The 102,537-nt window shown below is 48.7% G+C and overlaps 1 protein-coding gene across 1 annotated transcript; it reads left to right on the top strand.

Annotated features, from left to right (window-relative positions):
- Positions 1-8,518: 8,518 nt before the first annotated feature.
- Positions 8,519-79,500, top strand: LOC144126015 (aquaporin-9-like). The gene is made up of 7 exons (XM_077659886.1): positions 8,519-8,899; positions 49,918-50,038; positions 66,433-66,570; positions 68,247-68,365; positions 72,344-72,561; positions 73,185-73,342; positions 77,921-79,500. The coding sequence occupies exons 1-7, from the start codon at positions 8,792-8,794 to the stop codon at positions 77,935-77,937; spliced, it is 879 nt and encodes a 292-aa protein (XP_077516012.1). The 5' UTR covers positions 8,519-8,791; the 3' UTR covers positions 77,938-79,500.
- The last annotated feature ends 23,037 nt before the right edge of the window (positions 79,501-102,537 follow it).

Below are 102,537 nucleotides of genomic sequence, written 5' to 3'. Positions count from 1 at the left end.
TAAATTCAGATCATCGTACGGGCTTAATTTGTGCAGAAGCAGATGATTTAACAGCATGAAAATTTTGGACACCTGGCTGTCTTAGTATGTTGATATCTCAATGTCTAGTGGTGAATTCCAATCGCAGGCCCGGAGCGGTCTGCACGCTCTGTGACAGAGCACCTGAATCCGGTGCAGAGCGCGCGACCTGAAATTGCGATTGGAGTACACTTGCTCTGGCCAGAGCATGCAGGCCAGAGCATGTAGGGCGCCACTATCGCCGCTGAATAAGAAAGTCACGCAAACTTCCGGTCGGATCCGCCGATTTCGGCGGAGCAATCTCGGCTCGGCAACCGCTCCCTGTCTACGATTGGAAGACTCGATCCGTGCCTCAGATCTGCGTTTGGAATACAGTTGCTCCGAAAAGAGCAGGAAACGTTGCTCCAGAAGTGCTCCAACTCTGCGATTGGAAGTCGCCATAGGACAGACAGGCATGTCATATTGTTTGCAAAGGGAAGCTTAAGGCACTGTGTGTGCAATAATTAAAGCAAAATTGTTTAACCACGCTTCAAAGCTTTATAATTTTGCAAATTTTATCAATGCATGATATTTACACTTTGAATACTGCTATTCCAAGTACTGTAAAATTACTAATGAGGGTAAAATGAAAAAACTGCTTTGATTATTGCACTCTTTACTCACTGTAATATGTAGCCATGGGTTAAAATTTTTTTTATTGAGCGATTTTTTTTTTGCACTGAGGTACTAAAGAATGACAATTAAAATTATCTTAGGAGCTGTAATTTATAGAAAAGGTAATTTAGATTTGAAATCAGTATAAAAAACTGAGCAAAATGGTAGTTTCATCAGGACTGGACGCCGTTAAGCATTTCAGGTGTACACATTAGATGTGACACTTCAACTGTCTTCAACTCTTGAAGCACATTCTGCAAACTAGTTCCTTCCTCCATAATATGATTGTTGAAGTGTTGCGTCTAGGAAATATTGATGTTTAGGTCCACAAGCACTGAGCTATATCACTCTCTATGTTGTAACTGACATGGCCAGCCTTGTGTGACCATGCCATTGTGCTGTCCAACAGTATGGATGGGCCAGCAAACATTTTGCATGTTTCAGCAGCAGTTCAATTGACAAGGACAACAAAACTTTATTTGAGGCCAGAACTAGAGCCTCATGAAAAGGTGTGCTGACCCTGTAGTACCTACTGGAGGTCTGCCGAGCTCAAATGAAGCCAAATCCTCCAGAAGAAAAGGGAAGGCATGGGATAAGGGGAAAGTTTATGGCAGCGTTACATATGTATATAAAATCTGTTGTGTCTGCTCTGTCTGCTTGAATCTCTTAGAAGTTGGGACAGTGAGCTGGTTCATACCATCTGAAATCGCTGTCATCAGTGAGTTGGGGAGGCTGTTGGTCTGTACTCTAATTGTTACCTTATATATATTGTCACAGGCCAGACGGAGAACAGTCGTAGACGTAGAGGGGGACCGCAGACCGGCCGAGGTTTTTAATCGCCCAGAACAGAGCCAGCTCGAGCGCGCCTCACGCGAACGCGACCACTTCGTCCTTGTCACGGCTTAGCGCGCAGGTAGCTCGAGCCAGGTCCGTGGCATTAGTCCCCCGAAAAAGAAGAGCATCGTCCCGATGCGAGGGTATGTACAAAGCAGAAAACGAACAAAAAGAAACAAATTAAAACGCAGAACCCGAACACAGTTTAAAGTGGAGCGTCATCGCTCTCACGCGAGAAGTATGGCTTAAGTCGCATTACATGCACAATGTCAGTCCGTGGTTGCCGACGACCGGTAGCCACAGTTCCACGTGGAACAACCTCATAATCCACGTTTCCAGCACGACGGAGCACCTCATAAGGTCCGAAATATCGGTGCAGCAGTGTTTCGGACAATCCCTTTTGGCGGACAGGGGTCCACACCCACACACGGTCACCGATGTGGTAGGTAACCTCCCTGTGGCGCCGGTTGTAACGTCTGGAGTCCGTGTCTTGTTGAGCTGTGATGTGCAAACGAGCAAGCTGGCGAGCTTGCTCGGCTTGTTCGACAAAGGAGCCCGCATCTGGTGTCAAGTCATCATCCACGCACGGGAGCATGGCGTCCAGCATCATCCGCACTTCTCTGCCGTAGACTAGACGGAATGGTGTAAAGCGGGTTGTTTCTTGAGTCGCAGTGTTTTACGCGAATGTGATGTAGGGGAGTATTTGGTCCCAGGTTCTGTGCTCCACATCCACGTACATGGAAATCATGTCGGCCAGTGTTTTATTCAGGCGTTCTGTGAGCCCATTTGTTTCGGGATGGTATGCTGTCGTTGTTCGATGGCTGGTGTGACTCAGCTCAAAGATGTCGTGGACAAGCTGAGCTGTAAATGCCTTCCCTCGGTCTGTGATGACGACGGACGGAGCGCCGTGTCGAAGCACTATTGCACGCATAAAGAAGTGCGCAACTTCGAACGCTGTGCCTTGAGGGAGAGCCTGCGTTTCGGCGTAACGCGTCAGGTAATCGGTTGCAACAGCTATCCATCTGTTTCCTCCCGACGACAAGGGAAATGGTCCGAGGAGGTCCATGCCGACTTGTTCAAAGGGTATGTTAGGAGGCATGATAGGTTGCAACATGCCAGGCGGTTTCAGAGGCGGCGTCTTCCTACGCTGGCACTCACGGCAGGTCCGAATATATCGCTTCACACATGAGGCAAGGTTGGGCCAATAGTAGTTCTGCCACACTCTGGCAAGTGTGCGCGTGAGTCCAAGGTGCCCAGAGGTCGGCTCGTCGTGGCAGGCGAGGAGGATCTCGTGGCGGAGGGCGGCTGGTATAACCAGAAGGTAACTCTTACCACTGGAGGCGGAGTTTTTCTTATACAACACTCCGCCTCGAAGACATAGGGATGGCAGCCTACGAGCCAGGTGGCAGGGTATCGAGGGATGGTGACCTTCTAGATGCTCCATGAGCAGCTTCAACTCGTCGTCCGCACGTTGTTGTGCGATGATGTCGGACGACGTGACTGCACCAAGGAATGCTTCGTCTTCTGCGTTACCTTCGTAAGGTTGCACGGGTGAACGCGACAAGCTGTCAGCGTCGGTGTGCTTGCGACCAGACTTGTAGATGATCGTGAAGTCAAATTCCTGTAAGCGTAAGGCCCAACGTGCTAGGCGGCCACATGGGTCCTTCAAGATTGTCAACCAGCACAATGAGTGGTGGTCAGTAATAACCTTGAACTGCCTGCCATACAGATAGGGGCGGAACTTTGTGATGGCCCATACTACGGCCAAACATTCCTTCTCAGTTGTAGAGTAGTTGCACTCTGCACGGGAAAGTGCACGGCTAGCATAAGCGATTACTTTTTCGACACCGTTCGGACGCTGGACGAGAACCGCTCCAAGACCGACGTTGCTGGCGTCCGTGTGAATTTCAGTGGCGGCATCATCGTCAAAATGGGCTAGCACTGGTGGTGATTGTAGCCGACGTCGTAGATCGTCAAAAGCAGTTTGCTGCTCGGCACCCCACAAAAATGGCTCCTCATCTCGTGTCAAGCGCGTCAGAGGACTGGCCAGCTTAGCAAAGTTTTTTATGAAACGTCGGTAGTACGAACAAAGGCCCAGAAATCGTCGGACGGCTTTTTTATCAGTGGGAACCGGGAAGTCCGCGACGGCAGAAATTTTGTCAGGGTCTGGCCGGATGCCCTCGGAGCTGACGACATGCCCGAGAAACTTCAATTCAGTAAATCCAAAATGGCATTTTTGCGGCTTTAGAGTAAGATGAGCTGATCGGACGGCTTCTAACACCACTCTGAGCCGCTGCAAATGTTCCGAAAACGATGAAAAAATGATTACATCATCCAGGTATACTAGACATGTTTGCCATTTAAGGCCGGTGAGCACGGTATCCATCATTCGCTGGAACGTTGCTGGAGCACAGCAGAGTCCGAGGGGGGGGCACACGAAATTCATAGAGGCCGTCCGGGGTGACAAAGGCGGTTTTCTCCCGGTCCCTCTTATCAACTTCTATTTGCCAATATCCGCTGCGCAGATCTACCGAAGAAAAGTATTTTGCTTGGCGCAGTCTGTCGAGGGAATCATCTATACGAGGTAGCGGATAGACATCTTTTTTTGTTACGCTGTTAAGTTTTCTGTAATCCACACAGAAGCGCAGCGTGCCATCCTTCTTTTTTACGAGAACGACAGGAGACGACCAGGGACTATTCGATGGCTGGATTATGCCGTCATTGAGCATCTCCTTCACTTGCGTTTGGATGGCCTCCCGCTCTCGGGGAGATACGCGATAAGGCTGTTGATGGATTGGGCGCGCGCCATCGTGCGTGACTATCCGATGCTTAGTGATGGGCGTCTGACGTACCTTAGACGACGAGGTAAAGCAGTCCTTAAACTGCAGCAACAATTCTTGCAATTGCTGCCTTTCTGCGGGCGGGAGGCCCTCGTTTATGTGAACGGCGCGTACTGCCTCTTCGTCAACTTCACCAGGCGTGTCTTCTAGGCATGCGAAACACTCAGCCACCTCTTGGACGGGGTCGACGTGGGCGATGGCTGTGCCACCAAATAAATGGCGGTGTTCATTACTGAAATTGGTCACGAGGACTTCAGTGCGACCGTCAGATAGAAAGGCGAGCCCTCTTGCTACGCAAACACCCATGGTGAGCAAAAGAGAGACATTTGGCTCAACAACACGTTGTCCGCAATGTGGCGCGTCGCAAGTGACCCTAGCCAGAATACTCGCCCGTGGAGGCACCGTTACGGCATCGTCGGATATACGCAGTGCGGCTCTGCAATTCTCGGGGGCGGGTTTGGTGGCAGCGAGTTCAGTTGAAAATGTAACCAATCGATTTCGAAGGTCTATAGTCGCACCATTTTCTCGAAGAAAGTCGAGACCGAGAATGACGTCTCGTGAGCATTCAGGCAAAATGAGGAACGTTGCCACGAACGTGCATCCGCGCACCGTAATTCTTGCCGTACACATTCCGGGCGGCGTAACCACGTGGCCACCAGCCGTACGTATCTGTGACCCTGCCCACGGCATCATAACTTTCTTCAGCACCTTAGCCATCCTACCGCTCATTATCGAGTAGTCCGCACCCGTATCCACTAGTGCGCTAACCTCCTTAGAGTCAATCAGCACGGGTATGTCAAGGGAGACCTTGGTCTTACCAGACCCAGTCGTCGGCGCCGTTTTCGTCGTCGTCGTCGTCGTCATCGGTATCGTGGTCGTCGATTCGGGAAGGGTCAGTCGGCGCGTCGGTGGAAGCTTTTCGGCAATACGGCGTTCGGCGGCCTCGCTTCCAAAGGTCGCCTGTTCTAGTTTTCCCGGTGCGGGCTCGAGGACCCACGCTGTGCACCAGGTCCATAACCGGACTGATGAGGCGACGGATGGCGAGGTGAGGGCGATCGGGACGTTCGGCGCGGAGGAGGTGGTGAACCACGCCGGCGGGTGACGTATTCGTCAAACTCCTGAGGCTGTTCGGCATGCCGCGGACGAGGACTACCTGCAGACAAGCCTCGCAATCCCAGAGGCCGATATGGACACCGCCGGAAGATGTGACCGGCCTCGCCACATTGGTAACACAGGGGACGTCGGTCTGGCGCACGCCAAATATCGGTCTTCCTCGGCGCCTGTCCTCGAGCTTGCCAGTAGGGAACCGGCTGCTCGGCGTGTACTGCGACTACCGAAGGGGCATACGGTGGCGCGCAGGGAACCGGCGCAGGACGGCGCAGCACGTCCGCATACGTCGCTGGCGGCCAAGCAGCTGGCTGTGGTGGCGGCTCTACTGGAGCGACGGGCGATCTGAGCGCCTGCTGAACTTTCTCCCGAATGGCGCTAGTCAGAGAGTCCACAGGAAAAATCCACTGAAGTTTCTGCAGCTCCTCACGGACCACAGAACGCACGATGTCCCGAAGGGAGCTTGTATTGGCCCCCGAAGCAGCATCCAGGGGGTGTAGAGCCGAGATAAGGTTTAGCTGCCGGTCGTAGAAATTGTACCGTTGCTGGAGCGCCCTCTCCATGAGCACAGCCTCGGAGAGGAACTCGGCGACTGTTCTGGGCGGGCTTCGCACAAGACCGCAGAACAATTGCTCTTTCACGCCTCTCATCAGGTGTCTGAGCTTTTTCTCTTCCGTCATGGTCGGGTCCGCTCGGTTGCAGAGGCGCGTCACTTCCTCCACGTACATCGCTACGTTCTCGTTTGGTAGCTGAATGCGAGCGGTCAATTCACGCTCGGCCTGTTCACGGCGATCGCTGCTGGTGTAAGTCTCCAACAGCTGGCGACGAAAGTCCTGCCACGTCGTTAGACTCGTCTCGCGGTTTTCGTACCAGATCCGAGCGGCGTCTTCTAGGCTGAAGTAAAGGTTCCGGATCTTAGCACTGTCGTCCCAGCCGTTGAAACGCGCAACGCGCTCGAACTGATCAAGCCAGTCTTGGGCGTCCTCCGAGTATCCGCCGTGAAAGGGCTTCGGGATCCGGGGATTTTGCAGGCTCACAAAAGAAGCAGGTATGAACGGGGCGCTGTCTGACCTTGCTGCCGTGGTCGTAGCCATGGGTGCGCTCTCTTGAGGCTGGAGTCCGAATTCTGGAGACAAGCCGCGGAGCCTGCGGCTGACACGATGGACGGGGGTTCGCACAAGAGGCACCGGGCTTGTGCTTCGGCTCTCCGAGGAAGGATGGAGCATCAGCCGAGAATACCCAAGCGACCTCCACCAGATGTCACAGGCCAGACGGAGAACAGTCGTAGGCGCGCAGAGGGGGACCGCAGAACGGCCGAGGTTTTTAATCGCCCAGAACAGAGCCAGCTCGAGCGCGCCTCACGCGAACGCGACCACTTCGTCCTCGTCACGGCTTAGAGCGCAGGTAGCTCGAGCCAGGTCCGTGGCAATATGTCTGGACAGACAGTTTAAAAGCATGTGTCCTGGCAACTACAGATTTTCTCTTGGTATGTATTGTTTAGCCCTTATTTTATAAATGGAGGAGCTGCGATTTTGAATATCGCGGAAAATAATGTACCCGCCGCGGTGGCTCAGTGGTTAGGGCGCTCTGATACTGTGCCAGAGCACCCGGGTTCGATCCCGACCGTAGCGGCCATGGTGTTCGAACCATGGCAGCTGCCGCGTTTCGATGGAGGCGAAACGCAAAGGCGCCCGTGTGCTGTGCGATGTCAGTGCACGTTAAACATCACCATGTGGTCGATATTATTCCGGAGCCCTAGCTCCACTATGGCACCTCTTCTTTCACTCCTACCTTCCTTCCTTCCCTTACGGCGCGATTCGGGTGTCCACCGAGATACGTGATACAACTGCTGCGCCATTACCTTTCCTCAAAAACCAATTTACCCGCCGCGGGGGCCCAGTGGTTTGGGCGCTCGGCTAATGATCCGGAGTTCCCGGGTTCGAACCCGACCGCGGCGGCTGTGTTTCGATGAAGGCGAAATGCTAAGGCGCGCCCGTGTGCGACGTCAGTGCACGTTAAAGATAATAATAATAATAATAATAATAATTGGTTTTTTGGGTAATGGAAATGGCGCAGTATCTGTCTCATATATCGTTGGACACTTGAACCATGCCGTAAGGGAAGGGCTAAAGGAGGGAGTGAAAGAAAAAGGAAGAAGAGGTCCTCCATAAAAACGCAGCCGCCGCGGTCGGGTTCGAACCCGGGAACTCCGGATCAGTAGTCGAGCGCCCTAACCACTGAGCCACCGCGGCGGGTGCACGTTAAAGATCCCCAAGTGGTCGAAATTATTCCCGAGCCCTCCACTACCGCACCTCTTTCTTCTTTCACTCTCTCCTCTATCCCTTCCCTCACGGCCTTACGGCGTGTTTCGGATATCCGCCGATATGCGAGACATACTGCGTCATTTCCTTTCCATAAAAAACAATTCTCAAAATTAATGTGCAGCTGGCGGTTATATACGTAGCACCACACGTAAGGGTATTTTGAGTGAGCTCTTGTGAACAACCTTTTTTTTTTTGCAGACGCAGAAGAATGTGGATTAGCTGCTACTTTAGATCAGCCGGTTAGTTCGTGGTCTTCACAAAGCGGCAATAATAATAATAATAATAATTGGTTTTTTGGGGAAAGGAAATGGCGCAGTATCTGTCTCATATATCTTTGGACACCTGAACCGCGCCGTAAGGGAAGGGATAAAGGAGGGAGTGAAAGAAGAGAGGAAGAATAGGTGCCGTAGTGGAGGGCTCCGGAATAATTTCAACCACCTGGGGATCTTTAACGTGCACTGACATCGCACAGCACACGGGCGCCTTAGCGTTTTTCCTCCATAGAAGCGCAGCCGCCGCGGTCGGGTTCGAACCCGGGAACTCCGGATCAGTAGTCGAGCGCCCTAACCACTGAGCCACCGCGGCGGGGCAAAGCCGGCAAAGCGGCAACCGCAGCGCGAGCGTTGCAGTGAAGACTCCTATCGCCGCCGACAGGCGCCGCCACACGCGGCAAAACGAAACTCGAACCTCGCGGCGCCGTGCGCGGCGGGAGGCATGCGCCCAATGGAGGCGCTCGCATGCAGACGACAGCGGCCTTCTTTCCTATCGTAGAACGCATCGGCCGCTGCAGGCGATCGCGAAGAAAACACTTCTCAGTTACGCGGCTGGCGGCACGGAGTCAGTGCACCTCGCCTTTGGGGACCGCGTGTCACGTGCTTGCGGTGCGTCGTCTACTTGCGTGTCGACGAACGTGCTGCATATCGCTGCTTCGTCGCTGCTCGTCTGCTGTGCTGTTCTAGTCGCTTCGTAGTTTAGATATTTAAAGAGTAAGGTTGCAAAACGGGAAGAGGAACCATGGCAAGTGCGGGGAACCCTCCTTTTCCTTTCCTGAGGCGCTTTGTGACCAAGAATGAGGCCGTTAAGGAGTTTCTCGCCGAGTTCCTGGGAACGTTCATCCTCTACGTAAGTGTGCACATTGTTTTCTCTTCTTTATTTGCAGCTTTCGGTCTCCTAAAGTGGTTTATTTTTATCATTCCGTTCCTCGCCGGTTATTGAACAAAACATAATCCCACAGTGACAATTTGGGGCTGCGGTTCTTATCGTTTTCATTTTACTATAATTATTTTAATGTTTTAATTTCCATAACTGGTGCTCAAAAAGTTAATATGATACATTCAATTATAAAAGCTATATTCACTGCGTGATATAAGAGCTTTACTTGCGATTAGAAATTTAAAAATAAGGCTAATGATATTACTCGTTCTGGAGACGGGTTCGTGAAACGCAAATGTCACCGCGGTAAAAAAAAAAAAAAAAGCATCGTTTGACATTTAGTTCGCATTTTCTCCCTCAATAAAAAAAAAGTAGTGCCGAGCGTGTCAGGTGCCAGTTACGGGTCTCATCTGAATGATTATCAACGCCTGTGGTTGACGTTATTTACTTGAAGAAAACATTTTAAGCAGTACTAGAGCGAGTAACTTCACAAATAAGGGAGCAGTAGTTCAGTTGCTGCACTGCACTGCAGTTGCTCAGATTTATGATACTGTATTACTTGGTTCGAATGTATAATTATAGATATATTACAGTGTAATTATTCTAATTTGATTTGTTGGCACAACGAAATTTGTTTATTTCTGCAGCCCTTTATAAATATGCCTGGTGACCGGGATCTGCCTAAGAAGCGCAGGGACTTGTAGCCATTTCTTTTTCTTTTTTGTTGCCGTATTACTCGCCCCTTCTGTAGCCCATTACCGCCCCCCCCCCCCCTACCTGTGACAGACTATAGGGAAGGTCATGGCCCCGCGCTCTTCACCATACTCCGCTTTTGCGCGTGGTTATGGTAGCAAAAAGGGAAGTGAGGCTATAGGAGTGTTGTATCTGTGTTTCTAGATGCTGATCGCGTAACGTTACACTGCTAATACTTGAAATGGTCTAAAGAACGCAAGTTGAGCTGTGAATAAGGTTCAATCCTCTGAAAGACAAACACGGGAAGCAAATATTGCAAAGACAGAAAACGCTATGATTGTTGAGAGACGAGTGCTCTTGCAGATGAGGGCTGTACGTACGGATGATTCTCCCGTTTTTTACCGGTCTGCATTGCTCTCTGGCGGTATGCAGGAGAAGCCGAACGCTAATGTCGCATATTTACACTTATTAATAATTCTTATTTACTATTGACGACTTCTCGATTTCATGTTCATTTTCTTATTGTTTACGTATTGGAAGTTTCTCGCAAAGTAAGTAGAGCGACAATTAAGCGTTAGGTTCATGAGCTCAATTTGGTGAATACCTGAAAGTGACGCGGATAGTTTAGGCTGACCAGAGTCCATCAGTACTGACTCTGACCTGACGATTCCTCTATTTTCGGTTTTTGAGCACAGTAAACTAAAGTTGTGTAACTCAACTACACAACTTAAGTTAAGGACAACGCAGTGAGCCATGGAAAGACAAATGATTACTGTAACGTTAAGAGACAAAAGAAGGCACAGTGGGTAAGAGATCAAACATGGGTTAATGACATCTTAGTCGAAATCAAGAGGAATAAACGGGCTTGGGCTAGGTACGTGATGCAAAAGCAAAATAACCGCTGGTCCTTAAGGGTAACTGAGTGGATTCCAAGAGAAGGCAAGCGTAGCAGGGGGCTGCAGAGGGTTAGGTGGGCGGATGGGATTAAGAGGTTCGCAGGCATATGGTGGGCGCAGCTGGTAAAGAGCAGGGTTAATTGGAGAGATGTGGGAGCTAGAGGCCTTTGCCTTGCAGTGGCGATAGTCAGTGTGATGATGATGATAAACTCAACCAGGCTTTGAAAATAGCTTCAAATGAGCTCTTTAATGTGGTCGTGCGTATCAATAGTCGCTTTGCCTTTCGCGCATACGGAGTAGCGAGCTGGGCCTACGGCTAGGTACGAGCATCTCCAGTAGAGACCAAGGTCAGCGCTTCTATCTGACTTCTCCTTAGCGGCTGCTGACAGCACAGGTGTGGTCATGATAAAAACTACTGCTATTTTTTTTATTTATTGCCTTCAGCCCGCACTGTGTCGCGAACATGCAAAAAACTCGTACCGATTTTATTTTCTTTAGTGCAAGTAGTAACCCAGCGAAACGAAGAGAAACAAGGTACGGAAACATAATTGCGCCCGTTGCGGCCTCATTTGCCGCCGACGTCACTTGTCTTTTGCAGGACGAGGAGGGGAACAATAAAGAAAGCTAACCTTACGAAACACGGAAAGCCCAATGAGGAACACGCAATCACTAACGGTCGCTCCTAAGGCGGCGAGTGGCGCCACGCCAAATGGGATTTTTCACTCCGTACAACAAGCTGAACGCTCCCCGTTTTCTCTCCCTTTCTCTTCCGTTGGGGCAGCCGTGGTTCTTAAAAGCGAAGGAGGAGATAACGAACTGAGTTAATTGATGCAACAAGAGAGGGGGGAACTGTACGTGTGATGCAATGTATATATATATGTTCACAGAAATGGTCGGCAAAGGTGCGCTCTTAAACGCTAGTCTGCAGCATTCCGGTTTTGTTTCCTTATTTTTAATTTTCTTTTGTACTTTGGACGGCCATGCTTTTCCCACAGCTGTAGAAAAATCCTTGGGCGATGACGTGCAGAGCATGCTTGGGGCATGCCAACACCTGCGGCCGGTTGCTTCTGCTTATGTCTTTATATCTATGGTGCGATGGGGAAAATAAATGCGGCCGGCTAAGCTATGGCTTGACGCGGTTAACTCAGCGAGAAACTGCCGTAGGGAAACTCGGTATCTGCTTTGAATATGGGTGGATTTTTTTGTTTGTTAGATGAGCAGATAGCAAATGCAAGTGGCCTCTCGCCTTCTTATTCCTTTTCCTTCTCCCCACGAAGCGACTGATTACTCTCACGGTTATCTCGTGGGATGTCCCATAAACAGCTTCTCAATGTAAAAACGGGGACTTTTACGCAGAGTTGTGACGGCTGACGGCCGTTTCTCTTAAGGCCGCTGGCTCCCTCAAATCTCACCGCTGTTACAGTGGCCGGTCAGCAAGTTCTCAGGAAAAGGGGATGGCCAGGGAATGGAAAGGAGTCCGACGTGTGTGTTTCAGCCGTAAAGCTTGGCAATTGTGACCTTCATAAAAAAAAACGCAGTCTAGAAAGTATTGCTGGAAATGTTTGGAAAGATGTGCCAATAAATCTTGCTTTCGGAAAAAAAGAGTATAAGATCGACCCACAGGCATCCTGCAATACCCATTCAGTGATGCACCGTACACTTACTTAAACCGCAGAGAGCATTTACTCTGTGTCAGTACCCGACATAATTGTGTCATATTGCTTGCGCAAGGGTGCGCGTGAACTTGAAAAATCTAACACCGCGGGAGAATATATATAGTTGAGCACCTCCGGGAAGTCCCTCATAGCCTGAGTCGCTTTGGGACGTTGAACCCCACAAAACCAAACCTCCGGAAAGGGACGGCGTCTTCAGTGCTGTAAAAGATTCTTTTTTTCTTATTATTACATCATCATCACTGCTTCATCATCATCATCGCCACCACCAATATCGTTTTCTGCATAAGATTAGGCCAGTGAGCAAGGTACTATTACAAGAAATAAAAACGTAAGTGAGGCGATAAAGGAAAGTTAACTACCTGTCTTGTGTTAAACAAGAGAATGGCAACACACCGCCAAAGTTCACGGAGCCGTCTGCAAGGGTGCCCTTGAGTCTGCAGTGATGTACGCGCAGTTAAAGCGTGCGTCCTCACAAGCCTGCCAAATATGCGGCATGCACGCATAAAATACGCAGACAGTTTCCACGCACGCTGCATCTTCTCTGCGGAAAGATATCGCGAAGACACGTGAACGCGGTTCTGCAATGCGACAGCATTTTTCGCGACGCATGCTCGTATGTGCCTTCACAATCCGCGAGGCATTGCGTGCCAGCACTCTGTCACGCGCATAATACAACGCTTCTGACACCGGTACTTACACGAGTGCTCACAGTGGGTGCCGTGTGCGTTTTGCTGACCGACTTATATAAATGTGATGTACTCTTTAGAACTAAACAGCTGTAACGCAATAATGTTAATTCGCCAACCTTTGCGCGTGGTTGAAACTAAACGAATAATAAATTGCACATACACGCGCTGAATACTGCGTAATGCTGCTGCATGCAGCCCCAAACGATTGCCCATAAAAGCCCAAGCATATTATCGAAACTACTTCGTGATATCAGACTCTCAAACCGCATGTAGAAGCTACATCAAGGGCTGAGTCGGTTCCTCACAGTGCTACAAACATTGGTTTGGTTTTGTTTGGTTTATAGGGGTTTAACGTACCAAAGTGACTCCGGCTATGAGGGACGCCGTTGTGAAGGAGTGCTACAAGCTTTGATACAGCACTCGTAATGTGGTCTCCTGGACACCAAGCGGTATGGGGCAACGAACTTGCCCACAGCCTTGCCCGTGGATTACTACCGTGGGTGCCGTTGCATAGTGATCATAACTATGATGTGTAACTCTACACCTTTGCTCAAATACCTCAGAACTACAGGCTAGAACGATCAGGATTTCCCAAACACTCAGAAGAGTTAAGCAGAGACGAAGAAATAACATTAAGAAGGATACAAACCAACACCCACATCACTACACATGTAGTACCCGGAACTTTACAAGATATATAATGTTGGCACTATGGAGAAAGTGCGCATTTCTAGCAGATGCTATGGGCCTGCCAGGAAGACGAGGCCGTATCCCGCGTTCTTTTACCATCCCCTAACCGTTGGGAGGCCGCCCTGCTCAACGCAGGCCCTGGGGCTCATAATTGGCTCGTAAGCAGTGGCGCCGTAGCGGCTTCGCCCAATGGAGTCTTTGAATAGCGACTCCAACCACGTGGTTCATACTCAATTTAATCAATAAACATTTTCGACAACAGCAGCAACCTTATTCTTCCTGTTGTTCATCTTCCTCTTCTTCCAGGCTCAGCCTATCCTCCTACCTCGAAAGTCTGGCGTGCATGCAGTAGAATTTATTCCTGCATTGGGACAGAAAAGCAAATGCGGAAACAGTGGGCGGAAGGTTTTCCTTTTGCCCTCAACAACACCAGTGCGCATAGACAAATGCATGCTTCTCTCGAGGCTACAGCTCGTTTTTCCCGATAGAATAATCGAAACGGAGGCACTGCACACTTTCTGCGAAGAGAATCGCATTGCCTTCCGTGCATGCTGCAGGTTTGTTCGACTCTGGTTTATCAGCTGAATTTTAGAGCAGCCGCTTTCGGACAATGGTACCAGATAAAGACAGCGCGTTTTATAATTAAGGGAAGGAGCAGCGGACGGAGTGCAGAGGGAAAGAAGACTAGTCCGCACTTCTTCCTGGCCGCTCTCTGAGGGAGGAAAGCCAAAGTGTTTTGTGAGTGAACGAATTGGTGAGCAGGTGACTTAGTGAGTGAACGAAGAAGTGAGCGAGGAAGTCGGGGGCTAATAAGTGACTCAGTCAATGGACGAGGGAGTTGCACGAGTGATTTAGTGAGCTAGGGACTGGAGTGAGAGGGAGTGATTGTGCGAGTGAGCTCTGATTTGGCAGATCACCAAAAAGTTTCCGAGGAAGCAAGCGAGCAGTTTTGACTGGGATCTCCCTCCTGTTTTCCTCGCTGCAGGTTTTCCCGCTAGTTTAAATCCCAGCTCTCGTGAGCTTGAGGAGAGTGCCACCAGTCCGCTTATCTCATTCGTCATCGGAATGGTTGCCTGAAACCACGGCTCTGTAGCTGTGGGCAGACAGCAGAGACGTAGCACAGTCTCTCTGCGCTGTCCGCCTCCGGGCGAAAATTCAAGGAAGGCGGATGGGAGGGCGAGGATTTTCCTTGACATTCACCACCAAACTTTGGCAAGTACCCCCGCGTGGGTGTGTGCTATGTCTACTGGGGTCAACAAAAACAACGACGGAAAAGTTTGAGAAATTCAGTGTACTAATAGGACCGCCCCCTCCAATAGTTACCTCTCTCTCTCTCTCTCTCTCTCTCTCTCTCTCTCTCTATATATATATATATATATATATATATATATATATATATATATATATATATATATATATATATATATATATTAGCAGACAAGGTAAAGGAAATGAGGGGCTCGTTTGACAAACATATTAAGGAAGCCAACAGTCACGGAAACCAAGGGGCATAGGGGAATGTTTTTAATCTTTTTTTTATTTGTAGTGCCAATCAAGAGCACCGGACGCGATATTCGGAGGTCGTGGGTTCGGATCCCACCGGCGGCATGGTTTTTTCTGCTGCTTTATGAGTAATTTTCTTTAAACCGATTGATTGGCACTACAAATAAAAAAAAAATAAAAACATTCCCCTATGTCCCTTGGTTTCCGTGACTGTTGGCTTCCTTAATATGTTTGTCAAACGAGCCCCTCATTTCCTTTACCTTGTCTGCTAATATATATATATATATATATATATATATATATATATATATATATATATATATATATATATATATATATATATATATATATATATATATATATATATATATATATATATATATATATATATATATATATATATATATATATATATATATATATATATATATATATATATATATATATATATATATATATATATATATATATATATATATATATATATATATATATATATGCTATGATTGCTATGATTCCAGATTTCTCTTTTTAAATGTTCACTGATTTGGGAAAGGAAAAAAGAAAACGTATGTCGTACAGTATAGCGGCTTTTATCACACTTTGTCTCTTTTATCCCTACGTAACGCAATGTCTAAATGCAGCGTCGATGACGGATTGAAATCTTTACGTCTTTCGAGCACTCGAATGCAGCTCCAGTTCGTCGCTCCAAAACGCCTTGAATGCGACTGCTCCGAACGCTCGTTCCCCGAACCACAGCTGTGACTCGACCAGCGAACGCCCGGTCGCTACCTCTTTTCGCGCGCTGTTCCTTCGGTGCGAAGATAACGGACATAGGAAGTGTGAGGAAATTCCGCGTGACGCCCGAGGCCGTTCGCCACTTGTCGAAGATGGACGAGCGCGCGGTTTCCCGCTGGCGGTTTTCGCTTCGGGTGATCGATTAGGACACTGGCAGCTGGCTTCCAAAGTGCAGGGTGATCACTTGTGCGGGCGTATCCATGCGCTTAGCTGGCGTTGTTCTGCAGTCGTGAAACAGAGCGACAAATTCCACCTTATTGCCTGTGCTGCGAAACTGGTCGGCCTGTGTACTGCGCGACCAAAATAAGTTCGTTTTGAAGAAAGCGCAAGAAAAAGAAAGGCGGAAACGAGCAGTCAGTGCTAGCCTGTTCAACAGAAGTGGGGCCCAAAGTAGGCAGAAATTAACAAAATTGAGCACCCGAAAAAGTCGTCTAAAACGCGGACTCGGAAGTTAGGAGAACTTGGAACATCCCCACATCTGCTTTTCGTTACGCACGCGAACGTAATGCTTCAAAAGCGATGCCCGCAGAGCATTCGTGCATCACTCCTGCCTATAGCGATTCTCTAACGCTTTCAGAGCGGTCGTCGTACTGCAAACGCTTTTCGTGTATTCACTGCTACGAAGCCGTCTTGTCCGCATCCAGCGTAAGCGTGCTTAGCATGGCTCGTAGCTCGAAGTTGCAGAACCTCCGTTTCGGTGAAATACAGTCGCGGTCACTGTAACCTGCAACGCAGTGCCTCCGGTTATGACGAAGAGCTTTGCTCTTCGCAGCAGTACAGTGCGCCATGGCTCACAGCAGTAAACACGTGAGTGCGTAGTGCAATGAACCGTTCAGTCTGTGGCCGTAGCTCAATGCATCGCTTTCAAGCACCGCGTCGACTACGCGCTGCATACTTATTGAAGACAGTGCTAAGGGAGGCGAAATACAGAAATGCCCTTGAACTGAGCACGTCAGACATATGTTGCACGTCATGTCTAGAGAGTTGAGAAAATGTAAGAATGAAAAAATAAAGGATACCATAAAGTGGCCGCTTATCTTTATCTTCCTTTTTACGATCGTAGCAATTCCCCGTGTCTCACTTCCCGGTGTTGCACAGAGGCAAATTTCAAAAGACTCTCATCGCATTTATGATGGCTCAGTGCCCAGCGTCGTCGTTCAGGTTGGAGGAACCACGCCAATTTTGGGCGAAGACTCGGTCTTCATTCAGTTCTAGCCCCCTAACCTGATACACCGACGTCAGAGCCCTTCACTGCGCTGTCCCGTAAATCGCTCATCGCAATCTTCTCTATCTGTATACTGTGGGAAATATGCGGGATTCACCATCATGGCGCCCATGACGTCACGTAGAAGCCGTTACCGCTCTTCCGCTACGATAGACTTTGCGGGTACAACATTGCAAAAGTCCGGAGTCTCAGCGGACGGAGGATATCGGTCTGTGTAGTCGCCAAAAAGTGTTTGTGCTGCGCATGGTTTACCACATGTACTGTCAGCAAGAAATGAAACGCGAACAAGACAACTAAGCCACGAACTGCAAAATAAAAAGCTCTTAGGCAAGGGAAGCTCTGTAGTAGCGGAGGTTAATGTAACATAGAAAGTGCGAAGGCTCTTCTACAGAAGTGTTTATCAACCTCGCCCGTATTTGCTCGGTAGTAGCTAATATGTTGGTGCTTTTGTGTTGCTACTTTCAGTCGTTGCTTATAGTACACATGGGCGAAACGTAAAACGTGTGTAGTCACAGTTCAGAAACGGCGCCGGTAATGTGGAAGCTGTGTGCTGAATGGTTATATTTTCACTGCATATCTGCGCGCATGAAATATGTGCATCGCACTGTACACCGGGACAACGTGTTTACAAGGGCCCAGCTGCGCGGGGCTGCTGTTGGCGCTGCGTGCTCCTTGGGCGCCGAGTGAGTCTGCTTCTTTCTGTCCGCCGGAGAGGCCGAGGCGTTACGTGATACCGCTGCCCGATTACGAGCCGGGCCCTGAGAAGAGCAACCTTGAACAATGACCACTCGACGGCGAGATGGGCGCGCCGGCAGCTTCTGCTGCATCGCACGCCGTTCACGCAGCGATTACGCGCCCAAGCGACGCCCGAGCCGAGACAAGAATGCTGCCGCGGTCGGCGTTGTGATACCGCCCCATTTGGAAACCGCGCAGCATTTCGCTTGGATAATACGAACGTATATGGCATGCCGGGGGCGCCCCGGAACATCACCAGTCGTTGCTCAATACGCGGAATGCGCATACATGGTTGCACTCGGTGTATAGCTAGCTGGTTTTGCAACCGAGGCGTGCGACGCTTCGTCCCCGGTTTCTTTCGGAGCACTCGCCCTTTAAGCCTCGCATCTTCCGTTACTGGCTCCAGCGGCTCCAACTGCTCTGCGAATTAATCGCCGCCTTGACGCGCTGGTAGCAGACTCACTGTGAATGTTGCATGCCGAGCTTGTTAGGAATTTTATGAGGCTGTCGTTGACGTCATCCGCATCGACTGATGATCCCGTTAGAGGCTGCAGGTCTCACTGGCTCCAGTGCGAAATAACTGGCTTTCCTTCTTCACTCATTCATATTTAGATTGACCTGCGTGTGTGCATCAGTTAGCAACTTATTAAAACGAATGGAGGAGCAAATGGGTGAACATGCCGTAACGGGGGAAACCTTTGTACTGGTATTTCCACACACGCACACGTACGCACGCGCCAACCCGCCGCGGTGGATTAGTTGCTGTAGCGTTTTCTGCTGATCTCGAGGACGCGGGTTCGAATCCCGGTTGCGGTGGCCGCATTTCGATGGAGGCGAAATGAAAAGGCAAGAACACCCCTGTGCTGTGCGATGGCAGTGCACGTTAAAGAACTCCCGGTGGTAGATATTAATCCCGAGCCCTCCATTGCGGGGTATTCCCTTGCTCATTATATGTAGTGCGCCATGCCATGCGCCATCCGTCACCTATTACGATCCACCGCAGTTAATCAAAGATGATTACTAAAGCAGCGCGGTCTGCAGTGACAGAACGCTTCTGATGCTTGTACATTTTGCATCTTTTGTTTTTTTTTTTACTTAGTTTGCAGAGGTATACATCAATTCAACAGCTACTACGCATGCGTGTATTTGCGTGACGTCTAAGCTGCAGTACAAAAATATTTGAAGGCATGGAAAGAAAAGAAAAACGAACCACAGAAAAAAAAGCAAAAAGCAAAATGCAAATGAAGGGGGAGGGAGACGGGAAAAAAATAAAGGGAAGAGAAGGGTGGGAGTTCCCTTGATTGTCCTGGCTATTCTGGAGCGAAAAAAATGATATCAGGAACAATATCACTAGCTGTATCACCTGCTCCACCCCCCCTTCCCGGCCCCCTTTTCCTTATCTCCGCTAAGGCTTCCATCCCCAGACCCGGACCACATGCATGCATCACATGACCCCACATGGCAGCACCTTGCGAGCCTGCAGGTATACTTCGCGTCGCTTCCGTTAACTATTAAGCATACTAGTGAAGGGAAAAGAGGTGTTCGTTATGGCACACATGATGGAAGCCAAGAGCCACCGAAACCAAGGAGCATAGGGAATGTTTTTTTAATTAGTAGTTTTCATCAATGGGAGGTTAATAAAAGCAGAAAGAAACGACACATGCCGCCGGTGGGATGCGAGCCCACGATCTGCGAATTCCGCGTCCGGTGCTCTACCAACTGAGCTGCGGCGACGGTTGCTCAATGTGTTGCTTTCGGGGGTATTTATGTGCATTGTAAGCTAGCCTTCTTTCTTCTGCTTTTGTTAATCTCCCATTGATGAAAAACTAACAATTAGAAAAAAAAGACAATCTCCTATGCTCCTTGGTTTCGGTGTCTGTTGGCCATTCTTTCCTCGTCGCCCCGTTCTCTTTGGCCAGTGGGCGATAACGTGTAGTCCAGGAAAGGCGCCGTCACTCGGTCTTCTGTTAGACACGCGTAGTACACTACGACGAAGGAAACCACGGAGAGTTTCCCCGATGCAGTTCTATTTTTATTTCCTCAAAGACCTCTGGCATGAGTGGAGAGCGCGACAGCCACAGAATGATGGCCTCGACGGCGTTCTTGAAATGGGTAAGATTGTTACGGTACACGGTGTCCAGTGGTAGGTCATTCCTGTCCCGAGATGACCTGACGAAGAATGTGTGGTGGTTCTTGCTTTCGTAAGTGTTGGGCGCCACAGGATGAACTCCAAGGCGTCCGTCTCTATAGGTGGGTCGGCGTGCATGCGCCAGGCGCGAAGCATGACTGCTCAGTGAACCTTCGCGCTGCGGGGGGGTCTCAGAAGCGACGACGGAGCGACGAGTGCACACGTGCGCACGGGGACTTTGCCCAGAGGGTGTCACAGACTCGTTAAAGATCGATAGACGCAGCTGTAGCTCGCTGGCGCTGGCTGCGTTGAATCTGAGTCTTTTCTCTGCCGGGCGCGAGAGGGTGAAGGCAGTGCTCATGATCACTATAAACAGTTGAACACCTCATACTCGAATGTGATGGTATCTATCCGTATGTCGATGAAGGCACAGTCACTCTCCCTGAGGTGCTAAGGTTTACAGGTAACAGTGGTCATGTAAATAAATATGCACGGAAAGTCAGCAAAAAGCGATTGGAAGATTGGCGGCTGAAAAGCAGAGAGATGATATAAGCTTAGAAGTGACGGGACTAAAAACGTATCTAAAGGAAATGGCGAATTTCGGGACCAAATTGTGAAATAGTTAAATAAAGATAAAGAAAATGAGCCGAGCATGGTGTTAACTGTCAACGCCCCGTTTCAAAGGGGACGCTCCTATCTTCCATCCAACCATCTTCATCACTCCCGAAATGTAGAACACCACACTGTAAGGCACTGAACAGCGTCTTAAACCCGATCTGGCTGTTTAGAAAAATTAAGTTGACATTTACACTCGTGGACGTGAGTGCCGCGAGGAACTTGGATGTGTACGCCCAAGGAAAACAAAATCAACGTGAAAGGAAGAGACAGTGATGACGGCCTTCATGACCTTGACGTTCGCCAGGACGGGAGGCGGCCCGCAACTCGGGGAAAAAAAAAAAAAAAAGTCTGTCGCGTGCGGAAAAGCTTTCGAACGGAGTGCGTCGCGCCCCTCGCTATCCGCAGAGGTTTTGCTATTCTTTTAATCGCTGCTGCCGCCGCCGCGTTTTCCGCTTGCCGATCTTGTCGCCCGTCCTTGTAGGCCGCGCGCGTTAATTGTCCGCTCGGGCCGCGCATGGGCGCTGTTGTCGCCAGCCTCCTCTTTGCTTTTCGTTTTGGTTCCTGCAACAGTTTGGTTCAGGAACCATGCTCGAAAAAATAAATATCTCTTTCATGAAAAAAAAAAGCCCAGAAACAATGGAAGTTCATTGATATTTAAGTGCGGATGCATGCTGTATGTATCACTCAATCGTTGCGATGTCTGAAGACTGCATTTTTAATGTTTTTTTTTATTGTAGTTGTGTTTTGCGTGATGGTTGCTATTATTTTTGTCGAAAAGTTTCAGATGAGGAGGGTGCACCCGTGTAAAAGAGCCTTCAGCCGTACATCTTGAGAAAACAATTTTTGCCGCCTCGAATGAAAATTTAACGTTTCAATTTCTTTTGAACGGCGAAGCATTCTGTAAAACAGAGACACATATAGCTCACGACCCATAGTACTTGTTTTCATTGATAAAGTTACTGGAAACACTAGTAACGGTAAAGTATTAACTGCGGGACCTGCGTGTGTGCGGCCTGACTTGGCTGCTCGCTGGGATGTGGCTAAATTTACAAATAATCCCGCATTGGCCAGATCGTCTTGGCGTTAAGCTGCTTAGCACGAGGTCGCAGGATCGAATCCCGCACCGGGGCGGCCACTTTTCGGTAGGGATGAAACCCGTGGCTGCGCGGTAACACCGCACTTGAAATGACCCCAAATGGTTGAAAACAATTCAAAAGCCTGTTCTGCGGTGACTCTTTCCCTCCCTCCTTTACCAGAGCCCTTTGAGACTCGAGTGTGGAGCAGCTGAGGAGGGCAGTCTCTCATGCCTCTCGGGTAAGGGTGGGGGAAGGTGGAATTGTGAGTACATGCCCACACCATGTGAAAAATATCGCAGATCTCTCCACAGTGCGGGCAACGGCCATCTGTGTTCGGATCGAAGTGTTTAACTATGGCAGGACAGAGAAGAGTTCCTGTCTGCAGGCGCCGCAGAGTTCGCTTACTCCGTCTTACTCAGCCCCTTAGCAGGTGCCGGGTAGAGGCGGTGGCTGTCTGCTAGGGCTTTGTGCACCGAAGGCCGAGAACAATGTTGTCGACAACGCTATCGTACAGCGGCCTACTTTGCCTACGACGCGCGGCTGGTATCGAAAGCGGTAGCAGCGCAAGCGATATGTGCCGCCGCTTCTCGACATGCCCGGTTCTCCAAGAAATACAAACATACCTGACTCCCGGATATATATGTACGTTATGTACAGCAGCAACAAGAATAGAAGCGTATCTATTCAAGCTGTTTTCGCTAGATTAAGCTGCTTTACGGCAGGAACCGTTACTTCGACCTCAATCAGAGCGGTCGTGTAACTGAAGCTCGTTGTGGTAGCTGTCGTAGAAATCCTGAAGACAAGGCAAACCAAGCCAAGAGCCAAGCGAAACAGAGAGAGAAGCAGAGGCAGAATAAGACGAAGACGAAGAAGAAGACGGAAGCCAAGCCAAGAGAGAGATGAAGAAGAGACGAAAGAAGACTGAGATTGAAGAGAACTGAAGCCAGTTGTAGAAATCCGCAAGGCCAGCCAAGTCAAGAGCGAGAAGAAGAGGAAGAAGAAGATAAGAAGCACAAGAAAGTAAAAGCGAATAAAACAGGAGCCAAACAAAGTGATAGAAGAAAGAGGAGAGAAAGAAGAAGAAAAGAAGAAGAGAAAGAAGAGAAGAAAATAAGAACGGAAGAAAATACGAGATGAAGACGACAGAAACAGAGCGGAGCCAAGAGAGGGAAGAGGGAGAGAAAGAAGACAAGAAGAAGACGAAAGAGAGGAAAGAAGAGAGAACAGGACGTACGGCTGGGGTTAGGCAACGTGCGTTAGGCAGCGTTTTTTCCCCCTCTATTTTTCATTCGAGTAGTCTAGAAACCGTGGCGCAGCTTTTACTTTCTTTGTTCATAACATGTCGTAAATTCGGCATTTGCGAAGCTTCGAGCAAGAAAGTCCGTCTACCACAGAATGCATTTCTCGTTGCGCGGGCGCGCCACGACGCAAATGAGGTAACTTAATGTCGGACCTTCCGCAGCATCCCCCAAACAGTCTCTTCAAGAAACATCGAGTGAGGTCAAACAGAAAGGAGAAAAAAAAAGAGAAACATGAGGGTAAAGAAGTACTTCGCGTCATTTCGATACTGAGTAAATATAGTATACCTCGTGTAAAGAATCGATAAAGCGGAATAGTTAAGGCGCCCATCGTTCAGTGATGTTGATACGGTGCCCGCAGCCATTTCTCTTCATTTTTTTATTTGCCTCTCACAAAACAACGAGTGTATCTACTCGCTACTACGTCCTCCTCTCATATAGTCCTTCAACAATCCAAACACAGAGCGTTGCCGACTTACAAATTGCACTATATTATGGAGTGGTAATATTCTTTACGTTCCTTGTGACGCTTCAAAGTGCAAACACTTCTAGAAAATTTTCGCTTCGAAAATTATGGACAAGAAACTTCGGCCACGAGCTCTTCAATGCATTCTGTATTAAAAGCATAGGGAGGAAGATAGGTAAGGATGGCGCTAACGTCGTGGTTCGTGGCTGTGCTGTCGCCTGCCACGGACCACGCATTGGCGCGGAGGGAAAGAACGCAGTCGTCGGGTACGACGTTCGCACGGCGTCAGAAACCGAAGCCTATTTCACGTGACGGCGACTCATGGGAACCGTCGGGAAACTCGAGCGCGCTCACGTGGTCCGCGCCTGTCTAGACGAGTGTCTGCGTGCTCCGGCGACCGTATACCGCCGACGGCTGGACGACAAGATCGCGTTCTGCAGCCAATCAGAACTTCGCAGGTACGACTACTGGCCTGTACATTCATATCTTTGGTGCCGGACCGCGAAGGCGCCTTGGTGCACTACAAACTTAGGTACAGCCTTCCCGATTTTTAATTATATAGCGCGAGCGTCGACCAAACTGCTCGTCAGCTCCTTATAACGGCGATAAGCGTACAACACGGCGGGAGTTCACGCACGCGCACGAAGGGAGAGCGTCGTCTGCTACGCTGTTCCAATCACGAGGACACACGCCCTGCCACAATATCTGTTCGCGAAAAAGGGGTGGGCAGTAGAGCACGTGTGCATGACTAAGATCTGACACTGAGACGTGCTGGGATGCTTTTCTTTATACCGTCTAAACACTGATTAAAGAGCTGGCTGGAGCCCCTTTCATCGTGTTCCCACCTTGCGGAGGGTTGCTCAAATCAGAGGGTTCGCATTCCAGGCAATGGCTTACACGTGCTGCTTTATTTCGCTCCTTTTATTTTTTTCTTATCTTAACTCTGCGTCGTCATCGCGGCCTCCCGTAGTAGGAAAAAAAAAAGAGGGAAAGCACGCCGCAGTGTTGCATCTTAGTCATGCACATGTGCTCTACTGCCCGCCGGCTTTTTGTGAACAGATATTGTGGCAGGGCGTGTGTCTTCGTAATGGGAACAGCGTAGCAGACGACGCTCTCCCTTCGTGCGCGTGCGTGAACTCTCGCCATGTTGCACGCTTATCTCCGTTATAAGGATTAATAATAATAATAATAAGCTGACCAGCAGTTTGGTCCGCGCTCGCGCTGTATTATTAAAAATCAGGACGGCTGTACAGCCTTTGTGAAAAGTATACAGCCCAAGGAGTCTGCTTCTGAGCCCTGCAGCGCGGCTACTCTTGCATACTGAGGGACGCTAGTCTCACGAAGGCGGGATGAACTTAAGTCCTCAACCCTCCCAAGCTTAGGACTGTGAAATGTGCTTAAGAATCCCGCTTCACGGCTTGGAAGCAAACCCCTTGGGCTGTATATTTTTTACAAAGAATGTACATGCCGAACATTCTCAAGCAGTGGAGTCCTGCAACAAAACATTCCTGGTACCCCACGGAGAGAGTCAGCCAGTGATCCCCGCGGCCTGTCAGGAATGCCTTGCCTGGGCGCCAGCTGGTGTTGGTGCGTATAGTTAGGACGATAGCGGCCAGCGCTAGACTCCTGGACTGTCGGGCCCACCTGCGCGGAATTGATTGTTTGTTGCAGTACACTTCGTTTCATCTCTCTCTCTCTCTCTCTAGTAGCGCACAGCGTTGCGTTTTCGACTTCAGACCAGCCTGCGCCATGCCTCATGAAATCTCGTGCCCTTTGTGTCCAAAGCTGGAGCTAGCGCAACAGTATAGGTTGCTGGGAGTGTTGGTTATTGTGGTTACACAGCTAAAGAGTGCGAAGTGAGGAGACAAAAGAAAGGCGGAAACAACAGGCGCTTGTGCTGTCCACTCCACAGTTCACAAAGCAGTTTGGATGGAACAAACGACTTGAGATTCGCCGGCGTCTTGCCTAGCATACGAATGAACGTCTTCCGACCGGTCTCAGACCGTCCTTGTCGAAAGCTGTGTAAATTTGGCCCCTGATTACCCGTCGCGCCACTTACAACTGGCGCCTTCTGATTACAAGGGACCAAAATTGTTGAAGTAGCGAGATGGAATGCATCAGACTCTCACGGAACTTCGCACAGGTAACACGGCACAGGCCCTTTTTGTTCAATACACGGAGGAGCGGATACGCTACGGGCGATGAATCGTAATAGGTTGAATGGGTGGTATGGTATGGTGTGGTGTGTCAGGTTTGATGTCCCTAAGCTTTACGTAAGCTACGAGGGACGTCGTAGTGGTGTGCCCATGAATAATACCACCCCCCCCCCCCGGTATTCTTTAGCGTGAACTGACATCGCACAGCACACGAGCATCTTTTCGCATCCACCTAAATGCGGCCGGCGCGGACGCGATTCGATCCCGCATCGCATTTAATGCAGCGTTACCTCGAGAGAGGGATACTTGGCGTTATCGACAAAATCACAATCTATCTTTTGCTTCCGTAGCTTCGACGGCGTTGATCTGTTTTAGCGGAAATATTATATAATTAAAATCATCAGCAAATACGATGCTGTTTTGTTGCTCACCGCCAACTTGATACCCCCCTTCATCACGAGGGGTGCGCTTTGGAGAAAGAGCAACACATTTTTGTTCTCGCCTACGTAACCGCATACATGTCAGTCGTCGCGCTTTCTAGGCTTTGCAGCAGGGAACGGCCCCACCGAGATGCGACTCGATGTAGTCACTGGAATACAGCGTTGCTGTAGCGAGGCCCCTTTCCTGTCCGGACCCCGGGGAAATCTACTCAGTGCCACCGGAAAGGTGTAGTAGATAGCACTATAGAATCAATGTGTCTCTCATGTATGTAGGTGTGCGAACAACGCTGATTAGAGACATGGCAGTGCAGACTGATCTTGCATCTTCCATACAGACCCCAAACAGGGATCCGTTAGAAACTGAGACAAGGAGAAAGCCGCCGAGTGTGTTCGTGTGTGCGCGCGGGCAACGTTTTTCGCGTTGGTGTCCGCGTCGCGATCATTTCCGTTCAACGACAGTGACGTCACGTTACCAAAAATGACGGATGAGATATTCGGCGTACCCCAATACGCGAATTGTGAAACCCGCTACCCCCGCGTTGCGTAGGGAGAGCGGAATCATCCGTTGTGCAACGGGCACGGGCTGGCTGCAGCTTCGTGGAGAGAAAGTTGCGTAAAGCCTTCTATATGCGCATATACTCCACACTGCGCGGAAGTCTGATCAGATCAGTGCCTCGCTTGAGTGCCAGAGTGGGAACACGCTCTGTGCACTTTGCACAGGGGTCGCTCCGAAAATGTACTCTTGTTCTTCATGCTCCCGTTTATATGTCTAGGATCACTCAATATAAGAAAGCTTGGACCCGCAAACATGTGTATGAGCTACAGAAATTTCGCCAGGGACGTTCTGTGCCCTAAAAAACCGAAGCGTGGCCTTGTGGTAGAGCATCCGCCTCGCATTCAGGAGGTGCTGGGTTCGATCCCCAGTGCCGCCGGGTATACCATCGGTTTTTTAATTGCTACAGGATTTCCCCCGGCCTGGCACGGCTCTTCTAGGGTGAGATGCTTGGGAAAAGAGTCCTGGGCCAAACAGTTGCCTTGATGGATCAGAAATAAGTTCCGCCGTCAAGCAACCTTAAATGCGCCTCGTGCGGTAGAAGCCGAACTTGTGACCCTTTTGTGTGCGCGCGACCATAATATAAGAATGGCACGATGTTCGACCGAAATATATCGCTGGAGCGGCATATATCCCTACATCTTTTTGTATTTTTTCTTGCCGTAATTCAATAATTATCCGAAAGAATTCTGCCCAATTATAGGCGATATAACTGAGCCCATATGCGGTGGTTCCCGAGTTTTGGTGCAACAATGCTAATGGTGTGACCGCATGAACGAGGAGCCTGTGTAGAAGGCGGATATGGCAGCGCTAAAGCAGCGTTAACAACCCGTCTTTTAGGGCAGCAGTTTTTGAACCACGTATTTTTCAAACACTGTACTTGCTTTTGAAGCTCGTTTCACACGGCACACAAAATGAAGGGAAAAAGCATAAACTGTGCCTCACTATGACTCGAGGGAGCCCCGGTTAACGCGAAGCATGACACTTAGTTGTTGTTTTCTCCTTCTCTTCGCACCGGTGCCGCATGGGTTGCCGCGTTCCATGTGGGCGCGTTATGTGGTCCCGTAACCTTCAGCACCTCGAGCGCGTCGTTCATTGACGGCGGATGCATCAAATTGGCAGCGCTGCGAAGTCGTAGATAACGAGCGGCACATAAAAGTAACGAGGTAGAAAAAGTCAAAGGCAGCCACGCAAGCAGCAGGAGCATGAGGTCGCTGTTAAAGGCATAATCATAACGTAATGCACGCATTCGAGTCTATTTTTCTCGTGGGCGTGTATTTGGGCACTGTATATACTGGCCTATAAGTCGCACTGTTGTATACGTAAGTCACACTTTTGTGGCCTATATGTAAGGTATTTCACATAACTTAAACTTGAGATAAAAAAAAAAGAGCGGGGACTCTTAGCTTGGTAAAATCGATCAAAGCTGATGGACTCCTCATGTAAATAAGATTCACACAAATATCTCTACACCTCTTGGCATTTTGCATAAAATTAGACCTTTGGTACCCAGATTGCTTAAACGTCATTTATATTTTGTCTTAGTTCGTTCTTATTTGCACTACTGTCTTGTAGTTTGGGGCACTACGATGAAATCAATGAATGAATGAATGAATGAATGAATGAATGAATCAATCAATCAATCAATCAATCAATCAATCAATCAATCAATTAATCAATCAATCAATCAATCAATCAATCAATCAATCAACTGTGACTCGAGGGAGCCCCAGTTAGCGCGAAGCATGACACTTAGTTGTTGTTTTCTTCTTCTCTTCGCACCGGTGCCGCATGTGCTGCCGCGTTCCATGTGGGCGCGTTGTGCGGTCCCGTAACATTCAGCACCTCGAGCGCGTCGTTCATTGACGGCGGATGCATCAAATTGGGAGCGCTGCGAAGTCGTAGGTAACGAGCGGCACATAAAAGTAACGAGGTAGAAAAAGTCAAAGGCGACCACGCAAGCAGCAGGAGCACGAACTACTTAAGCGGAATATAAAAAATACTCTAGAAGCAACACATGACGGCAAGCCATATACAGCTGGTTTCACTCAGCTGCGGTTCGCCGTTTTACTAAAAATCTTTGGCTCAATTTACGTGAAACACCCTGTGTATGCCTCTTCTCCTTCCACAAGTTGCTGTTTCGCCCCAAAATTTCTTGCATAAGTCAACTAAGTCACACCGTTGTATACATCGCAGCTATACATACCTCACTATGCCGAGCATAAACTACGGGATCGTTTTGCGCAGATAAAGCTTAGGTTTTAGGGTTTAGGTTAGTAGGAGGTCACCGCGAGAATACTTGGCCCTGCTAGTGAACTTAACGTGCGCACCGTCGATGACAGTTTTTGATGAGCCACTATAGCTCTACAATTATATACCCTGGTCTGGCCCGAACAACAGTTCGGCCACTGAGCGTTAATGCAGATACGTACTCTTCAAGCCTTTCTGGTCCCGTGAATGCACCCACAAAACTTTGCAGCCACAGGTCCGACAGTTGTTCCCTTACGGGTTTTCTCCGTGCTCTCTGCTATATGATTCTGGGCCTACATAAGCGTGCATAAAGGTTTTGTGGCGCATATTTAGTTATGTACATGCACTGCAGATTGCGCATTAAAATAGAAATTACATGAAATCTCGTGCAAAAACACGACAGACTGGGGAGCTATTTGGCCGCTGGAAGCAGAAGTCTGGTTTAGGCAAATCAGCTAACTTGGAAAGCTGTTTATAACGCCCCTATTGTCACACAATTCTTGAAAAGCTGACTACATCGGAGCCCAGTGTTCCCAGTACTCTCGGCATTCATTGTGGGTGGTACAGCGCGAAAAACATACGAAAGAACACAAGAAAGAGACATCACAGACGAGCGCTGACTCGCCGCTAAAGTTTTGTTGAAAAAAAACACAAATTTTGTGCATCAAAGTCATGTGACGTTGCAGAGCCTAGAGCACTTGCACAGCACAAGCACTTTCAAGGGGTGACTCTTTAGCTAATCGATTGACACGCGGCGAAGTCCTATCAAAACGAGCCTATCAAAATAAGCGGCAATAAGCGTACCACGTCCTCCTTACTCCTGACTGTCAAATTTATTAGATGCACTCAGAAAGCTTTCTTCTACTGCCATACGTTGCTTTTAAGCACGTGCTACTGTTGCCTGGCACAATTGGTGGGTCCGCGTGCTGTGACTGATGAAAGCGTAAATCGCGTAACTTCTTGTTACGTTGAGCATGTAGAAATACTAGCCTTAAGTCACGCTGTAAGATATAAGCTGTACGATGCACAGACGAGAATATAGCTCTGAAATTGTGGGAGTACGCTGCGCTTTCCTCGTACATAATTAAAAGCCCACGTTCGCCAATGAAGTCGACCATCTTTGCTCACTAGTCCTTACGTAAGACGAGTACCGTAGGGTACAGTCATCGGGGCGTCTGGTGGATATCTCGCTTCCTTCTCCCAACGCAACGCCGTGGGTGCACACCTGGCGCCCACTTCCGATAGCTGCCTGACGAGAGGCAGAGCACCTTGGTTGATTCTCTCAGGACGCTGGACGTTAGCCAGGCAAGGGTTAGTCACGCGGGAGGAATTTCGTTTCCGCATTTGCGGTTCGCCTGCTCATTGTCTTGGTTATGTCACCGAGGAGATGACATATGCATGCCTCGCAGCGTCCGCGTTTTCTTTGCTTCTTTTTGTTTGTCCGAGACTTGTCCTTGGCACAAAGGAGGACCCGTCAGCAGAATAGTGGGCTCTGCCAAGACCAGTGCTTTGTAAGTCAGTGTCACGTCAGAGCATAACAGTTGCGTTCATTTCTGCTGCTACTTCTCGAGTATACAAGGCGTGTCAAGACGGTGCACGCCTTGTGTTCCGTGAAGTCATCGCGCGGCACACACGCACGCACATGCACACGGGCGCTCTTTGACGCGTGCGTGAAGAATAAGTATTCCTAGGTACCTTGTGAGAAGAAGACCGAACGTTTTAGCGGGGTTTGTGCTCTTCTTAGAATGCATACATTATCTCGAACACATGCAGCGCAGTGACGCACTTGGCTAGGACAGTTTACCGACAGCCGTTACGATGCTTGCGGTGGATTGCTACAAACCACATGCTATGGCACGCGCTTTTTGCGTGCTCACGGTGGCATTGATGAATGTGTTACGTTGAAGGATCTTCGTTACGTGTAGCCGTCATGACCGTCAAGGTGAAGAGGGAGGGAGAGAGAGACACTCACAGATGCAGAGAGTTTAACAAAGTACGCGGTCCTTTACACCAGTATTCAGGTGAAGTTAGGTTTTATTATGTTGTTTTTGTGACGCAGTCACATCGCCCTAATTCATCCGTGGCTTAGTGGAGCTATAGTTGCGCTATTAAGAGGGTGGATCACTTTTATGTAGCCGCAACAACGAAAATTTCCCAGACCGAGCGTGCGATATGTGTTGTGAAATGTAACAGGTGGTGTTGGAGACGGAGTTTATCGTGAGGTGTTTATTTCCTCAAGCAGGATAAACATGCAAATATACGGTCGTTAAAGCCACCCCGTGAGCATTGCACTGAATTGCAATGCGTCCGCATTGAGCTTTAATTTGTTTGTTTGTTTGTTTTTGACAAGGAATAGCTCTGACAACCGCTTTGGTTCTGAGCTGCACGCAGCCGCTCTGAGCTCGAGGAAAAGGAAGAATGCTATGAAAGGAGAGCTGTTATTGTAGTACTAGTAGTGATTTATTAAAATAACAATAAAAAGGAAGGAAAAGATTATTGCTAGCCTCGGCATCTGCCATCGCTGTCGGAACCACCTGAGTGGGGGCAGTGTAAATAGAGAGATAGCAGGCAGACTGGAGAAATGAAATTAAAGAGGTGAGGGGACAGCCAGAAAGGATAGGGGGAGAGAGGTACTATATACAAGTATTCTACATACATATGTAAACGTCGGGCGCGTGGAATGTGGTTGTTATGGTGAAAAAAAAAAGCAGCACTTATAAGACAACACGCTTCACAACTCTGCAAGATAACTATAAAGGAATGGTAGTAAACCAAAGAGAGCTCTGTAAACAAAACAAAATAGGAAATGGACAGCACGAGAGGAGTTGTGAATGCGGAAATGCATTTATTATAAGCTCAGCGTAGTGCGTTCTTTGCTTCTCGCGACCAAGCAGACAAAGGGCATTCGAAAGAGAGAGGCAAGGTCGATAACCTGAAGCCCACAGGAATATACTCCCTTTCAGGCTGGAACAAATCATTATGAAACCCACTCGGTACTTTTAGGAGAACGCTGCATGATCAGAGGCCTCAACGTTTAATTCGCGGAAGCCTATCTCGGCGACGCACACTTGTGTGAACGAACCGACCTGCCACGCGACGTGGGCGTCAGTTCAGCGGAGTTGAAGGCACCGAACAGGTCTGCATTGTCTTGCAGCGCTGGCCTTGCCTCGCGGCACTGCAACAACAAGCTCACGCGCTCTCCACTACGTATAGGCATTCGGCTGAAGCGCCGGCGCAGCAAGCCGTGCATGCCTCCATAGGCACTGAAGTCTCGCCACGTTTCTCGATGCGCTGCTCTCCGCTTCTGCCGCGTTTTGTTGACCGTCGTCAGCAGCAGTGAGAAGCGGGAATGTGCGCGAGGCGTTTTTTCACGAGGATTTATTGTGATGCTCGGGGCTTGGTGAACACACACACACACACACACACACACACACACACACACACACACACACACACACACACACACACACACACACACACACACACACACACACACACACACACACACACACACACACACACACACACACACACACACACACACACACACACACACACACACACACACACACACACACACACACACACACACACACACACACACACACACACACACACACACACACACACACACACACACACACACACACACACACACACACACACACACACACACACACACACACACACACACACACACACACACACACACACACACACACACACACACACACACACACACACACACACACACACACACACACACACACACACACACACACACACACACACACACACACACACACACACACACACACACACACACACACACACACACACACACACACACACACACACACACACACACACACACACACACACACACACACACACACACACACACACACACACACACACACACACACACACACACACACACACACACACACACACACACACACACACACACACACACACACACACACACACACACACACACACACACACACACACACACACACACACACACACACACACACACACACACACACACACACACACACACACACACACACACACACACACACAAACACACACACACACACACACACACACACACACACACACACACACACACACACACACAAGGCAAGAAGGGTGAAGGCACAGCGATTGCACAGCGACGTGCAATCGGCGGTTATATGAACTGAAACGAACAGCGGCACTGGGTGCGAACAGAAAGCGGCTCGCCTCGAAAACGAGGGCGCAAATAGCTCGGTGCCGTTTGTGGCCAAATAATTGGGTGGCTGTGGGTGAAGGAAACCAGACAAAAACAAAGAGACCCCCGTCTCTAGGCACAGCAGTGCATTCTATCGCCCTGTACTTTACTGTTTTGTATGTATTATATTAAACACTACAGCGCTGATTCTGTGGCTATGCCCTTCCACTACTGAGCACCAAGGATGAGAAAATGTAATAGTCGACCCTCGTTATAACGAAACCGTTTATAGCGAAATATTGTATATAACGAAGGAATGACGATTCACCTTGGAAGCTTTGTCAACACGGGCTATAACGAAGGTACGGGTATAGCGAAGTAATCGCCGGACCCTTCAGCTTTGTTATAACGAGGTCCAGCTGTGGTTGTATGTTACAATTTCATTCCATTTCTATTATGTTCGCCCATCGTTTTTGCATCAAGAGACGCCACGACCCTGTTATGGATGTAATCTGGCAATCGACAGGGTCAACCATGAGAATATAAATAGTTTCAAAGGAAAATAATCGATATATTTTACGACTTGTTCTCAGGTTCGATTCCCAGCTGCGGCGATGGTTGCACTTCGATATAGGTGAAATGCAAAGGCGGTCGTATTCTGCACGCGCCTTCAGAGCACATCCACAAACCCCACGTGGCTATGTCCTCTATTCACTACGACGTCCCCGATAGCGCGGGTGTGTTCTCAGGCGTACGGAGCGTTTTTTTTTCTTTGTTCATCATTGACGTATGCGCCACACACGTTGCGTAGATTTTGTCACGGACACTGCCGCAGCCCGGGAGTGCCGCGAGCAGCACCTTGACGAAATGCACACTAAGCAAGCCTCCGAAGGCGCGCGTATTTGTCGTAACATCACCCCCCGCCCCCTTTCGAGAAAAGGAGAAAGTTAGAGAAAAAGGAAAATGAGGACGCGATAGAGCTACACCGACCTCGATCGGTCCACGCGACGAGGGGGACTGGGCGCGAGCTTACTCCAGCCCGAGGCAGCTCGCTTCGCCGATGCGGGCCCAATCAGCGGTGTTAAGTGGGCAACCCTGAGACGTCGCAAAGGCGTGGAGCAGGTTTTGAGCCGTTTACGGGTGAAGCGCCGCTTTGTGTACGAGATAACTGCCGAGAAGATACGATTCCCGCGGGGACTTAGTTTATCTGGGATCATTCCCTCGCTTTTATACGCTGTGAAGCTCATAAAGGTGAATTTCTCTGGCGATGTTAAATAGCGCAGGCAACAATTAAGTTATCCTCTTTGGCTGTGAAGGGGTAATGCTTTTGAAAGAATTTGTTTGAGACACATTTCTGGGATGCTCGAGGACAATGTTCAATGCTTAAACCTGAATAGGTCCCAGTGGCACGCATGTTAAAAGCCACGGCAGAACTTAGTGGTAGTTGCGAGAAAAAGTCTAACGCGGTCTAACGACCTGACGATGCACAGACTTCACGTAGCACGCTTTCATGAGAGAAGAGTCTCAAGAGCCTGGCAACGCGGTCCTGGGTGGAACGAAGAGAAAGATTTTGTCTTAAACGCCTATAGTTCCAGCGTTCTCCACAATGCTTCATACATGCCGATGTTCATTCGGAAAGTTTACGAGAGGCTGTGCGGCCGGGCGCTGATGTTGACGTCCCTCCAGTACTCTTGCCGGCAAGGAACTGCATGCCGACCTTCAGCTGATTAGCCCCGTCGAATAGGGAAGACACCTTAAGGCGAAAGCCTTTAATGGCGCATGCTCGCGACCCTGTCCGTCCGTTCTTCCGTCCGTTACGCTCTTCAGCAACTCGATAAGAATAGAGATATTTGTGCACGATGGGATTCGAACCGCCATCCTTCCGTTCCGCAGCCGAGCGTGGTAACGACTACGCTACTTCCTGCCAACGCATATTGTTGGGGACGAGGGGTCCTTGAGTGAGCTGACTCTTTCAGCACCGCAGGTCCCTTCTTCGAATGACGTTGTCGGACTTGGTTATGAAGGAAACTGTACAGGGGGTTTATTTTACATTATTTACAAGATTTTGGAACCCATTGGAGGGTGATGGGGGAAGGTCAAAGGATCTGAGAAGATCTGAGGATGATCGAGGATTCCTTCCTCACGGCACTCGTCGTCCGGTTTAAAAAGGGTCCGGTCCCTAGGATTCCCCAGGTTCGAGGATGTCTTCGCCAGGTTGGGCGTGGCCTAACTTGCGTTGTCGTACACACACACACACACACACACACACACACACACACACACACACACACACACACACACACACACACACACACACACACACGCACGCACGCACCCGCACACACACACACACACACACACACACACACACACACACACACACACACACACACACACACACACACACACACACACACACACACACACACACACACACACACACACACACACAACCACTTCACATAGGGACACGGCCCCGTCACATGCCTCGCCGGAGAAAGAGGGTGCCGCTGGACAATCGCCCCCACCAGAGAGAGCGGTGTCTTCGCGTCCGAACGACAGTTCTCACGCTCCAGCCGGACACGTCTTCCGGGAAGTCCGAATGGGCGAGGCGCCGGCGAGCAGGCACAGTTGAAGGGGTGAGTCACCCCTGCTCGGTTCTGGCGGTCGCTAACTGCCTCCGTGCCGCACGGTCGATCTTCCGGGAACAATGTTGTTTTCAAACGGCAGTGGAATCCTCCGTCTCGAATCCAATAAACCACGCGAGGACCGGCCGTGGGAACCAAGATGCCTATCGCCGTGCAGGGACCCCGGCTGCAGGTGTCCTGGCCGAATACGCAGCTGAATCAGACCACCGGCTGTCGCCAGAAACCTTACAATATGTAGTTCTCCTTGTCTAGGACGCTGGAGAGTGTTTGCGGAAAGGCGTCGAATCAGACGGATGCCTCCCAAACGCCCTCCAGTGTCTACAGCATTGAAGATTCGCAAACAGTTGTGCACTTAATCAACATCTTAACCACTCATCAGTGACACAAGCAGCAACACCGCGTTAAAGGGTTTCGCCTCACAGCACTTTTACGTCAACAAAGTTCCTTCCTGAATTTTCTTTTTTTTTTGCAAAAATAAGCGGGCTGTTAGAACGCATCTGCTTAAATTCAGTTTTCCCGAGCTCGGCTACAAAACATATTACTAACTGCTGGTGTCCGCACAAAGTATAGGCTCTGGCAGAGCCTTTCGTTTTGGGAAGCCACTAGCGGGGGTCAGGCTTGTCCAAGGCATACGACATACAGTATATGTACATATACTACACTATGTTTCGTAGCAGTGACATGTCTACTATGGTGCATCGAACTGTCTAGCGAGCGATTCTCATTAACCTTTCACATCTTCAGATTTGTGTTGGTACACCCGAAATTCAAGTTGCAAAAAGGGGTGAAGTTGCCATGACCACCGTTTCGACACGCTATTTTACATCCAGCAATCATATACAATTTAGATTGCTAGACCTATAGAGCTGTGCGTCCTGTCGGTGCACTGAAAAGTCGGCTTAGCTCCACGAATAAGGCCTGTCGTTGCTCCGCTGTGTGCCCACTGAACCGCGAGGGTGTATCGATGCATACAGGGATAGGAAGCTGCTCCATATCTCGTCCGAGTGTTTGCAGCTCTTGAGAGGCTGCCGTGAGAAGAGGTTGGCGCGCGGTAGCTGCTGCAGCCTCTGCGTAGAAGAGTGGAGGGCTCTGAATGAAGCCGTGCGCGGCCGGAGGACGCCGATAGCGATATCGGTACACTTGAAGCTGCGAGCGGAGATTTGCCGAAACCATTTTTGCGGCTATCAATCGGCCTGCCGCAGCCTCCGTTGACACGCTATGCGGGCCCAGTGGAGTAGAGGGGCCAGTGAAACGGCCCCAGTTGAAGACAAAAGTGACGTGCTCTGGATCGCGTGGCTTGAGCGCACCTCAGATACAGCGCGCGAAAGCGAGTTGTCAAGCATTCGGAGACTTGTGTACTAATATACATTTTAAGCCTACTGGAGACGTATTAGCGGAGGTGTATAACGGTTTACGTCTACGATAATGCGTCTCCGGTATACGCTAGAATCATCTAATGTTACCTTAAAGTTTAAAATCGAAAGCCTAATTCAGGCATCCTTGTTTCAAGGTGGGTTTTGGAAAGTGAAGAAAAATAGAACGCAAACTGCAGCGCTACTTTTATGAAACAGCCATAGTCTGCGCGCTTAATAATAATTGTTTTTTAGGGAAAGGAAATGGCGCAGTATCTGTCTCATATATCGTTGGACACCTGAACCGCGCCGTAAGGGAAGGGATAAGGGAGGGAGTGAAAGAAAGGAAGAAAGGGGTGCCGTAGTGGAGGGCTCCGGAATAATTTCGACCACCTGGGTATCTTTAACGTGCACTGACATCGCACAGCACACGGGCGCCTTAGCGTTTTTCCTCCATAAAAACGCAGCCGCCGCGGTCGGGTTCGAACCCGGGAACTCCGGATCAGTAGTCGAGCGCCCTAACCACTGAGCCACCGCGGCGGGTTGCGCGCTTAGCAGTTTCAATTTTATCGGCTAAAATAGGTAATAAATAAGGATCTGAACAATTTCTATACTAAATTGAGTGCACTAGTCATACGTCGTTCAATGCTGGGCTTTCTTTTCTTTTTTTTGCTGACGTTCCCGCTCATGTGGCCCCTATTTATTTATTTATTTATTTATTTGTTTATTTATTTATTTGTTTATTCATTCATTTAGTCCTCAAATGCCACTTGGACAGAGGTTTTACATGAGGGGTGGGTGGCTTCACAGACGATTCCAAGGGTGGGTGACTTCACAAAAGAAAATTTGCAATGGCTGTCCTGGAATTTGTCGCACTGGAGTGGTGAACCGCTTCTTTCGGCAGATCATTTCAGTCTTTCGCTGTTTGTGGAAAAAAACGAGTGAAGGTGCTATGATTTGCGCGTGTGCGGCGGGTATACAGACTTGGAATGACTGGTCCGGGATGAATGGCGGTGAGCGGGAGATATAACGTTGTTATCAATTCGAAAATGATAGACCTTGTGGTTGAGAACGAGCCTGGCTATTTTACTTCGCGTTTCTAGATTGCGAAGGTTTGCATTAGATTTTAGAGCTGTGACACTAGTATAGGAAGAATAGTCATGAGAAATAAATCGAGCTGCCCGGTTTTGGATAGATTCAATGGAGTTAGAAAGATTAGTCCGATGAGGGTCCCAAACTGAGCATTCATATTCTAGCTTGGGCCTTATAAGGGTTTTGTAAGCAACGGTTTCTACGGAAGGGGAGCAGAATTTAGGATTTCGCCTGAGGAAGCCGAGAGTCCGGTTAGCCTCGTTAGATATTTTCGCTATCTGAGAGGACCACGAAAGATTCTGTGTTAAAATAAGTCCTAAATATTTATAAGCTGTCACAGAGGATATTACTGCGCTACCAAAAAATACGTGGGCACTACGCGAGAATGGCGGCGGTGGAAAGTAATTAATGACGTTTTGCGGACATTTAAAGACATTAATCATGTTTACACCATTTTTCTACTGTTTGTTAGTCGCGTTGAAGAATGAGAGCATCTGAACAATCGTTAATCGGTCGGTATATAACACAATCGTGAGCAAACGGATTTTAAAAGATATATCGTTAGGGAGGTCATTGATGTAGATTAAGAAGAGCAGTGGGCCCAGAACGGAACCCTGAGACACACTAGAAATCACAGGAGACAGCGGAGTGGAATGGTTATTTGCGAAAACGAACTGATGGCGGCCGATCAGAAAACTACGTAACCAGTTATAGACTAGGGGATGAAGATATAGGCTTGAAAGTTTCAAGAAAAGTCGATTATGAGGAACCTTGTCAAAAGCTTTCCCGAAGTCTAAAAACAGTGAATCTACAAGGATGTTGAAGTCTAGGTGGGAGCTGATGTCGTTGATGGAAAGTGCATGTTGTGCATCGCAACATAAATTCTTAAGAAATCCGTGCTGACTGGACTGAAGAAAGTTTTTACAAATAAGAAAATTCCTGATTTGGCTAAAAATGATATGCTCCATGAACTTAGAACAAACGCTACTAATGGAAATTGGAAAACACGCCGTTGGAAACTATGAGTATATAGGATAGTAGGATGGCATGGCAAGTGTATTACTAGTTCCTTTTAAATACTGCATCACAGCAGATAGCTCAACAAAGCTGGCACAGTCAACACGGGGCGAACGCCACCATATGATGGCACTAGTTGAAGAAAGCAAACGTTGGAGGAGGAACGATCAGACTATCATAAACAGAACTCCATAAGGAGCTCGGGTGCCCTTGGGAGCAAGGCAAAAAAAAAAAAAAAAACAATGGGCAAAGCGGCGCCTTTATGCTGAGCGTGTTTTGCATGTTCATAAAATGCAAGCAACCATGCTGCATCTGCACATCTTGCACTATTCGTGATCGTTCGGCGGAAACCGATTCGGCGAATGTCGCATTCCCTCGGAGACAAGGAATCGAGGCAAATGGCAACGCGGAAAGTCGATCGCTGGCGCACGCACGGCAAACGACTGGCTGTCGAAGCAAACGCACTGCTCGTTCGAAAGATACTGGAACCAGTTTCAGCTGCAGGGCTCAGCGACGTCTCAGCCGAGCGTCCGCGGAATATGCAGTGCTTTCTTTTTGCCGCAGCGAATGCGGCTCGCTGCATCTCCGTGCATACTCTCAGGATAAATAAGGCGTGAAATATTAATAGAAAACCATCGGAGCCTTTGTGGAGAGGTACACCTGTTTTGCTGTGCGCGCACCGTTGGAGGCTGCAGAAACGCGTCGAGCGGAACAATGCAAGGAAGGGTCGGTCAGAAGGCGGCAGTGTTTGCGTTTTACCTGCTTCGTATGTGTGGAGAGAGACACGAGGTGAGGACCTTACACAGAATGACTGAGAATGGCGGTCGACTTCCCATGCGCACGTCTATCGCAGCTTGCATCTAGGTGGCCAGGAAGGCCGCACCGTTGTCTCCTTGTATAGTAATAGCCACAGCGCTATGCACTGACATTTCGGTTATTAGGCTACTACAGCGGGAAGTCTGCGGTAGCACGAACTCCGCTATAATAACTGAGTTCGTAGCTTGTGTTGTGCAAAACCTCCAAATCTTGTTCTCGTTTCCCACACTTAGCCACATCGTGATCGCGTGCGTTATCTCAGAGCCGGCTGCGCACCGTTGGAGCTGGTTTTGCTTTCTTGGGCCTCGAAGTGCGAATAGCGCGACCGCTGGAGCAACTATAGGCGCGACTTCATTTAGGTGCATTCGACGGTAGGTTTACGTTATAATCATCGTGTATGTAATACGGATTATTTCACACGCAGTCTTTTCTGATTATTCTCTGTTTATCTTCATTCCCACGCTTCATTTTGTCTAAAGCTTTTATAGTCACACGAGATACCGAGCCCTGCAGGAAGCCTGGGTGACCTCTCCTGTTCTCGGTTGTTCTCGTTGGTGCCTTTTGTGCGTGCGATAATACACAGAGCTTGTGAATAATACACGTGTCTACGATTATTGAAAAAAAGTCTGCAGACTCCCGCCTCTGTTCCTCTATCCTATATAAATGTGGAGAAAGTATACCTATGCCCTGAAAGTTTCTTTCCATAGCTGAAGCTTTTATAGCGAGAGCACTACAGGGCGTTTCACGTAAGACTTTACACAATTTACAGAAACATAGGCTTTCTGAGTTAGAAGAGCGCTTTTTTCGGCATAGCTTTGTCAGTGGCCTAGTACATTAGAACGCAGCTAAGATGTGCTAACTAGCAGGCTGGTTAGCTAATACTGAATAGTTAACTTTCTAACTATTATGTTGGCTTCTTAATTATTGAGAGGCGTGTAGCCCACTGTAAGTAATATCCATATCGGTTTTTAGAATTTCTAACATGCGGTTACCCTCGGCGCTGTGGCCGAACAAATTGTGGCTATTTCGACGAGTTACGTGCACTGGAGAGGTTGCCTTGCCTGCAATCTTCTCGAAAGTGCATGTGTTTTGGCGCGATGTAGCCAGAATTTGTAGGGTCACAGCGCCGAGGATAACCGCATGTTAGAAATTCTAAAAACCGATATGGATATTGCTTACGGTGGACTACACGCCTCTCAATAATTAAGGATCCTAACAGTAAAAGTTAAAAAGTTAACTATTCAATATTTTTGAAACCACCTGCTAGTTACCACATCTTAGCTGTATTCTGGTGTACTACACCGCTGACAATGCTATGCAGAAAAAAGCGCTCTTGCAACTCAAGAAGTCATTTTTTAAAAATTGTGTGAAGTCTTAGATAAAACACCCTGTATACGATGCCTTCGGCAAAATCGTCACCGTAGTCGATGCCCACTCTCCCCCCTCTCCCGTTTTCCTAGCTGCGCCACAGAAACGCCACTGAACACCTTGGCTGGCATCAGGTTTTTCCGCCACACCAGGCGTCGCTGCAAGTCGCGTTACCCCAAGGTTTAAACAGCCCATGAATTTTTACTTCTCCGAAGTATCAGTATTTCTTTCTGCGAAAACGCGAGCTGCTACGTGAATTCGGGTGCAAGCACGCGCTGGCGCCGTGGGGCGCAATGTTGGAGTTGGCTCGAGTTCAGTGCGGGTAGATAACGGAATAAACACGAGCGCTCGGGAGATAAAAACGCGCTTAGAGTTGTCTGATGACCTGCCCCCTGATACCGCCTTTATCGTTGAAAAGCAAGACGTCCGCCGAGAACAATCAGTGTCGTTATCGTTTCAGATTGGCGACATCGGCGTAACACTTACCCCCCCCCCCCCCCCCCCCCCACTTCTGTTTCGTTTGAGCTCTCCTGCTACCCTGATAGCTCTCTCCTGATAGCGATGCCATTTGTCGGGGTTCATTAAACATCACTCCGCGTGTATGTGTTGACCCACATTTTTGTAGTCGTTGCGCGTTCCCTAAAAGCGATGATGATGAAGATCATGATGATGCTAGGGATAATAGTGATTTGATTTTAATGGCACAAGGGTAGCTTGGCCAACAGAACCGTGGTTGACGTTTTTGCTCTGCATGGGATGGGGCCGAAGACCCGCTTTAAATGCATTTCATACCAGAGAACCCGATAATTAGAATAGGGGGAAATTGTAACCGCTCGAATTTCGTTGTGAGCCCGACGACAGTGGTGATCGAACTCCGCCTACGGATACGAGATGCATGCTCAAACCACTATAGCCGCTACTGCGGCTTCCGCGAGAAGTCGTTGGTGCCGAGGCAGCTAAAAATCTTGTGCAAGCCATGCAGGATATACCTATATGCACGCACCCACAAGCCTTAATATTCAGCGAAAAAAAAAAAACGCAATGCAACTCCAAGCTGCACCATACTTCGGTTTATTTTGTCGCCAAACCTAGTGGCAAGACGGAGTTATTATGGCCATTGGTCGCATAGTCTATTCCCGAGGCACACTGATCTTTTTGGTGAATCTATGCGGAAACTGGTATGCACTCAGCGAGCGATACTTTGCCAATGTTACTAGCATGTAGGCCTTGGGACATGTAGTTGTGCGCATCATAAAGACGCTGCCCAAGATAGGCAATGGGATCAAGACAGTGTCTTGTGTGTGCTTGTGTGTATCGCTTGTGTGTAGAATTTGCATGTATGTGGGGCTTAACATGCCAGAGCTGCGCATGGGATGTGAAAGACGGTGTAGTGAAGGGCTCCCGAATAATTTCAACCAGCTGGGGTTCTTTAGCGTGTATTGACATCGCACAGCACACGGGCGCCTTAGCGTTTCTCCTGCATCGAAATGCGGCCGCCGCGTTCTTGGGCTCTGCAGCCGAGCGCAATATTCAGCAAGCCACCGCGACGGGTTGGCCCTATAGTATTTGTTGCGCTACACTCAGCACTGACCTTGAATTCATGCACAGTTGAATCTCGTTATAACGAAGTTGAGGGGCCCGGCGATTACTTCGCAATAGCCGTAGCTTCTTTATATCCGGTGTTGACCTGGCTTACAAGGGGAATCGTCATTCCTTCGTTATGTGCATTATTTCGTTATAAAACGTATATAACGAGGTTCGACTGGAAAATCATCGACGTCGTACGCAATATTTTTGAGGAAATTTGAAGTAGCTAAGCCTTTCTCTTACTTCTCTGCTTCCAGCTCTGCTGGCCGGCCATCATGGCTTGACCTTGTCTATCTCCCGTGTCTTCCCTTCGCTCTTTCCTCTCTCAGGCACGTCTGTACGCAAGTGGGAAAGTAGCTCTTAGCAGCACTCAAGAGCTGAGCGCGCGTGTTGAAGCATCTCGCTGACCTTAATTCAATGGCAGGCCTTAGGCGTCGACATTCCACGCACGCAGGTTGCGATAAGGGTCGAGTGTAGTGACGAAAATGGGCGGAACGGGCGCGACTGCGTGCGCTTTCACGTATCTGCCAGCGATGTCTGTTACGCGGCGGAATATTCAGCAAAGCTCACGCCGCGTGAAGCAGCGTCAATGGGGGCCTACTTGAAAAGGTTCAAGTGGCTGTGGCATTCTTCTGCCGATTATGCCGGGGCCTCGTTTCCCATACGAGGGGGCGTCATTGTAGCGGGCGTATCCCCTCGTTGTCCTGCCGGTCACCGAATCTTGATGGCGATATGTGGGGTGCAACGCCTCGAAGCAACACATGGGCTAAAAGGGGATCCGTAGTAAGAGGCTCCGGATTAATTTCAACCACTGGAGGTTCTTAACGTGAGCCGACATCGTAGTACAGCACTTTTTGTACCTCGCCTCCATTTCAATGGGTCGCCGTGGCCCAGATGCGATCCCGCGACCTTGAGGTCGGCAGCCGAACGCCAAAGGCACTGAGCCACCGCGGCTGGTCACCGAAGCTTCAATCGCATGCAGAGGAATGCGCTGTGTCGTGTGGCCATACAGCGCGGAAGTGAACAATTTGTCTCCTTCCTGCAGCAGTGCTTTTCTTTGAGTGTGTTCAATGAAATTATAACGGTATTATTCTGAGAATTTGTGTCTCGAACTGAAACGATTCAAGGCGTGCAAGTGAAATCGGATATTTGACCCCGCTTTACTCAATGTAGCAGCCAAAAGATGTGTTTTTCCTTGGAAACAGTGCAAAGGGGAAGGGGGAGAGGAAGCGAATAGTTCGAGCGATGGCTTCAGCCCTTCCCAGTCAAGCGTTTCGGACAACGTACCTCTTTATTGTGTACGAGTATGCGACAATAAAGGCTGGCTCGTTCCTTCCGGACCCTTGCCGACACGTGGGGGTCGCACTATTAGTGGTCGCTAGCACCATGCAGGCTGTCGTTTCCTCCACCCACTGTATATCAACGCAGAGAGCGTGTCTTGCTCACGCGCACGCAATATACTCGCTTGACTATGCGGTAGAGCTCAGATGCACGCAACGGGAAGCCGTTCAAATAGCTGAACGACTAAGTGCCGAAGGGCTTGGTGGGGGGGGGGGGGGGGTGATGCCGCGCGCAGATAAAATTCCATTGCTCCAGCCTGCGTGCTCAGTGTCAGGCTTCACAGCTGCACGAAGTCCAACGCTATGCGACAGCTGGGGAAGCACGCCGCTCCGCCCACCTCCGCACGCGCGTGGTTGTGTCGTGACGTGTCCGTGATCGCAGCTGCTGCAGAAGTCGCGTACGCAGCTGTGCATGTCAGCAGGCGGACGGGGAGTGTCGGCGCATCGCTCGACGGGAGCGCTGCAGCAACCCAATGCCTGCAGCGATGTGCCGAGGAAGCGCGAGGGGTCCGACGTTGCTGGTCTTCCTGTCCTGGCACTATATGCGCGCCTTCTTCCCTCAATCTCATGTTCGTGCGGCGCTGCCAGAGGTGACAGAATATCCCGAAAGACATGCAGTCGATTCTCGTTCATTCGAACTCGTTTAATTCGAGCTTTCAGTTCATTCGGATGAAGCTCCGGTCCCATCGGCATCACTTGTTTAAAAGGCAAGACCAATCGGGTTCCTTCGTGCTCGAAGTGTCAGACTGTTATGAAGCACAGGTCGTTTCGCTGCTTACAAGCGACAGCGGGAGGCACCCGTTTTTAGACGACGGCGTGTACCCACCTGCCGAAGGATCAAGCCACAGCTGTCTCCAGTTCAGCTAACGCCTGCCTCTCAGAGTCCAGCGTCGAACGTGGCGCCTACTCTCGATTTGTTCTTGAAGTAACGTACCGGTCTTTCTACCAAGAGCTCGCCTGCGCGTCGCTGAACTGAAAGCCGTGGGCGTTGTCCACACGTGCCGACGACCTTAAGGAGAGCGGCGCCGAGCGAGTTCCCTTCTTTTTTTTTTTTCGCGTGTTCGTAACAGTTCAAAGAGCACGCGTTCGGATTTCTCAACGCAAAAAATGAGAAGGTGTATCGATTACAGCGTGTTATAAGCTGGCTTCTTCGGTCCTTCTTTACTAAACGTGACTAGGTATACAAATCCGACAAAGTATACCTATGCCCCTAAACCAGGCAGAGGAAAGCGCTAAGCAGAACCAAATCTCTGTTGAGACGGCGGCCGCGGATGGAAATCGAGCAAGCGTTTCCACTGGCCGATTGGACCTGTCACCGTAGATCTGCCGCATACGTAGCTCCCGTTTCGAGCGTACGGTATTGCCAACTCTCAGTGAGAGGTGCAGTGGTAGACGGAATAGCGTCCGATGGCCGGTATTCAGCGCTCGCCGCCTTTTATAACCTCAAAAAAAAAAGTTAGCCAGAGCACGCCATTGTATGGACGGAGTGAACACAGTAGTCGGGTATGAAAGCCGAAACTTCGATTGTTCAAAATCTCCTATTGGAACTGCACACGTGTAGCTATACACAATGTTGTGCACTGTTATGTTGAATCATTATGCGCGGTAGACTTCGCTTATGCCCGTAGACCCCTTTCATTTTTTCTCTCTCATGCTCTAGTTGCGCGCAGCACTGAAGGAGTTAAGCGAAGATGACATTAAGAGAATTCAAAAGTAATGCATCGTTACGTCCCAAAGGTTCTTCGGAGCTAGGAGGCGCAAAGTAGGTTACAGGGTATGGTACGTCTCTTGACGACCTGGAGTCTTTAGCGCACGTTATCGTCTTAGCTTATGAGTAAAGTTGTTGCATTTAGCTGTCAATGGAACAAAGTTGACGTGGCTGGGAATGGAACCTGTGAAATAAAGGTCAACAGCCGAACGCCCTCACTGCTGAACCACTGCGCTGCATCAGAACGCAGGCAATGCCCCGTATTTTGATGCCCGCAGAATACTCGTCGAACTTCAGCTGTTTGAAGCCTGTAGTATTTAGGGGACGATGACCTTGCGTTATATACAACAACTTTCGGTCTTTGTGTGTGGTTCGTTGCTTCTGAAATGCTTGTGCGCATGGTTGACCCTCACATCATACCTTAGCCGGGCGTCCTATAGCATATTCAGGTTAGGAATAAGCAGAGCGAGGCTTTAAATTACAGCTTGTCAAAATTTCCAAGCAACAGACACTCATTCGTTCGCTTGGTGGGGAGAATTCTGATTAAGTTCCATCGACCAACGACGCTCATCTGTCAACCATTGCTTGGGGCGGCGACCGTGTGTATCGTTCATGAGAGGGCGAAACCTGGAAACGCAGCTGCGCTAAGGTTTCGGAGAGCGTTTCGGAGAACACAGGGCGTTCAGTAATACTTTGGGGAGCACGGAAGGAGACGAGAAAACGGCCTCTTATTGCTTTGATTTCACACAAAATCATCTGCCTCGTGCGAAAAAATAATAATAATAAAATAAAATAACAGAGGGCTTGCTAAACCAGCTGACTAACCACCTTTGCGATTCAGCCATGCGTTAATTTTGCCCTTACTGGGGAACTGTGCGCGTCTCAAGCGATTAAGGTTGTAGGCGGATGGTTTTGCTCATTTTCGAAGTTTGGTTTCGTGCAGTGTGGAATTTTAGACCAACCGAAGCGCTCACAAAAGACTGGACTTAACCTTAGGTAGCACGGACCCGACTTCCGTGTCCGACACCACAAGAAAGGCCGACACACGTACACGAGACCGCGTTCCGACGGTTGGGACGGAATGAGAGTAGAAGTACGGAGAGGCGCCAAGCAAGCAGCGAGTGTTTGAGTGCGCGAAAGTTCGAGCATGCATATAGAGCTGTATATAAGTTTCCACGTAAATCTCGTAATTTGTGCTTTTCTGCGTAAGCGTCCAGTTGTCTATCATTTTACAAACGATATCACGGGAGAGCGAGATTTCTGCGTAATCAAGCTTGAGCGTCGAACTGCAACACGAGGTGGATATGGAGAAGATTTAAAATGTACTTTGCCGGCAGAAAGGGAAGAGCTTTAAGAGCGGTAGGTCTACTCGATGCGCCTACCCCGCTCAACACCACGTGACCTGCTTGCTGTCTGAAATTGATCTTCAGCCTAGACAAGGTCAAAATTGCCTAGATAGAAAAAGAAATCTACCCACTACTGGGAGTCGAACCCGCGGCGGCGCGAACAGATCTGCTTTACAGGACGCTGCGCGAGGCCGCCAGGCTATCGCCACTGTTTTTCCTTCAGTGCATTGAAATCAGTCCCGCCGATGAGCTACCACACGATTTACGTACACACACACTATTCCGCAATGCAGACACACTCCCTCATGCCTTCGTACACTGCACTCCAACAGCACATCAAAATTGCGGGAGACATGTACATGCGTCAAGGGGCGGCAACCATTCAGGCGGCCGGTGCTGCTTGCGCAGCATAAATCCTCAGACCAAGGCACGCTGTTCACTGAACAGAGATTTAGATGGACGAGGTGGTTCTGCGTGTCGATCCATCATGCGGCTCTTCCACAGGGTAAAAAGTCAAATCAGCATCAGTGCTCAGCATATTAGCATTAGGCGATAGTGCTCGGCTTTGGCGATAGCCTATTTGGTAGCCTATCAAATAGACTATCGCCACAGACGAACGCACACTCTCGCGCGGTGCACTGCAGAGCGTCGTTTTCATCAGCCTTCCTTCCGGCGGCACTGCCCGCTCATCGTCGTCTTCTACGTAGCAAAAATACGCGCTTTCGCCCTGATTGCACATCAAAATTAGACCCACCCCCGAAATTTGGCCTCGGCCGATTTGGACCATAATCGATGCCCAACCATAATTTAGCGTGTCCGACACGATAGCACCTCCACATCTGGCCCGGAGCATTGCAAAAATTTGGCCCACGCCACCCCCGAAATTTGACCTTGGCCGATTCGGACCAAAATCGATATTAAACCATAAGTGATCGTGCCCGACACGATGACGACCTCCTGATTTTGCCCGGGCCATAACCGTGGTTAAAACTGCCTAACTTTTTTTCTGTCTGGCCTCAGCTGATTGGCCGCGTTGCATCCGAATACAAAACTTTTTCAAATTTGAGCATTGTTCACTCCTGTTCTGTATTCCCAGACTGTGTGGTTGAATTACAGCGACTTTATTTGATCAAGCCATTCAGGTACACTTTACAACAACATCATGCATTATGGCATCGCTCGAAGAGGACACGAAGCAAAGGGTGCAGACATGACTGGTGTTACTAACAACCGTGAAGTTTATTTAGAAGCACATGCCACAAGAGAACAGAGCACACCTGCTGCGATGATCGCCACTGGTTGTGCTTCACTGAGCTTCATTGCCTCTGGTAGAGCTCTTCTTGTCTTCTGGCCCTTTTCGTTGCGTTTTCTCTGCTTCAATCTTCGCACTTTAATCTCTGCTTTAATGCCCTGACGCTTTCCCGTATTCCGGCGCTAACAGTTATACGTGACAACAACGGCTGTGCGACCACATCTCTCGCCGTCACCTAATGCGAGAGGGAAGAGGAAGAAATGTAGAGAGGCTAACCAGGTAATGCACAGATGGCTACCCCACACACGGGTCAGGGGAGGGGGGGGGGGTAAATGATGGGACTGCCATTTACGAACGCGCGGACTGTCGAACGTCGCAATCGTGCCGTGACACGACTGCGCATCTGCATGGTTTACTACTGGCCTCGCTTTCACAACCAACGAGTTCCTCCGGAGTCAGCTTTGTGTCGTTTGGACTCTTGCCCCTAACAAATGCCAGCATTCTAGATATTATATTATTCAGATATTAAGGGCCACAGCCATGAGCGCCAGTCTGTAGGTGCACCGGGGACGTACTTTGTTTATTTACTGATCGCGAAGCACCAATGATCATGAACAAGTGCCGTTTGCTGAACAAACTTTTCGCCTGACGGCAGCGCCTCCTTTGTCAGGTCCATGTGCACTGCTTCCTCGGTCACGTCATAACGCTAAGCGCGTTTCTGGAAGCGTCCTGGAACATGGATAACATTTTAACTGATCAGAAAGACATCGCGAGATTTTTTACTCTAATTTAGTAGACTTTAGTTTTCATTTACGACATGCAACGTCGACACTGAAAGCCACAGCGACGCCATTTACTGAGGGGATAAATCCTGTGCACATCTATCACTGAAAAAAAGAAGAGGAAATTGTCAGGAAATTAGTTGCACTAGCTCGTCTTTCAATCAGCGCGAAAATATTCCCCAACTCTTCTTCTAGAAGCAGCCCCTGCTAGTCCCTTTAATGAGTGGCAGTGCAGAGAGCTTAAAGGCTGGTAATGTTACCAAGGTGTACAATAAAGGCTCACGCGCCGAACTAGAAATTCATCTTGCCAGAACATTTTTGCGGGCTATAGCTAAGCATGCACCAACTATAGCCTGCAAGCATGTTCTGGCTTGAAGACGCCTGATGTCGATCTCCGTTATCACAGTAACGGATGTCGAGTGCATGTCTAATGATGTTTTCAAAAATTGATAGTTACAGGGTGCCGGAAGTAATGTTGCAATTTAGGGTGGCATCATACAGTATCAATGAATGCTGCGGGTAATGACTATCATTTTTTGTTTTTAATAGCTTTTATTCCTCTCCGTCGCAGATGTTCGGCGGCGCGTCATTCGCGCACTACCTGTTCACGGACTCGAAGGATGTGTTCGCGGTGACATTCTGCTGGGGAATCGGCGTCATGCTCGGCATCCAGACCGGCGCCGGCGTCTCAGGTCAGTGCCCTGCCTGCCTGCGTGGACACGTGCACTCCCACGCCCACCTACACTTCTTACCTGTGGAAGGATGTCCAACTGATCATCTGTACATACCAAATCTACAGTGGAGACACCAGCTATGTCCGGAGACAACAGGCTGTCCATTGTCTCGTGCTACCTGTGACCCCCATCAGTACACCCAAGATATTCACGCAACACTTACAGGAGTCATGGTGGTATGAAAAGTACGGCCTTTCGAAGCGTGGAAAACGAATGCCTGTAACTATGCGCTTTTTCCCTGTTATTCCGTGTGAAAGATATCTGTTGAGCCAGTGACTTTTATCTGGATGATGCTCTTTACGTCTCTAGCACCCACAGTTAATGGCGAACGCATGCACTGTCCACAGCGGGTATAGAAGGCAGGAAGTAAGGAAAATTCTGTGCCATATCGTGATTTATTTACGCAACCGATCTCGGCTAGTACACACCAAATGTAAAAATGATAGATTATTTCTTTCGTGTCGCATTAATGCGCTCTCGCCAGAAGCGCTACGCGGTGGCCACTGTGGCTCACTTGAATAACAATGACAGTCAAGGCTGGAAACTTTTAGCAAACTCAAGGTGTCACTTACGGTGCTGGGACGCGAGAATCTTTGTTCCGGACCTCCCAAGCCGCGGCTAAGCGGAACTCGCTCTGACGGCGCCATACAAATTGTGGGGTGGGAAGTTAGCTATCTGCTTATCTGGTTCGCTTATTTGAAACTGCGGGAATATGCCAACTGCATCACGGCGTTCTTCTGAACCTGCTATCTGCAGGAATATGACTTCCTTAGACAACCTAGGGCAATAAATTTCGAGTTGTGGCTGCCGTGTGTTTATTCGTTGCGTAGTAAGAAGCATGATTTCACCATCACGACTCGCAACGTGTGCCCCGATTGCGAGCAACCTTTAGTAATGCAGCTCACCTGCAGCAGCCCACAATATGGTGTCATACCGGTGGTTCCTAGCTGTGCCCTCCACTGGGCTTATGACGTGAAACAAAGCTGTACTGGCTGCTGTGATTCTCCCTCTGTTCTCCACGTGTGAGGAAGAAAAAAAAAACCAGAGGTGCATGCTTGACAGCATCCCGTAGTCAGTCAGGTTTTACAGCAGTAAATCATTCAAACACTCTCTCCTCCCCGACATACCCTTCGAAGTAGTCCTACGCGCTGCTTCTTGGAGTGCTCCATACTTTCCTAATCCTTCAATATTTCACTTTCCCCCTCTCTACTTACCGCTCTGCAGCTGCAGTGTGGATGACTTACATAACGTGCACCCACGCTTTTGCGAATGCTTCCCGCTTGTTGTCCTTATGTGCACCAAAATTCCCGCTACACCCATTTCCCGCCACTGTGCAGTACACTATAAACACGAATACGCCTATATTGGAATAAAAAGGGGGTAGGCTGTCTTCTAGCGCACTCCTTTTTATGGCTAGGGTATGTTACTCAAGCCCTAGGATAGATTTCCATCACTAAAAATACGGAATACTTAAGGTTGGCAACGGAAACAAATTCCCTCTTGAGAACATGCCGAGTTCTAGAGTTTACGAAGATAGTGATCGAGGTTTCAATCTCCTCTATCTGCTAACATAATGATCTCCGGCGCCGCATTTAAAAGCCTCCTTTCATGCCTAGCTGCACCAGTTTACTTATATTTGCGGTGGGAATATACCCCCATTGCCAAGAGTAAGCATTCCGTATATTTAGCAATCGAGATCCGCGTTTGGACTCGGCCCCTAAAAGGAAGTGCGCTAAAGGACAGATTACTTCCTTTTTACTCCCGTGTAGGCAAATTCGTGCTTACAGAGTAGTGTGCGCATGCGCCGATGCGCTCACGTCCTGCTAGACAGGCTCCGCTAAAAGGCTTCCAGTGTTCCAGCTCTGACGCATGAGCCTGACAGGCCCCGCGCGGCGTTTGTTTTGCCTGGCGCGGATGCCGACCGCCAGCCTGTTGGCGGCAGTGCCGAGATAGGGCCCATCCCCATCGAAGCGGGGCATCGCTCAAAACAGTGCGGCAGAGCTTCGGCTCCCTTCGGACACGAACAGCGGTGGCAAGCAGCACAGGGCAGCAGCAGCATCGGGCGCCCGTCGGTCCAGTCTCCTGTTGAAATTTCTTTCCTCTTGGCACACCTCACCCGAGTGAAGGGCGCGGCACGGCCTGCTGCTGCTGCTGCTGCCGATCGTGTTGCTCCTTGCCTGCGGCGCTAGTCGCTTGCGACCCCCCCCCCCCCCCCCCCCGATTTTTATTTTAGTTTTTGTTGTTGTTTCGTGGTTACTCGCGAGGCAAGGACCTTCTCGAGCTGTGCTCTTGAAGTACTTCTGTATACTTCTGCCGCCCAGACTTTTTTTTGCATTTATTGATTTATTCATACCTTACACTACTGCTAACCTCATGCCAAGGCTGCAGCAAGCTAGAGCTGAGCGAACAGAACGATTCCCTGCACAAGATATACATAGTGTATAGAGACGCTATACGCTCCACTATACATTGAAACACAGCATGCTGTAAGAACATAACGGGACAAATGGAAGAGAAGGAGCCATAGCGAAGTTGTTGCGATCTACGGGATCGCGTGACAAACACGGTTTACAAAGTGGTGAAGTTGAAGGCATACTAATCGCGGTTGTGCAGGACTCGTGGGTCGGTGTTAGCCTGTTTACTTTGCGGACGATTCTCGGAAAGAAATAGCTTTTGGATGCCTGAATACAGCAGTAGTCTTTTAATTTCTCTTTAGGTGCAGTAAACTTCCGGTTAAGCAGTTTTCCCCTCCCGAAGCAACAATAACTAGGCTAAGGCTTCAAGATATCATAGGTAGGGAGAGGACACTTAAACATTGACTACGTCGTACAAAAGAGAGAGATAAGAAAAAAATGCGCTTAAGAGTGGCTCTCTCAGACACTAATTGAATGCGTCAGACTACGGAAGCTTTCTCAGAGGTTGACACGCGTCTTGCCGCCTGTTTGTTTGCAGATTGCGACACGCGTAGGACAAGCATCTCTAGCTGCTTAGTGATCGAAGTCCCGACCGAGAGGCGAAGGAAGAGATTTCTTCCGTGTCAACGTGGTACACACGCGAAGTGCCACCGGGCATCTGCGTGCCGTAACATCGGCGGTGCCGTAGGCGTTTGTACGTACACACGCTGCCTATAAAGGGAGTTTATGGGACGGCGCGACGCCTGCAAGTGTTATTATTTTTAGCCATCGCAGCCTTGCTAAGTGGTAGCGTCAATCTCGACAAAAACGGGTGGAGCTTGCTGCTTAAGAAAAACGGATAAACACATGTAAATAGGCAGAAAACGCGCTCACAAAAACACGCACGCATTCACCCATGAACGGAGACTTGAGTAGCAAATTCCCTCGTCTGTAGTCTTTGGAACAGGGTCGTTTGCGTGCGTGTGGTTTCGTGCTTTTACTTGGTTGGCAGTATGCTTTACACACAGGTCCGAAAGCAAGCGTTATTACGAAATGATGAAGGTCCGCGAGAACCTATATAAAGGCGAGACCTTATAAGCGCATTCTCTGCCCGGGAAGCATGAAAGGAAACGGCGGTAGGTTGCACTAAAAATTAATGTTGGAATCTCAACAGTCCTCTCGAGCATCCTGCTCAGTGCATATCTGCATATATCTGACAGCTTTTAACAGGGGACCTCATTTGAACTGAATTTCTTAGCCGCCATCAGGAAAGTCGATCAGGTTGAAGATGGTTTCTGATCAGCACTCTCGCCTACTATAGTGCTGATCACTGTTTCGCAGGGCGAAACTGTGTATACACAGTTTGCAGGAAACCCCACCCACTGCAGTAGTCGGCGGAAACTAACGGAAAGGCGTGACGCCGGGAGTCTCTTCACGCAGCTCCACTGGAGTGGGCAAAGGTGCATGAGCGAGTATTTCGGAGGCGACTGTATAGCCAAGGTTCGCCTCCTCGCTCTGGTCGACCTCAAGACCTGGCCGAGCGGTGCCACCCGCGGCTGTTATTTCAGGCACACGGCGCTGCCTGTGGTGACCCCACAACGAGGCGACGTCACACCGAATCCAAAGTGGCGGGGGGAGGGCGCCAGGATGCACGGTGGCGTTCAAAGGAAGAGAAGGGGGACACGCTGAGGGAGGGGAGCCGCGTGCCTGGCACCCGGCACTAGACACCGGGGCGAAGTAGTCTAATTCTGGGAGGCTCGCCGTCGGGATTGAGAAAGGGTTGGCGAGGTGCGAGTGCCACGCGGGAACCATTTATTTTGGCCCACGCGAACACCCCGGTTTGTTGTGAAGCCGCCGCACTATAAAAAAAAAAGGATGAATTAAGCATAAAACTAATAAGTGAGCATCGAAGAGCGCTGCTTTTGCTTTCCGTGGGTTCTGCTCAGCAAGTGCTTACGTTACTACTGCGGGTATACGCAGTCTTGCGGTAGAGGCCACATGAGCTGCGTGGAAGAGTAAGCCAGGAGTGTGACGTGCTGCCTCGGCGACCCATCGTCTAGCCATGAGAAGCGAGGAAGAAAGGAACGCGTGCGTCACGGTCTCATGGCACTGCATGCACGAAGAGGATCTGTTCTTTTTCGTTCCATTTATTTAGTTCGTCGAATAGGGCATCCCCGTAGCGCAGCCCTCTAAGCAGCGAGAGTCTCGTGCTGGCTTCTTTCGCTCTTCCCTTCACATTCTCATCTCTTTCCGTCATGCATTCAGAGGGAGACAATTATTGCGGCTTTAGTTTCTTCTGTACCAGGGTTCGAACCCGGCTGCGGCGTTTGCGCTTCGATGGAGACGAAACGCAAAACTCGCCCGCGTGCTGTGCGTTGTCAGCATGCACGTGAAAGATCCCAAGGGGGTCGAAATTATTCCCAAGTCCTCCACTGCAGCACCTCTTTCTCTCTTTGTTTTTCACTACCACCTTCCTCCCTTCCCTCACGGCGAGCTTGAGCAGCCCTCTGAGAAGTGACGCAGTTACTGCGCCTTTCATTTCCTCATCAGAACCAACTTTCATAACATTCTATTCTCGGAAAGAAAGCCAACATAGTAATGCAAAAAGCTTAGTCGAGTGGTACGGTAGCTTTTCTGGCATCTGCGTGCGAGTAATCAAGGGAGAAGATATGGAAGGAAGGGGATTCCAATTTTGAGACGAACAAAAAAGGTACGATGGTCGATGTCGCCTTTGTGGAGTGAGGCTGATAGCTGACAGCGCAAGACCGTTAATCCAGGAGCATGCTGTACCGTTTGGCGAGTATACAGATTGCACACGTTAAATAACCACACGTGTTCGAAATGAATTCGGAGCCCTATACTACGGCGTCCCCCATAGTCCATGTGTCGCTTTAAGGCGTTAAACCCCACAATTCAATTCTTAAGATTGCCCAATCTTCTGCAAGATATCAGTGAGGCATCGGCATAGCACTTGCGGCGTTGCATGTGCTGCGCGGGTACTATCCTTACAGGCCTGTATTTGGAACAATTGTACCTCGAGAAGTGCGGTTTCTGTTTCTTATTGATTTGTTTTAAGCTTTTCTGCAGCACACACTTTGTCACTTAAGAATAATTCATTAAGCGCCATCGCAGGCTAGCATGATCTTCATCGTGGACAAAAATTACTCAGTGTTTAAGCTATGCTTTGGCAAGCTAATGGAACACGTCATTCTCAACAAATTGCAAGCATACATGGAAGACCATGCATTATTCCCAACAACCATGTCAGGTTTCCAGCCACATCTTTCTGCCCAAGACATTATGCTCAGGGTTTCCAAGCAGGCCCTGAACTCCATCCACCACCGTCGAACTAGAGCTATTCGTGCCCTAGACCTTAAAAAAAGAGGCCGCCACCGTCTGGAAGACGTTGAAGTAACGGGCGTTAGCTGTTTGGTTTACGAGATGAAGAAAGCGAAGAAGAACGCTCCGCTCGTCTCGAGAAACGGAGTGTAATACGCTTTGAAACGGGGTGGATTGTCACCATACTCGGCTTCACGTGCACGCACGCCGCCTAGCGGAACGATCGCCGCCTAGCGCCATTTATCAGAGAAATTATGATGCGCGTCTACCCATTGTCGAGTTTCGCCCCCTAAAGATACGTCTCAAACGGAAGTTGCTTCGTTTGGGGGTCAAGGCGGGCCTAGAATTCGGCTTGTGGTGCGATATGGTAACGCTTCAATTAGTAATTGCATGTATACAATGTTTACCTATTATGTAATTGTGGTTTTATTTCTATACCACAACCCATAGGGTTTTATTTGCCTACCAAATTCGCTACACAACTGTCCCCGGATGGGTGCCCGTTGTTGTCGGAGTATATATAGCGTTCCTACCCGTTTCAGGATATTTTTTGGTGAGGTTCATAGGGGGGGGGGGGGGGGAAGGAATGAGAGGGCACAACCAATTTTAATGGCCGCCGTCTTGGATTCGAGCAACTGAAACTACGCCGCCATTTTGTCCCCTGACGTCATACTCACATAGTTACACCTCTATCCACCTTATTGTACCGTGACGTCACCATTGGCACGCGACAGGTGGTTGTTTCTAGAATGCTATTGTAGATGGCACTTCAAGTCACTATGCGAGATGCGCTGTTTTCTAGTTGCAACCACAGATGGCGCTTTGATCTCAGGGTGGTAGCAGACCACACGAAATCTCAAAACGTGATGAGTAAGAGCTAACGCTCTTAAAAGCATTTGATAATATCGAACATGAAGTCATTCTAAATGCACTGTACATGACCGCGGCAGCCGCGAGAACCTTCAACTACTTTAGAGCGTTCCTCTTTGACGGCACTGCCGAGATCCAGCTCGGCCCCCTCCCATCATTACTCTACACTCTTTGCAGCTGCAGTGCTCCCCGCGCCTTGCCACTTCGCTGTCCCATTGCGGGCGTGGCACAGATTGTCACGGGGCGGATAAGGTGCGGAGTGACGCGATTTGACGGGCGTCGCTCTGCGCTCTCGGGCGCGCGGTCTTCGAATGGCGCGACTAATGGACTAAATTAGTAAAGTGACAGCGGCAAGGGTATTTGCGTTTTCAAACCTATAAAAAGTGATATGCTATTACTGATAGTTGCCTAAAATATTTAGGTGCAATCAGGAACCTATCGATAATAGTTAAAAAGTAAACTGTTGGTATTTAGTTTATCACTTAACTAGTTAACACATGATCCTCTTGTTTTCTGACGTCCGCCAGCACTAGTACTACTATGACGCGAAAAGCTTCTCTTTACGTCGAAAACCCTATTTTTTTAAATTAGTGACGGGCATCCCTGAAACACCTGGTATAAGGGCGAATACACTGCATCCAGCAAGCTGTGTGGTCACACCACTGCCACCCTTGCCCACATCCTGCATGAGTGCCCTTTGGACATTCGCCGGAGGGCCTGCAACCATCGAACTACGAACAGTGGGAGCTTGACGTCCAACTACCGGTCGTGGGCGTAGCCCTTGATGTCTCTGAACGCCATGGGCTCAGGGCCACCTTAAAGTCACTGGAAAAAATTTCGAGTCACTCTAGGCCACCTAACGAGGTAGCGTCCCCACAGACTCCCACCACACTTTTGAAGACGAATAATGGTAACGCTCTCACTCTCTCTCTAAAGCTGTGCTGCGTAAATCGGGAAACTCAGAGGCAGCTGTGCGCGTACCAATCACACACTCGCTCGCCTGTCATTGATGCACGCGATCGCGGCACCAGCGCCATCTCTGCCGTGGCTGTGTAAACTCGCCTCCCCTTACGAATCCACTGTGCTCTCTACCCCTGCACCCAACTAGGGATGCGCAACGCGCAGGCGCTGCAAGTTAAAACGATACTGCATTAACTGAGGCGGAACAAAAGGAAGGAAATTGACAGGGCGCGTGCAATTTCTTCTCTTTGTACCGCGTCTATTAGCGCAGTGCAGTTTTTTTTCCTGCAATGCATATGCACCAACTAGCCTAGCTTGTAACTTTTCTGCAGCCTGGTTTTGATACGGAAGCCCATGATTCTAATTTACTCCTTTTTTCTGCCTGTATAATTGATTGAATGCATAGTACATGTCAGAGAAATTTATTAAATCATCCAACAGGCATTAGTTACTGATCGGTATGAACAAGAATTTCAACGTCTCACCCGCAGACAGTGGGACTCCCGTGAAGCTATCAATCGTGAAGCTATGCGCGTCATAACATATCTGCCTCGTTTAACACCCATACCTGTGCTACAGGAGTTCGCACAACTTAATACACTCAGTGAAATCATCGACCAACGGGTGGCAAATAGAGCTCGAAAACAGTCTCTCAAACTTCATCGTTTAAAGACACTTCCACCGTGGTCCTATTGCCAGCTCACTGACAATCGCCCCACTGTTTCCCCGTCGGTATCAGCAGCGTATCTGCCTGAAGGGTGCATATTATACACGGATGCATCACATTCTGCAGAGAGGGGAGTTACTGCTGTGTATAGTCCATCTCATCCGCATCTCAACTCTCGCGCGACGTATACTGCGGATACGTGCACTCCCCTGGCATTGGAACTTCAAGCCGTTTACAATGCCATTGCTTCCCTTCCGCTCGTTCCAACATTCAATACAGTTCACATTTACACCGACTCCCGCGCCGCCCTTAAACAGCTTAAGGCTGTTCGACGGACGTTCCAGATTTCACAATCAATTCATGTGCTCTGCGCAAAGTATCCATGTCCTGTGCGCATACACTGGATTCGCGGCCATGCCCAGGATCCACATAACATTCAAGCGGATGCTATGACTCATCTTCATACATTAGACGATCCGCCACCTTCCCCTCTTCCCCAGATCCGTTCCTGTCCCATGTTTCCGATTCCGAAGTTCTGCGCCAGCGAACACGCGCTCTAATTCCTCCGTGTTCGCACCCTCTCCCCCGTAGTCTTACTTGGCAGGAGGAGGTATCCGTGAGCCGGATTCGGGCAGGGGCGGCTCTGACACCATCTGCCCGTCATCGGCGGCGTGCCAAAGATCTGCCAGTACCTGACAGGTGCCCTCACTGTGGCGCTGCACCGGACATTTACGATGTGCGGCACTTGTTATGGACGTGCCCAGCGACGGCTGCTATCAGAAAACGGCTCCTCAGGGAGGTGGGCCTGCGGTGGAACCGCGAAAGTGACTACGTGAAGTGAACTATGGACAACCGTTTCTTTAGCAACCTGTGCGACTACCTCAGCGCAACGGTTCTTCACTCCTTCTTTTAACTTTCAATCCCGTGCATTCCTTCCCCCCCCCCTTCCTTTTTCAGCTTATGCCTCATGGCACACTTCTCGAATATAAAAAAAACTACGCGGCGGGCAATATACGTGTTTTTATTCACTTCACACGACATCTCTACACACTGCTTTGTTGCTTGATTGCGCTGAGTGGCGACAAGGAAGAAAAGAGACAACGACACAACGACTCTGCCCACGTAATTCTTCCGCGTCTACTGCGCATTTCCTTTTGCGCTGCTCTAACTCTGGTCGGCGATGTGATTTCTCAAGCGACTGACCTGCCTTCGCCGAAAGTGTCCTCTGGATCTGGGAATTCCAGTATTCTGTCTGGAGACGGCGCCACAGTTAACGTCAGCGGTTACCCAACAGGCTTTTGCACCAAGGACGCCGACTAATTGCAACACCCAGGAAACTCGGTCTCGTATAGGTCATTATTCTATGTCCATTCTAACAATGAGCGAGCTTACGCGATGCTTTGTATGGCCACTGACGGCAGCTGGTCCTTGGCGTGCCATTTAAAGGGTGCGGTTATGCGGAACAATTGAAAACGGAAGATAACTGCGTTCAGCAATAAACCGTCTTTCACGACCGTCTCTTACCCGCGTTGAATGTGACAGCATTAACTGCTCAGCTGCCTGCTGTTGAGATCTGTCAAACCGACTATGTGAAAGAGTGTGGTTAAGGGAGGAGGAGGTCGGCACGTAAAATCAGGCTTTTGCTAGAGCAGAAGTTTGGACTACATTATCGTCTTTCCAGTCGAAATTAGAAGTGCGCACTTCTAATTCTCTGAGGCCTTCTTTTCTTGGTTTTCTGTTGTCGCCGAGGAGTCAGCAACAATAATCCACCCGCACAAATTGAACTATTTAGATGGGTGAGATATTTTTGTTTGAATCTGTCTGAATTAATCAATAGTTGCAGCGATTTGAAAGCTAATTAACGCAGTTTTCAGAAAAAGAAAAAAAAACAGAACGGTGATACTGTTTACGTAGGAAGGCACGCATGAAAAATTTATTTTTAGCCTTTTTTTTTCTACCTTGTACCTCTGCCCTTCTTTTCAGCTTAGTCACTGCTGCGTGGTTTTGATGATTATATCGTTACTTCTAAGCAATGCATGGTGCTACGCTGCACTCCTGGTGCAACTTTGTGTGTACCAGTGAGTTTCCATTTGACCGACACCGTTTATGTTTCCCTCTCAAACATACGTTGCGCGAAGTCACAAGAGAAGGAAAACTGATGAGATTCAACGGAACTGGAAGTCTGCAGGAGACACACGGTTGAATAACAATAAATAATTTCATCTTTGTAGCAGTACTATTTGGCTAGACAGTCTCTAAAATTGACAATAATAACCACAAGGGAACTACTTATAATATGTCAATAATGAATACAATAGGTGTATTCTAGAGTGATATATAGGCTTTGTAATGGGACCGACCGGCAGGAGTTGAAGCAGCGCACCGAAGAGGTAGACGAAGTGCAGCTGGGATTTTCGAGTGACGCCTGTGAGCCTGAATCTATAGAACATTTTTGGCTGTATTGTCGCCGATTCAACTCTGAGAAAAAGGTTTCTGGAGGAGCCCTTGCAGCATCTTGGCCTTAGTTTGAGCAGCCCGCTCTTGCTATTATTTGGCGCCACCACATTTGGGTTCAGCCACAGATCTGTTTGTACCGCTGTTCTAAATTTCCTGATAGAATCTCACCGACTGCCTTGCTAAGTGTTCCAAAATTTTCTTCTCTATCAATTATTACATTTTGACTTAATCATTATTATTTAATTCCTCTCTTTATTATTCTTCTTACAATTTTGAAATCAAAACTCTCATCCCTTTTCTGTTCATGAGGAAGAATTCACCGGTGTTGCGCTCCCAGGTGGTTTTCCTCTTTATCAACTGCGTTCAGGTGAATAACCACCCGATTCTTGGCCGATCCCCCAGTGTGGGTATGTGCCATAGGCTGATAACAACGACGACGACGCCTGTGCGGCTATTCTGACCGCATCCCAGATTATATTCCTATATTCTTTGCGGAATTTTGGGCTCTTCTAATGGCCCTGCACAAAATTTCATGTCATGTGTCTCACGTTATTATCCTCGCTGATTGTTTGTCAGTTTTAGACTCCTTTGAAACTTCACAAAAGATTTTTTGAGCCGTTTTCTGCGATTTTTTGTCCCATGCACTTTGAAAGAGGTCCGTTTTGTCTGGGTCCCTGGCCATGCAGGTATTCATTCAAATGAGGTGGCTGATTACTTAGCAAGGTCGGCTCTTGAAGGGTCAGTGACACATCCCGTCCGGAATATCAGCCTGCTGGCGATTTCCAGGTTTCAGCGGTTCCAACACATATCAGCCAGGTTACGTGATCCCTTACTAAATACCGCTGATTATTAGCACTTAGCATATAATTGGAACGTCCGTTCGTGTAAAACCAGGCTGTGTGAGGTAGCAATGACGCGGTTGCGGTGCAGGATTCCCAGTTCGAATTTATATCTATGCAGGTGTGGGTCGACACCGACAAGCCTATGTGACGCATGCGGGGAGGTTGAATCTGTAGACCATTTTCTCCGCTGCTCAAAGCTCGCACTTCAGAGAAAGATTTACCTGGAGGTCCCTCTCTCCAGGTTAGGGCTCCCGTTATCTCTGCCAGTGTTATTATCGTTTGGTGCGAGCACCAAAGGATTTGCATTGGGTTCAATTTGGGGGATTCTCCATGATTACATAATTGCAACTGATAGTTGATTTACTAATTCTTTTAATATTCTTCGAGCTCTTCTTTTTTCATCGAAATTCTGTCTGTTATTTAGCTTTAAATACTCTTCTGTCGTTTTTATTTATACATTTTTCAAAATTCACACTTGGTGCTAAAATTTTGTCGTAATCTCATATGAAAATTTCTTTGTTTATGCCACCACACCTTGGCCATCCCCCCGCGTGGGTATGTGCCATGTTTACTGAGGTAAAGAAGAAGAAGAAGACGCCTGTGCGTGTGTCCGTCGTGTCACCGTCCGACCAACGCCTACCTACCTGCGCTTCGAATAAACACCTTTACACTTGGTAGAGGAGTCTCGGTTCCCGTCCCGGTCCTCATCCTGGAACTTCGAAGCGGAACGCTTCTCGCCCCCGCCACCATGCCGGAAGGTCCGAGCGAACAATCGCAGCCCATCCCTACCACCGTCCTCTGTTCCGGGGTCCAGCGCCAGCGTGACCCTTCTCCGTTTAGTGGCACCGACGACTAGGACGTCGACGATTGGCTGGCTTCCTACGAGCGCGTCAGCACTTACAATCGGTGGGACGATTCCGTTAAACTGAGCAACGTCCTCTTCTACCTCACGGACGTTGCTAACCTCTGGTTTCGCTACAATGAGGCCGATCTTCCCACCTGGTCCTCCTTTAAGACGAGCTTCGCTGACGTTTTCGGCCGCCCCGCCGTGCGGAAACTTCGCGCCGAGCAACGTCTTCGTGCTCGAGCACAGCTTCCTGCTCAGATATTCACTAGTTATGTCGAAGATATCGTTGACTTGTGAAAGCGTGTCAACCCGTCCATGACCGGAACTGATAAAGTCAACCGCATTCTTAAAGGGATCGCCGATGACGCTTTTCAGATGCTCCTGGCGAATAGCCCAGCACTGTCGCTACTGTCATCCAGCTGTGCCAAAACTACGACGAACTCAGAAAGCAACGTGCAACTACGCGGCAGTTCGGCGCGCCTGCAGAGGGTCTCGTTGGCTTGGCCCTTGGTGGCTCGTCTGCTGAGCAGTCCCTGTTCACGCAGTAGAGAAAGCTGGCGGGCGGCTTCTTCGCGAGCGAAGGCTTTGACGTGCTGCATGAACCGTAGCAGCTCGGCCTTTTAGGCTCCACTGCCGTCCATGCCACCGCCGCCAGCCCCGCATCTTCGACCCCGCCGACACCGTACGAACCCTTGGCATACCGACGACAATCGGCCAATATGCTCCTCTTGCGGTCTTCCGGGCCATGTCGCACGCCTTTGCCGTCAGCGACCCCTTCGTTCTGGGGATGCCGTGCGCACGTCCCGCTAAGAATGCGAGCCGCCGTTACCTAGTGTCTCTTCTGGCTCATCTACGCTCCGCCCCCGGCACCGCACTCCCCGCTCGCCTTCACCTCGCCGACGTTCCATTTCCCTGATGCTCCGCCACCCGGACCCCTCCCAGAGGAAAACTGAATGCCGCAGTTCCGGAGGCAAGAACTGCGTGTTTTGCGAACTCGATAAGTCCTCCGTGTTCTCCTGCTAACGTGATTGAGGTGTCTGTTGAAGGCGTCCCCGTTCTCGCGCTCGTCGACACGGGTGCTGCCGTGTCAGTGATTAGTGACGCCCTTCGCCGCAAACTTCGTAAGGTGACAACGCCGCTGTCTCACTTTTCACTGCGTACGGCCACCTCTCAGCGCATCCACCCCATCGTAGCCTACACGGTCCGCGTTTCTATCAACGACGTCGCCTATACCATCGAGTTTGTTGTGCTGAGCGCCTGCTCTCACGATGTAATCCTCGGATGCGACTTCCTCTCGACCAACCGCGCAGTGATTGATTGTGCCCGTGTTGAACTTGAGCTTTCTCCTGTGTGCAATGTTTCATTGTGTGACATGCCTGTGCGCTCCGCTAAGCTTCTTGTAGCTGCCGACACCGACATACCTCCCTTCTCTTCTGCCCTCATTCCGCTCCACCCTGACTCTTCCCTCAGCAGCCCTGTTGTTTTCACACCCACCGCAGCCACCACCCACCATCACCGCCTTCTGCTTCCTTTCGCCGTTCTCACCATTTCCGACGGCCACTGCGCCATGTATGTCACCAACCCATTTTCTTGCCCGTCGTCTGTTCTTCGCGGCGAATGCCTCGGCTCTATTGAAGAAGTGAACCCTGCTCTTGCTTCCAAGTTCTCCGACACCCGTGCCTGTCTCCCAGTTACTGCCTTAGCCTGTTGTGCGACTGCGCCCGATCCGCTTCCCTCCGACGTCTTACCGTCCGCTTACCGTGATCAGCTCTTGTAACTTCTCCACCACTTCCGGAAACCTTTCGACCTTTCCCAGCCCTCCTTGGGGCGCGCGTTGGCCGTCTCTCACGCAATTGACACTGGTACGCACACCCCCTTGCGCCAGCGACCGTACCGCGTCTCGCCGAGCGAGCGCCGCGTCATCCGTGACAATGTTGACGACATGCTTCAGCGCGGCATTATACAGCCCTCTCACAGCCCTTGGGCCTCTCCTGTTGTTCTGGTGTCGAAAAAAAGGTGACTCAATCAGGTTCTGTGTGGACTACCGCCGTCTCAACAAGATCACTCGCAAGGATGTTTATCCTCTACTCCGAAGCGACGACGCACTGGCTTGCTTACAGGGAGCGGAGTATTTTTCATCTATCGATTTACGCTCCGGCTACTGGCAAGTGCCGATGGCTGCCGCTGACCGGCCCCAGACGGCTTGTATGAATTGAATGTGATGCCATTCGGCCTCTGCAATGCTCCAGCTACATTCGAGAGAATGATGGATAATATTCTCAGCGGCCTCAAATGGGAAACTTGTCTATGTTACCTGGATGACACTGTCATTTTTTCCAAAGATTTTCCTTCTCATCTGCAGCGCCTTCAGTGCGTACTCACGTGCCTTACTGACGCCGGGCTACAACTCAACTTGAAAAAATGTTACTTTGGTGCTACGCAGCTCACAATATTAGGCCATGTCATCTCCAAAGACGGCGTTCTTCCTGACCCTGGTAAACTTCGCGCCGTCGCTAACTTCCCCAAACCGATCACATTAAAAGAACTTCGCAGTTTTATAGGCTTATGCTCATATTTTCGCCGCTTCATCCGCAATTTCGCCTGTATCATCGCCCCTTTAACGCAGCTTCTTGCCGGCAGCCCGAACCTCTCGTCTTGGTCCCCAGCCTGCGATACCGCGTTCAGCACTTTATGTCGCCTGCTGGACTCCTCCCTCCCCCCCCCCCCCCCCCCCCCCAATCCTTCGCCATTTTGATCCCGCCTATCGGACAGAAATTCACACGGACGCAAGCGGTGTGGGCTTGGGCGCCGTTCTTGCCCAGCGAAAGTCTGGTTATCCGGAATATGTTGTCGCTTACGCCAGCCGCGCCCTCACCAAGGCGGAATCGAACAATTCTGTCACAGAAAAATAATGTCTCGCCATCATTTGGGCGATTGCCAGGATGGCTCCTTTTCCGGCGGGGAAGTAACTGCAATGGGACCGACCGGCAGGAGTTGAAGCAGCGCAGCGTAGAGGTAGACAAGGTAGACGAAGTGCAGCCGGGATTTCGAGTGACGCCTGTGCGTGTTTCTCTCGTGTCGCCGTTCGACCAACGCCGACCGACCTGTGATCCGAATAAACACCTTTACAGCTTAAATATAGGCACATAATAAATATTCAATATTCAATCACTAGCAGAGCATAGTTGCGAAGTGTGTGAACACGTATTTAAGTCCTAAATCGGTGTTGAAATATCACGATATTGCCGCCAATATTTGCAGTGTTTGTTCGTTTTTCAAATCTGCCGCGACACCACCTTATCGCTTTGTTTGCGACGCAAGACGCGACTAGATTTATCTCGATTGATCGCAGCCAGGCAAAGCTGATTCTACGTTGTTCCGGAATGTTCTAGTAACTTTGCGCCCTTTATCTCGAATGTTCGCTATCAGCTTTAAATTGAGCACGGCCGACAGCGGCGGGCATTCTGTTCGACGACCGCCGAGCACGCTTGTCGCTTCGCCGCCGCCGAGTGATTCAGTCCATTTTGGGTGCAAGTCAGCCCAATAAACAGTTCTTTTAGAAGACCCTTTCGTCCGTCTTCATCGCTGCTTCGACTGCCGTCACCACTACGTGACAATATGATATCATTTACATGATATGACGTATTATGAATGATATCACGATGTTCAAATAGAGGTTTATTGATTGATTGATTGATTGATTGATTGATTGATTGATTGATTGATTGATTGATTGATTGATTGATCGATTGATTGATTGATTGAATATAGAGACGTAGTAAATATTTAATACCCAAACACCAGCAACCCACAACTGCTAAGTGTGTGAACACGTATTTAAGTCCTAAATGTATGGATGATGACTTTCTAGAAGTGGGCGTGGGCGTTTGACTGTAACCCTCGTAATAGTGCACACTGTCGCAGCTCTTTTGGTCCGCATGTCAGCTGATGACGTCCCTATATGTCCTCCTCTGCAGGGGGTCACGTGAACCCGATCGTGACGACATCGTTCGCCAGCGTGGGCAAGCTTCCGTGGCGCAAGGTGCCGCACTACGTGCTCGGGCAGCACCTGGGCGCCTTCCTCGCCTCGGCCATTCTCTACTTCAACTACATTGGTGAGGGCACCTTGTGCATGCGTAACGTGTTATTCTTTTTTTTTTTTTTGCTAAATCACAACAAGCGCGATTAATCTTACGTTTGCAGGAATCGTAGCACAGTATGGTAAATGCCGTGTAGGTAACTCACGAATCCGGAAGCTCCGCATTTGTAAATTTTATGGCTCTATAGAATTCTAGTCATACTCATCATAATCACTCACTCACTCACTCACTCACTCACTCACTCACTCACTCACTCACTCACTCACTCACTGACTCACTCACTCACTAACTCACTCACTCACTCACTCACTCACTCACTCACTCACTCACTCACTCACTCACTCACTCACTCACTCACTCACTCACTCACTCACTCACTCACTCACTCACTCACTCACTCACTCACACCTCACTCACTTCGATCGCCACCATTTGATCACTGAGCACGCAGATCGCACTCTCAGAAACGTCCATAAGTAAAACAAAAAAGCGCGTATGTGGCGGCCCCAGGGAGTCAGGCAAGCGGAAAAATAATTTGCCTACCGAGCGAGCTTCACAATCTATTCATATATTCTCGTGCAATGCGTCCATATGGAGAGGAGTTCCTGGCGACCTTGCCAGCGGTCGTTTTCAGCGCAGGACTCGCGCTGAAAACGCAGGCCGTTCTGCAAATACGCGTCCGAGGAGGAATTCGGAAGCATACTTGCGGAACGCTGAAGGGTAGATTCTCTCTCTCTTCTGTGGACGCGTTTGCTCCATTATTTGGGTGATCACTAAAGCATTAAAAAAAGGAATTCATATTTATGCACACATCGCAGATCCGCTTGCATGACTGAGTGCCTGTCAAGCCTAAACGAGTGCTTGCGAATAACTGGCTGAGGCAAGCCCGAGGGATATGAAACGACGCCCATTTGCCGTTGAAGTGGGATGAGATGACATGCATAACTGATAGGTCTTTGCCGCCGCCGCAGCGGAGTCTGAGCGCACAGAAGAGGCAGGTAATCATCTCTCCCAGGAGCAGCTACCGCGGGGGGAGGGGGCGCTTGTACTTGGGAGAAAAGAGATCAGCTGCATTTAGAGGCACGCGGAAGGCGGAGCTCCGCGACCTTGTCGATTCTAGTCACGTACGCCAGAGGCTGTTCATTGCGAGCGCACATTTCGCTCCTAGCGCAACGAAAGGGGAGAGACGTTCGGGCAGTTCGGGGACTCTGATAATGCAGTCTGAAGATGGGCGGCCAGCGGGCAATAGGTGCTGCTGTGATATATCACTTCCGTGTGTAATATAAGCATGATACAAAGAAATATAGTTCGGGTGGCGGCGATGGTGCAAGCAATGCAGAGAAAGCTATTTGTTTACCTTGCACGCGTACACGGGAATTAATCTATAAGAGCAGCCCAGGTGCTGCTTACCCTACCCGTGTTAGACTTGTGGAATTAAAAAAAAACAGCTATAAGCGGGAGTGAGAAATTAAAATTAAGAAAAAAGAAATAAAGTTAACTTTAGCTTTCAGCCGTTACGACTTTAGCGAAACTCCCAATTAAAGAAAGACATCGTATTGCTGCGCGGTGCTCTTTTTTTCAGTTTATTACATTCAGAGCAGTCATAAAATCTACACGCACGCACGCACGCACGCACGCACGCAAAAGTGTCGCGCGCATGGCAGCTCTGACATTGTGTCCCGCCCCCGCAGACCTGCTGGACAGCGTCGATGGTGGAGAGCGGCAAATCTTCGGCAAGAACGGCACTGGCATCCTGCTCACCACGTATCCCAACGACAACGTCCACCTCTCGGTCTGCGTCTTCGACACGGTGAGCCAAAACTTGTCATTTGCTCGAAATTACACATCCACCGTTTTTGTCTCTTAATATCACCAGAGTGTTTTGAACGATGAGAGTAAGACTTCGGCTATGGAAGCTCAGTGTTGATAGACGCGACGAATGATGCGCGCCCGGTGTTCCTCATTGATTTGTCCTCGAGGTATCCTGGCGCTTCCATTATGTGCCTGGAGCTGGTGCTGGCCACTGTCGGACAAGCCTTTATAGATCCGTACCAGCAAGGTAATGTGCAGTCCTGCTGCTCACTGCCGTCGCGTTGTGGCGCCAAGACGCCGCTACAGATGAATTCAAGCCGGTAGGTTTCGACAACCACGAAAAACAATGTGGTAGCCACAGTAGAGAGAAAACAGGAAGATGGAATTCTTGAAAGCGTGAGGTAGCCAGGGTGTGGCGGTGTAGGATTCATTCGTCTATATTACCTGCCGGTTCCTCTGCACGGTCAAGAGTCTTAGTACACGAGGCTTATTGCGTTTTATACTCGTGGAAATGAGACTATACCTACGAGAGCTGCCAAACCAGTGGCGCATATCACTCGGGCGCTGTAGTGTACATTCGACCCGTACTAAAGAAGAGGTGCCGACTGTTAGAAAACTTCACAGGCCAAAATGCCCGCAACGCGTGTAGCTGCGCGACGGTACAGTAAACAGTGCCACCCCCTGGTATCTTTATTAAAGATGTTCAGAAGGAATTTCGACCATCATTCACGAGCTTGGTCGAACGAAATCACGTAACAGTTTGACGAACAAACGCGCGTGAGTACACTCCGGCCGCAGGCGCTTTTACCTGGTAACTTTGCAACGGGCGGCGCAGCTACGGGTGCAGAGAGAGGCCCCCCACACATCAGAGTAACTGCTCTTAGCGATTTGCAATAGCAAGCAATAAGACAACAATAGTCAAGCGTCTTTGCCTGCACCTAACGGACGCGTTGCCACGTGCTAAATGTCCTTATTATTCCCACTGGGAGCAGAAATGGAGCGTTACTGGTGACAGGCTTGAATGAAAAACACAATAGAAAATTTTCTGTTGCCACAACAGATTTTTCTGTAATATTTTGGGACCTGATAACAGAAATTCTTGCAGTAACAACACGATTTTCTGTAGTGTTGATGAGTCTCCTGTCGTAACGACAGAGCCAGTTCTATCGCACAACAGACAACTTCGCAATACTGCAGAAAAATCTGTCGTAACGACAGGACGACAAGAATGCCTGTTGTAGTTTGGGGCCGGCTTCGTCGTATTTTTCGACTGGAGATACTTTGCATAACTTCTGTCGTGCTGGAGGTCGCAAACTTCCGTTGTGCTGGTGATCGGCTCAATGGGCAGCCCACAAGTAGATTCCCTGGCGGCTGTCCAGATACGCGCCGCTTCTATTTGAGGCGGTCGCGTTGCTGTGATGGGTGGGGTAGGCCGGAAAGCAGCGTTGAGTGGCGTAGCCTTGGGTCATCGCTCCGCAGTCTTTTGCGCGCGCGATTCGTTTTCTGGGTGCTTCTTTTCGCGGCAACTGGAACAATGCAGCATAGAAGAGGATAGCGGCTGAAGCTCACTCGCTCCGCTACGACACGGCGGCGAAATACGGAGGCATTCAGCCGGCTGCCGCTGTTCGCCGGCCTTGCTGGGGCGCTGTGTGGGACTCATTGACCCCGCTGCCCCCCGATGCATTCAAGTACCGTTCCCTTGCCCTTCGTCCCGCGCGGTGTCCTTGCCATTGAGAGGGAATCTCTCACACGCATTGAGCGCATAGCCGAAACTTAATTTGGGAACTTCAACATGTTTGTCCCTTCGACGGCGCGTAGGAGGCCATGGCCAAACCGTATACGCACTGAACCAAGGCTTATTTTTTATTTGTCTTGCCTTCCAGAAGGCTTTTGAGAGTACAGGGCTACGTAGATATCCGTTCGTGCACGTGTCTCTGACTTCGTACGCTGTGCAGTTTTGTTACATGCATTGCATTTGATTTAAGTTCTCTTCGGAATGCTCCAAATACATACGAGCGCGTCTTGATGTTAGGGGCATCCAATAGCGTATTAACTTGACTTTCTGCATTCCTTTGCAAACCACTGCAGACAAGTACTTTGGCTGTGTTCAACGGCCGTATTCATCATTAACGATCTCTCTTTTCTTCCGAAACAAGCAAAATGTTCTTTTTGTCTTCTCTACTTTCACTAACCATAACGCTTGCCACCGCAGATACTTTCATTGCATGCAATACTTCTTATGCGTGCTCGTAGTTTTGAGATATTATATGCACATCAGAGGGACGTTTCCTGCCAAACAAGAGAGCACTTATAGACGCGGAGGTGCTTTGTGCGAAGTCGCAGTGTTACATAGTTTCGCATAGTGTTGCATAGTGTCGCGTAGTGTCGCATAGTGTCGCATAGTGTCGCATAGTGTAGCACAGTGTATCCAGGTCGCATAGTGTGCGCCTAGCGTTGCTTTCTAGCTCCGTGTGTTACAATCAGAACATGCGAGCACTGGATGATTTTTCCTTCTTCTAAGGTCGCAAACCCTGTCTTACGCGGTAAGCCTAAGGCCCCTCGTTCTTCGCGGATTTTAGTATTTTTCGCGGAATTGTGTGTTAGCAGCCCAATTTTCCTTCTTTGATGATATTGTGTTTGCGAAAATGACTAGGAACGATAAACCCTGGTAACTTGATTATTAAATTGTCTGAATTGTCTAGAAAATTAGCATCTGATATCGAGCGAAGTTCTGCTGATGCATTGATATGCGTGCTTCGCCCTCCGTTCAAGCAAGCTAACGCCTCAAGCGTTGCTGCTCTGGCAGCAATGCGCTCTCTCACTTCGTGAGAGAAGAGCCACGATACTGGCGCTTGTCGAAAGCAAAATTACCGTATTTGCGCGAAGGAAGCGTGAGTGTTTTCTTCTTAAATGATCTGCTTTAGAATGCACCTCGCGTTATGTTTGGAACCAAGCTACGAATACAGCACGATTCTTTCCCGTTGGGATACCTGCAGTGAGCTCACCCACAAGGCCACTGAGATGCAAAAAAAAAAAAAGCCAATTTCTCGACGACAATAGGTCATCGAGGCGAAGCGCGAGGCATGCACTGACGAGAAAGGGATGGATGCCACAAATATGAAGAGAAAATGGCTCGGACCATTACGAAGATAAAGCAGTGGAATAGTCAAGGGACGTAAGGAAGTAAAAATAAGGGTGTACGGGCTGTGCAGCAGGAAACAAGAAGCAGCGAGGCAAGGGGCGGTGCAACACAAAGGTCGCTGCTGCGCCAAAAGGCCGCATTCGTTAGCGCGAGGGAGGCTTAGCGATGAAGCGCATGAAGTTGGGGCATCAGTGCCAAATTAGCGCCAAAAAACGGTACAACAAAGCACGAAAACAGCAGCGCTGTTGTTGTCTCTTCTGTTCTGCCGTCTAGTTTTTTTTTTTTTGGCACCAGTTTTGAAATTACTGAGAAATATTGCAGATTATTTGTTCTCAATTCGCGGAACGTACAACTTTCCGCCGCAGAAAATTAAGGACCTTAGGCTTATACGATATTCCGTTCATTAAAAAAAAGGAAGGTATCACAGAAAGAATTTCAGCGGTTTAGTCTGTCTCGAGAGTTTAGAGCGCCAGAACAGCAGCCGAAGCCCGAAGGCGAAGCATGGTCCTACAGTTGTTCCTGACACCTGCAAAGTGGCGTGCATGGGAGAACTTCAGGACCTCTGCGCACGAAACCTTCAGACCTTGTTTATGCAAACTGCCGCCTGACACAGAATGTCGAAGCGGGGCATGATAACTTTGTTAGCCTTGATTACATTCACGGCATGCATTAAGAATTCTGCTTTTATTCATACGCTAATCCTCCACAGTGACCCTTCGTGCTTCTTTCTGCGCCTCTCTCTGTGCAGTTGCAGACCTGGGCACGATGGCTCAGGCCACGTCTTTCCATGTCGGTGACGTAAAAATTCCCCCTCTCTCCCTCTTGGCGATGCAGATCATCTGCTCGGGCCTGCTCATGTTCACCATCATGGTGATCCTGGACGAGCGGAACGCCAACACCACCAAGGGCATGCACGCCTACCTCATCGGCATCATGGTGGTCGCGCTGTGCTGGGCCTACGGGGCCAACTGCATGGCCGCCGTCAACCCGGCGAGGGACTTCCCCGCGAGGGTGCTCAGCGCGCTCGTCGGATACGGCTCCGAGTCGTTCACGTGAGCATTTTACGCGGCTATGGTTCGTCTCTTCAGTTTAGCATGAACGACAGAGCACGGACTTTTGTCCGAGGATGCGTGACCGCCACTATTTCTACCCACAGGTACTCACTGTCCGTTTAAATTGCTTGCTGTTCCCGTTTCACCAGACATGGATGTCAGACAGTAGATGCACGGCAGCGCCGGTCAAACTTTAAGACGAACCTTGCAAATGTATATTAATTAGCGGCAAGAGTGAACTAAGCTTAGTTAATCCAAATTAAGACCCTCGTTTGAGCAATCCGCGAAGAGCGCAAATCAGCATCGCTCCCTACTGTGAGCGGAGCAGGAGGACAATGCGGGGCGTTCGCTCGCTGCAGTGTGGCATGCCTTGTGAGAAAGCGTCCCCACAAGTGGCGCTTTTTATTAAAGCTTGCTGCTGGGCTATACTTGGTGCGTTGTCAGCGGCGGAGTACCAAGGACGATGGCTGACACAAGAGAACAAAATAGCTCAGCCCATGTCCGTGTGGTGCTTTTGTGTCGTCTTCATATTTTTTTCTTCTTACCTCTGCGCATTGTTCCACTGTCAAGTGATGCTCCGCACGCAGTGCAAGAAGCGTTCGTCAACCGCTAAACACTCGCAGGTTCCGCGGCTTCTGGTGGATCCCGATGTTCGTGCCCCACCTGGGCGGCCTGATCGGCACCTGGCTGTACGTGTTGGGCGTCGGCATGCACATCTCCAAGCCGCAGCAGAAGGAAGGAGCCGAGTGCGTCAACCTCCTCCCGCTGGCGCCGAGGGCCGGTCAGTGCCGCCTTTGAACGCGCATGCCCTTTCCTTGCCTCTGCATTGCACCCGCTCTAACCCAATAGGCTTCCGGCATGGGCACGTCTAAATAAGTTGTACAAAAACGTCCTATGGGCGTCTGTGGAAAAAGCTATGTCCGTCTATGGCCTTTTGCGAACGTCTGCACACACCCAAAGAGGTGCTTATTGCCAGCTATTGAAAAGTCTGTGCCACTAAAGCTATAGCTTTGGAACCATACAACTGTCTTAAGCTCTCTATAGAAAAATATATCCGCCTGAAACTACGGCTATAGATGGACACGGGAAAGGTTTCTGGCTATTTGGGCCAAAATACATATAGCCGGCCATAGGACATTTTTGCATGGAGTGACACTTTAACCTTAGTAGCGCTGTGATGCATACGCAAGTTAAGCAGCCACTTGCTAGCAAGCTTGCCGTCGAGTGTGGTGCATCTAAACAAGAGCGCGAACGTTAAAATTATCGCACATGCGCAGCTCGTTTAAGGGAGAGAAGGTGAGCATTATTTTACGAAATCGCGCCTGGCGAACTTGTGACCTTCTAACCGCATTAGTGCGCCGTTGGAAGGGAAGTGCAGATGCAGGGCGCAGGCACGAGTTCAAGCTAGCGAAGCAAGCAAAAACGCTTTGGAAGAGCTCTCTGCAAGGAACGCTCAAGCGGTGTGAAAACATATGTTGACGGCTGTTATAGTCAGATCACTTATGCTTAGCAGCACGTGTTGCGTTGGTGAGCCTACGGCAATGAATAGCGGGACGACAAGCCGAGTGTCTACAGGTACGCCACGTATCTTTATCTAGCCGAAGAACAGCAAAATACGATCCGTCGATGTCAGTCCGTACTTTCATGGTCTGTTTCTAGTAATCTCCTCCAGGCTGCTTATGATGAGGCGTAATTAATATGACGATGAAGCCGAGTGTTTCCAGTTGCGCCTACTGCATGCAGTGCATCTGGCAGTGGCGTCATCCTGACGTCATATAAAAGCTCTAAGGTAGCAAGAATTTCCAAACGTTCTTACAACCCAACTGCGGACTTGGTGTTAAACAGGAATAGATGAAACATGGCACAAATAAGACAATAGTCTTTGCTTGAGCTGCGTGCTTTAAAACGCGAGTTATACAGCCATCATACAGCTGTGTATATAAGTGCTGATTATACAACTCGCGAGTTACTTAACGACTACATTTACCGCGTAAGGAAATCACGGCTTTCATTTTGGTTTAATACAGCGACAAATAATTATCGATTTAATGTAATGAAATGACCTTGATACGACGAAAGGATGAAGTTAAATTAATGCGACTTTGTTAAAACGAGCATTTCCATTTATCGCAGACGAACATCCCAGTTTGTGTGCGCCCATGCGTGCAATTCTCAGCAAGTTGGACGTATTTCTTTTTATAAGGGTGTTGTACATCTGTAGCCTGTCGTTCCCTCACATGCCTTGTCATTCATGGAACGGGGCTGCTTGTGAAACGATCAGCTATAACGCCTTGATCGATGCTGGCCAACTTATGCCGCAGTATCTTTTTCATGCATTGGTTCCCTTTCCTCACTAGGTGAGAGCACCGGAAACACAGGCATATACACAGTCGGGCTACGCTCAGCCGTGTATCACATTACGGACAACAGTGAATGCAAGAGCCCGTAACTCGTCGCCACAAAACGGCATCGGGACGTCCTGCGGAGAGCAGTATCGAATAAAGAATGAAGCAGCTGTAGATGCTTGGAAGAATCATAATGATGAGTCCATCGTGTGATATACGTTTTTAATAAAACGATCATTTCATACCCACTTGAATTCACTCTGTGCAGAGACTCCGGGTGAGACATCCTGCAGAAACAGAGACAGAAATATCGCAAATACCTAAGCAAGTCGCTAAACTGTATTCAATTAAAAGTTCAAGATCTGCTTACTTTATTGCTGTGAGAACAGACGAAAATTTCGTGAACCGTTATGTGTTGTGAATTGTAGTTTTGCTTAATTCCCTAAAGTGCTCTGCCGCTTCTGCGCGATTCATTGCTGTAACATCTGCTTTAATGCCTGCACACGCTGCATGAATGTTTTCGCTATGCCGTACATATCTTATCTGCTATATTTGTCTCACACCTCCTTATCTTTTACTCCTCATGGGGTCTCTGCATTTCAACTTACTTCCCAACGACAAGTTGAGTTCGGTGATGAAAAAATATAGTGCTTTTAGAAAATTCCATAAAAAGAGAAAAAAAAATTGTTTTACGCGTACTTGGCATGAAAATGTACATTTAGTGCTATTTACCCATCATTACGGGGCTATAAAGTACGGCTCGAACCTTATTGCCATGGTATCACGTCGCCGGCGTTGATAATATCGCGCAATGCAGGCATGGATGATTGTCTTGAACGGCAGTAGCTTCATTCTACCGAGAACCTCAACGCACTGGCTATCGCTATAACGAAAAAATGTCGACGCATACAAGTGTCTCCGGCACTTCCTCAATTTCCGAGTCCCCGATAGATACCTTATTGCGCCACTTATTCAAATGCGGCGACCATCGCTTGGCGATCTTGTCTTTTCTCTCTCGTACGCTTATAGTGAAAGCGACACCCATTCGTCGCTTTGTTTCCCGCATCCCATCCCCATTGTTCGTGGCGAGGACAATACTTTCTGTACTGAAAAAACAAGTGGCGCACATCCGCCAGCTGTGCTTCCGGTAGCTCGACCTTCCGGCAGTCCGGTATTCCTGGCCGACAGTCTCTTTGTCACCTGTACAATGTGCGAAAGCCCAGACGTACAGCCATGCCATAGATCGTTATCCGCCAAGGTATAGCTGTAACGTATGAAGCATGGCAGCTGATTGTGTCACGAATGGGCAACGAAGTGTCGTGCATAAACGAAACACGAGCCGGGCGGGACAAGTGAACTTGTCCAAGTGTGTTTTTCTTTACGTAGGGGAATAAATAATGAGACTTTGTTCGTGCGGTGACAGTGCAGTAACAGGAACGCTATGTGACTAGTGCAACGCAGTGATTAGCGCAGTCACAGCTCGTCGTAAGAACCGAGCGCGCCTTTATTCAAGCTCTAGAAGCAGAAACCTTCCTATATGCATGCACGCCCTCATTCAGAGTGACTGATCCGTGTTTCGTTTGCCCGTGGTGGTGGATTATTCTCGTGGAAAAAGCTGGCGGGAACGCTCTGAACGTTGGGTAGCTCAAATAGGCGACATTCACGCAGTAAAAAAAAAAAAAGCTACGGAGATGGGGGTGGTGGTAAGTAATCAAGTAATCAAGCATCAAAAACCGCACAGGAAGAAGCAGGGCAAGATAGACAAAATTGCAACCGCATTTTTCTAGCTTGCGTTTGGAACGAGGCCGCTGAAGTATGCGCGATGCCGTTTCCGTTCTATAAAAGTCGGTGAAGAACATAACCAACGCTCTTATTGAATCGAAATAAACCAGTCGGGTGATGTTTGCGTGTTCATGCTCAGCTGGCTGTTGCCTCACCGGAAGCGCGCACACACAGTTTCCGGGGCACCTAAATAAATGCGAGCGGGGTTGTGAAGTGAGAAGCTAAGTCGGGAACAGATGTAGATGATATCACGACCAATGAGACCTTGCACAGACACGTCGAGTGACGACGGCGCAAAATAACTCTCTGGGCTGGTTCCTCAGCCAACGCGTATCATCAAACCGGCGGACATTGTGAGATTCGCTTAGCCTCATTTATATCGATGAGATTTTTCTGACAGCGAAGAATCACAACAACTGTCTGTCCTTCGTTCAAACGTCTGTCGTTCAGCTGCCGCTAAAGCCAGGGCGCTGCGTCGATGGCACAGGCGCCTCGATGGCACTCTGCGTTGGTCTTGTCAGGTACTTCTTCTCTCTACGCCAGTGCCTTCGAATCCATGGTCACATCTTATCCAGTTTCTGTGCGGCTCACTTTACTCACATTCGATGGCCGCTTAGTTTTCGCTTCTGGGGTTCTTTAGGACTTTCTCCGTGCACTTTAAGCACAACCCTTATCATTTGTTTAGACAGTCTATAGACTGTCCATAGACTTCTGTCTATAAAGTCTATCGACTGTCTAGACAAATCGTAGATAATAGTTTATAGACATTATAAATGCTATAGACAGTCTATAGGCAATCTATAGAATTATGGAAGTACACTTTTAGTAGACTTGTCTATAGACAGTCTATAGACTATGAATTGACAAAAAGAATATTTATAGGAAGGAAATGCAGTCTATAAGAAGTGTATAGACCGTCTATAGACGTTTCTTATGAGAGAAATACGCCTATATGGGGAGTAAGAAAGGGAGTAAGCTGCTCTCTAGAACACTCCCTTTTATAAAAGAGGAGAGCTTACTCCCTTTATTACTACTTTCTGTTTGGAGTGCATGATTAATCGCTGAACCTTACCCTTGCCCGTTCTTTTATGCTCTGAGCTTTGCCTATAGCTCTCCGCCACCAGCGCATGCTCGCACCCGGCTTGGCCCGCTTTGCCTGGTTCGGTATCACAGCGCGGTTAAGCCGGGTCGGTTGTACACCCCGTGTTTGTTGCTCTTGTTGTTTATTTCAGACAAGACAGCGGCCTAGAGGACCACGATGCCTTCTCTGAAATCACCCAAGCAGCGCAGCGCGGGCGACTCACTCATCCTCGCCACCATGTCTTCAGACCGCAAAGAGACCGCGCACGACACCGTAGAGATGGTCACCGCATTATGTCACAAACATTTGCATTCGCAGACACTTTAGTGTGAATGAAATAGGCTTTATGGCGTAGCTTGGCGAGTTCATGAAGCCTGCTGCTCCTACTTAGTCTACTTTGGTACTCATCCTTCAAATTACGTTTATACACGGCTGAAAGAAGCCTGGTATTTAAGGTGGAAAACGTCAGCCATTCTTATATAACTTGTTTTTTTTTTGTTTTTGTTACAAAGATCGCATTGTGTTCACAAGGAATTTTATTGAAGTTCAAAGTTTTCGTTCTGGATACGGTTGAAGACGCAACATTCGCTGCATGGTTATCTGGTTATCCAGAGTGTCTTTTGTTTAGCAAGACAAATTTTAGCCCGCGAAAGCTTACGTCTAAAAACTCTGCTAGCCATTTTGCAGGGGGGGGGGGGGGGTCTTGGTATTAGCAAAAAAATAAAGAAAACACGATTAAACACACCACGCCGGGTGCGCAAAAGCGAATTACATCAACTTGAACAAGGAATTCGCATTTTGTGATATCCGCCTGGACTTTCGTCGCTGCATGAGAAAAAACCTCTTGGCCTCCGAAGCGTCCTAGTACTCAGTGCGTAACACTGCACGGAGATTACGTCGTATTCCTGATGTTGGCTGTATACGTCCTTGCACTTCAAAAGAACGTACTTGACAGTGTGAACTCCTTCCTTGCATGGTGCTGGGGTAACGAAGTAGAGAATTTGTTTTTTTTTTTTTTCACGGCATGCAATGCTTAACAGAATGACGAAGGGTTTAGTCGTTGAGATATCAAGCCTGGTTTCGCGCAGCTGCATTCGTTAAAAAGAGAACTCTCTGTCCCATAAAATGCGCAGGGGCTTTCTGGTGTTAGTTCCGTAAACAGGTGCAGCACAGGCACAGTTGCTGATGCGTCACACGTGCCAGCACATGACGCGTTTCTGCGCAGCCATTGACTGAAGCGACTTGATCTGGACATTCCTGCCCTCGAGCACGTCCTGTATCTTGAGAGAAAACAGCGCGATGCGGAGGCTAGCAGTTGCTGGCAGTTTGCGTCTCCACCTGATTTTGAGGTGATCGAGAATAAATCAAGAGTAAACAGTCATGCAGTCATCGCTCACTGGTGCGCTCATGAGGCAGTGCACTGACAAGTGTTGCCACACTCCCGTCAAGAGAGCGCGACCCGTGGCGGGAGCTCGCTTCAGCGTAGTACGCGCCGGGATCAAATGCAAATGGTGTGGAGCCCCGAGTACAAAGTGTTTGAAAGGCTCACAACCAACGCGATGTTCAGTGTGCTCAGTGCCTTTTACGCCTTGGGATGTATACTGCCATCTAACGGAAGACGATGGCGCGCAAGGAGTCAGACGTTTGTAACTACGCTTTTCCAGTGTTTCTTTAGGGGCTTTAGGCATGCGTAATGATGGGGAGTTGTAATAAAGAACGTTGTTTTCGTCACCACGTTTATTTGTTTTCTTGCTCTGAAGTGACGGTGCTTAATTAGAACGCAGGTTTCAAAGCGTACGAGGGGATCAACGGCTGTGAATTCTGCTACAAGGTTGATAAGAGTCCGCTAAGGCGGGCCTCCTGGCCCACATTCAAGGATTGTACGGTAGACGAGGGGAGTGGCTGATGGATACAGCTGTGCCGGCAATACGCCAAAGGGCACGGTACGTGAGTGGCACCCGATCAGGAGTCACTCATGTACCGGGCCCTATTGGCGAGCTGCCGGCATATTTTCAACAGAATCACGCGAACGTCGAACAAACGGCCGTGCAGCGCCATGTGACAAAGCGGAGAGGAAAAACAGGTTACAATTGCGATATGCGTAAGAGGGGTGCTCACTCGTATTCTGACTCGTTTCATCGCATCACTTCGCCGTAGGGCGCTGCCCTGCCGTCCGTTCGACACTCGCGTGATGCCGTTAGAACAACTGGACGGCTGCACAGACTTCTCACGAGTTCCACAATCATTTAGTTGAAAAACCCGCGAATAGCCAATATGTTTACATCAGCGCAGTAGAAAACCAAACGCTCCTGCCGTATGGTGTGTGACGTTGGCGAAATTATGGCATCGAAAGGTAAGTTGTAATCATTTTGGTACTAGCTAAGCGTCATCATCAACATCATTATTATTTTACACATTTCATTAAATTGGGATGCATCCATGCTTTGATCCGGCAAGAAAATACCGGCAAGGCCGCGGTTGATGACGTATTACTATCAAGCTGTTACTACATGGACTGAACACGAATCATGCGACCTTCCGCTACTGTTATTTCAGACAGCTATGGGGACAGTTTTGAACAAAACGTAGGGAAATGTAGCGACGTACTCGCCACCTTTCACGACGAGAGATCTAATTGATCTACCAGAGCTCAATAAGAGATCCAATGCGCAAAGCCTTTCGACCTATATGATACAGCATGGGATCTTGCATGCCTCTGCCTTGCGCTGCACTGCCAAGGGAGCTTACGCACGAAGGCGCGGAGCTAGAGCTCAATACTTGACGTGCTGCGAAATCAGTGGCCGGTGACATTTCCCCAGTGTTTGCACAGGAGGTGCCTGATCCCTGCTCATGACATGCAGGCTTAATACGTGCCGCCGCTGCTTGTTATAGGCGTGATAAATGACGCGCTAATTAGCGACGTCAGCAGGGCCTCTACATAAGACAGCATCTGCATGAGCGCAGCCAGAATGCATCCAGCTGCCGCCAAATAAAATATTACGCAGCCTTTTTACCTCTTATTGCTTGTTGCGACCCGCGACACAGACACTTAGCAGAGCGACTTAATAAGTCATTTCACTTGTTTCTTACAGAAACCCAAAACATGATATGTGTTCAATGAACAGCAACTATTAATCTCCTGATAATGCAGACATGGATGCATTCGTAACAGCAAAGCCGGGCGTGAGTTGTAATTTCATGCACCCGTACGCTCCCTGTTCATTCTGTGCTGTCATGTGGCAGGTTGAACACAGGGAGCTGAAGAAAGTTTGCTCCCCTGATGTACGTCTTGTGTAGTCTATCGCTGCTATCACACTATATTGTCAGGCGCCATGTAGCTGAAACCAGAGATCCAGCTCGGGCTGTCCGGACACAAAATAAAAATGAGTGCTCTGCATTGTGTGACGCGGAGGGGAGAAACTCTGTAGCGGTGGCACTTGCTAAATGTGACGCATTGAGCAACTATAATCTCGCAAGCTATGCCATGTCGCCAAAAATACGAATCCGCAGCAGTGCACAAGAGTCGCTTACTGGAGAGCATCTACAGCTGCTACATGCAGGAGCTTGCTCAGGCATCGCACAAATTGTCATACGGTGCTGTATTCAAAGCTCGAGCTGGGTGCAGTATCACGCTTTGCGATTGCAGGAGCTCATAGAAAGCACGTGAGTACGGAAGGGCATGAAAATTTAGGCGAAATTACGAAGAAGGGACTCCTAAATCAATTTGAATGTAATTTGGTTTGTTTAAAACAAGAAGTTTCAATCTGGCGTCTGATGGACGCACATTTTTCATACCGTTTTTTTTGTGTGTGTAAATATGGTGAAGCTTAAAGTTTGAAAAATTTAAATCTACATGTTCAGAACAGAAACTTTGTGGGGCCAAAGATATAAAACTGGGATAGTAGGATGCATGTGTATGTCTCACGAAATTTTTATGTTCTGGTGGAGTGCAGTGTACGATGACTTAATAATGTGTGTCTGCATCGCGGAATAGCATGCGTGTACAGCATTCGGTAGCTTATCGGGTTTGATTTCGATGCAATAAAGAGAAAACAATCCTAGTGCTCTAGCGCAGTGGCTAGCGAAGCTGATCTATTCGTGCCGCCGCGGTTTCGAATCCCGTCGCTGATATTCATTTGATTTGTTTTCAATAATTTATTTCACTTGGCACAAACCCACAAACCCCGCAAGCATCCAACCATCGCAAGATTTTGCTCGGGGTTTACCCATCGGAATATTGTTTTCACAATAAAACATGTTGCTCTGTCGCTCTGTTATTCTTTCTTGATTGCGACCGACTTCCTGAGCAGTCAGCACCTACGGTTGCAGTGATCCCCAGATGAGAAGTACGAAGTCCGCGGTTCATTTACAGTCCATTGCTTAAAAAAAAAATATGGAGATGAAGAAAGAGAAATACCCCGACAAGAACAGGTGCTGTCACTGATCGCTGCTTTCCCTCTCTACCTTGGGTCCGCTGACGTCACTGCATGAACGCAAGGGTTATGTTCGTACAAGCTACGCATGTTCATTCACGCTTCAAAGGTCTCTGAATGTAAAGGGGTGTGTAGCCACCGCCTTAGCTCGATTACAAATATGCGAGAGCATCATACGCGACAAGTCGTGGGCTAGGGTAGGTTTTCACGGTAACAATACAATTTCAAACAGCGCTAGACAACAGGACCAGAAAGAGGAGGAGGCAAACACGGCGCTGAACTTGCAACTGATTTATTTGAAGCAGGAAGCCAATTTATACATACAAGCGCGGGCGCACACGCACCAAGTCATACAGAGAAGACCAGATACTCACCAAAATGCCACCATACACACGCGATGTAACTGCCTTGCAATCTACCCTCTATGCAGCAATGACATTTCCTTCGCTGACAAGACTAAAGACGTCAGTTACATCACGTGTGTGTGGTGGCATTTTGGTGAGTGTGTATCTGATCTTCTCTGTATGACTTGGCGCGTGTGCGCCCGTGCTTGTATGTATAAATTGACTTCCTGCTTCAAATAAATCAGTTGCAAGTTCAGCGCCGTGTTTGTCTCCTCCTCTTTCTGGTCCTGTTGTCTAGCGCTGTTTGAAATTGTATTGTTGCCATGGAACACCAACTCGCCCAGTCTGCTGCGCTTCTAGGTTTTCACCTTTGATGCGTTCGTCTTAGTATGTACTGTGTTTTACTCCGATACGTGAACTCGAAATGAAACAAGAAATGTATATGCATGAATAAAACGGAACAATTCATTCGTGCTTCTCTTGGTTTGTGCGATACATACACGGTCTAGGGCTATTTTGGAGAAGCCCGCCACGATATAAAAAAAAAAGCTTCTTTTTTTTTCGGTGAAGATGCGCTTTTTGCGGCATGGTAATACCAGCGTCGGCGGACACTAGAACAAAAGGAAAAAGGCGAATGATGTTAAATAGTAAAGTGGGACATGCGCCATGGAGTGTCACGGTTTGATGAACATAGTTGTGCGCGCACCGCGGTTTTCGAATAGCACGAGAAATGTCCAAAATTTGTTGAGCCACAGCGGCAAGGGTAACCGAGTTTTTAAGATCCTAATAACTAATATGATAATTACTAATGGCTGGCTACAAGCCTCTTATTGCGCCCAGGCGCCTGTCTTTAATTGGTGAAAAGTTAACTGTGAGAATTTAGTTAATCACTTTAACAGTTAACATAATTTGCCTATTTTCTTGTGTGCCGCAAAAAGCGAATCCTTATCTAAAAAAGCTTACTTTTAAAAATTTCTGGCGAGCTTCCCTGAAACACACGCACACATATTATGGATTGGTGTTGTCTGCTATAAGAAAAAACCGCACCTCCAGTCTTACGCGCCATTGAACATAATAAATAAGACCGAGTATATAGCTTCAATTCAGGTTCCTTTGAACTGTGGGAGTGGCGAATTTCGTGGAATAGAGGTATATCAGCAGAATGGAATGTTTTGCCACTACTCTCCTAAGCACACACTTTTTCGGGAAGCAGTGGCTTAGAATATTTTTACACCGGTGGTTCGTCAGAGAGCCCGTCATTACTAAACTTTGGCGTTTTTACTGTCGTCCTGTTGTGAACGTTTTGAATTATTTATTTTTTATAAGTTTTAAACCTGTTAGGTAGCACGTCATTAATTAATTTTGTCACTTGTCTATTAATCTTTTACTTCGGGTCAGCCCTTAATATTTTATTCCGTCTTTTTTTTCATTGCTTACATACGTTTATTCATTCCTTGGACTTGTATACACAAAAAAAAATTATATTGCGACCATAAAAAGAACGAAAAACAAAGTGTTCCATACAGTCGGAAACGCGGTTTTTTGTAAGCCACTGTCTCGACCTTTACTGCCTTTTACGTTTAGAGGAAACAATGACAGCCTAGGACTAGCAACCAAACAGGCAAACAATACAATTTTGCTGCATCATTTAGTGAGCCAGCACCTCATGCAGCACATTTGGTCTGCAACTGTTGCGTGGTAAAAATGAAACAGGGTTCCAGCGATAGCGCGCCTCGATACGGGGGCGTGGCACCCAAGCGCGCCAGGCGGCAGATGTGGCAGAGAAACGTTGCGCCACCTGTCGAAGGTCCCGCGCTGAGCGCCCGGCTGCGCGACCAAACTTCTTTCAAATCCCGAGCGGTGGCGCTAAGCACTCACTGTTCCTAGGGAGCCTACATACCTGCCGCGACATGTAGGCTCCCTAACTGTTCCAGGCACGTAGCCAGATTTTTTTCTGGGAGGACCCGAGACCCCCTCTAGCTTGCTGGAGGGGAGAGCTGGGGGGTGGGGAGAAGGGACTGAGCTCATTTTGAGGTGTTTTAGGGGTGGTGGCTGGATGCGTACCTGCACTGTTCAAGGCGTCCGCCAGCGTATATATAGTTTCTATGTGCAGGCAAGTATACATATTACGAAGAACTTTGCTAGAGAGGTCAGCTTTCAGCGGCTGCGTGGGGTGTTCCGTGGAAGGCGTATGTATGTGTACGTGGAGACGATATCCTAACAGCGGAAAAACAACATGCATGTGCCAAACGAGGCCATCCATCAAGTGGCAACGTGGCGCTCGATGCTGGCTGCAATCTGCCGTGCATATGTGCTGGTATGTACAAACGGCACGAGTAACGTAAACGCATGTGGCTCCGACAGAGGCCGAGGATACGAAGACTACGCTTGTTATTTTGCTCTTCCATAACTAGTACCAGTCTCTACGCTGAACAGATACTTCCATCGGTGCCCAGTTAGCAAGAATTGTCTTGAGAGGTTCCGCGTGACGAGGCATATAGGCAACTTCTACATGTGTAGTTAACCGGCAGAGCGGATGTCATAATCAGTGGTACCAGGCCACGAGCGCAATCATCCGTGGTGCACTGAAATGGCGGCACCAATGCCAGTGCCTTCTGACAGGCAGCTAGATAACTGCAGAGAAAGAGAATGCAACTAAATACCCCAGTTCCCGGGCAACTGCGTGCGCCGCCGCCTCCCCCCCCCCCCCCTCCGAATTATTCGTTCGATGTGATTGATTGGTGCTTCTAAAATGTCGTTTCTTTATGGAGACTCCGTGGTGGGAGAGCCACTCCTGCTAGGAGCTGGAGCGGTGGCAGCGGGGAACGGAGACGAAGAAGTGGTGTCCTCGGGGCCAGTCTCCATTTGGCGCCACCGGACCCATCCACCCACCATTGTCCGAAGGAATAAACGTTTTGTCCTCTGCCTCCTCTTCCTCATAAGATATTCGTGGCAAGCTGCTCGCATCGCTATTTAAGTCTTGACTAATGCAAAAACCTTTCTTTCAACATCGGGTGTGATGGTTGCACCCAAAAAGCCTATGATTGGCTTGACAAATGAGTCCACAGTTGCCTACTAGAAAAAGCGGTAGCAACTCAGTACAGAAAAGAAAAGCATACATAGCTAGACATTCCTGCATAATTTCCTAGCAAGAAGCAAATGAACTATAAAGCATACAATACGCATACATAGCTAGACATTCCTGCATAACTTTCTAGCAAGAAGCAAACGAAGTATTCACAATTGAAATGACCCGATTGATACACACAGAATAAAAATACACATTTAGAGAAAGTTGCTTGCTGAAATCGAATTCATATTCAACTCCGCCCAGTTCACAGCGTAAACTGGGGAGTTTCATGTCTAAAAGCTACTCGTGCAACCTGAATCGGTAAAGAACGCTCGCGCACATAACGTCCGCTCAAAGCTAAGTGCTATATACTGTCGTCACCTGAGAGAGCTGTGACCATGAAATAAAAGTAAGTATCAAATAAGGCTAAGTTGCGCAGCAATGCCAGCTGAAGTGTGCCCCAGAGCAGGAGCAGTGTTCTACTCACCTTTCTCCTGTGCCCCTGGTCTGAAAACCAAGCGTTGCGAGGAGAATCTTACAACAACCACTTTGTTCGCCATTGAGGGCTGTTTAGCATGCGCATGCCATCTTGCATCAGCATCACATAGATGGCACTAGTTGTCGAGATCCCCACGTGTCCTGATATTGGTGGGATGAAGAGGAGAGGTTTCGGAATTTTGAAATAAAAACAGTCACCTTATATAGTTCTAACTAGAAAGCGAGCTTACAAGGCAGTACACCCGCTAAGCAGACTATGCGCGCACCTTAGATGCGTCGGGCTATCATACACATCGGTGAAATTATACTGTCACTACCATTATTGCTAACACAGTCAAGTCCCTGATACCATACGTTCTGAAGCAAGCTACATCCGGTGGTTTTATAGATTTATTTTAACCCCTTGAAGTTTTGGTGCGTGCACAGAAATCCCAGCACATGACAGTTTTTGCATCTCAGTCCCATCGAAATGAGACTGTGGCTCAGGCAAGCATTAAATGAGCGGCCTCGGCATCGGCAGCAGAAAGTTCTAGTCACTGCATGAGCCACTAATGAGTGCGTGTTGCTGTCACCGAAGAAGAACAAAAATGTTATGCAAAGACAGTTGCTTTTCAGGAGTCCTTGCCTTTCGCTCTCTCTGAAAGGCCTCGAAATACTGAGAAAAAGAATAGAGAAAAAATATGGCGCATGTATAAATGTTTACCTAAAGGCCATTACGAAGTGAACAGCGCCGATACAGGACGAGACAAAAAACAAACCCAGCAACATAACTATACATACTAAAACACGTTTACCCTCCCATGTAATTTCCGCGCTGTTCACATAATTCCATCAATATATCAACTAGCCCTGTACCGCAACTTAGTTCGACGCCCATGCAGGGAGTATTTTTGTAATCGTTGCACTTTAATCTGACGAGCCTGGGTGGTAATTAAGGCAATCAAACGCTCTCTTAAGCGCTGAATGTTGAACCCAGATCTGTACTTTTTTTGCAATTCCCTTTGTAATATATGACTTTGAGAAAGCAGCGGAGCATGAAGAAAATTTCGGATTACTTTAATGACGCGTTCCACTAACATGCCGTGATTTTTATTTCATATCTATTTCAGAATGCTACAAAGACATCCTGCGTGAATTCTGCCTGCTTTGAACAAGGGGTCCAGGGTCCTAGGATGCAACTCCACACTTCGTTTTTGCGTCCTAAACGAGGAAACGTTAGGAGCGTGGCTCCATCTATCAAGTTAAAAATTGAATTTTTCTTTTACATATACAGGCACACCGGCGATTAAAACTGGGCTTGGAATCAACACAAGGAGCGCTACATGCTCCTGCTGCGTATAAGGAAATGACAGCTTCGAATTAACGCGAATGCAGCAGGAAACCAGGACAATAGTATGCGAGAGACATTTAGTTGGTGCAGCCTTTGCCCTATAGTGAGCAGGCGTAGTTTAACGTGCGACGTTTTCCAAGCATTCTACCCGAGTCCTTGCTCTAGGCGAGTGTTAGTGAACCTGAAATGATCTGCATGTGCAGGCATGCATGCATGCCAACATGTTGTGAGTGCATTTTTGCTTTTGAGGCAAGAGTGCAGTCACACAAGCTAAAGTAGTCAACGAGCTTGGAGTGAACGCGCCAGGACGTTAACAGCTTCAGAACTTGAGCCAAACAGCCGGAGTTAAACACGTCATGCGGCATTTGTGGCTCGATGAGTGCATTCAACTATCGAGAGGGAGCTTTACCTCGCGACAAACTACTATTTTACCTCCAAACTACCAAACTACCTCGCGACAAATTACCAGAAACAGCAGATATTCGCTCATTACTAAACCACTGCACCGGTTTTCATGACATTCTTTCGTTTTAGAAGGAACAGATTATAGTCAGGTAATTTTTGGAAGCATAATTTTAACATAGCCATTGGAATGCATGGTTTTCCAATTGCCAAGAAGTCAGTAATTGCGTGAGATTTGCAGCAGAAAAAGCTCGTTTATGAAGTTTTGACAGCAGGCAGTCAAGTATACTAGGGCAGTTTTCTCAGATATTTAGGCTCTGTGAATTGTAAGCTTCCGTAGTTTGATGTCTATTCGTTACGAAGGTACAGGTTAAGTAGAGAATTTTATAACATTAGAATTCTGCGACTTTTCAAAGCATCTACATAGAATAGATGGCTTAAATTAACATCTGGCGGGCACAGATTTCTGCATCTAACGCTCAGTGACTGCTAAAAAAAAAAGACCGCCGATTTAGCTTAGTTAGGCCTAATGCGAATTAGGTGCGCAAACACTTCTGTTTCGGATCGAGGCTCGGTTTTCAAGGTCAAGGAGCCTTCAGACAAAGATTGGCGAAATCGGTGAGTGGGGGCCTTCGTGCTAACGAACTAAAACAGGTGTGGGCATTTAAGCTTCACCTGAAGGGTTTGATTTGGTTTTGTTTGCGGAGGTTTAACCTCCCAAAGCGACTCAGGCTATGAGGGACGCCGTAGTGAAGGGCTCCGGAAATTTCGACCACTGGGGTTCTTTAACGTGCACTGACAACGCACAGTACGCGGGCCTCTAAGATTTCGCCTCCATTGAAATTCGACCGCCATGGCCGGTGTCGAACCCGCGTCTTTCGGGTCAGCAGCCGAGCGCCATAACCACTGAGCCACCGCAGCCCATTGGTCATCTGCCGAGCCCGATTGAAGCCAAGAACTCCATGAAGGAGGGAGGAGGTAAGAGAAATAAGGGAACTTAATGGCGCAGCTGTTAAGTGATGCACCACTGCCCTACGATGGAAAGTGTTGCAGCTGGTGGAACTTGTGAGACCCGGGTAGCTCTTCGCGAACAACCACAAGGTCACGGAAACGGCTTCGGACAGACGCAGATCGATCGGCGAAATCTGAGATTGGGGGTTTAGTGCTCGCGCACTAAAAGAAAGGAAAGGAAGGAAGGAAAGAAGGAAGGAAGGAAGAAAGAAAGGAAGGAAGGAAGGAAGGAAGAAAGGAAGGAAGGAAGGAAAGGAAAGGAAAGGAACGGGAAGGAAGGAAGGAAGGAAGGAAAGGAACGGGAAGGAAGGAAGGAAGGAAGGAAGGAAGGAAGGAAGGAAGGAAGGAAAGGAAAGGAACGGAAGGAAGGAAGGAAGGAAGGAAGGAAGGAAGGAAGGAAGGAAGGAAGGAAGGAAGGAAGGAAGGAAGGAAGGAAGAAAGAAAGGAAGGAAGGAAGGAAGGAAGAAAGGAAGGAAGGAAGGAAGGAAGGAAGGAAGGAAGGAAGGAAGGAAAGAAGGAAGGAAGGAAGGAAGGAAGAAGAAGGAAGGAAGGAAGGAAGGAAGGAAGGAAGGAAGAAAGGAAGGAAGGAAGGAAGGAAGGAAAGAAGGAAGGAAGGAAGGAAGAAAGGAAGGAAGGGATGAAGGAAGGAAGGAAGGAAGAAGGAAGAAAGGATGGAAGGAAGGAAAGGAAAGGAACGGAAGGAAGGAAGGAAGGAAGGAAGGAAGGAAGGAAGGAAGGAAGGAAGGAAGGAAGGAAGGAAGGAAGGAAGGAAGGAAGGAAGGAAGGAAGGAAGGAAAAGAGTGCAGGTATAAATTTACAAACCCTCCAGAGGGAATACGATAGCCATCGGTAGACATCAGTAGCTGGCATGTTACGGCAGCAGGCTGGTGGTGTTTCACGAAGTGTCTATGGATGAAAATGCCATTTAACACTCTTGGCCAAGAGCACCATCCGCCTATTGACAAGCACTCGTGCTTGCATGTGCACTTTTCTTCGACACCGATGTCCCTCTTAGAAAATAAAAAAAGAGGCCAATATCTACTTATAAGCATAGGAAGCGAGCGCGTGCCGCTTAACCTATTATACGTAAACAAGCTCTTCTCTCCCCAAATTCGGTCCAATGCCTGCGAACACAGCGCGTACAGGTGAAGCTTAAGTGGCCCCTACAAACACAGCGGCGCATCAGCTGCGTCTCTCCGTCGCCGCGTCAACTTTCTGGCACGCTGCAGGCAGGCCCGGAGAGCACCTTGCGTTGCCCAAGGCGTGTGGGATGCAAGCGTCGGCGAGGGCCCTCACCCCGGCCACCTGACCTTGCTCCTCATCGCTGGCCGCCGCCGGCTGGCGTGAGGCCCAACAGCCGTTCACACCCGGTGGGGAAGAGTGCCGGCCAGCCGGTTCACCGCGGGGCACCACGTTGTACGCCGCTAGCCAGCCGTTTCACAGCGGCGCTGGAAGGAGACACGCAACGCGCAGCATTGAAGGACTCTGGTACAGCCTTTGCGGAAAGTGTGGAGGCCACAAAGTCTGCTTCTGTTCCATGCACTGTGGCTCTTTCACGTCGCTAGGATTCAAAAAGTCGAGAGATATAGGGAAAAAAAAAAATTGGAGAGGACACTTAAGCTCCGCCTTAAGTGTATGACGCGATAGCTTAATGGGTTAGGCTTTCCGTTCTGAGTAGTTTGACACCTTGGAACAAATTTTTCATTTTTTTCAACTGTTTCAATTAATGAATTGATCAATTACACATTCTAAATTGTCTTAATTAGCATCTTCAAGCATTGACTTTTAATTCTGATCATTCTGACCCCTTTCAACCCAACTCGTTCAAACTTTTTCAGTTTTCATTTCACAAATTTTTTAGGTTTGGTTTGGTTTATGAGGGTTTAACGTCCTGAAGCGACTCAGGTTATGAGAGACGCCGTAGTGGAGGGCTCCGGGAATTTCGACCACCTGGTGTTCTTTAACGTGCACTGACATCGCACAGTAGAAGGGCCTCTACAATTTCGCCCCCATCGAAATTCGACCGCCGCGGCCGGGATCGAACCCGCGTCTTTCGGGCCAGCAGCCGACCGCCATAACCACTCAGCCACCGCGGCGACCGAAAATTTTTTATTCATTACAATTATGTCATTAACTCGTCATCGCCTATCACACACCAATCAATGATCAATCACTAAAACCACAAATAACCATGATACGATTTTTTTTTTTTTACGCAGCCCCCGATTATTTCCGACACGCGGCGCCGCCTGCTACTACACCGACGGCTTTTCCATCGAACGAGCTGTATATGCTATCGCGTAATACCGTCTCCAACCTTCCAGAGCTTTAGTGCTCAATGCAGGGCCGTTGCAACCACCGCACCACTGCGGAATCCAGTAGCAGACTCTTTGGCCTGCATATTTTTGGCTAAAAGTGTACAGCTCTGCAATTTTTTTTTTTTTGAAATATAGCGGCAGCGTCTAGTCGGTCGTTCAGCGTCCCACGAAGGAAGGTAGTTGGCCAACGAACGAGAATACGAGCATTCGCGCAGTTTGCTTTGCAGTTGCAGCGTCGTCTGCTCGGCTGTTCTGCTGACGTGACACAACCCCCGCTTCTCGTCTGCTCGCAACGTTGGCACGCCGAGTTCGTTTTCTCACTGCTGTCCTTCGTGGGAAGCTGACCGACCGGCTGGTCGAACCTGCTGTGACGTTACTAAAAAAATGGAGAGCTATACCTTATGCGAAGTTCTGCTGGCTGGCCTCCTCATACAACTACGAGTAAATCAACGCTGCTATCAAAGGTGGCCAAACTGCGCTTCGAGCGAAGTCAAAGCGTGAGCGAGAGAGCTAGTTATAAGATCCGTTCTCATACAAGCGTTATCTTTCGCAACACTTCCAGCTTGACCGCCACCACACTGTGCCGACCGAGGTAAAGATGCTCGTGAAAAAATCGGCATGACTTTTGCTGCTTCCATGAACCACTTCTCTGTCCGTGATAATTTGGGCAGTAAGTTTCCAACTTATGCCCGCGCTGTATCCAAATGGTTTACCTAAGTCAATTGTGGAGCTAGGATGAAGACGCGGATTTATGCTCTTCGTTGACATATACCCACGCCAGCGTAGTACTGACGTAGTACTGACGTAGTGCTGTCGTAGTGCTGACGCAGCAGCGCAGTGCTGACGGAGGACAGTTGCTTGCCTTGACTTATCATGCATGAGCAAATAATCGCTGGCCTTTATAATAATTTTAGGGTCAAATTGGGGTTCACTGCGCTTTAAACAAGGAGCGTTTATGTAAATTTGTTAAGGCAAGAAAACTTTATCTGTGAAGAACGTCAAGACAAGAGTTCCGAAGGCTGCAAATAAACGCAGGTGATGTGCAGTTTCAACGATAGAACTTCGACTACAAAAGATTAGAGGATTGGGAGCATATATGAAACTTCAAAGACAGCTCCTATACGTTTCCAAGCATTAAGCCAAAGAACATTTCACAACAATGACAGTTTGAAATGAACAAAATTTAACAAATCTCTCTTGACGCATCAGCTGAAGGAATACAAAAACGAACAGGTATTAATACTAATTTTAACAAAATCCATTTCGGCCGAGAATTGTTAATGACAGACCCCATATCCACCCCAAAAAGATGCCTTTCTCAACATATCAGGTCTTTCACCAAATTTTTCAAAGCGTAAATGACGCTTGTTTTGAGTTTTTATTTTTTGTTTGCATAGCCTGCTTTCGGGAGCGTTCTCGGCGCTTGCATGCAGTTTTTTTATATTTACCATGGCAGAAAAAGTGCTTCCGGAAATGTAATAGATTCAATGCACGCACCTACGCCGTGCGTTCTGCTACGCATGGGATGGTGTAATCGTTCACAAACTTGCTCATATTGTTCAAGTCGGAGGTTTCTACGAAGAGAGGCTTGGACAATCAGTGTGCGTTTTATTATTATCCTCTTTTTTCCGCCAAATATTTTTTTTTTTTGTAGCGATAGCTACATTACGGTAGCATTTCGAGCCTTCAGCGTGGCTGCGCCGACACGCTGTCACGTGGTTGGTCACGTGGTGCAGAGCAGCTGTCGGCGGCGCGGTGCCGTGGCTGATCACGTGGTTCGTCACGTGGTTGGTCATGTGACCTAGTTCCACTCGGCCAGCTGTAGCTATCGCGTAACTCCAGGTTTAACCAGAGCTACACCACCCAATTTTTTTTTTTTACAAGCGTTTGCGAGGTTTGTAGTAGAACCCGGTGTGTCATGACTCGTGCACGTTACCCATTCCTTTGCAAGCTCTTAAACAATGTGAAATTGTTGATTCCAACTGTTAAAAGTACCAAAAAAGTGCATCTACATCGTGAGCATGAGCTTGTTTAAACCAAAAACTCCCGCTAGCCGCCGCGGTGGCAGAGTGGTTACGGCGCTCGGCTGCTGGCCCAAAAGACGCGGGTTCGATCCCGGCCGCGGCGGTCGAATTTCGATGGAGGTGAAATTCTAGAGGCCCGTGTACTGTGCGATGTCAGTGCACGTTAAAGAACCCCAGGTGGTCGAAAATTCCGGAGCCCTTCACTACGGCGTCTCTCATAGCCTGAGTCGCTCTGAGACGTTCAACCCCCATAAACTAAACTAACTAAAAACTCCCGCTAGGTAAGCTTTGCAGCGGATGCCATTAATCATGGCTCTTCCACTGTGACGGCTGTTGAAGAAGTGACTAAGTAAAGTTGATTTGAAAAATTTTGGAACGGATCCAGGAGAGGATCTATGACATGAACTTTTTATTTGCAGTCGGCTGTCTTGTGACCCATATACTACGCTCATTCATTTCTTGCAATATTAAAGAGAGAGAGAGAGAGAAAGAGATAACGTCGTTATTTATGAGCCGAAGAAAGCAGTATAGCACTCCAGTAAATAGCATCTTTTTTCCCCCCTCTGTTTCTCTGTTCAATTTTAGTAGGCAGCTGAGACCCTTACACCTGTCACGACGCTGACAGGTCAATTTCACCGCAACAGCAGCGTGGGACGGAAATACGTCTGCCGGCTTGAAACGCACCGACTGTGTCCGCCATTAGAGCTGAGTGCTTTCGGGAGTGATGCTCTTCCTGCATGATTCGTGACGGTCTGTGATCACGACGTAATATACCCGGCTGAAACCTTTCCCGTCCGAACTGATAATTGAACGTGTGTCTGCGCGGGTGTCAGACACTGCGTGCGGTATTTGGCTGTTATTTGGCAGTCACGTGATGCCCGGGAATCCCGCGCACTTGTTCGGCCTTTGACCTTGATATCGAGCGCAGGACTTTCTGGCTCGGGTGTAACCACTGGAGCTCGGGAGGAATGTAAGGAAGCATCGAGAACGTTATTACAATGCGGTTTTTATTAATGCGAAAACTGACGCGGCTTAATACGTGCGCAGTGGACACTTGTTTGACGTCACTTCGTGCTTACAATCAGCCTGCAGCTATAGGTCTATCACTGTTGCACCGGCACATCGGTCTTTTCGCGGGTAACATAAAAGCGCTTCGAGCAGCGAGTCTCTGGTTTCTCCTGCGCCGGTCAAAGCTAGCTGGCCGCGTCAGCTGTAGCAGTCGGGCGATTCTCGTCCGTATTACCTGCGGGCGTCATTGTCCATTACGGAGCGGCTGTCCCCCTCCTGCCGTTACTTAGGGCTCACATTTGCAAGGGCAGGGCGGCGCGCCGGAGAGGGGTGCGTCCGCCGGTCGCCCTCGCCCTACCCGCGGCGAGAGGTGGTAGCGGGTCAAAGGAAAGTGATCGTGATCGCCAAGGTCAGAGCTCGGCGTGACCGGGAGTGTAGTCGGGTCGAGCTGAACCGGCAGCAGCGGCAATTGGGCCAAGCGCGCCTGGAAGCCGATGCAATTAGAAGCAAGGCGCTGCCTGCGTGCTCGACTACGCACGTGTAGTGCGCAAGCTGCTCGCGTTCGTTGCGGCCCACGAAGCCCTAATGGCAGCCGGTCTCTCAGATGGCCACGGTGGCCAAAGGGATCAGCTGGACCCGCCCCGTTCGGCAAACACTGTTATGGTCGGCGCACAATGCACTGCTGGCACTGCCTTGCGTCACAGACGCGCGCGTGCGCTTATTGTGGTTAGCGTGGAAGCCAAATAGAGAGCGCCGCTAGATTGCCGGTGGGTGGCGACCGGGCAAACAGTGGACTCTGCAGATACAGTGCTTGTTATTGATGAACAACAACACGGTGCATTGCACGTTGCGCAGTGATAGGTCAAGAACGGCAGGAGAACATCGGCTGTGAGCACTTGATTCACCGAATGCAAAGCAAGACGTAAATGCCACGCGTGACTTCTTGACAAAACTCGGCGAAGTAAAACATGGTTCGAAACGCGATGGCGGAAAGTTGCTTCCGAAGCTCGAATAGCACAGGTAAAGAAAATGATATATTTCCGTCTAACAAACTTTACGCCATGTCTTGTAGTTTACAAAACAGTCAGTTAAGACAGAGTAATCAGCTTGACTCATCGGGTGGTAGTAGTTTTCTTTTAAAAAGCAAGTGCAGCACTTTCGCACGTTAAGGCCAACAAGAGTCAGATGTGTCAATCTCAGGCGACAGAACTTCATTACGAAAACGGTAGTGATTTCTTGTAGCCGCGTGCATAACTATACCAGCACGATATGCTCTGTAGACCCTCAGTCAGTGTTTGCAAGCACATGCTTTACTGGCCATCTGAAAAGGATGCCTTCGTAGCAGCCAAACACTAAAGCTCTTTGTGTTACCGCAGCCAACACTATTCACTTAAAGTATTTTGCACTTGCCCGCAGAAAGAAATCATACCGACACGAAAACCACGACATACATCACAACGCCAGGCACTTCAGTGACGACAAAATTTTTATGCCCTACCTTCAGCAGCGCATTCAAGTTATCTACAGTGCCCATAATCTGTTTTCCAGTTTGTGGACACAGGAGTGGAAGTCGCAGCTCGCACCAAAAATCAGGAGCCGAATTATCAGCGTTGCGTTCGCTCTATAACCGACCGTGATTGGCGGGCGTGTTGGTTTTAGTGTACAAGTCGGGATATCGCGATGGCCGCTGTCGCCGGTTCGTGCAGGTCATCAGAATTTATTACCTGAAAGATGCGTTCATAGTTTGATCCGCGATTCGCTGGCGCCAGCTGTGACTTCATCGGCGCCAGCAAACTGTGCAGCCGAATATAGACACACAACCTTAACATCAAGCAAACCAGAATGTAAAATCGTATATAACGATGCAGTCGTCATGTAGTGTGCGACATTACAAATATCAGCAGCGCATTTGTATATTACTACACTGAGATATATTATACAGCACAGCTGTGAAATATGACAACAGTGGTATAATATCAGAGGCATGTGCCTGTATGTGCACGCATGCAAACACACGCACGCACGCATGTATGGATACAAGTACGTTGAACGGGACAGAGTCGCGTGCTATGAAACACGATCACGGACGTCTAATGCATACCGGCCACTGAAGGGGCTGAGGCAAGCCGAGTGCAATACGGACTCCATCTCAGTTCATCCTCTACTTTTGCGGCCACCCTCAGATTTTTCTTGTCGGCTCATCTCGCGTTCAGCACGTGAATGGAGGGGTGAATGCACAGGCCAATCCTTATTTTTGTTTTTTAGATATGCTCCCCACAATAAGAGGTCGCTGAACTCGCCTCGCTGAGGACGAACCCCCGCGAACGTCTGCACAGCTGTTTTCTTTGGTTCCGATCCAAGGGATCTTCCAGCACGACCGCGCACTACGACGTGCGAGCTGCCCTTTCTTCCAGTTGCACGTGGCGGCGTTTGGCCACGTGGCGGCGTTTGTCCACGTGGCTGGCTGAGCGGGGAAGCGGTGCGGCCACGCGAGGAGCCGCATTCCCCTGGCGTTTGCACGATGTGCCCTGTCCGGGTGGTGCTTGACCGATGCGGGCTGGGAAATATTATCTTCATTCGTTTTTATCTGCCAACACTACTTAATGTCCGGGTGGTGCACAAAACCACCCGACGTCACAAGCCACTTGTCAAATGTGAATTTTTTCGTCACATTTTTCGTTGAAATTGAAACTGATACTCCTTCGTACTCTTGGTTACGTGTATTTTTGTTCTGTTAATTATTTGCTCTTTCATTCTATGTGTGACCGCTGAACACTTTCCTCCCCCGCTTATGTAAGATACCTAACGGGGCTTTTAAGGATGAACATTTGATAAATTACGATGATGATGGAAAGCTCCACCGCTAATTCTCCTATGAGCTTGATCCATTAAAAAAAGCAGTTCAGAAGCCCTTGACACACTGATTGGCCCACGTCAGTTGCTTGCCACACAACATGCCGCGGCAGTGTGGGGCTTTTAATTTACGGTCACCCGTGCATATTATAATACTCGGGCAAATGCTTATTCAGGGTAGTAAGCAACACGCTGGTATCTCGCATGGCTATGTTCCGTAAAAGCTTTACATTTTCATGGTGAATCCATTCAAGTTGAGAGTCCCGTTCAGTAGCCGCTCTTCCCGGTCCTTGGCCATGCTGTCTAATTTATCGCATTCTTGGCCCCATTGGGCACCTAGTCATCATTTGAAAGCTGGACAGGCACACACGACCTGCAGCTTCTCTTTTCATGAGAGCATCCACGAGATCAATGATATTTGGGTGTGCCTGCCAGTCATGAGGTTTTCGCCCCGCAAATGAAAACAAATTATTATTTCTCTGCAGTCTTTGGAACCGTGTAAGAACAGTTTACCGCGGCTTACCAGTGCCAAGAGTTCTCAAGCCTGTCAAAGCCGACAAAGTGGTTCCCGTGATGGTTTCATTCTTGAATATGCGTGTTTCGTGTCATCCACACGTCCTCAGAAATGATTAGGACAGATATTTGAGCACTTGAGGATGAGCCGTATTTCAGGTTGCTTCATGCTAACCTCATCTGCTGTGGTGACGTCACACTGTTCTCGAGATACTGAGCACGGCCAAGTCATGCGGGTGTTTTGACACGGTATTTCTGGTCCAGGGCTTTTGGCACGCGGCGATTGTGGTACGGGGCAAATCCCCAGGTGGTCGAAATTATTCCGGAGCCTTCCACTACGGCACCTTCTTCTTCCCCTCTTCTTTCACTCCTTCTCTTATCCCTTCCCTAACGGCGCGGTTCAGGTGTCCAACGATATATGAGACAGATACTGCGCTATTTCCTTTCCCCAAAAACCAATTAATAATTAATTAATTATTCCTGCCGGGACGCCTCTTGCGACAGGTGTTCCGCACGCGGAGAAATTGTGCTACAACCGCCCTATCCGTACCTGTTCGATTTGTTGTATTGCATGCCCAAATATATAAAGACATATAACGACATATAAGGGTTGGCCTAGTTATGGCTTATATGATCTTATATGGACATTCGTACTCATAATGAACATATATGTACCATATAGGAGCGTATATAAGCATAGGCCGTATTGGTCTCGTACCTGTAATTTCTCTAAGAAGAGCCGCCGGGAAGGGACTTACACGTGCTGTTTTTCTGTATTGCCCTTTTTCTCCGATGCGGCCTCCAACGTACTACTGACGTCAACAGAATTTAGATGTGCTTTCATTTTTTATTGTTTTCTTCTCTCCCTCGCAGCGCCCACGTGTTTGCATACACTACACGACCGCTCCCCGCTTCTGTTTCCTTGGCCGGTGGCAAGCTCATTGTCGCCTGTCGTGTTCTTGTCCGGCTGAAGCACGGCGCCTTGAGGCTTGCTAGATTGTTTGCCGAGACGTTGTCGTGCGACCCACGCGACAGGGCAGTGGACACAAGGCGCAGTGACACCCTCTGCAGCGTCAAGGCTGGCCACTTCACGTTCTGATGACTTCGCTGTGCAAGGTGTTCAACGCGCGGCGGCAGGTGTTTTCCATTACTTCATTATGCCCCCAAGGAATTTCGATTTAGCCCGCAAGCGTGAAGTGGCGCGTTGCTGAGTTAATTACGCTCCAAGCCCCCGAATCTGACGACGTCATCAGCTGCCGTTGCTGACCGCGTCACACAAGATTGGACTGACTGGCGAAGCAAGGTCACATTTCTTTAGGTCCTGATTCCAGCTCGGGTTCGAGCCTTAGTCGAAGCAAGGCTAGCGAATTTCTAAATTATTAGTATCATTCACGAGGTGGACAAATTGTAACCATGCCAACAAAATACGAGGATCGATTAGCTGAGCAGGTGTTATTAACATTGTAAATAGGCCTCCAATAAATGCCCGCGTTAATGAAATCCATAAACTAATCGCCACAGAGGTGATTAGCAGCAAGCGCAGCATGACATTCGAAAGGAGCCCATTGTCTTTTATCGATTATTTACCACGAAAAACACTGACAGGGCTTATATCGTAAGGAGTATGATACATGAAGACGTCTGAGGAGCCGTGCGTGGCATTGAGTTCGGAAGCGCCTTAAGCAGTAGGCCGGCCTCGGCTTCTCTTTAACGGAGGGATGATTCAAGGCAAGGAGTGGGCTTCCCACTGTTTCAAGCGCACAAAGGCAGATGCGCGCTCGTGTAAACCTGTTTTTGCTTGTTTCGTCGCCATATCTGCGTTTCAAAGCTCCATGCATACTCTCGATGTACCGCATAAGCCCGCATATAATGCTATGCAAGATTTCAAAATTAAAAGAAAAAAACTTTTGCTCACGTATAAAACTAGCCTTCACCGGGTGCTTTATTTAAAGCCCGTGGATTACAGAAAACAGCCTACAAGTAGTTTTCAGGGAGTCTTTCAAAAGGCATTCAAAAACGTGTTCTAATAATCATCGTCGCATTCGAAGGATCCAAAGAAAAAATTGTTTAATTTTTTTCCGACACCTCTTTGGGCACATGATGTTGGCGTTAACGTCCCAACGCTGCACATATGCTGTGAAAGGTGGCGTAGCGGACGGCTTCGAATTACTACTTTTCAGCCCCTTGTGTTCTTTAACGATCACAGACATCACACAGCACACGGGTGATTTGGATTTTGGCTCCATCGAAATGCGGCCGCTACGGTCGGGATTCGATCCGTCGCCCTTGGGCTCAGCAGTCGATTGCCGAAATCGCTAAGCCGCCGCGGAAAGGTATGAATGCGGGGCGGTAGGAACCGTTCCAAAGTTGGGTACCTGCTTTTTTCTGTGCTGCCAAGTGCGTTGTAGATAATTCATTGATGGTGATCGTTGTTCCCTGCCAATGTCAACCCTTTGACATGCCTATTTTTCTATTCCATTGAACTGAAATATTTCTCCGCCTTATTTTTATGTCCAGGCCTTAAGATAATCAATTTGTTAGTAAATTTCAAGAGCTAAATACTATAGTGGCTGATTTTTTGCAGTGATGTGCAAAATTTCGCACACTGGGCCATAATTGATGAAAATAACGGCATCGGAATGCCGCGACATATCAAGTAAATATGCGAAAGATTGTGGAAATAATTTCTATTTCGAAGGTGAAAATTATGCTTGAAATTGCGAAAAATATCATATTACTACTGGTGGCACTAATATGCGGAACGGATATGTGTGCACTAGAATGGCGGACGACGTGATAGCCTGCTCACTGTATCGCGAATTATCATATTTACTGAGTTCGCTATATGGCATAAAAAAACCGGCATATTTGCGAGATGAAAGAAGCGAAATTCACTTGAAACAAATAAATCACTGCTAGGTGCTCCCCACTCCCACAAAAAGCTGCCTGTTCGATTTGTACACGATTGTGTACATATCGTGTGAAAGAGTTCAAATTGAAAGCGCGAAAAACTATTCTGCTCCGCCGGACAAGTCATACCCAGCAATTCTGGACAAAATCATTTTTGAACAGGAAAGAGTTTATGAACGCAGGTTTTTCGTATATCGTAAGATTTCACTTAACAAACAATGCATGTGCAGATCTCCCGTCGATAGGCTGCTTTTTTTTTTTTTTTGCTATTGACGTTTCTGCTGTCATCAAAATCGCTCCCCTTTGCTTTCTGATGGCGGTCCTAACTTTAGGCTCGATGCGAGCGATGAAAAAAAAAATCGAAAGAAACATTTTGCTACACATCGGAACAATGGACCATTACCTTCAATATTTCTATAACAATACCACACAGTTTTCCAATATCGAGAATTTTTTTCCAGGATTGTTGGACATGGATAAAATATTTACCATCTGCACGTAACAAGAAACGCCGGTCTGACACTTTGAAATATAGGAAAGAGGAACCTTGGCATTATATGCGAGATTTCGCGGTATATTTGAAGTCCCCGAGCATAACAAGTCTACGTCAATGCTTTCCAGAGGTCCCGCTGCGGCCTTTTTCGTCTGCTGCCGCCAATGATTGAGGTTCGCGCGCAGTCCGTCTGTTTAAAGCGGGCGACAAGCTGTACGCGCGTACTTTGGCTTTTCTTTATCGGTTATAGGAGGTCTACACCTGCGAGAACCCGCTGTCTGCGCAAGAGGACTCGCGATCCCTCGCCACCACCAACTTTCACGGCCACCCCAAGGATAACGGGCGACGCAATTACGAGGAAGAAAGTTAATTGTTTTTTTTTCTCCGTTCCTTTCGCTCATTCCGAGTCGAGGCTCCAACCAAGCGGGGCGAATGGCTGATGGCCCGACACGATATTCTTTTTTTTTTTTTGATGGGCACAGAGGAAGCCCCCGAAGATGCTCGGGCCTTCTTACCACTGTAAATACGCTGCTGCCTCAGAGGTGCTCCACCACGGTAGTCGTCTTCGTGCAGCGAGGCTAATGCGTAACGAGCGCGCGGCTGCACGAGTGCTGACACGTTTGACAGCTGAGGAGCCTTGGAGAAGGATGGCCTTTCCTCCCTCGGGAGCTGTATGAATATAGACGACGTACGCGCCTGCGTGGAAGTGGCGGTGTACGCAAAACGTAGTCGTGATAAGTGGAGGACGAGTTCTGTTGTGAAGTCAGGCAAGCCGGTAGCTGCTATAAAGCCTATACATAAGTTACTCCGGCTATGTTAGTGTGCATGCAGACAACACTTAGCCGGTACAAGAGATAACTCGCAATTGTTGGGGGCACAGCCTAAGGGAGATTATACAGTTCATCGGGTGTGATTTACTCAGGGAGAACCTTTTTTTTTTTTTGCAATCCAGCCCAGGCTAAGAAGCAGGGACTGCGAAATTTTTTTTCAAATAGGAGGGCATGTCATCGATTATGTTTAGTTTTGTTTGTTTAGGCCATGTTTTATTTAAATTGTATCCAATTTTATATACTGTTTTGTTTATTTTTGTTATACTTGACTGTACAAAAGTGTAGCTGTTAATGCGCATAAAACTTTAATTGAAATGGGCAGCTTTATAAAAATGTGCACATGAGGAGTGATCGGCTGCCTTACAAAAAGTTCGCGCATACTCTGTTTCAATTTTGCTGATCATGCTCATTGAACAGAGGCAGTCAGTCAACGACTTCTCTTGGGCCATGATTCATACTCTGTTCCAGCTCTGCTAAGCATGCCTATAAACAGGGCCAGACAGTCAACGATTTCTGTTTGGACGCGATAGGTTTAGGTTACTCAAATTATAAGCTTTACGACTGGCTATGGAGCTAACCAGTTTAGCCCTTCTGTGCTTTATTTACATCAACAACGTCCTAAAATTGAAGTGTTTGTAAGAAATCTGATCTGAGTGCAAGCAGTTGTAGACTGGGGGAGGGGGAAGGGCGATCGCCCTCATTTCCCTCCCTGTCCCGGGATGCCCGCTGAG

Source organism: Amblyomma americanum, chromosome 3 (genome assembly GCF_052857255.1).
Source record: "Amblyomma americanum isolate KBUSLIRL-KWMA chromosome 3, ASM5285725v1, whole genome shotgun sequence".
In the NCBI taxonomy this organism is placed as follows: Eukaryota; Metazoa; Arthropoda; class Arachnida; order Ixodida; family Ixodidae; genus Amblyomma; species Amblyomma americanum.
Note: the sequence above shows the minus strand (reverse complement) of the source record. Positions and strands in the feature narration are given on the sequence as shown.

Excerpts from the sequence above, each read along its gene's own strand:
- LOC144126015 (XM_077659886.1), top strand. The coding sequence starts at position 8,792 with ATGGCAAGTGCGGGGAACCCTCCTTTTCCTTTCCTGAGGCGCTTTGTG. Across the intron at positions 8,900-49,917 it reads TGGGAACGTTCATCCTCTAC|ATGTTCGGCGGCGCGTCATT; the intron begins GTAAGTGTGCAC and ends TCTCCGTCGCAG. Across the intron at positions 66,571-68,246 it reads TCTCTACTTCAACTACATTG|ACCTGCTGGACAGCGTCGAT; the intron begins GTGAGGGCACCT and ends CCGCCCCCGCAG.